We start from the raw sequence: 144,179 nt of genomic DNA, 5'->3' as shown, positions 1-144,179 counted from the left end.
ATTTCATATAATATGTATCATTTTTGTAATATTATTTCTACAGAAATGAGATTTCACAAATAAAAGTTTATCAAGAAAAACAAATACAGTGGTAAATAGACTGTATATTATAATGGTAATATTATTAAATTGTTTTCTGTCAAAATTTAATACAAGTTACGTAAAAATTTTCCTATCGCGCGGATTTGAAGCGAGCCGGGCGATTTGCAAAATTCGGCCGCTCGCAAAAGCACCGATTTTAAAAATAATTTTTAATAATTAAATGTAATTATATTTTATAATAATTTTTATTTTAAGATAATATAAGTCTTTCTTTAGTCAATGACTGTAAAATAATTTCTTAATTGTTATAAATAAAGGCACTACGATTTAAGACAAAAAAACAATTATCTCGGCTTCAGTTGGTTTTAGAAAATTTTTATTGTTTAATGAATCTTTGTTTCGTCTTCAGCAACAATAATCTGTAAGTTAGAAACTCATAGGATATACAGGGCCGCTTCAACTCTAAATGTTTATAACGAAATTTGCCCCTTATTTTCAAACACAAAAATTATCTCAGCTTAAGTTGGTCGTAGAATTTTTTTATTTTTTTATAAATCTTCATTTTGTCTTTAGCAACAATAATCTGTAAGTTAAAACTCATATAATGTACAGGGCCGCTTCAGCTCTAAATGTTTATAACGAGAATCCCCCCTTATTTTCAAACCCAAAATTAGAGGTTTAAAAATGTTTTACGCATTTATTTACATCAGGATATGAAAATTTAACTCTTTAGAAGGAGATTGGATGTTTCACCAACTCTCTACGATTTTTTTCAAGAAGTTATAGCCTTCGACATTTGATCTCGTGAGATAAACAATTTATAATATCTAAGCAACAAATTCGTTAATCTAGCTATACAATTTTTTTTTATGTTTGGAATTGAAAGATTTTCATTTTAAAGCTTTAAAAAATAAAAAAAATTATTTGTACAATAAATACAGCAATTGTAAAAAACGGCTATTTTGGACCTTTCGCAGGCTGTTGTGCTATAACCAATAAACCAAATTAGACTTACCGTAGTTCAAATGGTAGGTTTTTTAATTTACTACAACTTTCTATTAAAAAGTTTTTCTCTAAAATCAATATCCTAAGCTGCAAAATTAAAAATCTTTAAAAATTGCAAATTTAACAAATGAAAATCGCAATTAAAAAAAAGCGCACAATATTTTTGGTTACATTTTAGTATAAGTTATTCCTGGCATCGTCCTTTACAACACCTGATAGGTTTCAAAAATTCCTGAATTATATCCTGAAATCGACCTATTTTTCACCCACAGCCTGGGGTAATCTTCAATAGTCAATTGGATGTTTGCATGTGCTGATTTAGTCATGATTATGCATTTGGTTTTATTTTTTTAAATTCATCTTCAGTCCGATCTCATGACAGCGTTCATTAAGGCGTTGTATTACGTTCTGTAAATCATTGTTGTTATCCGTTATTATTACTGTATCGATGTATCGTCTGCAAAACGTAAGTTATTCAAAATTTTCCGTTGATAGATTACTTTCTATTAAATCTGAGAGCTCTTCTTGAAATACGGCTTCATTGTAGACATTAAAGAGTAGTGCAACCCTGACGGACGGTTTTGGTTGTCAACTCTTACCTTGGCAGTTTGATTCCAATATAGATTAGATATAAGTTTCTAGATATAAGCTTTTTACGTTGAACTTTATTAAATGCATTTCAAAGTCTACAAAACATAAAAACATATTCCGATTCATGGTCAATGGCCAACATTTTCCTAATTTCTCTGGAGGAAATATAGAATGGAGGTAATATCTGGAAAAAGCAATATTGAGAAAGAAGTAAGACAGGGATGTGTCCTGTCACCTTTGTTGTTCAATGTTTGCTCTGAGAAAATATTTAAGAAGACACATCGGATGGTATAATTATAAATGGGCCATGTATAAGTAACCTGCGACACGGTCATTCTGGCAGATAATGCCGAAGCACTGCAACGCCTAATGGACCGAGTAACGACAGTCTGTAGAGAATTTGGAATGAAACTAAATACAAAAAAGACAAAAAAAAGATGGTCATCAGCAAGCACCAAAACAGAAGGGTGAAGGTCAATGTCCACTGAACAGATCTGGAAAGAGTAACAAGAATAAGGTACGTTGGAAGTAATCTTGATGAAAATTGGGACCACTCTTTAAAGATAAGAACATGTCTGGAAAAGGCACGTACAGTGTTTTACAAAATGTAAAAAGTTCTATGCAATCACCAGCTGGGTAGTTATCCCATTGAGAACTAGAATACTTAAGTGCTATGCTTTCTCCACCTTGCTCTAGCTCTATGGCGTAAAAGCTTTGACAATGACAGAAGCAACACAAAAAGGAATTCAAGCATTCGAACTCTGGTGTTACCGTAAAATGCTCAGAATATTCAACATGAGCCATATGACAAAAATACGGAAGTCTTGAGGAGGATAAATAAGGAAAGAGAGTATATGCTTATAATAAAAGAACGGATAACACAATATTTTTTGAACTGCTCAACTTATAATCGAAGGCAAAATCAATAGCAAAAGAGGACCAAGAAGAAAACACAACTCTTGGCGTAAAATCCTACGACAATGGACGAATATGACCTCCATAGAACTATTCATTCGTGAATGAATCAACAGTCATTTCAACAGAAATATCGACATTCGTGAAATAACAAAGATTACTGATGTCGCAGAACGTATAGCAAGGCTCAAGTGGCAATGGGTCGGACATGTTGCCCGAGATAATCCCGAAAATTGGACACAGAGACTAACAAACTGGAGACCAAGAGAGAACAGGCGAGGAGTAGGCAGACCGCAGAAGAGGTGGGCAGATGATATCAAACAAGTCGCGGGCAAGCAGTGGATGAGAATTGCCAAGAGTAGAAATCGATGGAAGCAAATGGAAGAGGCCTATGTCCAGCAGTGGACGAACACAGGCTGAAGAAGAAGGACTATTCAGAGCGGCTACAAATAAGATTAAATGGGCAAATGTAATAGCCAACGTCCTTAAGAGACGTAAGAAGGATAAAGCACCGTAAGAAGGATGTAACGGTTCACGTTACGAAATTAGCTCTTTAAATATTTTTATAATTATTTTCTTTTGATCGCTTAATTAATTTCTCTAATTTTCTCGTAAAAGACTACTTACGTGACGTCACAGTTCGGCGTCTACGGAACATAAGTACTTGTCGAATCGTTCCGTGACATTTAATTTATGTTCTGTGGTCGTTTGAGGTTCTCCTCTTTGAAGGAGAGAGGAATGATCCACACTTGGCTTGTGGCTGTGAGGTGGGTAGTTGGTACCATAAAATGGCGGTTGATTTCCATCATAATTATTTTATTCAACATCAAGCAATTTTAAAGTGGAAAGTTACCAATGGTTGTATGGAGTGAGGAGACATGTGGGTAACACAACTCCTCTTGGAATCTGAATAAAAATCACCGCCATTTAAGAGAAACCATCCTGTGAAGTCGTAGCCCCTTTGACCACCTAGGGAACCCATTACAGCCACAGTCAAGTCATCATGGGAGTATATCATTTGGGAAACACACTTTGGGACGTTCCAGTCTCATTTTCTGTCATCTTTCCACCTGCACCTACGGATAATACAGGTTAGCACTCTCCGTGTGCTCATTTTTTGGATTGCAGCATCGAACTTTATCTGGAAGTCGTTCGATGAGGGGATTTGTTTGGGAACATTTAAGTTTGTGTGCTTTGAGTAACTATTTTGAGTTTTTATATTTCAGACTCTGGGTTTAATGCACTATTGGTAGGGGAGCAAAGTATGCTAAATGTGCAGTCACTCGAGCGTTATGGGGACCTATTGGGTTGTGAAGAGTAGGTCCTAAAACCAAAAAAAGTTAAGTAAAGTTTTCCATTTTAGTGGGCGCTTGCCATTTTTTAATTTAATTTTCCATTTCCAACAATCGTTTTTTCCGATTATAACGCCATCTATCCATAATTCGAAAAAATGTTTCGATTAAAAGTTACTTATTTTTACATAAGGAATCCAAATCTTTAATAAAAAATGGGGGCTCCTATTTAAGATTTTAAAGTAACCCCCCACCACACCTCAGTAGGGGGTCGTGTTTGGTGCCATTTGATAGATTTTTCAAAAATATTAATAAAGTGTATTTTACAATTTTTCGATCTGATGTTCATTTCGCGAAATATCGCGGGATTCGTATTTAAAATATTAAATATACCCCCCACCCCTCTCCGTGGGAAGTTATGTTTGTTACCATTCGATATATTTTAAAAAAATATTGAGCACATATTTTTTAGTTTTTCGATCTGTCATTCATTTCGCGAAATATTCGCTTTTTTCTTGTGAAACTTTGGGACTCCCCCATTTCCTTACGCCCGGCTCAAATCGTCAGATTTTTGAAATATAAACTCTTTTGCATGTACTTAACTTACATTATCTTAATCTGACAATTTCGAGGTTTTTTAAAGATAGATTTTTTTTTTCGGGCCCCCCTTAACGAACTCCCCTGTGTTAAGAGTAAATATATGGTAGAGGTACATCTGCAGGTTACCAGGTTTCTCCCCATATGATAATCTGACGCGCTCGAGTAACTGCAAAAATCCCCGCTTGGGCTCCCCTACCATATGTTAATTAATTTTTTTTCAGATTTAGCTTACCTCTGGTTTTTTTTATATGACATATTTGTATATTAATGTATTCGGTTCCCAAACTTATTTACGATCTACGGTAATTTCTTGTGCACAGGAATAAGCCTAGAGAAATTAGATTTTTATACTTTATTATTGCTTTGATTGGTTGATGTAATTCGGGTAAATTTGGTTTGTAATATTAATTGCTTGTTTCCCAAATATTTTATTATTTATTCGCTTTACTTCATTTGTTCGGTTAATTCGTCGTTTCTTTGTGTATTTATTTAATTTCATTTCTTTAGCGTGCATTCATTAACTTTGATTAATTCATTATAGTATTTTCTCGTAGTCAGGCTTATGCCTATTTCTTTATATTATTTTCATCTTTGTCGGTTTCAATTTAGTGGTACGTAGCAAGCGTACTATAACCATTTGGTAGAAGTCTCATGTGAGTTGTACCTTATGTATATGTAAGAGGTATTTAAGTTTTGTACATACATATAACAGGACTGTTGTTATATGATATATCATGTTTAACGATAACTTTTGTCATGTCAGAGTCACATTATATGCATTGTTTAACTCAGAGATTGTCAAAAATCTAGTAGTTATTTTTTAATAAATGTTTATTTATTTTGCATATCATTTCTTATTATTCCTTATATTTACATTTACTTATATATATTTAATATATTTAATATTTGACAGCAGTGTAAGATACCTGGGAGAATGATCGAAGATCATTTTCTTGGCGCCCATGATTTGTTAGTGTTATTTAATTTGTTCTTCTTTAGCAATTATTCTCCTTCATTTATTTTCAGAACATTATTCTTATCTTAGTACATATATACCTTTTCTAGTCATCATTGTCTACTTTGAGCTACCGTCTTCGACAGACATGCAAATGAGCCGTATCTATCCTTGAGTGTCAAGTAGTCGTTCTCTTGCATCTCTAGCTAGCCCAACTTCATTTAGTTTGCCTCTGTCTCTTCATACTTCTACTTCTATCCCTTTTAATTGCCCTTTCCTCAACTTCATTATAATTATCATTATTTTCCCCTACATAATACTACTGCACAAGTAGTATATTTATTACTTCAGCTTTTTCTTAGTATCTCACCTCTCTAGTAATTTCTTGTTCTATTAGCATCCACTAGTTTTTTCTTTTTCCTTACTTCTGTTGGAGTTTATCACTCTCTTTTCTTTACTTACACTCCAACAGAAGTTATATTTCTTTTTGTTACAAGAAGAAGAATGAAAAAGTTAAACTTAAATAAACTATGCTTAATATTTAGGTAACGTCTCTTTGTTAATTATAAAATTACTACATAAACACATGTGCTATTTGTTGAATATATAACTCTAAACATCACCAGTAATTACCTATTTGTTTAAGCAAAGCAAGTGTCAGTATTCAGTATTAAAAATTGCTTGTTTGTACACTTATATTTCTAAATCTAACTTAAACAAATGGCCATTATGATTGTTCAAGAAAACGTGAGGCCCTGAATCACCGAAGATCTGATAAGAATATGATTGGCATCAAATTTTACAATAATCTTGCCTAATTGAGGCGGCAAAATACCTAAACTAATTACTCAGGGTCAAATATGTTCGATGAAATTTTGCGAAATGCTTATTGGGTAGGCACAGCAAATTAGTTATTCTACATTTACCATTTTCAGAACCGTATTCTGAATATTCCCAATATTTTTCTAACTTTAGATGGTTTATTTACAAAGCAAAAATAGAAGAAGCGAAGAAGTAATGGAGCTAATACTAAAAGGCAACAAAGCATACTGGAGATATCATAGGCTAATGAAGGACATGAACTTATCCACAAAACTGATAATATACAAAGTTGTAATCAGACCACTAGTTACATACACAGCCGAGACAATGTTCCTCACAGATAAAGATGAAGAAAAATTAAGAATATTCGAAAGAAAAGTGTTCAGAAGGATGATGGGCCCTATAAGAATGTAAAACGGAGAAGTTAGAAGAAAAATGAACCATGAACTAAAAGACATAATGAACGGAGAAGATATAGTTAGAGTTATTAAAGCGCAGAGATGAGATGGCTAGGACACATAGGGAGAAGGAAAACCGATCTACTGATTAAGAAGGTCACCAGATGGAAGCCAGAAACTGAAATACCAAGGGGAAGACTCAGAGAGAGATGGGAGAACTGGTCATGAGGGACATAAAAATCCTGAAAGTGGGAAACCGGGGGAACTATGTGCGCTGTTTCCGCTCAACATGATTGTGGTTTTTCGATTTAAACTACACTAAAAGTTTTTTGCTCTAAATACTACCTTTTTGGAGCTTAAAATGCTCCAAATACTACCTGTGACAACCAATTAGACAGAGGTCCCAGTATACTGAAGTCAGAAGTCATAAAAGCAATACAACAAGCCAAAAACAATAAAGCACCTGGACCAGATCAAATCCCTGTTGAGCTACTTAAACTTTTGGATGAGGAAAACATTACCTACTTGACTACTTTCTTTAACAAAATTTACAACGAAGGAAAAATACCAGATGATTGGTTGGAGTCACTGTTTATAACATTACCAAGGAAAAGCAGGCCCACCAAATGCAGCGATTTTAGACTAATCAGTTTGATGAGTCACACACTTAAGATACTTTTAATTATTATACAATACCGAGTATTCCTTCTGTGCGATACTAGAATGGGTAATAAGCAATTTGGATTTAGAAATGGTCTAGGAACTAGAGAAGCACTATTTTGTATGCGCGTTCTATTACAAAAAAGTTGTGAATTCCGAAAGAACGTTTATGTTTGTTTCATCGACTTCGAGAAGGCATTCGACCGAGTACAACATGATACACTTTTCGATTGCCTGCAGGCAACAGGACTTGACCACTACGATATAAGACTGCTGAAATACTTATATTACAATCAAGTAGCCTCTATCCAAATTGGAGACAGTCGTACTGAAAAACTGCCGATAAAACGTGGAGTACGACAAGGTTGTGTTTTATTACCCACCCTTTTTAATCTGTACTCTGAAGAAATCTTTCGGGAGGCTTTGGATGACAGACAAGAGGGAGTAAGGCTAGGCGGAGAAGTAATCAACAATATTAGATACGCTGACGATACAGCCATTCTTGCTGAAAATTTACAAGATCTTCAGACACTACTAAATCTAGTCAGTGAAGCAAGCTATCGGAGAGGCCTTAGAATCAACATTTCAAAAACAAAGTGGATGGCAGTTGGAAAGATTAATATAGATCAAGGTCAGCTTTCTCTTGATGGAGAGGAGTTAGAACGGGTAAATCATTTCAAGTACCTTGGCATCTGGTTAAATGTAAATTGTGACTCTGATGAAGAGATAATAACTAGGATCGAAATATCACGGAAGGCTTTTATGACCTGGAAACCAGTTTTATGTAATAGATACCTGTCGATGAATATTCGAAAGAATGTGCTGAAATGTTATGTGTGGTCTATCCTATTGTATGGTTGTGAGACATGGACGTTAAAACCACAATGCTAAACAAAATAGAAGCATTCGAATTGTGGTGCTATCGACGAATCCTAAAGATATCGTGGGTTTCGCACACTTCCAATGAAGATGTTCTTCAAATGATGAATTCGGAACGTCTGCTCATAAGCATCATAAAGAGGAGAAAAACAGAATACTTCGGCCATATAATTAGAGGACCTAAATACCATCTGCTTCGCCTTATAATACAAGCAAAAGTGGAGGGAAAGAGATGGATTGGTCGAAAGAAACTTTCATGGCTGCGTAATATTAGACAATGGTGTGGCTGCACAGTAGAAGAATTATTTCGCGCAGCAGCCTATAGAGAGAGATTTCAGGAAATTGTAAACATGATGACGGCCAACGTCTGAATAAAGACACGGCACCTAAAGAAGAAGAAGAAGAAAAGTTTTTTAGGTGAAAGCTGAAAAACAGAAACCATGGTTAGCCGCTAGTGGTGGCCCCGAATCGAATATAATCTAAAGTTGTCTTTCCTTATTTTATTTTACTCCTATTTAAGTACTAGGGATGTAGAATTCTGTTGGATTTTTATCTAGATAAGGCGACAGGTGATGAGTGTAACAGATTGTTTAAATTTTCATGTGTTGTAGGTCAGTGGCGGCGCCTGGTGTAAAGTATTGGGGGTACACACATAATATTAAGAGATAAAAAGCCCTTGAGGCCCTATTTCCCTAGGTAAAATTTTTAGAGTGTCGTCAAACTGTAAAAATCAAAGGACATTTTTAAAAAATTACAATAAATAATGTATTTTATTTACTTAAAATTATAATTTAGTGTTTAAAAGTTACAAGCAAGTTTTGTAACGAAAGTCAAGTCGCCTGTTATTTTTTTAGATAAATTCTTCAATAACCATTCCGTAAAATTTGAAATTTCCTGAATCATTTTTTTTTGAAAACATTGCGAGTGCTGTTAGTCGATCCTAGCCCATAGCCATTCTAAGGGTGCGTTCACTACGGAGACCATAGGATGGTATCCTAGCCTAGAGCATGGTATCGTACTCTTCAAATTCGTGAATTCTCGCATTTAAAATAATTTATTTATTTTACTTGGCGATCGAAACTATATTATCGATCGCTATGTAAAATAAATGGATTATTTTAAATGCGAGAATTCACGAATATGAAGAGTATGATACCATGCTCTAGGCTAGGATACCATCCTATGGTCTCCGTAGTGAACGCACCCTTAGGAAAGTTTTGGTTTTGATAAGTTTCAATGCAGAGAGAAACATCGTTCTGTTTCTGCAGTTGTCTGCAGTTGACTGACATCGTAACAAGTAATTGAAGAATTCAAATTATTTCAGAAAAATCATCTTGTAAATTACTTTCAATCAAAAATTCACTTAAGTGGACTTTCCCCGGATAGTTAAAATCGGATCTTCTATTTTGTTCTTTATGATTCTCCAAATATGTAGGAAACATGGAAAGCGGTAAAAAGTATTGATAGTAGCACCTACACAATCAGTAAGTTTTTTCATAAATCTCCATGTTAAAAAATGAGTATTTATAATCCCGACCTTTGCACTTTGGTAGGTAGGTATATTCGTAATTAACAAATTTGGTAATTTTTCTTCTAAATATAAAGCTGAAAATTTAATTGATGTTAAATATTCCACGCTAATATTCACATCCACAAATAACTGCATGCTTAATATTGTTCCGAAATTCGAACTTCACAAAAGCAAAATTTAAATGTTCATCATATGCGTTGTGCACGTTAAAAATTCCATAAGATCACAGTCAATTTGTGCTCTCGTGGCCATCTAAACTATAGCGGGAAGCGGGGTGTGTGGTATTTTGCCTTATGATAAAGTCATTGGGATAGCAGGCCTAGTGAGAGCGGTGATCGAGACGTTCTGTCTAAAGCCTCGCATTCGTGAAGTTTCCTCGTCTAAATAGAATAAAAATAATTAAATATTACTTATTACCTATAAACTCCTTGGATCTGTGCTTTGTGATTTAAATTACTGTATAGTTAGATTAAAATGTTTTTTATAGAATGATAGATTTTATATATGAATGTTTCTCTGAAAATAATTTTGGGGGTTCACGTGCACATGTGCACTTATGGAGAAACCGCCACTGTTGTAGGTATAAGTTTACCAGCGTGCTTTGTTAAGAAAATTTTGGTTGTTTCCTTGTACTTAACCCAGTTTTTAATTATTATGTGCTACATATATTATGCTACTTCAAAATATTACGAAAAGTAAATAATCGAGTACACAAACATTTAACATGCATCGAGTGTTTCTCTTCATAGTCCAAAATTGAGATCAATTTTACCATTTCACGGTAGATATATTACCAAATAAAAGGATATAATTTACCTAAAATTGTCGAAACAAGTTTTTAGAAAGTGGCTCAAATTGACGATCTAGTTGATAAAATTATACCTTTTTAGTATTGTTTATGATAATTTACTTATTTTGACACTAACAGTTTATATTTTGTAAACGACGTATATATTAATATAATAAGGATAATAGTTTCATAAACCCAATTTACTTTGGTTCTATACAAGAATATTCATAAAAATGTAATAAGAAAACAATAGTTCATTTCCTTTTCTGGATGTAGTGATTACCAAAGAAGACACAGGACGTATGGTGTGGAGACATGGACTCTCAATATACAATGCCTCAATAGATTGGAAGCATTTGAGATGTGGACGTATCGAAGAATGCTGAGAATCTCCTGGACAGACAGAATAACCAATGAGGAAGTACTAAGGAGAATACAGAACAGCAGGAAGATACTGGATTCCATCAAAATAAGAAAACTTCAATACTTGGGTCATATAACACGTGGTGACAGATATGAACTCCTAAAATTAATTATACAGGGAAAGATTCAAGGAAGGCACAGCATAGGTAGGAGAAAAATGTCCTGGCTGAGAAATCTCAGAGAATGGTTTAGATGCAACTCAACTGAACTCTTTCGTGCTGTAGTGTCAAAGTGAGAATAGAAATGATGATTGCCAATCTTCGTCGCGGAGATGGCACGTAAATAAGTTGGTACCAAGGTATGTTTAGCTGTCAGCCATATCAATTACTTGTTGGTTAACCAAAAGCCGTGTATTTAATATTTCGCGCTTACTTACTAACTACCATGTACTTTGTTTTTTTTTCGTATTGAGATCAAGTCTATGTTCTCTACTTAGACCTGATATTCGCGATATTATTCTTTGCAAACCATCTAAACTGTCGCCAAAAACTACTACGTCGTCGGCATATCTAATGTTGTTTAGATGCACCCCGTTGACTAATACGCCTTCCTGTATAGTCTGGGCTGATTATCGGAGAATAGGCCATTTTTGGGAAAAGTTATTTACCAGCAATTTTATTGCTGGAATCGCATCTTATTATTGTATGTATTAATAACATAGGTATGCAAAGTCCGCAGATAGTGTGCTACTTTTTTTATAAACAAAATGGCGCCCGAAAATCGTGTTTTTTTTTCAATTTTTGCTCTATAACTCCAAAGATTTTAACTTTACACCAAAAATACCCAAATAAAAATTCACTGCGATTAAATTCTGCATAGAGACGTGTTTTTCCCGATTCACTTCGACGAAAACTTTCCCCGTAAAAAGCGGGTTTTTCCAACAAAATCTTTAATTTTCAACTAAAATTTTAGATAAGTAATTGTTAATCAATAATTAAATAACGTGGTAATGTAAAAGCCCTTTTGGTATAGATTATAATTCCAGAAGCCGATGGAAATTAAATGAGCAGTTTAGCAACAATTGAATTGTTAATTAAAAATTTACGGTCGCTATAATAACGACAATAATTGTGATGCGTAAGAATAACTATATAACTATGATTTTTTCATAAAAAGACACTATACCTATCTAATTTACTTTATAGAATTGAAATTGGACTATCTAAGCGGCCTCAGGAATATTTTAAAATTATAAACAATTTTTTGGTCTATAAACAAATCGGGAAACATCTCGGGAAATATTAAACTAAATTAAACTGTAAAAACGGCATTCGAAAAACAGCGACATGGAACTTCTTTTAAAAGAAAAAATGTTTAATTATGATGAGTAGTTCCTGAGATACAAGTGGTCAAAGTTGACCGGAATTTACGGCAAATATATAAACAATAGGATCATAATTTTCAAACCATCAGCTTTTTATTTTTTTCTTCTTTCTCCACACCAATTTTCATATCCTTAAAATACTCATAACATATATTATTATAATAAAAACTATCGGCAATACGTGTGAAAATGAGCAAAAATAGCAAAATTCCAATCAAAAATTAGATTGGAGAAAATGTAACCCTCAAAGTTCAAAATCGGTATACGTAAAAAAAATGCATTTTCTCGGCTTCCCATGGAGCAATTTGCTTCATTCTTTTTTTGTTCCCAAGTAACTCGAGTAGAGCCATCGAACTAACGCATTATTAAATGTCAGACTTGCTTTTGTTTTGTTATAATTAATTAATTTATTTATTATAACACAAAATTTTAATGTAATTCTGAAGCTATTTTCTTGTGGCATTTTTATAATCAAGTATATTCAAATGGGAAATAAGCCACAATTTTACCTAAAAATGATTTTATTAACGTTTCGACGCCCAAGTCGGGTGTCGTTGTCAAAATACAAAATAATACTAAATAAACAAAAATGGTGTTGCTTAGTAAAAAATTTTTCTAATAATTTATTTAATCTGACTCATTTATATCGGCAATTCAGACACGTATTATACATTTTAAAGTAGACGACTTTAAAATGATATTGCCAATATTGATGAGTTGCGTTCCTGGGACGACTTTACTAAAATATAGTTCATTCGATTACATGAAATCAATCCCAACTCAAGAATATCCGCCACAAAAAATCATAGCATGTGATCTGTCTTTAAAAAGACAACCAAATGCAACGGTGGCACTGAAATTCTCGCGTTAGAGATTCCATAGTAAATTTATAAATATATTTCGAAACGTTAATAAAATCATTTTTAGGTAAAATTGTGGCTTATTTCCCATTTGAATATACTTGATTACAAAATTTTAATTTGTTTAAATAAAATTTTTTTAAATAATTATACAGCTTTCAAATGAGAATATTTATGTTTTTAACTTTAAAAGGTACACTTGTAGTAAGTTTATGTAAAAAAAGCCTACAACTGGAAAAATATGTAGTTTCCTGTTCTTATAAATAAATTAATCTATTATAACAAAACAAAAGCAAGTCTGACATTTAATAATGCGTTAGTTCGATGACTCTACTTGAGCTACTTGGGAACAAAAAAAGAATAAAGGAAATTACTCCATGGGAAGCCGAGAAAATGCATTTTTTTAACGTATACCGATTTTGAACTTTGAGGGTTACAGATTCTCCAACCTAATTTTTGATTGGAATTTTGCTATTTTTGACAATTTTCACACGTACTATCGATAGTTTTTATTATAATAATATATGTTATGAGTATTTTAAGGACATGAAAATTGGTGTGGAGAAAGAGGACAACCATAAAAAGGTGACGGTTTAAAAATTATGATCCTATTGTTTATATCTTTGCCGTAAATTCTGGTCAACTTTGACTGGATGTGTCTCAGGAACTAACTATCATAATTAATCATTTTTTCTTTTAAAAGAAGGTCCCTGCCGCTGTTTTTTGAAAGCCCTTTTTAAAATTTAATTTACTTAAATATTTTTCGAGATATTCTATTTGTTTATAAGCCAAAAAATTGTTTACAAATTTAAAATATTCCTGAGGCCGCTTAAATAGTCCAATTTCAATTCTGTAAAGTACATTAGATAGGTATAGTGTCTTTTTATGAAAAAATCCTAGTTATTCTTATGCATCATAATTATTGTCGTTATTATAGCGACCGTAAAGTTTTAATTAACAATTTAGTTGTTGCTAAACTGTTCATTCAATTTCCATCGGCTTCTGGAATTATAATCTATACATAAAGGGCTTTTACATTACCAAGTTATTTAATTACTGATTAACAATTACTTATCTAAAATTTTAGTTGAAAATTAAAGATTTTGTTGGAAAAACCCGCTTTTTACGGGGAAAGTTTTCGTCGAAGTGAATCGGGAGAAACACGTCTCTATGTAGAATTTAATTGTGGTGAATTTTTATTTGGGTGTTTTTGGTGTAAAGTTAAAATCTTTGGAGTTATAGAGCAAAAATTGAAAAAAACACGATTTTCGGGCGCCATTTTGTTTATAAAAAAAGTAGCACACTATCTGCGGACTTTGCATACCTATATTATTAATACATACAATAATAAGATTCGATTCCACCAATAAAATTGCTGGTAAATAACTTTTCCTTGTATTTTGCTGATTAGCCCAGAGTTAGTAGTAGTTGTCCCAACGCTTGCTCGAAGATATGTTCAGAGTATATATTAAATAATAGCAGGGACAGAATGCATCCTTGTCTCACTCCTTTATATATGGAAAATGCTTCTATCAATTATTGGTCGTCCACTTTTTATAATACAATTTATTATTATTTATTCTTTATAATACAAATTTGTTTTATTAACATTGTATAAATTATATATAATTCTCAAGTCTCTATCATCTAATCGCGCTTCTTTCAAGATGGTTATGTATGAGCTTATCATGTTTTATTCTATCAAATGCCTTTTTGTAGTCGATAAAACAAATGAAGAGCTTGGGACCAGAAGGGGACATGCCACCAAACAATATTTTGAAGAAAACATAATTTTAAACTTATTTTCAAAACCTGAAATCCAATTTTTACATTTTTCTAGGAAGTAAGGCCCATAATGGTTTGGAAATATATTATTAAATACAAAAGAAAAGTAATACAAATGTTTATTTAACGGTTTTTGAGTTTTTGAATTTTTTTTTTGAAAAAATAAGAGGCTTATCCCCTTTTGTATAAAAAATTATATTCTAAAAAATGAACATAAAATGCAACAATAAAATAATTCAGTTGTGAATATTTTCAAGATCTGAAAAGCCGTCCAAATTTTCAATGTCTTCCAGTAGTGGTTCAGTATCTGGTAGAATCTGGTATACTGTTTTGTGCAACCGCAAGGTTCATCTAAATTTTGTGGTTCTATTTTCTTCCCTTTTGTATTTATATATTCGTAACCTAGATTTCTTTTAGTCTTGCGCTTAATTTTTTATGTCGTTGGGTATCCTTGTATCTCCATCTAGGATGCGCCTTCTTTTCTGGAGTTGGCAAAGACTCCAGAAGTCTGTGGGGTATAAACCCATTCATTTTCCTACAATAAAGTAGGTATTTTACTAAAAAGGAATAAGCCACAAAAAGCCTTTACAACAATCCTAATATTTTTATGTCCGAAAAATATAACATAAGGGGACAAGCCACAAATTTAATAAACTTACTGTTCCTGAGTTTATATCTTCCGAATCGCTGCTACTTCCGGATACTGTATAGTCTTTGTCATCTTCGCTTTTATTTAAAAATGGATCTTGGTCACTGTGTCCAGACTCAAACTCAGGAAAGTCTATTTTCCGTTTACATACACGGGAATGTTCAGCCGCCATGTTGATTACTACTGTGGCTTGTTTCTTTCTGTTGCAATATAAAGTAATGGTGACACAACGGGACTTACTACAGCGGTGCCATCTATGAGAAAACAGCTTAAATTTTCTGTTTGGGACATTAATATGATCTTAAAGTGTGCGATTTCTACTTTAACTCATTTTTGACGAAACTGTGGCTAGTCCCCTTCTGGTCCCAAGGTCTTCAAATATATAAGTCACTTGACATTCCTGCAGCTCTGCATAAGCACTTGGACAGCGAATAGAGCCTCTCTTGTGCCTAATGCATCGCGGAATCCAAACTGTGTCCATACCATAATACTTGTTCTTCGCATTTCTTATATAATATTATGCTGTGTATAACTCTGTAAATTAATGATATAAAACTATATATTTCAAATTAGGTCATGTATGTTTTATTTTGTTTTTAATTTTTCTACATGTTTAATGATCACTCTTCATCTTGACCCATATTTTAAATAATACTAAATAAATGCAAACTACCTTAGACCATAAAACTCTTTTGGCTGTTGCTTTATTAATTAAAGTAAAAAGTATTATGGCTATTTAAATTTTTATTGATATCTTTAAAACTCTTAATTATGTATGCAATAAAACATACATACTTCATTTTAATTATAACTAAATTATATAGGTTTTACTTAAATTAGCTTACCAATAAAAAATTATTTATATTGTTTCTCTGAATATAAAGTTATGTTCTGAATCATAACGATCAGATCCACTTAAATATTTAAAGCACTTCTCCTAAAAAAACCCCAATGTAAACATTATATTTTAAACCTATGCTTCCGATCTGGATAACCAAACGTCTTCTTCTTCTCTAGGTGCCATCTCCGCTTCGAAGGTTGGCAATCATCAGAGCGATTTTTACTTTTGAGACCGTGGCTCTAAATAAGTCCTTGTTAATACAATATTTTTTAAACAAATTCACAAAAATATTTTTTTCATTGCAAACGATTTTTTGGATAATTTGGGTTATTCTGAGCAAAAAAGGCCTCTTGTGATTTTTCTCAAAATTGATTGTTGTCGCATTATATGGCCATTTTCGCATTTTTCAAATTTTAAACCGCGTATAACTCGACAACCATCAATTTTTAGAGAAAAATCACAAGATACATTTTTTGCTCATAATGTCCCAAACTATCTAAAAAAAATTTCTCTGAAGTGAAAAAATTATTTTTGTGAAATTGTTTAAAAAAAAATTTTAAACAATTTTTCGACTACGACACCGTCCGGCACCCTGTGGCTATGTTATAAGTACCTCTTGTTGAGTAAGTTTGTGCAAAAAAAATCGAATCGGCATAATTTCACTAACGTGGGCGACGATACATCCTGGACTAAATCGCTAATTGTTAATAATTAAAAATAACAGCTTTGTAATAAAATAATGACAAAAATCTCTTTAGTACCTTGAAGAAGGGGTTTGAAAATTGATTTGTTCATTTTTTGAATTTCATAATAATTTTTAATCGTGTTATTAAGCCTTGAAAATGGCCATTTTCGCATTTTTTAAATTTTTAATCGCATATAACTCGACAACAGTCAATTTTAGGGAAAAATGACAGGAGACCTATTTTGCTCAGAATGACCCAAATTATCTAAAAAAAATTGTTCGAAATGAAATTTTTTTTGTGAATTTGTTTAAATCTTAAATATAACGAACTGTCAAATAAATGTTGTTATTCTCCAATTAAAATATTAAGATGTTATCTACTTTCCCATAATAATTTTGAAATAATTATACCTATCCACTGTAAATGATAGAATCCAATCACAGCTAATTGATCTCAACACAAGTTTTAGCTCAATTATTATAAATGTATGAGATTTCTATTTTATTACCTAAAAGCGGCCTTACATTTTTTTCTTACAAGTGTCGGCCATACTGGTTTTGTGACATTAACATTCAACCGTACAATAACAAAATGAAAGTATTGTTTAAAATAACAATTATAATTCTTTATTAGAAATGAAGCCGGTTTTTATGAAATTGTAAGTTGGAGTAATTAAGAAATAGAAGAAAGTACATTTTAAAAAGCATTTACACAAGTAACACCTTAACAGTTTAAATAAAATGCATAAATAAATTTCCTGTATTTTTACTTGAAGAAATAAGAAACATGTATTAAGTAATATATTGTTTTATTCTACTTTTTCTTTCGATGCCATATTAGGTCCCCCTAACGTTGACAATTACATTGACGAATTGTTTGCGGTCTTCAGCTAATCGAAATAGTTGTTCGGCACTGCATCTTCTTCTTCACGTGCCATATCAGAATTATCCGACGTTGGCAATCACCATTACGAAGGCTTCTCGATCTTCTGCAATATGAAATTAATGATTGTCCTGCATTGGAAATCCGAGTCCATTCAAGAATGTTTTTTAAACAAGAAACTTTTCTTCCTACACCTCTACGGACCTCTATTTTGCCTTTAAGGATCAGTTGTAATATTTTATATCGACTTCCCCTCACTATATGTTCCAGATAAGACATTTTTCGATGTTTAACAATCTTTAGCAGTACTCTATCTTTGTTGACCCTCCTTAGTACGTTTTTATTAGTTTTCCTTGCTGTCCCAGGTATTTTCAGCATTTGTCTATGAATCCACATTTCCAATGCTTCAATTTTATTCATGATCGATACTTTTAGCGTTCACACTTCTGCACTATACAAAAGTACGGACCAAACATAGCACTTAACCATTCTTTGTCTTAGTTCTAAACTGAGATGATTATTGCAAAGAAGTGACTTCATTTTCATAAAAGTAGTTTTAATCATTGCTATTCTACGTTTTATTTCTATGTCTGGATCTAATTGGTCCGTTAAAACAGTTCCCAAATATGTCATTTTGTGAACTTCCTCAACTTGGACTCCGTTTAATTGAAGATTTGCATCGAGATGTGAGTCACGACTAAACACTAAAAATGTGGGTTTGCTTGAGTTTATTTTAACGCCCATTTCCTCTGCTACCTCGTGAATACGATGAAGCAGAATTGGAGCTTGGAGACCTTCAATATTATCTGACAGAATTACTGTATCGTCTGCATATCTAACTAATCACATTAAATAGTTCCCCGTTGATTTTTATTCCATATGGCTGTCTCCCAAGTGCCTTTTTAAATAACTGTTCCGAGTAAATATTGAACAATGTTGGCCACAAAATGCACCCTTGTCTGACTCCTCGTTGTATGGAGGTACAAAAATGTTTTGTATTTTTTATAAATGTGTCATCATTATTAGCAAATGGTTTTATAATGTTTAATAAAAATTTTGATAGTTTACTACAAGGAGAATTGATGGTACTACAAATGGGTCTAAGTGGTATGTTCGCTTTATGAATTTTCGCCACTCCATAAAAATGTGGTGTCTTACTGTAGTGAGGTGTCATTAATTTTCTTTGATAGTATGTAAGATCATTTTTAAATTTGAATAAGGTTCTATATATTTTGTTTTCCAGTGTCTTCGTTGGATCCTTCGTTAATTTGGTATAAGGTCCATTTGTAATAAGATCTGTAATTTTGTCCGCTAAAAACGTTAACAAAATTATTTTTTCAATTTAATTGTGGCTTATTTCCCACTTAAATAGTTAATCATATAACCAAGATGTCTGAATCAAGGATAGTAAGGATAGCCAGAGACAAGTCACCGTTAGGCAGAAGAAGTATAGGACGCCCAAGGAAAAGATAGAACGACAATTTAGGGGCAGAATGCAAAGCACCGTTGAAGAAAAACAGGCAGTACTGCCTATATCAAAGAAGAAGAAGAAGAATTTATTATGGAATTTAATTGCGAATTCTTCTTCTTCAGGTGCCATCTCCGGTACGGAGGTAATCATCATAGCTATTTTAATTTTTGAGGCAGTAGCTCTAAATAGTTGTTTTGAGCTGCATCCAAACATTCTCGCAGGTTCTTCAGCCATGAAATTAGTCTTCTTCCGATGGTTCTTCTGCCATCTATCTTTCCTAGGATTATTAGTCGCAGGATGCCACACTTCTCGCCCCGCATCACATGTCCGAGATACTATCTATAGTTTTCTTTTTTTAATTGTAAGTTCAACTTCCTTCTCTTTACCTATTCTTCTTAGTACTTCGTTGTTTGTTACTCTATCTACCTAGGAAACCCTCATAATTCTTCTATAGGTCCACATTGCAATTCAATATTTCGCCAATTGCAAATAAAATGGTATTATTTACACTTTGACGTTTTCATGACTTCAATATTCAAATGGCAATTATGATTATTACAATAACGCGGATATATATTATACTGTCAATAGATGTAAGATTTTGTCGTTTTGATTCATAGTTGATCTTACTTAACCGTAACCATTTCAGCGTATCAGGAAACTAACGCTTCAGTTTTTTCAACAGACGATGAAATCAACTTGTTTACAATCTTCATACTTATATAAGGCGTTTCTAAAACTTGACGAACGGTAAAATCGACGGCGTCTTCCTTATAACCTGTCAATCTAAGAATTTCAATAACAGGGGGTATTAATAAAACAGAATTTATCTAGTTTTAAGTCAATAGACCGAGTAATGTAGTAGTTACGTAATACGGAACAAGAATATTTTTTTGTAATTATACAGGGTGTCCCGAAAAGAATGGTCATAAATTATACCACAGATTCTGGGGTTAAAAATATGTTGATTGAACCTCACTTACCTATATACAATAGTGCACACAAAAAAAGTTACAGCCCTTTGAAGTTACAAAATGAAAATCGATTTTTTTTCATATATCGAAAACCCTTCGAGATTTTTCATTGAAAATGGACATGTGGCATTACTATGGCAGCAACATCTTAAATAAAAATTAAAGTAAAATTTGTGCACCCTAGAAAAATTTTAAGGGGGTTTTGTTCCTTTAAACCCCCCCAAACTTTTGTGTACGTTCCAATTAAATTATTATTGTGGCACCATTAGTTAAACAAAATGTTTTTAAAACTTTTTTGCCTCTTATTACTTTTTTGATAAGCCAGTGTTTATCGACCTATTTTGAATATTTGTCGAATCCACCACATATTTGTATATGGTCAACTACGATTATAGAGACCTGTTAATAATCTGAAAATGTATTTATAATTTACCTTTTTAGGTATATTTTGAAAAAGAAGCCATATCTCGATAAAAGGTGATTTGTCAAAAAAAGAATAAGAGGCAAAAAAGTTTTAAAAACACTGTGTTTAACTATTGGTACCACAATAATAGTGTAATTGGAACGTACACAAAAATTTGGGGGGTTTAAAGGAACAAAACCCCCATAAAATTTTTATGTAAATATATTAAAAAAGAAGCCGCATCTCGATAAAAACTGGCTTATTGAAAAAATACTAAGAGTCAAAAAAGTTTTAAAAACGTTGTGTTTAACTAATGATACCACAATAATGAATTAATTGGAACGTATACAAAAGTATGGGGGGTTTAAGGGCACAAAACCCCCATAAAATTTTTATGGGGTGGACAAACTTCACTATAATTTTGTTTTAAGATATTACTGCCATAAGAATGGTACATGTCAATTTTCAATAAAAAATCTCTAATCGTTTTCGATATATTGAAAAAAATCGATTTTCATTTTGTAACTTCAAAGGACTGTAACTTTTTTTATGAGCACATTTGTACTAAGGTAAGTTAGGTTCAATCGAACTATTTTTGATCGCAGAATGTGTGGTAAAATTTATGACCAATCTTTTCGGGACACCCTGTATAGACTTAGAAATAATTTTTTATATAAGAATAAAACGGTAAAATTTTTTTGTTCTCTACAGTTTCACAAAATTTATTACAAATTATTATTCCTATACAACATTAATAACTGCATCCGAAGAAGAAATGTCCAGCCTGCTGCAGCTAGTGGAAGCCGAAAGCAATAGATGTGGTCTCAAGATCAATAAACAAAAAACAAAAATTATAATAGTAGATTATTCAAATTCACTTCAGACAACAGGAGCCTTAGACCAGTTTGAAGTGGTTAACGAGTTCAATTATCTAGGATCCTACATCAGTAATACAGGATCTTGTGAAACAGAGATACGTAGGAGAATAGGCATGGCCAAAAACGCTAAGAGTCGATTATTGAAAATCTGGAAAGATCGCTCCTTGTCGAAGAACATCAAAATAAGATTAGTACGTGTCTTAATTTTTCCCATATTTAATTACGGATCCGAAACATGGACAATGAAATCGGACGACAGAAAAAGGATTGACGCCTTTGAAATGTGGTGCTGGAGAAGAATGCTTCGGATCTCATGGACGGAACACAGAACGAATCACTCAATCCTCCAAGAGCTTAATATTCAAACTCGACTTTCCTCTATTTGCCTCTCCACCATCTTAAAATTTTTCGGCCATATTGCAAGAGAAGAAGTGATGATAATCTTGAGAGACTTATAATTTCGGGAAACGTTGAAGGGCGCAGAAGTAGAGGTCGCTCACCTACTCGATGGACGGATCAAGTACAGAAAACGCCAGTGGAAAAACTTTCTCTGAATCCATGAGGGAAGCTCAGGACAGAAGCCGATGGAAAGAGATAGTTGCTCGTATTATAGGGAATCACGACACTCAGCAATGAGGAAACGACTGAGGAGAGGAGAGATTCCTACAGCTGTTAAAAACTTACATCGGTCAAACACATAAAATATTTATCAAGGGTAAAGCAGAACATAAAAAGGCTTTCAATAATACAAAAACATACTCTATATACGCACTTTACCTTTAAGATGATATGCATTTCATGATCGAGTGAGAAATTTAGAAATAAGACAAAGAACGGGTGTGCAAGATATCATAAAAAGAATTACCAGATTAAAATGGAGTTTCACCGGACATATAGCGAGACTGCATGAGGACAGGTGGCAAAAAGATTGTTAGAATGGAGACCTCGCTTGGACAAGAGAAGCAGAGGCAGATCACCAACACGTTGAACAGACGGCATGACAAGAATAAATGGTGGATGGATGCAATTAGCACAAGATCGAACTTCTTGGAGACGTGCTGAGGAGGCTTATGTCCAGCAGTGGACAAGAGAAGAAGCTGGATGATGACGATGAAGAATCAATTCCAAATTGTCCATATTCAAAATTAAAGCCTTCTGTTTAAAATAAATTAAAGTAATTCTGAATAACCAACTTGAGACTATAATAATAAATTTTTCCGCAAATCGCCAGGAAATTTTGACATTCCTGTCAAAATTTCTTGAAGAAAAAGTCAGGACTTCCTTACTGTAAGGAAATGATATTTCCGTACAGTTGTTAGTGTTCTATTTATAAGCGTCAAGTTTGACAATTCAACCTCAATACGTTTCCATAGTAACCCAAGTAATTTTATTAGGAATTTCAAAGCACCATTTATTTGGGAATAAAATTATCGCGTTTTTTTTAAATCAATCAATATCTGTCGAATTTTAAACGATTTGCGGAAAAATAGTATGTTTACCTCGTAGGAAAAGCCACATTCCTGGACTCTGTGTTGCTAAGTCTCGGCTTGCGCCTCGACTTGGCAATCTTCACAGTCGTCCAGGAATGTTAAGCTTTTCCTACCCGGTCAACAATGTACTATTGTGGAACTGTAGCAAACAAAAGTTTTCAGTGTTTAGTTCTTAGATAAAATTAACTTTTTTAAGTAACAATCGAATCCAACACTTATAATTTTTTTATTGATATCAACTTGTAATATAATAAAACTGGACCAAACAAAGTACGTTGAATTGGAAGAGATGTTGTCAACTTTTATTTATTTCATTACCTCAAAGAGAATAGGATTGTTTGATGAAAATACTTATAATTTATTGTTAATATTTACCGACAAATGTATAAGGGCACTCCAGTTGTCGGTCACACCAAAGTTTAAAAACCTCTATATTAGAGGTAATATTTTTTTATAAATGGTGAGCCCAAGGATCAAACTCGTCATTAGCAAATTAAATACATAGAAAATTATTTTGTGATGCCTTCATTAATACGTACGGGCATATTAAATGGAAATAATAAAATTAATGTTCAAAGTAAATTTGATGAACAATTTTTCTTAGTAAAAGGTATATTTATTTAAAAACCTTTAAAAGGGCCACACATATCACAACAAAACGTTTTCGCTCTGTAAAAAGAGCATCATCAGTGTTATAAGAACATACTAAGCCACCCAAAAATACATTACAAAAGGTTAAAACCTTTTAAATATAGAATGTCTTACATAAATAGATACATTATGAAATCCAAAGGTTGGATATAATCCCTATGGATATGGCCTTAGGGCAACATATGACTCCCACACGTGGTACGTGGGTTTATAGGTAATAATTATGAATGTTCAAAGATTTAATGAAATGTTCCAAACTGTGTTTTTAATAATTAACTATTCTTAATGGGAAATAAGCCACAATTTTACTAAAAAAAATGATTTTATTAACGTTTCGATGTCCAAATCGGATGCCGTTGTCAAAATACAAAAAATCTCGTCGTTGCTTGTAGCAAAAACTATTAATTATTATATTACTTATAATAAATTTAACAGCAGGTATTTAACAGTAGATTCCGGACTTCTCTTAATTCACTTTCACTAAATTTGATACAGAAATTATGGTAATAAGATACCTTCACCAGATAATCGTCTCAGTTGGATAATTCAAGAGAATAGTTAATTTATAAAAATATTAATCTTAGGTAAGTGATGAATCTATAAAAGTAACTTGTTTATCGGAAGGGAAAATGTGCAGATAAATTATAAAACCAAAAAACCATAATGGTGAAAAACTAAAATAGAAAACGAAATAAAAAAACATTATGAAAATTTCAAGAAACCCAAATGAGTGCAGGAAGATTTTCAAAATGTTACTCATCAAACTTATTGTAAGATAATTACTGCATGTTTTTGCACGATATTTCTTTGGTATTGTAACAAATGTCGAATGTTGACCGTAAAGTAGTACAATGGTAGTACACTTAATGTAAACCGGGTACCTGAATTAAGGAATTTCAGAAGTCAGAAGGCTGTAGCTCCAGAATAATAGTTTTTCAGACCTTTTTAGTGTGCCATGGACATTTTTAATGTACTCACTGAGGACTAGCATTGACCAAAGTTTCGTTAAAGTACTCCGCACAAGCCTTATGGAAATTAGGTCCCAGTGGATTTCGTTCATACTTTGGGGAAATACTCTTTGAAGCATCCTGATAAAAAGTTCTTCTGGGCACAACTCAATCGTATGAAGGATTTTCAAGATATAGAGGCACAAACTCGGAAAATTATTAGATTTATTGGGTATTCCAATTCTTTGAGTTACTGGTTATCTGGCAACATTTAGAAGTTTGGATCAAGGAAAAGTACTAGTAGTCTAGGACTTTTTCCTGGCTATCCAATGGCGACCTTTACTTTGACCATGACCTTCAACGGACGTCATCTTCTAGAGTTTCGATGGTTTTCGGCATTTAATTGATGCAAATGAATTACTGGAGGGTTTTTTGAGGTCGCTAAACACGAATATGCCACCAGAACCGACTCCGAGTGCACCTGGTTTCCAAGGTCAATGAAAGGCGCTCCTGGAGTTTTGAGGGTCTTTAAACTACATTAATACAAACAGTAGTTATAGGTTTTTTGGGTTGCTGAACACGTATACGTGATCAGCACAGACACAGGAGCACCTGGTGCCTAAGACAGGTTATCTTCTGGAGTTAAAAACCTAAGAGTAATCCATTTAATTTCTCCATTTGATTCCTCCGAAACTCCAGAAGATAACCTGTCTTAGGCACCAGGTGCTTTTGTGTCTGTGCTGATCACGTATTCGTGTTCTCGTCTAAGGTGCTCCGAGAGTCAGTTCTGGTGGCATATTCGTGTTTAGCGACTTCAAAACTTTAAATGCCGAAAACCATCGAAACTCTAGAAGATGACGTTCCTTGCAGTGGCCCTGGCCACCACGTCCTCCGGAGGTTAATTCTGATGGCATATTCGTGTTTAGTGATCCCAAAAACCTATGAGTAATCTGTTTATATCAATTTAACGCCGAAAACCCTCGAAACTCTAGAAGATGACGTCCGTTGAAGGTTAAGGTCAAAGTAAAAGTCGCCATTGGATAGCCATGAAAAAATCCTAGACTACTAGTACGTTTCCTTGATCCAAACTTCTACATGTTGCCAGATAACCGGTAACTCAGGGAATTGGAATACCCAGTAAATCTTATAATTTTCCGAGTTTGGGCCTCTATATCTTGAAAATCCTTCATACGATTGAGTTTTACCCAAAAGAACTTTCTATCAGCATGCTTCAAAGAGTATTTTCCCAAAGTATGAACGAAATCCACTGGGACCTAATTTCCACAAGGTTTGTGCGGGGTCCTTTACTCACTTAACAAATGTTTGTTTAAATTCGTTATTTGACCGACGCTCTTATAGGGCATAAGGTCAACGAGAAGAAGAAGAAGAAGACATTCGTTATTTATAAAAAGATATTATATCTGACTTTTAAAAAAATTCTATTGTCTCAAGTTTATTAATATATTTATTGTTGTCTCCAATATTTTTGTTTAGAATGTATTCATACTATCGTCGATAATAAAAATATCTGGTAAAGAGAAAATGTTAATATGAATACACCCATAATGATTGATGTCTGTCATATCTAACACTTCCTTAAAAAATCGATAACACAAAAAAAATTTCTTTTACACAAGTTGATACACTTTCTATTTTTGATATACGCACATAATTTAGAGCTAAAATATATTACCTGTTTTTACGATTATCAAATTATGTGAGGCGTGGTCTTGCATTTCGTTTTTGGAAATTCTTAAACTATTCGAAGACAACACCTTGTGATATGACGTCAAATTTTATATAATACCTACATGGTATATCATAAAATACATAGCGCTTTTTTGTGCCCTGAATGTGTGACATGTTTATTACAGAAGTTATTTATAGCGATAACGTTTTTCTCATAAATAGAATCAAGCAGATATGTGAAGAGACAATGGGAAATGAATATTCGGTTTCAAAGGAGCATTGGTAACAACGGAAGCTTTGTTCTCAACGCTAACATTACTTCAAGCATCATGAGAAGTACAGATACTAATTTGCGTCTGCTTTATAGATTTTGAGAAGGCGTGTGATACTTGATTTACGTTCAACATGATAGGCTGTTTGAATATCAAATTCTTCTTTAAAACGGCGTTCAGTAGAGGTCCCTGTGATTTACAATTTCAAAATATGATTTTTCAAATTTCGCCAGTCACAGCGATTTTGGGATATTTTCCTTGTTACTTCGCAAACATTGTTCTGTAACTTTTTTCTACGCATTTCTAGGTATAAGCAATGGTACATTTAGTAGAAAGAGAAGTCAATTAACTTTAAAATGTTCTATCGTAGAAGTCCGTATGGCTATATTTAAGCAAGATATGGTTTTTCAAAATTTTATACTTTTAACGATTTTTGATATATTTTACGATTATTTTTAAATTTCTCATTATAACTTTTTTTATTGTATATTTGGGTATATGTATTGTGTAATAAAAAGGAAAGCTCATTTTCTTTACTTTAAAATGGTGTACTGTAAAAAAATTCTAGGACTATTTTTAAACAAGATATGCTTTTTCAAAGTGTGACATATACACATGCAATAGTTGGAACCATATGGAAAACTTTTTTAGTATTAATTTTATGAAAAAAAGTTATTCTTTATAAAATGCTGTGCCTAGTCTGAAACCTAAAATGCGATCATCAGATATAAAATTTTATTAACAGTGTACGAGGTATGTTAAAAAATATTAATTTGCTCAGGAGTAAAACCTTTATATGTCACAATATCGAAAAATATTATTAAGAAAAATTATTTGGAATTAAAAATTATATAATATGCAATTATACTCTTCTAATTAAAAAAAAAAAAATAAAAAAATTTAAATATTTTTCAAATTACGGATACTCTTGGATATCCTGCGGATATCTTGTTTAAAAATAGTCCTAGATTTTTTGGAATACACCATTTTAAAGTAAAGAAAATATGCTGTTTTCTATTGTACAATGGATATCCCTAAATGTGGAAGAAAAAAAAGTCATAATGAGAAATTTAAAAAATAATCATAAAAAATATCAAAAATCATTAAAAGTATAAAACCTTGAAAAAGCAGAACTTGCTTCAAAATAGTCAAGCAACCTTATACAATAGACCCTTTTAAAGGTAATTGACTCCTCTTTCTAATAAATGTACCATTGCATATACCTAGAAATGTTTGCGAAATAATGGGGAAATGGTCCAAAAATGCTGTGAGCGGCGCATTTTGAAAAATCCTATTTCGGAAAATATAAATCCTAGAGACTTCTACTAAACGTAATTTTAAAGAGAAAGAATGTAGGTTAATTTCTTCTGAAGCAATGTCTATACATATATCCCCGTGAAAAAAAGTTATGGGGCAAAAAACAAAATTGCTTTCTTTCGTTTTGTTTTTTGCTTTTCTTTTGAATATATTTTTGTAAATAAAAATATTTTGACTTTAAAATGTAATATTTCGATAGTAAATTTAATCTGGAACAATTTTCCTGTAGAAGTCTTTAAAAAGTGCATAGCACTCGCCCTAATTCACCCTGTGTCTAGGGACTAATTCATCCATTTTTCAAAAACGCATCCATTTAAATGACTATATGAGACAATAAAATCCCGTTAATGTTGTAGTTCCTTTTAGCTCTCTTATTTTGAACATAATCAATAGCCTAGTAGGTAAGTACAGATGAATATATTAAGCATATTATTTTTTATTTCGTAAGAACATAACAAGAACAATATGCATTATTGGTGTATTATAACAAGTAAAAAAATATAAATAAAAATATCGTATTCGTAAATCTCGCGACACACCTGATAGGTTCTTCCTGCACACCAGTGTGTCGCGACACGGTGGTTGAGAACCGCTGACTAGAGAATGCTCCAATAACGGACTTAGCATAATACAACAAAGACAAAGTTACTTGTGGTTAGTAAACAAGACGTCGGCCCTATGCAACTAATTGTCAGTAATGAACCGATAACAAAAGTTAATATCAATTTAAATACCTTGGATATTGGATAAACAAGAGACTAAATCCGGATAGTCAGAAAGCAATAAAGCACTGAACCTCTGAAAAAAAAAAACGACAAGACGGATTTTGATAATTATTTTTGCATTCGATTCGTGAATGCGCCAGGAAACTTTATTGAAACTTTCATAGTCATGAGATAATATTGAAAAACTGCATACAAAAATAAATTGTTTACCTCGTATTGTGGAGTTTTCGGCAAATTCATTAAAAATTAGTCAAAAATCATTACTTAAAGGTTTTTGGGGCACCTAACGACGAATGTAGCATCGGAAGTGATCTCCGAAGTTCTTGGTGCCCAGGGTTCCTACTGTTTACCCCGTCTTGTGGAGTTTCGGCAAAAAATTTATTAAAAAATTAGTCAAAAATGATTACTCGGGGGGTTTTTGTGGTCGCTAATGACGAATACGACATCAGAAGTGATCTCCGGAATACCTGGTGCCCAGGGTACTTACTGTTTACCTCGTCTTCTGGAATTTACGGCAAATTCATTAAAAAATTAGTCAAAAATTATTTTTTAGGGATTTTTGGGGTCGCTGACGACGAATATGACATCGGAGGTGATCTCCGCAGTAGCTGGTGCCCAGGGTATCTACTGTTTATCTCGTGACTAATGATTTTTGACTAATTTTTTGATGAATTTGACGAAATCTCCAGAATATGAGGTAAACATTAGGTACATTGGGCACCAGGTACTCCAGAGATCACTTTCGATGTCATATTCGTCGTTAGCGACCCCAAAAAAACCCCGAGTGATGATTTTTGGCTACTTTTTTAATGAGTTTGCCGAAAACTCCACAAGACGAGGTAAACAGTAGGTACTCTTGGCACCAGGTACTTCGGAGATCACTTCCGATGTCATATTCGTCGTTAGAGACCACAAAAACTCCCCGAGTAGTGAATTTTGACTAGTTTTTTAATGATTTTGCCAAAAACTCTAGAAAACTAGGTAAAAAGAAGGTACCCAGGGTACCAGGTACTCCATAGATCACTTCCGATATGATATTCGTCGCCAGCGACCCAAAACCTCGGAGTAATGATTTTTGGCTAATTTTTTAATGAATTTGCCGAAAACTCTAGAAGACGATTTAAGCAGTAGGTACCCTGGGCACTAGGTACTCCGGAGGTCACTTCTGATGTCATATTCGTCGTTAGCGACCCCAAAAACCCCCCGGGTGATGATTTTTGACTAATGTTTAATGAATTTGCCGAAAACTCCACAAGACGAGGTAAACAGTAGGTACCCTGGGCACCAGATACTCCGGAGATAACTTACGACATCATATTCGTTTTCAGCGACCCCAAAAATTCCCCGAGTTACAAAATTGAACTCATTTTCGCCGATAATTGACGAGTTCTGAATTTTTTTTATTATCTGTTTGAGATGTACTTTAAGAATGCATTTTTTTATGCAGTTTTTCAATAATATCTCATGGTTAGGGGTCACAAAGTTTTCTGGCGCATTCACGAATCGAATTCAAAAAGAATTAATAAGGTCCGTCTTGTCGGTTTTTTTTTCGGAGGTAAGGCCGATTTTATTGCTTTATTGCTTCGCCTCCTAGGATAAAGAAATTAAAACTCGTATAGAAATTGTAAGAGAAGCATTTATGAAACTTTTTTATGAAACTATTCTGAGCAATTCTCAGCTGAACACTTACAACCAAGAATCAAGTTCCTAAAATGTTACGCGTATCCTGTATTATTATATGGATGTGAAACCTGGATCATGAAGGTTAACATGATGAACAAATTAGAAGCTTTCGAGATATGGTCATATCGTAGAATGCTCAGAATATCATGGGTTCAACGCATTTCAAACAGAAAAGGTTTAAACAGAGTAGATCCGGCGAAGGTGACTTAATGAAAATGATAAAAAAAGAAAACTTGAATATTGGGGCATATAATGAGAGGTATCAGATACAGGATACTGCAGTTAATACTCAACTAAAAGATCGACGGAAAAAGAGGAATCGGTAAAAAGAAATATTGATGGCTCCGAAACCTTCGTCAATGGACTGGCTTATCAGCAGATGAATTACTACATGCCGCGCAAGATCGAGAACGATATCGGCAAATCTTCATGGAAGCTAGCGGTACACGACAATTAGACCGAAAGCAGTAAACCGAACTCATTAGGCCGAAAAGCACTTTACCGAAACCTCACTAGACCGAACAGCATTAGACCGAAATGGTAAATAAATTTAAAAATTTGCAGTAAATTATGCTAAGATTTTGTATACCTGTCTTTTTGTTTATTGTATTTTTGAAGTTATACTTCTTTAGGCGCGATTGAGATTGAGGGTGAATTTATATTGATCTGCGCGCATGCGCACACCGACAGTTTGGTATTAGTCTTTATACGGGCTCTGATTGGGTGTTGAAATGATCTGTCAATAATTGTTCAATATGGAGGTTATCGGTAAACAAAAATGTTGTATAATATATTAGTTTTTATTGTTGTGAGGACAGAAATAAAATCAAATTTATAATTATAGTGACTTTTTAAATAGTTTTGAAAAGCCACAGGTACGTAATTCTAAATGTGTCAATTGTATTCCAATAAAAAGTTATCTTCATACCTATTTAAAAAAATGTATAAAAAAAAAATAATGTACTTACCTAGTACTTGCTATGCTATACCCCTAGTAGGCAATGCTTTAATTTACATAATCTGATTACGAACAAACTTTCTACAAATTTTCATCTAATGTATCGTTTTCTTACTCTATATATTGTTGTATTTTAATTCGACAAAAATCAAAATAATAAAAATTCATATAAACAAAATGTCAAAAAGTTGTTCAGTTTGAAATCCCTTCGCTTTGAAATCGAAAGGTGGTGCAGTTTGAAATCGCTTCGACTCTCGTACGGCGGAATACACGGGAAGTAGGTTCAAGCCCAATGCAAGTTATATCATTTTTTTATTTTTTTTTTATAGATTTTATGATTGTAAGTATATTATTATATAATTTTTTTCAGAAAATACGTATTTAATTAAAATTTTTGGCAACAATTATTGTTCAGAAATCATTTGTGGCATTTTTTAATGTGTTTGTATGTGTTTTATTCTTTAATTTTTTTAATTTTTGGTATTGTTTTAATAAAAATTTTTGGAAAGTAGTAGAGAAACTGTTTAACGTATATTGATTTCGTTGAAATCATATAATAGAAGTATAACTTCTTATGTGCGTACAAAGTACACACATTCATTTTTTTTTGTATTATTTTATATATAGACTGTGTAAATTGTTACTCTGTACAGTCTGATATGAAATAATTTTTATTCGTTAAACAAATTAGTGAAGGTAAAAATAAATTAAGGGTAGAGTGACGTTAACACCATTTTAACTGTTTAAAATAACCATCCAATTAACATTTAATTGTAATTACATTAGTCTTTTTTACTGCGACAACTAAAAAGAACTGCTTTTCGGTCTTCTGCTATTCGGCCTAGTAAGGTTTCGGTAAAGTGCTTTTCGGTCTAATGAGTTCGGTCTCTTTACAGTAAACCGAAGCTAGCCACGCCTAAAATTTGGGCACGGTACTTAAACAATAAGAACGTTTTTCTGTGAGCTCTGATTCGTTACCGCATTCGCCAACTTTTGACAGTGTGCAGTGTCAAAAGTTAGAATAGCAATGATGATTGCCAACCTTCGTCTCGGAGATGGCACGTAAAGCAGAAGAAAAAGACAGGGGATTTATGCCCTACACAGGCAAAATACGCCATCCTCTACAACTTTCAATTGTATCATTATTACCGTATTTTCAATTTTGTTATTAACCCCCGTACAATAAAATAGTTTTAGATTTTTAATATTTTATTACACTAACCAGTATCTGGGTTTTATCGTTTATACATATTTAATAACTTCCTTTTTTATTTTTTTGCTCCTAATCTAGTAACAAACGATTAAATATCCTTTTAAACGTTTTCTGTTTTTCTCATTTATCTAATCTTAAACTGTCTTTTTATGCGTTTACGTAATTACTTCCAACAAAAAATGAGGTTATCCTTTTGTTACTATTATTTGAATGAAGCAGCAGTTGCAGATGTAATTTGAATGCGTTTAGATTACAGTTACTTAACTGATTTATTCTTATATAATATTAGAAGAGGCAATTTCAGACCGGTATAAATAAACGGAAAATGAAATAATCGGTGTAAAATCGAAATTTGCCAGAAAATTGAACCAAATTTTTTATAACCTTATGTAACTAATATCGATTGTGATATTTTATTCTTAAAAAATGGTTGCGTTAAACAGTTTAAATGGTATAAGTTATGTTACTAAATGTATTACATATTTATGATTTAAAAACTTTAAAAATTCTTAAAAATATTGACTTTTGGTTTACACAACTATACAATTTCGCAAACTGTTCCAAAACTTCACCTTTAGTCTAAACGGGTCTTAATAGCTTACGCTCTTGGATCTTATTTGATGTTCTTGAATCTGTTTAGAGCAGCAGACATAGCTAAGGTCCGAAAAATCTGACTATAATCTGAGTTCACTCATAAACAAGAGCATACGATATCGGCATAGGAAAATTCACTAAACTATTTTTTCTTCGTTTCCTTCTTTTTGTGTAGTCATGATTATATCTGTTTTTTCAATGTGCCTTCACTAAGTTGTCGTTCCATCGTTTTCTTAGTCTTCCCACTGATCGCTTTTCTAATCGGGAACCATCTCTCGCCATCTTTACAACTTTAATTCTTACTCTTCTAAGTAAAATTTAATAAGAAATGTTTGTCTTGGTAAAAGGTATATTAGTTTAAAAAGCCCCTATAGGGCTACAAGCATAGAAACAAAACGTTTTCGCTCTGTAACAAGAGCATCATCAGTGTTACAAGAACATGGTGAGCCAACCAAAAAAATACAAAGTTCAAAACATTTCAACAACAGACTAAAAGTCTCATATAAATACAAACATGACAAAATCCAAAGGATGGATATAATTCCAATGGATACGGCCCTAGGGCAACAAATGACTCCCACACGTGGTAAGTGGGTTTTTCTTCTGTTTCTCACCCATTTATTAATGTTCTCCACCTTGCTTCCCGTTTTATATATATCATATCTGTACTTTTAGCTCTGTCCCATAGTGTCTTACCATTGATTTTTCGAAGGGTTTTCATCTCCGCTGTTTTTAGCAACCTTTTTGTCCTCTCTGTGTCAGATCGTGTTTCTGTCATGTATGTCATTATTGTGGTGACTGTTTTGTAAATTCTGTTTCACTAAATTGTTAATTTATGCCATATATTTCACATAATAAACTATGTTTATTTAAAAGTTACATAATATATACTATAATAAGATAAAATTACTTAAAAAGTACATAAAATGGAGACTTTTTAGTGCGTGTGAATTTTATTAGAACAAACGGGGCATTGTAATTTATAAAACTAAAACAAGTTCACCTTGTAGACAAAAAATTTACAAAATAAATAGAACCGCACCTACTCAAATAATAACGAACAAAAAATAAGTATAAACGACTTTTTCAAGTGAATTATCTGATTGAAGACAAGCGAAATTGTTACAACATTTGAAGAAATACCTACTACCATTATAGTAAAGAGTAAACAAATAAGCAAGTTCAAACAATATTTTAAAGTAACAAAAATAATCAGATAAGCTGATGACACTGATCTCTAATTCGATAGTCTCCAGGTCTTTTAAGAGTTATTGGATTGCGTAAACATGACAGGAAAAGAAATGGATCTAAAAATGAATATGCCTCTAAGACAAAATTTATGATATTTAGTCATCAACCTCAATTGTGTTTCCCTACAAATATATCGACAAAACATTGAAATAGTTCTTCATCTTATTGTAGTTCCTTCTATCGAGGATTGGTTATCATCACAGCTATCCGTACCTTATTGGCGGCTGCTATGAAAAGATCTACTCAGCTGCAACTATACCACTCTCTAATAAGGGTAAGAACAGAACAAGTGGGTCGCGGTGGAGGTGGAGGTGGAGGTCGCGGTCGATGTCAATATCCATGTAAAACAAACACATTGTAGTGAATGGAAGAGAACAGAGCAGGTAAGTCGCGGTGGAGGTTTAGCGCGATGCCATCCAGGAGGTTTATATCGATGCTTTTGAAAATAAAATGAGTTTGTTTTACATGGATGTCTACTGCGGCCTACAAGGATGATTCCCTGTGATTGATCCGTTCGAAGCCAAGTTGTCATTACCTGCGCTATCTGAGTTGATACTTTTTATATAATCCCTTTTTTGTATTCAGTCTATTTTTGAATTTCTAAAGTAATTAAATTCAGTAAAACCCCCTCCGTGGCTCAGTGGTAAGAGCGCCTGCCTTTGGATCGAAAAAATCCGAAAGGTTGTGGGTTCGAATCTCACCAGGGTCAGAAATTTTTCATTTATTATAAATTAATAAATGAATATAGTTTCTGTCCTTGTGGGATCGGTACTCACCGGAGGGACCGCAGACGTTCGGATACAATTAGCGTCGCTTTGCAAAGACAATGACGTCGACTTTGCAAATTAGCAAGACACTTACTCAACACACACACTACACATGACACTAGGTACCTAACTGTTCAAAATTACCGTACCTACCATGCCAATGGCCATTAGATGTCGAGGCATTAGCTAAATAAAAAAAAATCAGTAAATTTTTAAAATATGAAGGAGGATCTGATTATTTACAGCTGACATTTCATCACTATCATCACTTGGCTGACACAACATCGCAAAAGCACAGTCTTTTTGTCATTCAAATTTCATTAAACTACATCACTTGATAGTGGCTCTAGCTCGACTGACAGCGCAGGTGACCTCCTTGCTATGTGCTATCAACATCGACCGCGACTTAACTAGTAGCATCCACCGCGACCTACACCTCTACCTCGATCTACTTGTTCTGTTCTTACCGTTTTGGTTTCTCAGCCAGGAAATTCTTAGTCTTCCTATGGATCTTTTACCCTTAATTTTACCCTGCATTATGATCCTTAATATTTCATATTTCGCACCTCTGGTAATGTGGCGTAAATATTCTAACTTTCTTGTTTTGATGTTCTTTATGACCTCACAATCATTTTGTAGCCTTCTTAACACTTCTGAATATGAATATTCTCATATAACTTCGTTATATTATCTACTTTTAGTGCCCAGCTTTCCATTCCATACAACAAAGTTGATAGCACTTAGCATTTTAAGGTTCTTATCCTCAGCTCCAGAGGAAGGTGTCGATTAACAAACATTTTGTTTTCACCCAATTTTGAAAAAATGTGAAAACTTTGAATTATCCACGTCCGTCTGCCCGTCTGTCTGTCTGTCCGTCTGTAATCACAACTACTCCGTCAATATACCAGCTAGAATGACAAATGAGGTGTCAAATGAAAGCTTATAATCCACGGATGGTACTAAAGGTAAGATATTTAACGTAGGCTGTCTATCCGTCGGTCCGTCCGACCGCGAATATAACTCCTCCGTCATTATACCAGGTAGAATTACAAATGAGGTGTCAAATGAAAGCTAATAATCCAAGGATGGTACTAAAGGTGAGATATTTGACCGAGGCTGTCTGTAAGTCGGTCCGTCCGACCGCAAATATAACTCCTCCGTCATTATACCAGGTAGAATGACAAATGAGTTGTCAAATGAAAGCTTATAATTCAAGGATGGTACTAAAGGTGAGATATTTGACCTAAGCTGTCTGTCCGTTTATTTTAACTACTTAATTTTTAATTTTAATTTTAGCAAAAATGACTTAAAATTAGTAAATTCGTATATCAATCTACGCAAAGTTACACGAAGAATTCAAATAACGTCTTAAAGTTTTACTTTCGATTAATTTGGGTGAAAACCTAGGACTTAGAAAGTCCAATTACTTGTTTATAAATGCTTATAGAATACTATTGCAATAATACAAAGAACTATTATAATAATAAAGACGCACAGGAACGTCTTGAAATAGAGTAAAAAATGATGATTCCAACCAGGAAAAATTGATAAAATTTCCACAGAAAACGCTGAAATGTGAAATATTAATAAGTAATTGGTACTTTCGGCATTCTAATATTCGTGAATACCTTTTTTTTAATTATACAACTGACTTTAAAAAAATATGTTATGCTATAAATATTATGTTATTTGTATATAATAGATGTAAATTAATTTAATTTCACTTTTGGGCTAAATATAAAAAGTAAATATTAATAAGAAAGTTAAAAATATTTCGCACATCTCAATATTTACATTAGCAGAGTTGAATTCAAAGTGAATTTGATGACGAAATACTTTCCATTTTTAAAGGTGTTTGATGCTTCAAATAATGTGTAAAATGCGCTGAAAAATCTACAGATTGTGGATAAGATGGTAATCCGTCGAAGAATTTTCATAAATATTCATATTATTTTTGTAAACGTATTGATGTACTTTTAGATTGAACTGATAATGTGTAAATTCATATACGAAACTTGTTTATTAGGGGATATTCTTCTTCTTCTTTTGCCCTTTAACTCGTCCAATTTTGAACATGGACTTCTCACTGTTTTCTGGGCTTCTATTTTGTGCTTTCTGTTTCTAGTCTGTTCCTCCTATCTTTCTAATGTCATCTGGAGTTGTCCTTTTGCTCTCTCTTTCCTGTCCATGGTCTTCATTTTTGTATCGTGGTATTCCACCTGTCCATTTGTCTGGCGTTATGACCTGCGAAACTGCATTTTAGCCTGGCTCTATGTTGCGTCTTTCACTTTTGTTTTATTTTATATAAGTATAGTCATTTTGCTTTTTGTCTTTTAATTTTACTATTAACATTGCTCGCTCTATGGCTCTTTGAGTCTTCAATATTTTATCCTTGTTTGCTTTGGTCAAGGTACATGTTTTTCATACGTATGTGAGAATTGGCTGGTGAGAATTGACTCTAATCAAAGCCTTAAAAAATCTATATAAAAATTCTACATCACAAGTAAAAATTGGCAACACACTATCTAAAAAGTTCATCGTTAACAAGGGTCTGCGCCAGGGCTGCTGTATTTCACCAACTTTGTTCAAGATATATCGCACATTGAAAAGAATACTGTCATTATAGGAAATTTATCATTTTTAAGTATCTTAAAAAATTATAATTTCGTATAATGACAGTATTCTTTTCAATGTGCAATATGTTCCACATCGCACATTGAAAAGAATTGTCACTATTAGTCCAGAAAGCCGCTACGCATCCGCTAGGAAAAATATTCCGATTCGGATTTTTTGCACAATCTTACTCAAAACAAACAACAAACAACCCTTTTAACAAATTTGCATGTTGCCAGGACCAAAAGTGGGTCAAAAATTTTTTAAACGTTTTTTTTTTTTGTTTTTTCCTAAAATTATTTTTTTTGCATGGAACAAAGTTTTTGTAGGTTTTTTGGATCATTCCAAACAGAAAAAGTCTTTAGTGACATTTCTCTCAAGTTGATAGTTTTTGACATATAAGCGATTAAAAATTGAAAAATTGCGAAATTAGCCATTTTTAACCCTCAAAAACTATGTGAAAAACTGAAAATTTGAATGTTTCCGAGATAGGTAGATATTCTGTAAACATCGATTGATGAAATTCCGAAGAACTTTTTGCAATACAATATTCAAAACTCCTTTGTTTTTTAATTGCTAATCAAGCGTGAGCGACACTATTTTCCACCGACAGTATCGTGCAAATGAAAGGAATAAATTCGTTATTTCGTAAACCGACGACTTTAAGGAAAAATCCCGAAACAGATCGATTTTTATTTTTAAGTTATGCTATTGTGGCAGATATGGTATACTAGTGACGTCATCCATCTGGGCGTGATGACGTAATCGATGATTTTTTTAAATGAGAATATGGGTCGTGTGCTAGCTCATTTGGAAGGTTCTTTAATTCTCTATTCAGTAATATAAACATTTATATAATTATTTATACAGGGTGTCCTACTTATTTTTTTGTCAAATAATTTAATTTAATAAAAAAATTTTGGACACCCTGTATAAATAATTATGTAAATGTTTACATTACTGAATAGAGAATTGAAGAACCTTTCAAATTAGCTACCACACGACCCCTATTCTCATTTAAAAAAATCATTGCATACGTCATCACGCCCAGACGGATGACGTCACTAGTATACCATATATGCCACAATATCATAACTTAAAAATAAAAATCGACCTGTTTCGGGTTTTTTCCTTAAAATCGCCGGTTTACGAAATAACGAATTCCTTTCATTTGCACCATACTGTATACACATGCAACGGTGGAAACAATAGTGTCGCACACGCGTGATTAGAAATTAAAAAACAAAGGAGTTTTGAATACTGTATTGCAAAAAACTCTTCGGGATTTTATCAATCGATGTTTAAAGACTAATTGCCTGCCTTGGCAATATTCAAATTTTAAGCTTATATGTCAAAAACTATCAACTTTAGAGAAAAGTCACTAAAGACTTTTTCTGTTTGGAATGATCCAAAAAACCTAAAAAAACTTTGTTTCATGAAAAAAAAAATTTAGGAAAAAAACAAAAAAAAACGTTTAAAAAATTTTTGACCCACTTTTGGTCCTGGCAACATGCAAATTTGTTAAAAGGGGTCCTTTTTGAGTAAGATTGTGCAAAAAATCCGAATCGGAATATTTTTCCTAGCGGATGCGCAGTGCTTTCTGGACTATATACAATATCGCACATTGAAAAGAATACTGTCACTATACGAAATTTATCCTTTTTGAAGTATCTTAAAAAATTATAAATTTCGTATACTGACAGTATTCTTTTCAATGTGTGATATGTGCAAAAGCACTAAACCAGTGGAAACGTAAATGCCACGGTATGGGTATAGACCTCGGAAAGGTTTGTTTATATACCTTACAATTTGCTGATGACCAAGTCATCATAGCTAATGATAAAGACGATCTACAGTATATGGCAAGAAAACTAAAGGAGGGATATGAACAGTGGGGCTTGGAAATTAATGTGGAAAAAACTAAATACCTACCCATAGGAGCTGAGTTATCCAATATCGAACTACAGGATAATGAAGAAATCACATCCTGTAGTGAATACACGTACTTGGGAGTAATCTTTGATAGAACGAGAAAAGACGATGAGGAAATAAAGAAAAGGTTAACACAAGCTAGAAGAACAATTGGCTGCCTAAATGGAATATTTTGGAGCTCCGAAATAGGAATACAGCGAAAATACAATATCTATGAAACACTTATTAAAAGCAGCCTGCTTTACGGAGCAGAAACTTGGAGAATAACCGAGAACAACAGAAAAATATTAGAAGCTGTAGAAATGGATGTGTTTCCCGAAATCCCGTAGGGAAAGAGTTCGAAATGAGGAAGTAAGACGACGAATTGGAATAGATGGTTACTTAACAACAGACATTGAGAGGAAACAATTGATTTGGTATGGTCATGTTCAAAGAATGGAAGACACAAGATTGCCCAAAAAGAATATGCAGTGGGTACCAGCAATACGCAAAAAACGAGGAAAACACAAAAAGACATGGAAAGAAGGGGTAACCAAAGCAATGATCTTCCAAGGGATCTTAGAGATGGCCAATGGGATGATAGAAGGACGTGGAAGTTAGGCATCAAACAACGTCGAAAGACGTTCTAAAACCGATACATAAATACAGGTGAGAATTGGAAGTATGCACTTGTCAAACACTCTTGCTTTTAAGTGGTGTTGTATTTTTTATGCTTTAAGATCATTTTAATTTCCCAAATCCTGCCAAGGCTAATCCGAGCCTCATTTTTATCTCCGCTGTTTCGTTTTGCTTATTTATTTTTATTATCTCTCCCAAATATATCATATTATCATTAACCGCTTCCATTGTGATTTCGTTTAGTATTACGTTTCTATTATCTTGTGTGTTTTTCATTGTTTTTGTTTTGGTAAAAATTATTTTTAGGTCCATTTGTTCGGATTCCTTTGCTAGTTCGGTTAGCATTGTTTGTAGTTCTTCAAAACTTGATGTCATTATTACTAAATCGTCTGTATATCTTAGATGATTTAGTTTCTTCCCATTTATGTTTATTTCCATGTTTGTTCATTCCAATGTTTTGAAAACATATGTCAGTGCTAATGCAAATAGTTTAGGAGAAATAACATCTCCCTGTCGCAGTCCTCTGTTAATTGCTATAGGTTTTGTAGTTTCTTTGGATGTTAATCTATATGCGCTTAATACCATTAGTAGTGTTTTTCCTTTGGGCTTCATCTAGCATTCCCCTATATTACTTGATATTGAGCACTTGTTTCTATTCCGATGTCACGTAGTGTACGAGTACAGTAGAGTGGACCTCTACTTTAGACCGTTCAATAGAGTGGACAGATGAGGTCCCTCCTTCCCATCCACGTCTTTACTGCCAATTTTTGAGTGCTGAGTGCCTCAATGCATGATTGACTAGTTTTCGATGTGCTCCACCAACATCACCAGGTCATCCGTATATGCTGTTGCCTGTACACCAATGTCTAAAGGGTTGTCCGCAGAAGAACATTGGTGTAGTTACTCCCTGGCTAAATTTTGCAGATAGGGAAATATTAACACGTCGCCCAGTAGTGTGACGATAATTTTCCAGCTAGCACTACTAAAAGCATTTCTTATATCGAGGAACAAAGCCACCATCCATCTGTTTCTACATATGGATATCTGACTTTTGATTCTGCTTATGGCGTCTACCACAGATTATCATTATTTTTGTACATTTTTTTGGTCTTGGTAGACAGATCATCTGCTAATGCAATATTTATTTTTTCTACGAGCGTGCAAAAATGTCTACTATCGCGCACGCATTTTAGTTTAGAAAGTTTCACTTTTCCGCACGCGTGTTACTTTTCCGCACGCGTGTTAATTTAGATATGTTAATATGGCCTTAAAGTAATTATAATACATGCAATAAACTAATATTTAGATATTATTTACTAATTTATTTCAAATATATCTTATTGTGTTCCCGTTTTAATGAAATTAACTCGATTATTTCATTCATAGGAGATTCTGACCAATATAAAGCTACAAAAATCTGAATTAAATCGATAATTTTTGATAATCTCCCGTCGTTAAGTATATTACGTCAGATGCCCTTCGTTGCTACGAAAAAATACATTCAGTGACACTAATCACAATTAATGTTTTAAAAATTATAAAAGTGATGACTTTCAATCGTGAAATATTTATAAAAACTGTGTATTTAATGGTACTTACATAAATAAATTACAATAAAATTTTGGTTTTGAACAGTTTTATTCATGAAATAATTGCAACAAATTGCACTCGACCTCTGAAATTAATATAGAATTTCAGAGCTCTTGTGCAATTACTACTGATAATTCGATGAAATAAAATTATTTTGATATAATATTCGAAAGCCAAATCGGTAGAAAATAACAGTCGTTTTGAATCATCGTCATGGAAACCAAGATCGTCGTCATGCTAACTAATTATATTGAAAGTTTGGTTTTGACAACCTTGTCAAATAATTAATTTGTGTATGTATTTTCATATTAATTAAATTAATTGATTGATTTGGTAATTTTTTAAAGACTCTTAGAAAAAATATTGTTCCTAACTCTTGCAGAAAGTCTTTTTTCCGCACTCGACTGCTTGCCGATCTCCCGCTTCGCGTCGTTCGGCAAACTGCAGTCGCGTGCGGAAAAGAATGACTTTCTGCACTTGTTAGGAAAATAACTATTTCCTGCATGTTTTTTCTCACTTTTCATACGCTGTACATACGCTTCTCAATTTTCTTTATTTTCTCTGTTTAATGTATTTATAACAAAAGCAATACGTTCACACGTGTATTTTATATTGTGAAAAAGGTAAAAGGAATTAAATAAATTGAAATTTTCATGTTGTTGTCGTTATTTCCCAGTATTTTCCAATTTTCCAATAATGTGATAAGATCCCCACTGAAGTTGTTTCTTCATGCCCAGTGGTCACGTATAAAATAATCTTAATAAGGTACTTGAAGACTTTCTTCTGCAGCCATACCCACTTGCGCTCTCGATGGGGTTACGGTCATGTTACAGTGTAACACTCAGCAGTGAGATGTGCTAGTGACTGACGACATTCTCTTTGTGTTAGTTTGTTATTTCTGTGATTGTGCCGCTTAATTTTACCTTTTGGATATAACGCACCAGAGAAAATGGTAGGTACTCCACTTATGACGATATTATATAATTATTTTTAAACAATTTTATTTACTACTAATTATTTAGTTTTACTTATTATACATTTAGTTTATACTAATTATTTTTTACTTATTTACTTTATTTATTTATACTCACAACAGGCCGTTCTAGGGCATTTTTTTAAAACATTTCTTCGTTTAGTGCCTATTCGCTTCGAATATTGGCGATAATTCTCTTTATATTTATTTTATTAACTGATGATTTTAGTAGATTAGTTGTTGTTGTGAAGAACTATTTCCTAGGATTCTTTAACCATGAGAGTCCTCTTATCCCAATTCCTCGCTTTCCGAATACGTTTCCTTGGAGGATTATTTATAGTAATCTGTATTTAGTGCCGTTTCTAATTATGTGTCCAAGAGTTTCTCACTTTTTCCTTTTAATGATATACATCAAATCTCTTTCTTTAAGACATAAAACATAAAGAAATAATAAAAATAATAACTAATTACAATTATGTCAAACATAACTTTTTCTTTCTTTCTCCTCTTCCTTATACCGGTGTCGAATTTAGGTTTAGTTATGCTGCTCATCCAGTGTGCAGTGCACTCTTCCATTATTTTCTGTATTGTACTATTATTTTTCTAATAATAGTACTTTAATCTTTCCCGCATCTACTATTTGGTATACACAATTTTTCCTCAGTCTGCTTTTTTTTTTCTTTTTTTTGTGATATTTCTTTTTTCGTTATTTTTTTTTTAGTCTACTGGGCTTCATTCTCGTCAAATGTCCATACCCGTTTTATTATCTCTTCATTATTTTGTTCAATATTGTCCCCCACTTATCCCCCACAATTAAGTTATCCCACTTATTGTCTTATTTTTTATTCTATTCAATCTCCATTGCGTTTATCCTATTATTACGCCAGTCAATGGGCGCAACAATAGGATATTACCTCCACATCCTATCCTACTGCATAGATTTTAATGAAATTTTGGGCCTAGCCTCTACTTATCTTCTAATTCAAAGTCTACCCTATGCCAATGTGTGCTTTTATCTTGGGGGTGGTTCCCACCCCTTATTAGGGGTGAAACATTTTTTGGTTAAAATTACCACGGAATTCGCTAGATAGCCTAATTCTAAGCAAAAACTGTTCTATAATTTTTTTTGAAAACTCAATACTTTTTGAGATATTCATGGTTGAAAATTGGCCATTTTCATTGAAACTTAATACCTTTTCGAACGGTTTTTTGCGAATGCCTTAAAAACTATGCATCTAACTGAAAAAAAGTATATTCAACATTTTTGTAGGTTATAAAAAAACAAAGAGACCCTTGCCTTCATAAATCTTCTAGTTACAAAAAAAGATATGGTGGGTGAAATTAGTTTGTTTTTTGGTGCAATCTCAAGTTGTTGTATCCAACTTGAAATAACAGAGAAACGGTCGATTTTAGGTGTATAATGCTACAAATACCTTTTGTAGTGCTTGAAAAGACCTTTAAAATGAGCTGTAATAAAGGTTCATTACATTAAAACTAAGAAAGATATGCTGCAAACAAAATTGATAGCTAATGTATTTTAAGAAAAAATGAGAAGTAATTTTATCCCCCATCCACCAAAATGTAAATTCATCGTTTTCCTTCTAAAATACCTTTTATTATAGTGTTATTTCTATGTTCAAAAGGTTGGACGGGTTTAAAATGAATTGTTTTTGAAAAAAAAGGATCAAATTATAAAGCGCATTTTTAAATTTTCTTAAAAATCTTTCTTTTTCTCCATGTAACTTGAAAATGATAAGAGATACAGTAATGAAAAATAAAAGAAAATTTTTATTTGAAAAAGCCCTACATTTTTGTGTGGTATATTTTTTCGTATCTCTTATCTTTTTCGAGTTACATGGAGGAAAAGGTAGATTTTTAAGAAAATTTAAAAATGCGCTCTATAATTTGATCTTATTTTTTTTAAACCATTCATATTAATCTAGTCCAACTTTTTGAACACAGAAATAACACTAATTAAAAGGTATTGTAGAAGGACTACGATGTATTTAAATTCTGATGGATGAGGAATTAAATATACTTCTCATTTCTTCTTAAAATACATTAGTCATCAACTTTTTTGCAGAATATCTCGCTTAGTTTAAATGTAATCGACATTTAGTATACTCATTTTATAGGTTTTTTCAAGCACTACAAAAGTTATTTGTTTCTCTGTTATTTCAAGTTGAATACACCGATTTGAGCATGCATCAAAAAAACAAACTCTTCTTACCTACCAGATCCCTCTTTGTATTTTAACTAGAAGATTTATGAAGGAACGAGTTTCTTTGTTTTTTATATGTATGTATACACCGTTCTTAGACGTCAACGCCCTTCGGTAGGTATCTATGGAGGAGTATCACCAAGCCGCAAGCCCTTATCCCTTGCCGTACCGCTCTTCCATAGGCCGATCCGACGCCAGTTTATCCAGACCAAGCCGTAGACTCTATTGAGTTTTATACTACGGCGTTGGCCTTTTATAAATTTCATGACCTAGCTGAGGCTCGAACCAACGACCGCAAATCGCAAATCCACTAAACTTGTCGATAGACTGAGCCCCAGCCAACTGGACCGTCAAGACCGACTTCTTGTTTTTTATAACCTACAGAACTATTTTATATAGTTTTTTGTTAGATACATAGTTTTTAAGGTATTCGCAAAAATCCGTCCGAAAAGGTGTCATTTTTCAATGAAAATTGACAATTTTCAACCACGAATAACTCAAAAAGTATTGAGTTCTCAAAAAAAATTATAGAACAGTGTTTGCTTAAAATTAGGTTCTCTAGCCTCTTCCGTGGCTATTTTAACCAAAACATTTTTCACCCCCGAGAAGGGGTGGGAACCACCCCCAAGATAAAAGCGCACATCGGCATAGGGTAGACTTTGTTCCTTGAGCTATTCCCTAGTTACTGTGAAAATATCAAGTAAATCGATGTAGTAGGATGGAATTCGGAGCCAAATACCCTCATTGACTGCCCTTCGACTAAGTCCAATTTTCACTCGTATGTATCGTCGGTATCACAATCGTATTATGTATTTTCATTTTTAGTTCTTGGGACTCTTTTCTCAGAACTGGCGCTAGTGTGTAATATAGTTTGTTCGATTTTTTTGTTCTGTTTGTTACTTCGAGGTCTATTTTGGTATCTGGTCCATCATTGGTAATTACACTTCCAAAATAGTCATATGCGGTGACCATTTCCAGTTTGGTATTTTCACATTTTATATTTACTTTATTTCCTTTTCTAAATAAAACTCTTAACTATTCTGAAGAACCTGATGAACAATATCTTTTCTCCATTCACTTATATTTTGTACTTTTCTCTCTCAACTTCAGGTGTTTAAGGTCTTCCTCCACTTATCCTATTGATCCACCTGATTATGGGTCTACATCTTCTTTTGAGTGTTTTCAAATCATAACTAGTTTAGACATTCTGTTCACTATCATTCTTTCTACACGTCCCATCCATCTCATTCTTTGTAACATGCCGAAACTGGTGTACAAAGCTGGTTCTTTGTACAAAGCTTACAGTGAGTACTAATGGTACGCACCGATTTGTAAAGGGTGCTTATACCAATATTATATAATTATTTTTCAACTTTTATTATACTAATTATTTTTCGCCTATTTTGTTTAAATTAAAATTACCTCATTCATATTTAATAACCATAATTTTTTATACCTACTTAAATAATTGTATGCGATTTAATTAATAGAAGATTATACAATATTGAAAAATTATTTGCCGGCCTGTTCCAATATAATATTGTAAACAAATCACAATTAAAAATTGCAATAACTGCCATTTCGTTCGTTGCAATCCGTGACTCCACGCCGGGGTTTGTCCTAGTTGGGTCAGAGAGAGCAGCATATGTGCCTCCTGATGAGATAATAATAAGTTTCTAAACCGGTAAAGGTGCTTGCTGCACTCTCTGATTGAATTAAAATATGATGCGGCTGTAGTTTCGTGTTGCAACGAAATTGAAAATGGTTATTCATTTTTGATTTACATGTTTACTCTGATTGGAGTACGAAGGAAACCATTCTCGTTGGAACTTTACCGCACTGAGCAGATGGGACGTGAATTATAAGTTGTAAAATTCCCTCATCTTCTTTAGTCTCAGCATCCGTTAAGGCTTGCAAATTTTAGAAGCCTCGGAGGTGTAACCAGAGAAGGTTTTCATTGTTTTCAATCTGGTAGGATGTAGAGTAATATTTTTTTGTATTGTTTTATGTGCTATTAGATTGAAAACTTAGTCTTTTAAATCACAATGACTAAAATTATCTCAGAGAACAGCAATTCTCGCCAGTGGTGCACAACCCCCTGCATGAGACACTATATATACACGAAATTTTCGATTTTCTAAATCTATTGGAAATTGGGCTAAATCACATCTTAAAGTTTAGGAGAAGACTCGCGCATCCTTAAATATGTCAACCATCCATTTTGGTCCAAGGGTGTGGATTTTACGGCTCTTCCCATTTAGGATATGTTTGTCGTTCTCGTCCCCAAAACTCCCAAAAATTTCGAAAATGTAAGTCTGATCTTTGCGGCTTCTGATAGTACTGATTATTACCTTTCCAACGCATGTCTAATTTTGAAAATCGGTTATACCTAGTGTGACCAACTAGCCCGAAAAATCCGGGACATGGCCCGAATTACGAAGTCGTATCCCGGCGTCCCGGACAAGGCTTCCGGGCCATCCGAATTTTCAACGTATTCGTCTAAGAATTCACATCAAATTGAATTGGTGGGACCAAAAAAAGTCGAAAATTTCTAGAGTGTAATACAAATACCACATCCAAAATGGATGCATTTTATATCGTGGTATTATAGTTCTACGAAAACTCAAACCGTAGACTTATTTTCGTTTCTGTATTTCAAGTATCGTATTTGATCTATTGTATTGAATATATCCTAGTGATTTTAAAGGCTTTCTTCTCATTTTTAAGCAAATTCAATCGTTCGACAAATAATTAACAATAATATAAATAAATGTTCTGTATCAACATAAAAATGTTCTGAAACTGTTTTCCTGTGGCATGCTTGAGAATTATATTTTTGATCGGATATGATAGGCCACAATGGGTTATAATGATATATACATTTTTAAATTATCCTAACATAAGGTTATATTTACATAGAAATCCAACACTAGTTGATTTCTAATTTTTTCCTTTTTGAGAACGTTTTCCGGATTGGAAGTCGAAAGGTCAAAAGCTAACAAAAATGTAATTATCATTACAACCAATTGTGTCTTAATTCCATTAAAAATATATGTCAACATAAAAATGTTAAATAAATATTAAAGTTATCTATTAAAAAAAAATGACCCGATTTTCATTGAAAAGTCCCGGATTTCAGGTATTCTTTTCAGTCTTGTCCCGAATTCGACTAAATTGGAGTTGGTCACACTAGTTATACCAGACTCAATATATTGACTCAATATATATGACTCAATTTCTATTTAAAAAAGGGGAAAATGTTTGTGGGTATGTATGTGTGTGGAAAAGTTACACCGATCTGAATTTTTTTTCTATATTTCAAGAGGGGATCAGGGCCGATTCAGAACCGGTGTAGTTTGTGACTTTTGACTACCCATAAGCCAGCTATAGGACTGGGTAGGTACAAAACGGCAAATTTTTCAGGGATATATGTCTTGGGTTCAAGGAGAGACAGGAAAACTGCAAATACACCAAATCAATAAAGATGAGTTAAGCTTTGTCAGGATCAGATATACACACGACTCAGTAAAGCCGAAAAACTGAAAAAATAAACTTAGGAAATTTTGGTTTTTCAACAACAATTACTCAAAATTTCAACCTACGAATTGCGCCAATAATTTTATTTATATACTTTGTATTTTTAATTAATAAAAATGGCGAGAAATTCTCTCACCTTCTGCTGGACATATTAGATTTCTAGTTTGCTATAAATCGTACCAGTAAAACCGGTATAAAGTTCCAATCCGTTTTGGAATTTAATTCTGAGTAAAATTGGTTTCTCTTCATTTCTCGGGTGTTTTTTTTTACTTTCCACGCTCTGTTTACACATACCATTTAAAGGCATTTATTAGTATTTTGCGAAAGTCCTCGCAACAACAAGTTGCCAACAGTTAAATATGTTGTCTTGTTAAATACCTATAATAAGATTTGTACGAGTGACAACAGTAACGTTGTTATTTTTGTACCTACGTAATATTAGTGTAATAAGTCAAGTTGAACAGTTTCCGGTAAAGTAATATTATGGAAAGAAGATTATGTATAACTCATATGCAAGACCGCCATATACCGCGACAGCGACCATTTAGGTATTTAAAGTACAAAAAACTCGAAAAAGTACCACAAAGTTTTCACAAAAAAAAAACTTTGTGGTACTTCTTCGAGTTTTTTGTACTTTGTTACCTCCAGACCACATATTATGTGAAATATAGATACTTCTCTTTATGATTTAGGTATTTATTTTTGTGCCATTTATGAATTTAAAACAATAAACATTTATCTCATCATCATCAATGGCGTTTCAACTCTTCGTGAGTCTTTGTCGCGTTTACTATTGCCTTCCATGTTTGTCGGTCCTGTGCCACTAATTCCCACTGTCGCACTCCCATTTTCTCTAGATCTTCTTTGACTGCATCTTTCCACCTTTTTCTAGGCCTTCCTAGAGACCTTCGTCCATCTGGCCTTTCTCATAAAACATTGTTTATAAAGCGATTGTCGTTAAACTGTGTATCACATACCCTGCCCATCAGAGTCTATTGTACTATTTATATCTGATTAGGTCTTCCTTTACGAATAGAGACTCTAACTCGTTATTGTATCTGCGCCTCCATTCGTTTGTTACGCTGTCTTTGCAGAGGCCATAATATATCATTCGAAGGATTTTATGTTCCCACTCCAGCAATTTTTTACTTCTCTTCTTGCTAGCGTCCATGTTTCGCTTTCATACGCGACTGCTGGTCGTTTTATGGTCTTATACAGGGTGTTTCATTGGGAAACGGAAATACTTTAAAGGTGAATAGGGGTCACCGAGCCGGTTCTAGATATGCTACATTTTTTACCCTGCAGACTTTTATAACCGAGTTACAGGGTGTTTTATCGATTTTGCCCATTTCTTTTCTAAGTCATAACTTTAGAACCACCCTGTATATTTTTTTGACATTTGATACACATATTATGTCCCATTCAAAACCCAAGCGACCGACATACTAACCATAAGAAAAATCTAGGTCCGGATTAACAAAAAATTATAAAGTAATTGTGACCTTAAAACAACACTCTGTATATTCAAATTTGGAAAATCTGTTTGCATATTTGGAAAGAGCACAAAAAAGTAAGTTTAATGGTTCGCTTCCATTTTTCGGCCAAACAATTTTATAATTTTGAAATTATATTGAATTTTTTAAGAACTCTGACATTAAAAAGCAGGTATTATTAACTTTTAGTTTTAAATTATTAAAGTTAATGAATAAATACTCAATTTAAAAATAATCAATACTTATTTACCACATTGGAACGACCCAATTACTAATAACAAGGAAGATCCAGGTCCGGTTTAACAAAAAATATAAAGTAATTGTGACCTTGAACCAATATGTATATTGAAATTTTGAAAATTTGACTGCGCATTTTAAAAGAGCATAAAAACTGTGATTAAAGGTCTATTTTAATTTTTTCGCCATTGATTTAATTACATCAATTTTGAAATTATATTGAAACTTTAAAGAACTCTGAGATGAAAAACCAGGTATGTATTATTACCTTTTAATAATTTATTGATAATGAATCAATACTTATTTTAAAAATACTTAATACTTATTTACTACGCTGGCTTCATGGATTCTCTGGATTTGTAGCTGTATGCACATCATTTAAAATTAGAATTGCGAGAATTGGGATGTTTTAATGATTTAGTAAAGAATTAAAAAAACAGCTATATCTAATAAAAAGAAATCGTTTTAACAATTCAACAATTTAACATAAATTAAAAATATTTGAAGTATAACAGTTGCTCAAAATGTCCGCCATTTTGTTCGATGCATTTCCTTGCTGGTTTTAAAAGATTTCGAATCGATTTTCTAATTACATTGGGATTGTTCTTCATTTTTCTGGCAGCTTCTTGTGACCTTGACAGAATTAATCAATATGATTTCAAAATTTCCGTAATTAAATTATCTACGAAAAAATTTATTTTCTTTTATTATTACTTTATATTTTTTTGTTAATCCGGACCTGGATTTTTCTTGTCATTAGTAATTCCATTAGTAGTTCCAATGTGGTAAATAAGTATTGAGTATTTTTAAAACGAGTATTTATTCATTAACTTTAATAATTTATAACTAAAAGTTAATAATATCTTCTTTTTAATGTCAGAGTTCTTAAAAAATTCAATATAATTTCAAAATTACAGTCATAAAATTGTCTGGTCGAAAAATTGAAGCGAACCACTACACTTACTTTTTTGTGCTCTTTTCAAATATGTAGACGGATTTTCAAAATTTGAATATACAGGGTGTTATTTTAAGCTTACAATTACTTTATAATTTTTTGTTAATCCGGACCTGGATTTTTCTTATGGTTAGTATGTCGGTCGTTTGGGTTTTGAATGAGACATACGTGTACCAAATATCAAAAAAATATACAGGGTGGTTCTAAAGTTATGGCTTAGGAAAGAAATGAGCAAAATCGATTATAAACATATAAATCGATTAATCGATTTATAACCGTAACTCGGTTATAAAAGTCGGTAGGGCAAAAAAAATGTAGTATATCTAGAACCGGCTCGGTGACCTCTATTCACCATTAAAGTATTTCCCAATGAAACACCCTGTATATCTGGATTTTTGCACCTCGTTAAGGAAGTTTCGACTTCATTAGATGTTGCATTGTAAAGAAAAATCTGGTTCCTGCCATTATTCGCGTTTCAACTTCTCGCTCTATTTTGCTGCCATTTGTGATTGTTGCTCCTAAATTCTTTAACCACTTCGCAGATATGATCGTTTATTGTAATGTTTTCCTTATTCGCCGTCGCGTCGTTCTTGTTTTGAGACGACCATGTATTTGGTTTTGTCTTCATTTATTTTTAGACCGATGTTTAATGCAGCTTCTTCAAAGCTCGAGAAAATATCCTTAATTTCTAATGTTGATTGTGCCACTGCATATACATCATCATCATCACGTAGCGCTACAACCCTGGGTGGGTCCTGGCTGAGTGTACAACTTTCTTCCAATTTCTTCGGTCTTCCATCAACCTAGGGTCAAATGGAATGTTCATTTCCCGGAGATCTGCTTGGATGTTATCTCTCCATCGCATTCTGGGACGTCCAAGTGGTCTTTTGCCTGTAGGAATCTCCTCCCATACCAGTTTTACAAGTCTTTCGTTATGAAGTCTGTGCACGTGGCCTGCCCATCTTAGTCGCTGTGATTTAATTTCTTGGACAATATCGGTGTCATTGTAAAGTGCTTTTAATTCGATGTTGGTTCTGATCCTATACTGGTTTGTGTTAATGTCGTGGTGAGGTCCGAAAATGTTTCTAAGTATTTTTCGTTCAAAACGTCTGAGCTTTTCTTCGTTTGGTTTGGTCATGGTCCAAGTTTCGCATCCATATGTTAGTACTGGTCTGACGATGGATTTATAAGTTTTGATCTTGGAACTTTTTGTAAGATTTTTTGATTTTATAAGCTTATCCAGTGCGAATAGACAGCGATTTGCTGATTGGATTCTGTCTTTTATTTCTTCAGTAACATCGTTGTCACCTGTGATTACGGCGCCCAGATAATTAAAACGTTGTACTCTTTCGAAATTGAAGGTGTTGACCGTCACATTTTGTGCTATCCTGTCTCTTCGTGTCGTTCTATTTATACACATATATTTCGTCTTCTCTTTATTAATCCTCAGCCCTACTTCGCTTGTTCCTCCTTCCACCTTGTTGAAAATGGCTTTTGTGGATAGGATGGAGTCTCCAACGAGATCAATGCCATCTGCGTAAGCTAGTAATAACTTGGGACCTTGAACCGATAGCAGTTCTGTCCTTATTTCGACCGACCTCATGGCTTTCTCTAATACAAGGTTAAAAAGTAGTGGAGATAACGCATCACCCTGTTTGAGTCCACTGTTAATTTCAAAGCTGTCAGACAGTTTATTATTTACACGTACTTTTGGTGTTATACCCTCCATACATACTTTAGTCATCCGAATGAGTTTCTTTGGTATTGAGAACTCCGCCATGGCATTCCATACTTGGCTTCTTTCTACGCTATCATATGCCTGTCAAAAGCCTATGAAGAGATTGTGTATGGGTCTGTTATACGCATATATGTCATCGGCAAAAGCGAGCATGATTTTGGGCTTGGCTCCCCGAACAGTTATGTGTGGTTTGACTTTTTGATATTTTTTTTTCATGACATATTCTAAGGCCAAGTTAAACAACAATGGGGAAAACAGATCTCCCTTGTCTCAAAAAAGTTGAGAAAAAGAATGGCAAAAAATGAAGTACGCATGTTCAAAATATTCCTAGAACAAATATTAAAGATATGGAAAAGGAAATGTGAAGGTATGGGAATACCAATAGACGAATTCTTGTACATACTCAGTTTTGCGGATTACTACGTCGTAACGGCTCAAGATGAAGAAGAAGATCTATCTTATACGCTTCTAATTAGATGGGAGAAGTCCACAAAAAATGGACTGAAAATAAACCTGCGAAATACCGAAACTTAGCAATAGAGAAACGGATTCACAGACGAAATAGGTCCAAAGCTGCGAAACCGAAATGGAGTTCATGAGAAGTAGCTGTAGATTAAGAAGGCCAAAAGAATAAAGCTGCAAGCTGCGTTGACATGAGACAAGTGACTTGATCAACTCACTTGAATTTAAGTAAATTGAACGCTTAAAAAAGTTTAAATGTTTCATTTGACATGAAGGTATTTCAGTAAAAAAAAAGGCGCCAACAGAGATTCATCGCGATATTTTAAATGTACTCCTATGTATTGCTACTGAACTAATAAAAAATATTGTAAAACTGTGCGATAAAAAAGAAGATTCTGGTGTAGAGAATGGATTAAACTTAGAAGTGAACTAGGAGCATCGGCCAGGTTATTACAAGAACCAAAGGATGAAGAACCAGAAGATTATAAAAAAATTTTAAGAGTGACTGAGGAGCAATTCAACTTTTTATTGCAAACAGTAATACCAAAACTCTTAAAAACTAACAATTTTATGCGAGAAGCGATATCTCTTAAATTAAAATTAGAAATAAAACTTTGTTACTTATCAACAGTGACTTTTTAAATGACCATGCACATGAGGATCTGAGGGTACATATAATAATATCTACTGTTCCTGAACCTCTTTTTGTACTCTTCGTTTGAACTACTTTTATTTTTCTAGCTTCCGCAGCATAGGTTGTTCGAATACTTTTTATACGATTTTTAACATCCACCATAATCATGGAAATTCTGTTTTCACGCATTTCTTCAATAATTTTCATAAAAGCACTTGCCCGAAAATCTCTATTTCTATAATCTAAATTTTTGGTGTTCCACAAACATGAATAGTTTTCATATACTAAAACAAATTGCAATGATTTTTATTTCGTGCATCTAGTGCCAACCATCTTGAATTTGTCGACTTAAACGAAACGATTGAAGCGTATTCAACTGACGATTCTTTCAAGGGAAATGAATCAAATCAGATGAATTGGGGGTTTAGACGTTCAAAAAGCGTTCAATTCACTTGAATTCAAGTAAGTCGATCAAGTCACTTGATCCATGTCAACGCAGCTTAAGACATACTAAACTACATTGAAGAAAAACGTTTAATTTGGACGTAAGAAGACCAAATAGTAACAATAAATACCAAAGATTTCGGATTAGAGCCCAATATGAAAAAGAAGAAGGAAGAGAACATTATATTCTTGAACGTGTCAGAAACATCAAGTCGCCTGGAAATAACGATGCACTGTTATCTGTTGTTCAGGATCCCTTGTGTGAATATTGGCTCCTCTAATTATCATTTCTAGTAACAGATTGAATAGGTCTGCTCGGAGGGTCTCGTTTTAAGTTTTTTTTACTTTTTCTGTTGGTGTTGGCTTTTGTAATTATATCGTAACTTATAATAATAATCTGTCAATAATATATTTCGTGTTGATGTTTTGGTTTTCAAATCTTTTATCTACTATATTATGCCAACACCTGATGCTGCTCGATTTTATCCTTCTTCTTCTTCTTCTACGGCACTACAGCCCAAATTAAGCCCTAGCCTCCTTTATTTTTTGCCTCCACCCTTGTTTCTCTTTGGCTGCTCTTCTCCATACACGGACTCCTAAAAGGGCTTGTGCGTCGCTGTTTACTGTGTCTTCCCAGCGCTTTCTTGGCTTTCCAACCGGTCTCTTTCCATGCATTCTAGCGTTCAGTGCTCTTTTTGGTAGCCTATCCTTTCCCATTATTATCACATGTCCATCCCATTGCAATTGTTGTATTCTAATGAAGTCTGACAGGGGTGTTTCCATATAATAAAGTTGATAAATCTTGTTGTTGTATCGAGTTCTGAAGATCCCGTTTTCTCTCACAGGTCCTAGTATTCTCCTCAGTACTTTCCTTTCGAGAAAATGTCGAGTTTGTTTTTGGATGTTTCTTACAGGATCCATGCTTCACTGCTATAGCATACTTTTGGTCGAATTAAGGTTTTATACATTCTCATCTTTTTATTTCGGTCGACACTTTTAGTCTAAAATATATGGGAGAGGGCAAAATACGTTCTGTTTGCCTGCGTTATTCTCTTCCGTATTTCTCCATCTTCTGATCCGTCGGCATATATTTCTACTCCCAGGTATGTAAACTTTCCAACCGTTTTAATGTCAAATTCATGTATAATGTTTTGTGGGACTATATTTCTTCTCGGCTGTATCAATATTTTTGTTTTTTCTGTGTTAATTTCCAGTCCTAGCCTTTTCGTTTGCATTTTTAACTCTGCATATGTTTCCTGTGCTCCTGTTGATGTTCTACTAATTATATTGATATCAAATCGGCTTCCTCGATTTTATCCTTACACCTATAGATTAGTATAAGTTTTTATATTTTCTGTTACTGTACCGTTCTTTCACTGATTTGATCTTTGAGAGAGCGCAGATGTCAAGTTTGTGTCTTTTTATTTCCATTAAGATCTCTTGGTCCTTGTTGCTGAATTACATTTAAATATAAAATTCTTATAATAGTAGTAGTAGGTAATATAGTACCTACTTTTATGCAAGACTGATTATTAAAATTATTATATGATATAAATTTACATATACATAATTTTATTGTATATTTTAGAAACTGCTAGAAGATTTTACGCTATTTTCACAAATATGCATTATATAGTTAATAATATTTTAATTTATGAAAATTATCTCCACTTTTCTTCGTCTTATTACAAAATCAACTTAAAGAATTTCACTTAAATATGGAATAATGGTTATTAACCTTTTTCTTCTCGAATATGTAAATCGTCTTCTTGACCGCTTCCGACGACCTTCAAATTTAAATTTCCTCACACTTTCTTTAAACTCTTCCTAATTTCAATTTTATATATTCAAATAGACCCACAAAATAATCCTATATCCGTTAGAATCGGCTTTATTCATCAAAGTAAAGTCAAAGGTTATAACAATTCAAGGTAATGAGGCTAATCTTTACAGTTTTAGCACGACCTGTGAAACGAAAAGTGCACCTATGACATTGACATTTTACTTCACGATTTGAATTCTAATAAGTTTATGTTAGACCAGGGATTTAGCAGTAAAAACACCGGATTGAATCGATTTTTAAATACAGCATATTCTTCTTCTTTTTCAGGTGCCATCTCCGCTACGGAGGTTGGCAATCATCATAGCTATTTTAATTTTTGATTCAGTAGCTCTAAATAGTTGTTTTGAGCTGCATCCAAACCATTCTCTCAGGTTCTTCAGCCATGAAATTCGTCTTCTTCCGATGCTTCTTCTGCCATATATCTTTCCTTGCATTATGAGTCGCAGGATGCCATACTTCTCGCCCCGCATCACATGTCCGAGATACTGTAGTTTTCTTTCTTTAATTGTAAGTTCAACTTCCTTCTCTTTATACCTATTCTTCTCAGTACTTCGTTTTTCTTAACTCTATCTACCCAGAAAACCCTCTTAATTCTTCTATAGGTCCACATTTCAAAGGCGTTAAGTCGTCTCATTGCCTCTACATTTAACGTCCATGATTCCACTCCATAGTAGAGTACACTGTATACGTAACATTTTGTTAGGCGTACTTTAAGAGCAAATGTTAAATCTTTGCTACATAGGACCTTTTTCATTTTCATAAAATTAGAACGTGCTTTTTCGATTCTGACTTTGATTTCTGAAGTATAGTCATTATTTTCTATTATAAGTGTTCCTAGGTAAGTGTACTTTTTTACTCTTTCGATCTGCTGGCCCTTTACTATCAAGATTTCGTTATTATCATGGTTGTTTTTACTAATTTTCATAAACTTCGTCTTTTTGATATTGAGAGAGAGTCCGTACTCTCTACTACACGTTACTATTTTACTCATGAGTCTTTGCAGGTCTTGTAAACTATTGGCTATTATTACTGTATCATCTGCATATCTGATGTTGTTAACTAAGACTCCATTTACTCTTATGCCGACTGTTTCATCTTCCAGAGTTTCTCGCATTACCTCTTCAGAATAAGCGTTAAATAATAGAGGTGATAGTATGCAGCCTTGCCTGACTCTCTTTATTCTCATTTCTTCAGATGTTTCTTTTTCAATTCTTACTATTGCTCTCTGGTTGTAATAGAGGTGAGTTATTAGTCTTAAATCTCTTTCATCTAGGTTTTTAGTTTTCAGAATTTCCATGGGTCAATCATGTTTTACTTTATCAAACGCTTTATTGTAGTCTATAAGACAGACGTAAAGAGGACGGTTAACATCCAAACATCTCTGTGTCAGCACGTTGAAGGAGAATAATGCCTCTCTGGTACCCATACCATTGCGGAACCTATATTGAGTGTCACTAATATCTAGCTCCAGTTTAGAGTGTATTCTGGCATGGATAATTTTCAGCAGAATTTTCAAGGAACGTGACATTAAGCTTATGGCACAGCACATAGAGACTTGCAACTTTTTGTATTGTGTTCAGGATGAAGTCATATCAGGAAAAAGTCTACTATAGAAAAATGGGTGAAAATGGATAATTGCATTTTAAAGTGCATAAACATGTCAAAATCAGCATATTAAAGGCCACATTTTGTTACTCTGGGGTTTCGGCGGCCATTAAACACGACTACGTCATCAGAACCTACCTCCGGAGCACCTAGTGCCCTGGATCACTGCTAAGGCACGTCATCTGGAGGTTCTAGAGTTATCGTCACTAAATTGATGCAAACAGATAACTTGGAGGGTTTTTGGAGTGGCTGAACATGAATACGCCATGTTAGAACCTACCCCGGAGCACCTGGTGCCCAGAGTCACTGCTAATTCACATCCTCTTCTAGAGTTGCGAGAGTTTTCGGCATTAAATTGATGCAATCAGATTTTTCGGGGGATTTTTGGGGTTGTTAAAAACGAATACGCCATCAGAACGACACCCGGAGCACCTAGTGTAGGTATAGGGTCACATCATCTAGAGTTTTAAGTGATTTAGGTAGTAAATCTATACAAACAGATTACAAGGGGGTTTTTGGGATTAATGAACACGAATACGTTATCAGAGTCAACACTCGGAGCACCTGGAGCCCACGATCACTACTAAGGACGTTATCTTCCGGAGTTTCGAAGGTTTTCGCACTTAATACATGCAACTAGGCGGTTTTTAGGGCCCTGAATACGAATACGCCATCAGAACTGACCCCGGACTACCTGGTGCCCAAGGTTACTGCTAAGGTATGTTATCTTCTGAAGTTTGGAGGGTTTCTGGGCACCAGGTGTACCGGGTTCTGATGGATTATCCTTGTTCATCAACTCCAAAAACCCCCGAGTAATCTGTTTGCATCAATTTAGTGACGAAAATCCTCGAAACTCTAGATGACGCGCCTTAGCAGTAAACCTGGGCACCAGGTGCTCCGGTGGTCGGTTCTGATGGTGTATTCGTCTTTAGCGATCCCAAAAACCTTCCGAGTAACAAAATCTGGCCCTTAACATTCCGATGACCAACCTTTTTTTGTTACACTGATGACAAACGGGGGTAAAAAATAACCTCAAGTCGAAAATGACAATTTGCAAAAAAATTAAGTTGTTTTAAGAAATAAAATAATGTATTCGTAATTTTAATATTAGTATTGTATCAATAAATAATAAATAAACATTATTAAAACATATTTTAATCACAACTGAACCAAAACAGGAATCATCATTCTGAACATAGAACTAAAGAAATTTTAAAATATACACTAATTTACGTCGCCACAGGTTTAACAAACAACTTTTTTTTAATATTGGAATGTTTCTTACTAACAATTCAACATAATAGACGGTATTTACTCGTATTTACTTAATATTAAATTGGAACATGGAAGGCCAAGGGTTCGTCTTTGACCCCAAATTCAAAAAAAAAATGTTTTCGTAAAATACAGTGGAACCTCGATAACTCGGATTAATTGGGATCGCGGCCGATCCGGGTTAAAGAAAATACGGGTTAGCCGGAGAAAATGGTAAAAATTAATAAAATACGGTATACTTACAGATAAACTCCGTTAGAATTGAAATAACATGAAATATATATTGATGTGATCTTGATTATTGATATGAGATAATATTCTTATATGTCACTTAATTTAATCAATGTATTAATACTAATCTAATTAATTAACCAGATCACATATCAATATGTTTTCAATCTCAGGGCGAATTATAAATTAATTACTTACTTCCGTGGCTTCTAAATATTTCTTAATGGTTCCTAATCGGGATAGAAAAGAAAAGAGTAAAAAAAAAATACACATATGGGTTACAATTATAATTAAAATATTTTTTATTTTATTTAAAAGGCAATCAATGCTTAATATTTGCTATTTCTTATTATTCTTAAACATAACATTTACAAATGGAAATCTTATTTCCTTTTGGTTTTCAATTGAAAGTTTTTATTAACATTTAACTATTAGGAGTTATTAGGAACAACTCTATTTAAGTTTGATGAAGCTTTTCTGATATTATTGCTTATGTTATTCAATTTTTTATGTGGAATTTAATACGAAAAACCCATACATTCATGTCCAAACAAATGAGACTGACCTTTTCCTGGTGAACTGAAAATGTCCTCACACAAGACCCGTTTCCTGCTATCCTTGGCTGCGATCAAACCTCGTCCTGGCTTCCAGTAATGTTCTCCTTTGAAAAAACTAGCTCGAATAGCTCTCGTTCCTGCGTCTGTCGTGATGCTGTGTTCTACCTTTCTCGAAACTGCTATCAGCTACCGGGACACTCTTGGCTCAAGGAGGTTCTTTTACTCTCGACCTGGCCTACTTCTCGTTCCACGATAGATACTCCACACTCACGGAACTACACCGGCTTTCTCACTCTCCGTACACTACCGTCTACTACTCGACTTCACTTCTCGACAGCTCAAAACATTCTGCTCTCACTTTCTCATCCATTCCCCTACTTTCTAAATATCCCTTCCAGATTCACAAATCAATCTTCCACCACCAACTCTCATTCGTAATATTCCTCAAAACCAATTTTTAAACTTTCTAAATATGCTTAATGGATTTCCAAAGAAAATATTTAATTCCCATTCTAAAATACTTTCTAACTATTTACAAATTTTAATGACCTATTCTCTCTTTCAAATGAGTCTTATTTAGCATAGGCTAATGATCGAAACCTTCCGCGAAAAACGATAATGAACTATCATCTATTTCACTGAGTTTTATTTAGCATAGGCTAATGATAGACCTTCCGAGAAGAACGATAATGGTACGCGTCATTCACTTTGTTTATCTAAGCACATTGTTCCGAGTTTCGTACGCTTATTCTAATCACTTCTTAAAATTAAATATAACAATTTGTTGTATACAGGTTGTTCTAAATTTATATGCCCGAGGTTGAGAAAATTAAAAATATTTTATATTAAAGTGAATTTTGTTTATAATTATCAAATTTTAATTTTTATATCAAATAGAAATATAACAAATCCCCGCCTTGTATTCGATAAAATTTATCTGCATTTTTAAATAAATTTTCTCGAGGCAAAACCAACTCCCTGTATATTTCCTTACTTTAATCTACGTCTTATACCCCTTCTTCTTGTATTACTCTAATTAGTCCCACCTGTAGAGTAATTGTTTTCTTATTTTCAGTGTCCTCATCCTGTGTTAGAGTGTCGGCTATTATGTTGTCTTTCCCTTTTTCCCATATTAATCTTCTGTCTTTTTCCTCAGATTTTTCACATACTTTTATCGTGTATTCTGCATCCTCGTTTTCATATGCCTCCTCTTCAAATGCCACTGTTTCGATCATATCTTTTTCGCTTTCATTTTTTTGCTTTATTTCTTCTTCTCCTGAGCTCGTCTCTTCTTTTGAGGAATCCCAGGTTTCCTTTGTTTCTGATACTCTCAAATTTTCTTCTTCTGGGCTCAACTCTTCTTTTGAGGAGCCACAGGTCATTTTCTTTTGTCTTTTTCTGACTTTTTCTCCCTTTTCTTCTTTGTCCTTGCTTCGTTGCCAAATTCATTTCCACTGTTTGTTCTTTACCTGATTCGTCCGTATTTTGTTTCTCCTGTTCCTTGTCCTGTTCTTCTTCTTTTTCTTCTGTTAGATTCATCGTATTATTTTTAAAATCTATCACTACATGTTTTTCTGCCAATTCGTCAACTCCTACTATCATGTCATGTGACATGTTTGGCATTATTACACATTGTAGTGCATACATCTTCTTACCCAGTCGTACCATTACTCGTATGCCTTCATTTATAGTTGCCAATGTCCGTTTGTTTGCGCCCACTAAATTTACCCTAGGTATTTTGTAAATTAAATTTGTTAAGTTAACTTCTTCTATTAGTTTTCTGTTGACCAATGTTATTTCAGATCCAGTGTCTATCATAATTTTAATTGGTTTCTCGTTGATAAATCCATCCACAAATTTTAAATTAACTCCATTTTTCTTTTCGTTGTTTCTTGCCAATTTAATAAACTCCTTGGGGTTACAAAAGATTCCTGTTTGATTTTTGGTTTTTAGTGAGCGCCGTCGTGAAAAAACGCCGGTTGCTCATCGTTGTTTATATTTTCGTCATAATGTCTCTCTCCGTCATATCCATCTGTCTGGGTATTATTTACTTCTCTTCTATTTTCTCTTGGTCTGTCAGATCTGTTTCGGTTTTCTTGATATCCCTGTTCATTTTGTCTACCATTATTTCTGTTTTCTTGATTTGAGCGTGTGGTGTTTCTATTCTGGTATTCTCGATTTCTGTCCTCATTCCATTGCCTATTTCTTTGTTCATAATTTCCTCTTCCGTTGTCTCTATTTTCGTTTTCCCTTCTGGGATTAAAATCTCGTCTTGTATAGTCCGTCCTATTTTGATTTCTATCTCTGTAATCCTGTGTTTCTCGGGGCCTGTAATCTTCTCGCGACCTTCTTGATTTTGTTTCTCTTACACGTAATTCTCTTATTTGTAGGAATTGGCATAAACTATCTATGTCTTTGTAGTTTTGCAATGTGATATGGTCTTCCAGCGTTTCTTCGAAATGTCTTGCACTCAGTTCGACTAATTGTTCCGATGAGTAATTATATTGTAAATGTTTTGCGTTATAGTAAATTTGTAATGCATATGTCCTTTCTGATATACCCATCCTATCATTGTATTTCCCATTTTGCAATTCCTTGTTAATTTCCAATTGTTGCACTTTTCCCCAGAAATAATTCAAAAATTTTTGTTCAAATTGTTGCCAACTGTCAAATTCTTCTTCTTTGCAATCGAACCATAGGCTTGCTTCATTTTTGAGATGGTTTCTGATAGTTTCTTTTGCTGTTTCGAAATTTCCGATGTGCTGTATTTTCTTTTTCAGGCTATTTATGAACGGCACTGGGTGTAATCTTCTTACATCCCCGCCAAACCTTATCTTCACGTCATCTGTGCTATGTATAACCATTTCTCTTCTTTCTCCGACATTTTGTTGCGTCCGGTTTTCGGTGACTTGTTTTTCTATTTCTGTGATTCTTTTTTCCACTTCTTCTCTGTCTACTTGAATAGCATTTTCCAACTTATTTTCCAAATTTTCTAGTTCCTTTTTCTGGCCATTCGTTAACTCCTTTATTTTATCTTGAATTTTCATACTTTTCTATGCGTTCCTCCATTTTCTTGTTGTTCTCTTCTATGGCTTGTTTTGTTTCCTTCTGATTTTCTTGCATTATTCTTTTTGTTTCATCCATTTTTTGATCCAATTTTTGTTGTGTTTCATCCATTTTTCGTTGTGTTTCCTCCATTTTTTGATCCACTTTATCCATTTTCTTTGATGTTTCTTCCTGATTTTTCTCCATTGTTTGTTTTGTTTCTCTTTGATTGTCATCCAGTTTTTGTTGTGTTTCATCCATTTTCTGTTCCATTCTTTGTGACTGGAGTTGCATCATTTGTAATAATTTATCTATTCCTGATAATTCTTGCTGTTCTGATGCCATGATTGTCGTGTCTAAAATATCTTCTTGGTCTGAATGTTCTTTTTGTTTTTTGTTATCCTTGCTTTGGCTTCTTGTCACAGACATTTGTTTTCAAGAAGTATTATCCCCGCCAAATATGAAATTTTACTAGTATGTTACCAATACGACTTTTTTTTTTACCCAAATATTATAAATTGTCAATAAATATATCAAATGTAAATATCGTAAAAATAAAATATTAAATCAGTTATGTAAAATTTGTACCTAAAGAGATCTAAAATTTTATGTTATCAAATGTAAGTATCTCACTTTTTACCACAGGCATATAAATTTTCAAATATCGGCTTTACTCTTTCTATCCTTCAAATTTGCCACTAGAAATACTTTACAATGCTTTCCACGTTGGACGACAGTTGATGTGATCTTGATTATTGATATGAGATAATATTCTTATATGTCACTTAATTTAATCAATGTATTAATACTAATCTAATTAATTAACCAGATCACATATCAATATGTTTTCAATCTCAGGGCGAATTATAAATTAATTACTTACTTCCGTGGCTTCTAAATATTTCTTAATGGTTCCTAATCGGGATAGAAAAGAAAAGAGTAAAAAAAAATACACATATGGGTTACAATTATAATTAAAATATTTTTTATTTTATTTAAAAGGCAATCAATGCTTAATATTTGCTATTTCTTATTATTCTTAAACATAACATTTACAAATGGGAATCTTATTTCCTTTTGGTTTTCAATTGAAAGTTTTTATTAACATTTAACTATTAGGAGTTATTAGGAACAACTCTATTTAAGTTTGATGAAGCTTTTCTGATATTATTGCTTATGTTATTCAATTTTTTATGTGGAATTTAATACGAAAAACCCATACATTCATGTCCAAACAAATGAGACTGACCTTTTCCTGGTGAACTGAAAATGTCCTCACACAAACCTCGTCCTGGCTTCCAGTAATGTTCTCCTTTGAAAAAACTAGCTCGAATAGCTCTCGTTCCTGCGTCTGTCGTGATGCTGTGTTCTACCTTTCTCGAAACTGCTATCAGCTACCGGGACACTCTTGGCTCAAGGAGGTTCTTTTACTCTCGACCTGGCCTACTTCTCGTTCCACGATAGATACTCCACACTCACGGAACTACACCGGCTTTCTCACTCTCCGTACACTACCGTCTACTACTCGACTTCACTTCTCGACAGCTCAAAACATTCTGCTCTCACTTTCTCATCCATTCCCCTACTTTCTAAATATCCCTTCCAGATTCACAAATCAATCTTCCACCACCAACTCTCATTCGTAATATTCCTCAAAACCAATTTTTAAACTTTCTAAATATGCTTAATGGATTTCCAAAGAAAATATTTAATTCCCATTCTAAAATACTTTCTAACTATTTACAAATTTTAATGACCTATTCTCTCTTTCAAATGAGTCTTATTTAGCATAGGCTAATGATCGAAACCTTCCGCGAAAAACGATAATGAACTATCATCTATTTCACTGAGTTTTATTTAGCATAGGCTAATGATCGACCTTCCGAGAAGAACGATAATGGTACGCGTCATTCACTTTGTTTATCTAAGCACATTGTTCCGAGTTTCGTACGCTTATTCTAATCACTTCTTAAAATTAAATATAACAATTTGTTGTATACAGGTTGTTCTAAATTTATATGCCCGAGGTTGAGAAAATTAAAAATATTTTATATTAAAGTGAATTTTGTTTATAATTATCAAATTTTAATTTTTATATCAAATAGAAATATAACAATATATATAAATATACACAGTACCTACACATCTAAATTACTAAAAACACGCAAACACAAACGTAAGCAAACGGAAATGAACAATACAAGACTCTGTACTACACACAATACAGTCACAACGATGTTATGTTATTTAAGAACAGTGAAAACTAAAGACCATTGTTTATAAAAGAATTTTTTAAATAGTCTTTCCTAAACAATGCTAAGACAGTTTGAAATAAAAAGGAATACTACAGACAGGTGCCTGTTGTTTCTGCCGGCATATGCCATGAGTCATTTTTACTATCGCATAGTTCAAATTACACAAATACACATTATCTCTCAAATAATATATTACATACATTTTTATTGTTGAAATGTGTGTGTGATAATTAACTATTTTGATGGGAAATAAGCCACAATTAAATTGAAAAATAATTTTATTAACGTTTCGACGCCCAAATCGGGTCGTTGTCAAAATACAAAATATTGAAAATCAAAATGTTGATCTGATGAAAATCGGTCCGGGTTAGCCGGACTTCCGGGTTATCGGGGGCCGACTTATCGGGGTTCCACTGTATAGGGAATTTATTTATTACAAAATATGAGGGTTCTAGAATTGAAGAAAATCTTCTGTGTAAAAGGTATATTTATTTAAAACCCCAATAAAGGGCTACATTAAAAAACAGAACGTTTTCGCTCTAAAGAGAGCATCATCAGTGTTCTAAGCCTAAAATAAGTACAACCATAATTAGTGAAGACAAGAGTAAAAAAATTTAAAGGTTGACCACAATAAATAATAATTAGGTTATACTTACAAGCGCTACATGCTAAGCCACCAAAAATGCATGGGTTAAAACCCTTAAAACGCCGACCAAAAGTCTCTAGGTTCTAGAATGATATTAAAGTTAAATAAAAAAATAATGAGTTTAAAATTGAAAATATTTCTGAATTTATTAAAGAAAAACATACTTTGGGGTCCAAATTTACCCCCCTTGGTCATCCGAAGGTTAATACATCTCTTTTGACACGTTTATGCAGTTTTAGATGTATTAATGCTGTATTTAAAAATCGACTGATTTTGTGCTAAATGACCTGGTCTATGTGTAGTAAGAGTTGTATTTACATTTGCTTCGCACATTAATCATTTTGTTTACCGTCTTTAGAAATTGGGTGTTGGTATTTTTTAATATAGTAATAATTTTAGTCATTAGTCATGACGAAATAATTAAAATAATTCTAAACATAAGTTATCAAGGTTAGAACTTTTCTTAACGGATATAGATCTAGGTAGATAATAATATAATGTAGACCAGGATATTTAGAACTAAAGACTTACAACTTTTTACATAATCCACTACTTTTTTAATATATACCTTTTACAAGAAACTTGGTATTTTTTACATAATGTTCGGGATGACGTCAGGAAAAAGGTAACAAAGATTTTGCATCATGTTCGGGATGACGACGTCAATAGAACAATGTAGTGGAAATGCGCATTTGCACTGCGTAAAATGCATCCAAAAGTGCATAAACACATCAAAGTCACAAAATCAGTATACTATTAAGGGTCAGAGTTTGTTGCTTGGGGGTTTTTGGGTTCGCTGAACATAAATACGCAACCAGAACAGACTCCCGAAATACCTGGTGCCCAAGGTCACTGCTAAGTCACATCCTCTAGACTCTAGAGTTACGAGAGTTTTTGGCCGTAATTGATACAGACAACTCGATAGTTTTTGGGGTTGCTGAACATGAATACGCCATCAGAACCGTTCTCATTAGCACCTGGTGTCCAATCTCACTGCTAATACACCTTATCTATTGGAAATTGGAGGCTTTCCGACACTAAATTGACGCAAACAGAGTACTTGGATATAGCAGTCACACTGGGCATGATCAGAGGGTTGGTTCTGATGTCTTATTCGTGTTCAAGCCCAAAAACCCCTAAGTAACTTGTTTGAATCAATTTAGTGCCAAAAACTCTCGAAACTCCAGAAGATGACGTCTCGTAGCATAGCCCTTGGGTACCAGGTGCTCCGGGTGTCAGTTATGATGGCGTATTCGTGTTCAGAACACCCAAAAATCCCTGAGTGATCTGTTTTCATCTATTTAGTACCAAAAACCCTCAAAACTCCAGAAAATGACGTACGTTAGTAGTGACTCCAGTGTCTTCAAGGTGCTTCGAGGTCTGTTCTGATGACTTATTTATGTTCAAAGACACCAAAAACCTCCCAAGTAACAAAATGTAACCAATAATATACTAATTTGTGTGTCTAGTCGGTCGCCTCTTGAGTGGCTCTGCAAATTGGCTGAAGGTTTGCTGGGTCCTCTTTTTATTGTCTTTTTAAGTCGTTCAAGAATGCCTACTGTAATGAGCGAAAATGTTGTAAATGATCTATTTTACCACAACCAATCCTATACGATAGCCAGGCATGTTTTTCTGCTAGATGCACTATTTGACTCATTATGAGAAAATACCATTTCTTGCCACGGATCGCTACTGTATAGTGGCTTATATTTTCAAGTGCCCAATCTACGTCACCTATGTTTTAATCCTACTCTTTTAATATGATGCTGACCAACCCCTTTTTTCTTCTTGAGAATATCATTTTGCTTGGTTTGATGGATAGACTTGATTTGATTTGATATTATGATAACAATATTATTGTCAATTCAGTACTATTTCACTATAGTTTGTAGTATACTAGTCAAAGAAACCTCTTTTTTCAGAACCGATATTATCACAATTTTTACCTAGGTGATTTTTGTTTATTGTACCTCTTCCTTTACATCCACTTGATGTAAGTTCTTCTAAAAGTAATATTGTGGTAAAATTGTTGTCAAAAAATATATCATAGTTCAATTTGGAAGCCTTATGTTGGCCTCAAACCACTCAAACTAAGAAGTTTACATTTATCTTGAATAGTGGTAGAAGATTACTGATATGGATCAATCCACTCGACATAATCTAGTCAGTAGTCCCATCCAGAACTTGTATCCCCATCTAATAGGTTTTCCATGGATAAACTATTTGAATCCCTGTTTTCCATAATAGCGAACCATCGACCCATCTAAGCTATGATGTTCCTCTTGTCGATATCCTCTAATCGATAAATATTTAATTTATTGCATTTTCCATTGAATAGGGTTAATGAACTAATTTTGACCACAAAATATTTAATTTAACAATAAACTCATTTTGGTTAATGTGGTCTTAAAGATTAAAAAGCATGAAGGTTAGAAATCATTGCTTAACTTTAAGTAAACAATAGCGGTAAAACAAACCACTATTTGTCAAAGAAAATCATAGCTTCAATGAACATGCGTTTTTATAAATATGCAAATTCACTGGTCAACAAAAAAACCTTTTTTTGTCCTGAAAGCTTTGTTGCCCGATTCTTATAGTACTTTTTACACTGAATTCAAAAATAATAAAAGTTTCTTTTAGTCGAGGAAATGAAACTGAAAAAAATGGCAAAGCTCGCAATTTTTTCGTCCAGCATCGATTTGTACAAACATTTTGGATTAGGCTCATTTCACCCTCCAGTTCATTTTCTATATTGAGCCGTTGTACGCTTTTGGTTTTTTAAGTGTGAAAACTACCCCTAAAAAAACTACTTGTAAAAAATTATAAAATAACATTTTAAATTTTAATATTGTCAACATTTGGTTCTTATTAGTTACATAATGATTGTTTTATGCTTTAATATATAATATCATAATATTTTAACCCTTAAAACCACCCTTGTTGGAGCTATATATAAAAAATTACTGATCCTAAAAGAATAATTTCGACTTGCACCAATTTACATAAAAATTTGAGATTAGAATCATCTCACCCTGTACTTCATATTCTGTAACATGCTCAAGGGCGTCGATTATTTTTAGGGGTGTAAACTACCCCTTATTATAGTCAGAAATTATATAAAATAATTGTAAACTTTAATATGGGAAAAATTTGGTTTTGATTGGCTAAAAATAATGACTGTTTTATGCTTTAGGATATAATATCATAATATTTCAACCCTTCAAAACCACCCTTAAGAACATTACAATTTTTATAAGTAGATAATTTAATAGATCTATACAGAAAAAAAGTAGAATTAAAGAATTACAAAGACATTTATGTACACAAAAATACGAATTTACAAATATGTAGAAGCACAAATACAAATAGTTTTTAAGTCATCTTCCAGTATACGAACCAGTTCTGTGGTATTATACATGCATTGAAAATGTTCCATAAGCGGGCTATTCGAATATTTCGAAAAAAAATATTCGTTTTATAAAATTTTTGGCAATAAAAAGTTTTTTCAAAAATGATTTTGTAGAATTTTTGAACAGCTATAAGACTGGTTAAATTAAATGGCGTTAGATCCCTTAGTTTTTAATTGGGGTGGATTTAAAGGGCTGGAATAAGGGGGTGTTTGCTCGTAAATAGAGGTTTTAAACAGCTACCTATCGCTAAATGTTCACTGTAAGGAAAATCTATGCACAATATAATTTTAATTATTAAAAAATCTACAATTTAGTAGTAAATTTTTTTTCGTATCTCCAGTATTTTCGGAGATATTTTGAAGTAAATGGTGAAAAATACGAAATTGCAAAAAATCAATTTTTCTTTAAACTCCAATTTTTCTAAAATTAGGCCTTTTAAATAGGTCAACCTTTTAAATAGGTCATTAAAGGTTCTTAGGTGTATTGACAATATAAATATACAAGGAATTAAAGAAAGGTGAAGACCAATTTTTAATTAAGAGGTAGTTAGGGGGTTATTTTCACTGATTTTTTCGTAGAGAAAAGCAGGTACCGACATTTTTTTGATCATAAGTCGCTCTATTTTCATGCTAGAAATTTGTTATTATTATTCTTTAAAAGGTTTAATTGTATACTTGAAAAAATATAATATAAGTTTTCCTCGAAAAATGCAAAGTTTCCCCTTATTTGGCTTTGAATATTTCATATTATGCATTGGACGAAAAGAGCTAACTTTTTACATGCCGTATCTCGGTTTGTATTGGTCTTAAAAATATTATAGAAAAAGAATTTAGTTTGTGTAACTAAAAGATATAATTTTGTTATCTGCAGTTTTTTTTATTAAATGCGTATTTTTCGAGGAATTCTCAAAAAACCCTCTAAAAAGTCGATTTTATCGACGAAAAACTGTTATTTTCAAGCGCGAATAACTCGAAAAATATTAGTTTTACGAAGAAAATGTGAAAAACATTTTAAAATGTTGAAAAATGATAATCTTGCAATTGATCTGCTGAATTGATTGATTCTTCTAAAGAAGAAGATGTTATCATTAATGCATTATCGATCATCTTTCAAAACACGCTCGCCTATTCTACCTGCACCACTTTTTCCAAAATGGCAGCCGGGGGCGAAAATGGTGACGACCCCACAAACTTAAACTTAAGCTTATACTTACGTTCCTACACATCAAAAAATAAAATTCGTCTTCTGAAAAATGCAACAATATGTAATTTTTTAGTGAACTACTCCTGTAATCGGAATATTAGCAAGTTACGTAACTTATGGTCCACTCTGTATAATATAATTGTTGTATTGATATATTACTTCAGTGTTTAGAAACCCCACATATATTCTTAAACACAATGGCCTCTACGGTGCTGAGTTAACAGAAGTGAATGTAGCTTTTAGTCATTATTTTAGACCTCAGTGACTAATACAAGGAAAAAAATAGTGTGCATTTAGAACGTACATTCTACACTAATAAGTAAACGTAGTGATCTGGGACAAAACCACTTCGGTACCTCCAGATAGGCAAGTACTTCTAAACAACTTTCTCCATTGCCTCTGCCGCAAAATTCAATATCCAACTATAGGCAAATAAAATGCTTGCAATGAGGAAACGACAAAAATCCATTTGCGAAATCTAATATAAAGTTAGTAACAGTCACTGATAGAATTACATTTAAATGTATTAAATAATTGAATTGAAAAACAAATATTAACGGTTTCTTAGTCATTGTTGTCATATCGATCATATTTTAATCTACCTACATCAAAAGAAATTCTTAAGAGCATACAGTAGCGATTCGTCAATATAACTTCGGGAGATAGTATCATACCTTTTTTGTAAGGTCTGCGAAACTTTGGCAACAGTGGTAATATTTGACATTATCTAAGATCAATATTTTGACAATTATACTCATAGGCCCGCTAAATGGAAGTAATAGAAAACAATTTTGTTATTAGTAAATAAGTATTTATAAAAATAAACCAAAATAGGTGAAAAATTTGTTAAAAACCTGTATTTTGTTTTTTTTTATTTAAATTTAAAATATAACTTTTAAACTATTGATAATATATCTAGACCAGAGGTTCTCAAAGTGGGTGACGCGGCACGCTGGGGTGCCTCAAGCATTTGCCAAGGGTGACGTGGAACACTTAAGAAAAGTCGAACCACCGGCCGCTGCGCCACTGTGTGGTGCAAGGATATTTGAATATCAAATGCACTGTATTTTATTGATCTGAATAAAGTTTATATTGAAATCAAATGAGCCTCAGAATTGTATTTTTTTCATCTTTTGTCGTTTCCCAAATCGCTTCAAGGGTTGGTGTGCCTCGAAATATTTTTAGCCCTACAAGGATCTAGACTATAAAATCCTCCTAAAACTTTATATTCTCGCATTAGAATTCGCAATATTTTTACGTAAAATATACTTACCTATAAGTAAAACTCACAATTAACAATAATCTATTTTTTCAAATAGGCCAACCACTTAGTTCTATTACACAAAATATAATAAATTTTAAAGCACAACTTTCCTATGAAACAACAATAATAACGAATTCTTAAAATAATACACTGCTGCACTGAACAGATATCGATAAAGATAACAGAACTGATAAGAGAAAATCTGACGTAGGTTTGTCAAAATGACAGTGACAATTTCTCTATTTTGCCTAATTAGTTATTAGTATATGTTCGATTTCTTGTTAGAAATCAAAAATTTTAGTAGGTCCAAAATGACACAAAATCTAAGCATGGCATAAAAAAGTTTATTTGAAGAAAGTTTATTTTTTGTTCTTCTTAATATCGGTACAGGCTCGTTTTTTTAATATTGTATTTAATTACAGAGTAATTTCCACATACTAATATATTTCTCAAACTGGCCTCTGTACCTCCATTCTTTAATATATTACGAATACCTATGTGTGCTAAATATCTCGACAAAATATTCAAAATTACAGCCGCAAAATTGGACCGCGTTTGTTGCTACCTGTTGATCGCTACTGTTGCCTCTTAAGTGATTTAAATTTACAGTATACCCATGATACTATTAATAACATTTACCTACATATAGATAAGGAAAAAATATTGGCAAAATTATGAAAAGGAAAATAGATAAAAAAAGGTGGAAGGCAACAGTAAATACATACTTCTGACTATCTATTAGGTCATTACCGTGCAGCTAAGTTAAAACAGGAGCAACTTAACTTGGGAAAGGATCACTACAACAGCAATGTCCTCAGTTGCTGTAATAATATTAGAAGACTCGGCATTCCAGAGCAACAACTAACACAGTCACAGTGAGGATCTACAGCCACCTAACGAAAGGAACGCAAGAATATTTAAAACATAAAAAATGTTTATTAATGCGAGTAAGTACTAGTATAAACATAGATAAGGAAAAATGTTGCCTTAACTTCCAACATGAACACAAAGGAAAATAGATAAACAGTTGGAAAGAAACTGTAAATAGGTATTTTTTCTTACTAGTTGCTTGTCATCAGTACGGTGTATCTACGTTAATACAGAGGCAGATTAACTTAGGAAAGGATCACTACAGATCACAGAAGCAATGTGTAGGAGCACTGCAAAAGACCATGCTTTCCAGAGCTAAAACTAACATAGCCACACTGAGTAGCTACAGCTAGCTACCTGAGCAAAGCAACGCCAGAATGTTTTAAACATAAAAAAGAGATTATTTACTTGAGTACTAGTTTAAACATAGATAAGGAAAAAATATTGTCACAATTCCCAACGTAAAGACAAAGGAAAATATATAAAAAGGTGGAAGACAACTGTAAATACGTATTTCTGACTATTTGGTCGTCATCACTAAGGTACAGCCAAGTTAGAACAGGAGCAAATTAACTTGGGAAATTATCACTACAGGAGCGATGTACCACATGAGCCATGAGCGATGTGGCAACAAGGTCAGAAAATCATGCATTCCAGAGCTACAACTAACAGCAACATTTAGGAGCTACCGCTATGTGAGAAAAATAACGCCAGAATATTTTAAACAAAAAATATGTTAATGCGAGTACTAGTATAAGCATAGATAAGGAAAATCTCAGTAGAAATCTTAAAATACATAAATGATGTAACCTTAGACATTATAGTGGACTTATTTAACACAGTGTATCCCGAATGAAGTACGTGCCTCCTAGTGGCGGGATACGGGCAACAATACATTGGCTTATAGGGCAGTCCTTACAGTAGGGATCCTGGCCTATACAGAAAAATGCAGGCGGGTGTGGGGTAATACTGCACTTTGGTTGCATTGGTGGTGTATTGGCTAAACGTGCAGGACAGGGCAGGGTATGGTGCTGATAGAAAAGGCATTCAGGCATCAAATATCCAAAAATCTTTTCAGGCCATAATAATGAAAAGACCTTCTCCAAACGAAATAAAAACTTATACTGAAATGATGGCATCTCCTGAGGTAAAATGTTCCGGAAGTAAAATGAGCCTCCATTCGGATCTCCGGGTGAGGACTATCTCAGGGGGAACACCATTGCAGGTTAGAAAAATCAGGATAGGGTCTTGGAATCTTGGTAGTCTTACAGGTAAGAGTCTGGAGTTAGTGGATGCGCTCAAACGAAGAAGAGTCCAAATTGCTTGTATTCAAGAAACTAGGTGGAAAGGACAAAGGGCGAAAGAACTAGGTGATGGATATAAATTGTGGTATGTAGGGAGTAGTAACACTAGAAATGGAGTTGGTATAATTACTGATAGTGAAATGAAAGATAACGTAGTAGATGTTGTAAGAACGAGTGATAGAATGATGTCAGTGAAATTTGTAATTGATAAAGAGGTATTGAATGTTGTGTGTGTGTATGCTCCTCAAACAGGTCTGGGTGAGAATGAAAGAAGAGCTTTCTATGATCAATTGGGAGACATACTGAGTGATATTCCAGCGGAGGAGAAAGTTATAATAGGAGGTGATTTCAATGCACATGTGGGCCAAGCCAAGACAGGATATGAAACAATACATGGGGGATTAGGCTTTGGAACTAGAAATGAAGCTGGAGATGACATGCTAGAATTAGCAACAGCATTGGATATGGCGATTGTTAACACATTCTTTAAAAAGAGAGAAACTCAACTTATTACCTACAAAAGTGGACAACATCAATCCCAAATAGACTACTTCATGATAAGGAAAGAAGACATACGTGAATGCAAGGACTGCAAGGTAATAGTTAGTGAGACAGTAAGCCAACAACATAAGCTGCTTGTTCTGGACATCGAAGTAAAAAGCGAAACTAAACAAAAATATCGGAGAGGACCACAAAAAATCAAGTGGTGGATGCTAAAAGATGAGAAGGAAGGTCTATTCAGGGAAAGAATAGTAGAAAAAATATGTTGGAACATGAAAGGAAGCCCTAACACAATTTGGAGAAAAATGGCCAATATTATTAGAGAGACGGCTATTGAAATACTTGGGAAAACGTCAGGAAAGAAGTTTGAAGATAAAGAGACTTGGTGGTGGTCAAATGAAGTACAAGGAAACATAAAAGAGAAGAGAAAATTATATAAAAAGTGGCAAGAAACCAGATCGGACATAGATCTTCAAAACTATATGGTCGCCAAAAAGGAAGCGAAAGTAGCAGTAGCAAAAGCTAAAGCAGAAGCGTATTCAAACCTATACGATCAACTTGATACCAGGGAAGGCGAAACGAAGATATATAAAATAGCCAAACAGAGAGCAAAGAAAGCAAAAGATTTTAATCAGATTAGATGTATCCGAGATGAAAATAATAAAATACTAGTTCACGAAAGGGATGTCAAAAAGAGATGGAGAAAGTACTTTGACAGCTTATTAAATGAAGAATTTGACAGACAGCCTGTAGAGTCAACGGGGACAGTAGCAGCAATGGTCACCAAAATAACCAACAAGGAAGTGGCTCAAGCGCTTCAAAAAATAAAGAAAGGAAAAGCGGTAGGACCAGATGATATTCCTGGGGAAGTATGGAGAGCATTGGGAGAGACAGGAACAAGGTGGCTAGCAGGTCTATTTAATAGAAATATGGAAGTTGGACAAATGCCAGACGAATGGAGAAGCAGTATACTGGTACCTGTTTACAAAAACAAGGGAGATATACAACAATGTACAAACTACAGGGCTATAAAACTGCTTAGCCACACCATGAAAATATGGGAAAGAGTAATTGATAGACGGATACGTGAAGATACCGAAATATCCGAGAATCAATTTGGCTTTATGCAGGGTAGATCAACAACAGATGCAATTTTCATTATAAGGCAGTTGATGGAAAAATACAGGAGTAAAGAACCAAACGCTCATATGGTATTCATTGATCTTGAGAAAGCATATGATAGAGTTCCTCGAGAGATTCTGTGGTGGGCACTCAATAAGAAAGGAGTCCCTGGTGAATATGTAAAGATTGTGAGGGATATGTATGAGGGAGTAACGACTAGTGTTAGGACAGGTGTGGGAGAGACTGATAAATTTCATGTGAAAGTAGGATTGCATCAAGGTTCTGTGCTTAGTCCGTATTTATTCTCATTAGTTTTGGACCAGATAACAGCGAAAATACAGGGTAACATTCCATGGTGCTTAATGTATGCTGATGATGTCGTGTTAGTAGGAAATAGTGAAAGAGACTTAGAACAAAAACTGGAACAGTGGAGACAAGCTCTGGAGGAAAAAGGTTTAAAACTTAGTAGGACAAAAACAGAGTATTTGGAATGTTCATTTAAAGATGGAGCTACTACAAATAAAATGGTATCTTTGGATGGTGAAATGATTGTAAAAAGCAATAGTTTTAAGTACCTAGGATCGGTATTACAGAGTAATGGAGAAATAGATGGAGATGCATGCAGTAGAATTAGGGCTGGATGGATGAAGTGGAAAGAAGCGAGTGGTGTGTTGTGTGACAGAAAAATTCCAATGAAGCTGAAGGGAAAATTCTATAAAACAGCCATAAGACCAGCTATGATGTACGGAACTGAATGTTGGGCAGTGAAAAAGAAAGAGGAACAGCGAATGCATGTGGCGGAAATGAGAATGCTTAGATGGATGAGTGGAGTGACAAAGAAGGATAAAATTAGAAATGAGTATATTAGGGGAAGTCTAGGTGTAGCACCAATTGATGCCAAAATGAGAGAGCATAGGTTAAGATGGTTTGGTCATGTTCAACGTCGAGACGTTAACCACCCAATACGAAGAATAGCTGAAGTGCAGATTCCTGGAAGGAGTAGGAGAGGAAGACCAAAGAAGAGCTGGGGGGAGACGATAAGGCAGGACATGTTGGTAAAGGGGATTAACATTGATATGGCCCAAGATAGAATTGTGTGGAGAAATGCAATTAGGGAAGCCGACCCCGCATAGGGATAAGGCAAAGAGAATGATGATGACAAAACACGACACATACCGAAACAATGGTTACTCTCCACCTTTTGTGCTATCCCTAAAAATAAAAACGCTAAAGATTGCAGTGAATAAAGAACAATATCATTAATAAGTCACACTCTCAAATTATTCTTGAAAATAATATATGGTCGTATAAATAAAAAACTGAAAGAAGGAATAGATGATTATCAGTTTGGGTTCAGAAACGGACTAGGAACCAGAGACGCTTTTTATAAAAAAATCATAGTTACTCTTATGTATCATATTTATTGTGGTTATTATAGCGACCGTAAATTTTTAATTAACAATTCAACTGTTGCTAAAAATATTTATTCAATTTCCATCGGCTTGTGGAATTATAATCTATACAAAAAGAGCTTTTATATTACCAAGTTATTTAATTACTGATAAACAATTACATATCTAAAATTTTAGTTAAAAATTAAAGATTTTGTTGGAAAAAGCCGCATTTTCCGGGGAAAATTTTCGTCGAAGTAAATCGGGAAAACACGTTTTCATGTAAAAGTTAATTACGGTGAATTTTTATTTGGGTGTTTTTGGTGTAAAGTTAAAATCTTTGGAGTTATAGAGCAAAAATTGAAAAAAACACGATTTTCGAGCGCCATTTTGTTTATAAAAAAAGTAACACACTATCTGCGGACTTTGCATACCAATATTATTACTATATACAATCATAAGATTCGATTCCAGTAATAAAATTGCTGGTAAATAACTTTTCCTTGTATTTTGCTAATTAGATGTAGTAAATGTAGAGTAGTAGATGAAGTAAAGATAGTGATGATAATATCCAACCTACGATTGGGAAACGGCACTTAAAAAAAGTTTTATTATTCGTTTTATTCTTATAATGCTATTCTATATTTCCGTTTTTGATTTACTTTGTGATCTGATCATTATACTCAATGAAACATGAGCCAATTTTGTCTCCAATTTGACTAAGCTAGAGGACTCATACCATATTTTTTATTTCAGAATTTAAAATTCCTTCAACTAGCAATAACGACCCAACTAGTGTATATAGTTGCGTCACAAAACGATAGATCTTACGACACCAACGACTGGATACCGGTGACTCAGAAGGCGTCGGCTGAGGAGACGACACAGAAAAAGGCGACGGCCCGCGTGCTCAACCTTGACTCGCCGTCCCAAAAGTTTTTTCCTGATGATTATATCTACAAGAAAAGTAGGCCCAACTTTCAGTCAAGGCCTAAACATAAGGATCGGTACAATGTGCCCAAATATGAGAACACCTACAAATTCGAGTTACCTCCAACACTCCCACAAAACGGTAAGTTTATGCATCTTTTCTTGCGTAATACCACAAGCGTTCAAATGCGTCTGTTTTAAGGGTACCTATACATTATTATGATTTTTAAATATCTAATATTATAAAATTACTAGATTTGTTGTAAAAGGTATATTTTAAAATACCCTAAATAAAGGTCACATTAATACAAAACGTTTTCGGATTAAGAAATCCATCATCATTGTTCTAAAAGCCCTAAAATTAAGTATAACCTAATTAATTGAGAAAAAGTTAAAAAGTTGACAGAGGTTTTAAAAAACAAGAGGCCATACTTACAAAATACAAATACATAATAATGGTCATTTTATTTTTTATATTTTTTTTATAACAGCTTCAGAATAACTGCACCGATTTAGCTAATTTCGATTTTGAAACTTCTTCCTCTTCTTCTTTCTCTTTATAAGCAATTCTGCTTGTTCATTGGCGGATTGGTACCTCTATGGAAGGTTGTCACTCCATCTTTTGCCCGGTCGGCCCATACTTTTTCTTTTACCGATTGGTGATTTATCTCGTGTTATTTTGACCACACGTGTCGCTCCCATTCTGGTTATGTAGTTATTCCATTCTTGTTTAAACGCTTTTTTTACTTCAATAGTTTGCATCAAATGTTTAGACGTTAATTTGACTGACTTTTCTTCAATGCAAATGAATGAAAATTTGCAGACATATGCAATATGCATTCGCGAGAACAATACACAAATAGTCAATAAATTTTTTTTATGTTTATTAATTGTTTAAATAAAAAAAACTATTTTAATGGAAAATGCTTAAATTCTCTTTTTTTTACAATGTAGAAACTTGAAACTTTGACTGACTGAACCTAATGATATGAACTATACATAATTTCACATTTTACGTTAATTGTTTACGTTATGCTTCATAAATAAACAATAAGGTTTTAAATTTTGAACGCTCATATTATATTCGTCTCTTTCAATACAATACGAAAAAAAACTTCAACCAAAACTCGAATTAAAAAAAATCGTGTTTTTATCGTAGTCTTAGAAAAACCACCGGTAGAGACGTTTTGTGCTACAATTAACATTAGAATTCGTTTTGTCGTATTAATTAATTAAACGATTTTCTTTAGTTCAATCGTTTGAGTCAAATCTTTTTACATTAATTTGACTGCCTTTTCTTCAATGCAAATGACTAAAAATTTGCAGATATATGCATTCGCGGGAACAATACACGAATAGTCAATAAAAAATTTTTTGTTTATTAATTGTTTAAATAAAAAACTATTTTAACGGAAAATGCTTAAATTATCTTGTTTTTTACAATGAAGAAACGTGAAACTTTTACAGATTGTAGCTAATTATATGAACTATACATAATTTCACTTTTTACGTTAATTGTTTACGTTATGCTTCATAAATCAACAATAAAGTTTCAAATTTTTTGCCGATTCCGACTACTTTTCATGTTTGTACATCATATTTATGTTTTATACATATTTTAATAAACATGATATATTTTAATGTTTGAAAAGTGTAAGACTAAAAAGTAAAAAATAAAAAAATTTAAAAAAAAATATGTTTAAGAAACGCTTTTCTTTAGTTACGAGTGACTAAAATTAAACATATTATAAAAAAATCAACTAAAAAGCAAAAAATAAAAAAAATTGAAAAATTTAACACATTCGTTAAAGAAAAGCGTGGTGCGAAAACCGCTTATTCGATGAAGACGCGCCACGCTTTTCTTTGACGATAGTGTTTGATTTTTTCAATTTTTTTTTTATTTTTGCTTTTTAGTTGATTTTTTTATAATATGTTTAATTTTAGTCACTCGTAACTAAAGAAAAGCGTTTCTTAAAAATATTGTTTTTTATATTTTTTTAATTCTATTTAGTGTCCATTCCTTTATACACTATACCTTACATTGTCTTTTAATGTCTTTACTCCTCTTTCGATCTCCCAGCGTATTTCCTGTAATTCTTCTCAGTACTATCATCTCTACCGTTTGTAGTAGTATTTGTGTTGTGGCTGTATCGGGTCTTGTTTCTGATACATAATATGTCATTATTGGTCTTACACTGGCTTCATAAATTCTTGACTTTATCTCAGTGTTAATATGTCGGTTTCGCCATATAGTGTTATTAAGGCATTCTGCCAGTATATTTGCTCTTTGTACTTGATTTCTTACTTCTTTGTCAAGGTCTCCGTAACTTGACAATGATTTTGAAACATTTGTAGAAATTCAAGGAAGGAGTAAAGGTGAGAAAATGTGATGAAATTGTAAAGAACATACTAAAAACAACATTGCTATTTTTATACTTTTTATCTTTTATTATTTTATATCTCATAAATGTTTAAAAATTAATCAAATTAAAATTAAATAAGTAATCAGTGTTTATCTTCCACATTTACTTCCTATTTGAAGTAATTTTTAAAGCGAATACTTCGTATCACTGCCCCAGATAATAATGATAATGAATAAACATAGAATGATGATAAATAAAATAGACTAAAATCAAATAAGTAATATTTTATTCGTCACATACCAATAGTTTTATTTTTACAATATAATACATAATTATCAAAATTAATTAATTAAACATAAATATAAGATAATTAATAATGAAAAAGTAAATAATGAATACATTCTATACTATATTTAACACATTAGATCAAATAAAGTGAGAAAATCGGCTAATTAGTAGTAGTTGCCATGTACCTACTATAAAATTGGACAGTTTGGTATCCCTATACAACGATTTACCATGAATGTGATTTAACCCTAGAAGGGCCAAGGAGGGTTAAAAAGTATCCTCAACATTGCATTACATCCGATTTTCTAAATACCTTTGTTCCTAAAAATCTCAAATAATTAGTAGTTGTCGGCGTACTACTGCTCTATTAGATGGGTCAATCCAAGCCAAGTGGTCCAAAGGTGGTTACTTGACTTGACAAAAGACCAATAAATCAAAAACCAAACTTTTTAGAAAAGTATGCTCTAAGAAAACGGCTTATATCCAGTCCCACAAACGGAATACAATACAATATCACAAAAGGTAATGATCAGTATATCAGAAGCCGCAAAGGTCGGACTTAAATTTTCGGGTTTTGGGAACGAGAACGAAAAACAGAGCCTAAATAGGAAGGGCCGTAAAATCCACACCCTTGAACCAAAATGGATGGTTGACATATGGATGGGCGGGTCTTTCCTAAACTTTAAAATGGAATTTGGCCAAATTTTCAATTCAGATTTAGAAAATCGAAAATTTCGTGTGTATAATATAGTGTCGCATGAAGGGGCTTCTGCGCCACTGGTGAGAACTGTCGTTCTCTGGGATAAATTAGAGGCAATCAATAAAAATTAAAGGGTGTCAGAAAAAATTTGAGGGAGCCAGAAAAATTGAACGGTGCCAGAAAATAGGAAGTAATCAGAAAAAAATAGGAAGTGTCAGAAAAAATAGAGGAAGTCAGCAAAAATTGGAGAAAGATACGATAAGAAAGGGAGGAAGTAAAAAAATTGAGTGCAATTACTGTAGAGAGTAAAATCACCAGCGATTAAATAAATTGTTAATAATTGTGTCTATCGTGTTAAACAAAAAGACAATATCCTCTTTTTAGCGGACTGCACGTCTATGTTTTAACAATCTGTCTGCCTGCATTTGTTGCGTCATATTATGTAGTCGGTATTACATTAGTGATTAAGTATGGAGAACAAAAGCAATACACACTTTGTAGGACAATACCCGCGTGTCTACTTTGAATACAAGAAGTAATTAGTGTTCTGAAAACATAACTGAATACAAAGTGAATTAATATACCTACTAATTGATAAATGTATAATTTACATTTTAATATTTCTAAAAGTGAACCGAAACAACCTTCATATTTGAAATTTTAATAAGAACAATTTTATAAATAGTGTGACCAACTAGCCCGAAAAATCCGGGACATGGCCCGAATTACGAAGTCGTGTCCCGGCGTCCCGGACAAGGCTTCCGGGCCATCCGAATTTTTAATATTTTGGTAAAATTCCATTTTGAATTTTTTAATATATTACTCTTCTAAGAATTCACATCAAATTGAATTGGAGGGACGAAAAAAAGTCTACAATTTCTAGACTGTTATACTAATACCACATCCAAACTTTGGATGGACTTTTTCCGGTTTCTGTATTTTAGTTAATGTCTTCTGCAAAGACGATTTACAAACATAAATATCAAATAATGATAATTATATTTTAACCCAAGGTTCAATTTACATGGAAATCCAACATTAGTTGATTTTCTAATTTTTCGTTTTTTGAGAACGATTTCCGGATTGGAAGTTGAAACGTCAAAAAATAACAAAAATGTAATTAAAATTACAACCCATTCCATAAAAAAAATTTTTGTCAACATAAAAATGTTAAATATATAATCAATAAAATGATGATAATCAAGTTTTATATTTAAAAAAAATGGCCCGATTTTCATTGAAAAGTCCCGGATTTTAGGTAGTTTTTCAGCTTTGTTCCGAATTTGACTAAATTGGAGTTGGTCACACTATTCAAAAATGAAACTTCTAAAATTCTGAACGTTTATATACTTTATATTAGTGATTTTACAATCAATTGCCCCCTACAGTCACAGCATTCCATTTTTTGTATTTCCGACTATTTTATCGTCTCCCCCTTCAATTTTTTGACTTCCTCTATTTTACCTCTTCTTCTCTTCTTCTTCTTTTTGTATAGACATGACTCCGTCTGTTTTTTCAATGTGGCTCTAGTAAGTTGTCGTTCCATCGTTTTCTTGGTCTTCCCACTGATCGTTCTCCTATTGGGAAACAGTCTTTCGCTGTCCTTACTACTCTATTTGAGGGGTCTAGATTCAAAACCGGACATTTCCACATTATGTCATTCTGAGTAAACTAAAAAAAAACAATTTACAACTTTACTTTTCCCTATTTCAAATTGAAGGAAAAGTCCACTTTTGCATCTGAACCAATTCTTTCACAAATAATTACTACTAGGAACTGTCTAATTTTGCTCTTTATCAAATTGTTAATATATGGACCTTTAATCACAGATTACAGAGGTGTATTCAACTAATTTTGACCAAAAAGTGGAAATGTCCGGTTTTGCATCTAGACCCCTCATTTGTTGTCATTCGGCTTATGTGGTCATTCCATTCTATTCTTCTGTTTAATTATTAATGTTGTCCACCGTGCATCTTCGTCGTATATCTGTATTTCTAGCTCTGTCTCATAGAGTCTTATCATCGATTTTTCGGAGGGTTTTCATCTCGGCTGTTTCGAGCAATCTTTTTGTCCTCTCTGTGTCTATTTTTTTCTGACAGCCTCCAATTTTTCTTGACTGCCTCAAATTTTTACTGACTTTGTCTAATTTATTTTTATTATTAGAATTTGCCGATTATGTCAGTTTGTTTGATCTAATGTTGTAAATATAATATAGAATGTATTCATTATTTACATAATTATCTTTCATTATATTATTCATTTCATTATTTAATTATTTTCGTTATTATCTTATATTTTTATGCTTAATTATTTGATCTATATAGTCTAGTACCCTGTGGGTAATTTCTTGATCTAGTGTCCTATTTTTCGATATTTAGGAGCCAAGATATTTAAATTCTCCTATTCTTTCTTATTTTCTCCAAGCAATTCTATGTGCCTAATGATTCCTGTTCCACCCAACCATATATACTCCGTAATTCATCTGCTAAGGTCCTCCCTCTTCAATAGCCCTTCTCCAATAATTCTTTGCTCTCCTCTACTAACACGTTATCATCAGCAAAGAGCATTTATCAAGGATTCTCCTCCTTTACCTTCTATATCGGTGAATCAATAACAAGATTTAACAGGTAGGAAACACAGCGAAGAGCTTTGATGCAGACCAACCATCACTGGAAACTTTTGGTCAATCCGACACCAAAATCCTTACTTTGGTGTAAGCTCCGTCATATAAATCCTTCACGAGTCTTAGAATTTATATGAACTTATAGTTCTTCTCAGGCACCCATTTCTCTCTCGTACCGTACATCTACATAGCTCTTGTCTAGGAACTGTATCGTACGCCTTCCCAAGATCTATAAATACCAAATGTAGCTCACTTCTTCTCGCTGTATTTGTCTATTAACTGTCTTAAAGCAAATACAGCATATGTTGTCCTCTTTCCTGGCATAAACGTACTCTCTTCTTCTAAACTTTGCTCTATAGTTCTCTCTCAAATTTTCATTGTTTGCGTCATTCATTTTATCCCTATATAGTTCTTACAGTACTGAATGTCCCCTTTTTCTTTATACATTACCATCACATTCTCTATCCATGCATTTGGCATCCTTTCTTCCTCATATATCCTACGCGTTATTTGCCACAAAATTTCAACCACTTCCTCTCTTAGACACAAGTATTCTATCGGGTCCCAATGCCTTATCATTCTTCATTATATTTGACCCTTCGACAAACTCGTCTCTTGCTATCCCCGGCATTACATTCTCATTTACGGGATCTTGCATCTTTTTTCCGTTCGCTTTTAACATTCTTGCGCAAAGACGACTAGATATGAACCAGGAACTCTATGTCTGCTTTATAGATTATCAAAAGGCTTTTGATAGAGTGCGACACCAGAAACTCTTAGAACTTTTAAAAGAAAACTTTAAAAGAAATTTAAAATAATAGGAAATAAATTCAACATTTCAACAACATTCAAAACAACAAACACATTGAGATCTATTCTATCTAAAACTAAACCTAACAATGAACAAGAAAGAACAAAGAATTGCATTTATAAAATACCTTGTGAATGCGAACAATTTTATTTAGGTGAAACATCAAGACCATTAAACGTTAGAATAAGTGAACATCAGTCTTATATTAAAAATAGAGAATTTGATAGATCCCAAATATGTCAACACGCATGGGATAATGAACATAGAGTTCAGTGGAGAGATTCAAGTATAGTCCTGAAAGAATCAGATAGTAAAAAGAGAAAAATCAAAGAAGCGGCTCTAATTATGCTAAATGAAACCAATTGTGTCGCAAATTCCTCGGTAGAATGCAGTAGGATGTGGTTACCCATACTGAAAGAGGAAGTCAATAGAAAGAAAATACCACGATTAGTAAGCCAATAACATATCGAGTTAGTACAAATTTTATATTTTAGTATTACTTATTGTATATCTATATATTATTAATATTATTTATAATTTAAACATGTTAAAGGCAGAATTTGGTATTAGTTTTTTTGAAAGTAAATTAAATGTAAGACCAAATACTTACGATGTCGGGATAGTATCACGAGGTTTTTTCCTGGTTTTCCTGGAATCTCTAACGCGAGAATTTTACTGTCATCGTTGCATTTGGTTGTCTTTTTAAAGACAGATCACATGCTATGATTTTTTTGTGACGGATATTCTTGAGCTGGGACTGACTTCATGTAATCGAATGAACTATCTTTTAGTAAAGTCGTCCCAGGAATGCAACTCATAAATATTGGCGATATCATTTTAAAGTCTTCTGCTTTAAAATGTATAATATACATCTGAATTGCCAATATAAATGAGTCAGATTAAATAAAATATCAGAAGAATTTTTTTTACTTAGCAAAAACATTTTTGTTTATTTTAGTAGTATTTTATATTTTGACAGCGAAACCCGATTTGGGCTTAGAAACGTTAATAAAATCATTTTTTGGTAAAATTGTGGCTTATTTCCCATTGAAAATAGTTGATTATAAAAATGCCTCAAGGAAATAGCTTCAGAACAACATTAAAAGAAAAGAATGTGTACAGTCGAGATATACGTGTTATTGTCAATCTGTACTGGAATAAAAAAGCAAATGTTAAAATCGAAGATGTCGAAACAGAAACCATAGAAATCAAAAGATGTGTTAGACATGGTTACGTTTACGTGTTGTCTCCATTGTTATTCAATCTGTACAGCGAAGCTATTTTTAAGGAAGCAATATCAGAGGAAGAACAGAACAGGATATATCAACAAGTTACAAATGCAGAAGTGTTAAGAAGGCTACAAAAGGATTGCGAGGTGATAAAGAATATCAACACAAGAAAGCTGGAACATTTAGGTTACATTACCAGAGGTACGATATATGAGATATTAAGGCTTATAATGCAAGGTAAAATAAAGGATCAAAGATCTATAGGTAGAAGAAGAATTTCCTGGCTGAGAAACCTAAGGGAGTGGTATAGTTACAGCTCAGTAGACTTTTCAGAGCAGCCGCTAATAAGGTACGGATAGCTGTGATGATAGCCAACCTCCGATAGAAGAAGGAACTACAAGAAGAAGAAGCATCCTTTTTCTCTCTTCTGGTGTTGCTGCAATCTGAAATTAGGTAATATGTATTGTGCTTTTACCTTACTCAATATAGACGTGATGTTTACACATTTCCGAGTTTTTTTTTGTTATAAAAATCTTTTTTCTTAGCTGCCAGAATTTCACAATAAATAACATTTTTTTATGTATCACTAATTTCCTTCGTGTATGGTTATGTTCCGTGCGTGTTCGGGAACGATTAACTTAAATTAAAAAGTGTGTAAAAACAACAACTTGTCAATAATATATTTAATTGTGTCGGTAAAATAGCGAGAATATTTCTCGAAAGAGGGTTTGTTATTCTTTGCGAGTTTGGTGGTGTGTGCGCGCCGGGTGGTTGCTGTGACTATTCTGAAAAAAAACCACAAACGCTAATATGTTTGTGTTTCTACCATCTGGCCAGAAAGGCGATAAATTATTTGGATCTGGCGTTTAAAAGTTGAAACATTTCTGCAGTTTTAAGCAACGTCTTCTAATGCATTTCCAAAGTGAGTTATTGACATAAGGTCTGATAAGATAATTAATTTATGGGGAATTCAGTTTGTTAAACTGAACACACCAAAAACATCTGGTTAGGGATACATTTCGTTTCGTAAAACTTAACGGGCCCTTCTTAGCATCTAGTTTGTATATTAAATGTGAATTTCATATGACCCATATTATTTCGTTTTAAAAAAAAGAAAATATTTAAAATTAGCAATTAAAAAAAATAATAAATGAAGCGTGTCGCTATAGTTAGTATGTTTTGTTACAAAATATTTATATATCGGTACTTCAGCGATATTCGACCAATATATTTTTTTTATTATAGGTGGTCCGAAGTTCCAGTATTATCCAAAACAAGAGGTGCAACTCCCCAATTATCAACAACCACCTACAGTAAATGTATACCGAGCTCCTCCACTGCAACAGTATGTCCCTAATGCTCAAGCTGTCGTACGAGAGCGATTGCCTTTACCAAATATACAGAGCAATTATGGACAATATAACATCCCAATTAATAGTACTAATTTTTATCAAACAATTAATCCGTATTCTATAAATCAGGAGTTAATAGGCAATATCCAAATCCAAACCCCAAATGGTGCCAATCCAGTGTTTTATCAAGTTCCAAGCAAGACGGTGGGAAACCAAGAGGATAAAGTGTTATATCAAATGCCAAGTGATATTATTGGAACCCAGAATAATCAGAATCTGTATTTAAATCCAAATGGAGGCGTATCAAATCAACATGTTCCTGCTAATATAGGGAATTCTGGTGTACCTACAGAAAAGAATGATGGGGCCAAGGAATCCGTACAGTTGGTATATGTTCCACTGGAAAACTTAAAAGATGGTCAACCTGTTCCTCAAGATACTCAGACAGTTTATAGACAGGTCAGTATTTTTTGTGACTATGTTAATTTACCTTAAACTCAACAGACCTTAGAGTCTTCCAAAGGCCTCTCAATTTTAGTTGTCCTGTGTTAACAATTTTTTTTTAATATTGTAATGGTCACAGGTTTCATCGACTCCAGCCATTTTGGAAGTTCTTCTTTTTCTTCTTCTTAGCCTTCTATCGTCTACGTTTGGACATAGGCCTGTCCCAACTCCTTCCATCGGTCTCTATCCTGAGCAACATATTTCCAGTTTGTTCCGGCTACTCTTTTAACATCATCAACCCATCTCGTATGTGGTCTTCCTCTTGGTCGTTTACTGTCGTAAGGTCTCCAATGTTGTATTGTTGCGTTCCAACGTTGGTTTTTTTCTCTATAGCAGTGTGACGTGTGAAGCTCCATTTTTAAGTTTGGCAACTTTTGTTATGTCCTCGAATTTTAGTTGTGATCTTACCCAGCCATTCCTCTTTTTATCTGACGCAGGCGCGGATACAGGGGGAACGGGTCCATGGACCCCCTTATTGTATTTAGTCTATAAGTACTTTTTTATTATTTATTATTTTTTTCTGTTAACTCTAAACTTTAAGCCATCAGTACAACACTAAATTAGACGACAACCGCTTCCAAAGAATTTAAAGAAGCCATAAAATCTAATAAAACACCCTTCTCTGAAAAATAATCTGCAGGCACATTTGTTTGGGTACCGGTTGAACCATAAACAAGGGAAATATTTTTCTCAATTCAAAGAATAACAAAAATGATATTTTAAAATGCAAATACATTACACTGGGTATAAACCTTATCTCATGAACAGTCACGTTTCAAATTTGCGATACAATAAAAATTTAAAAATTTTTATTTTACTAGATAATCCATGCGTACCTACCCATTGATGGTAGAAAGGTTAATATTTGTGGTAAAGAACGACCAGTGAGATTAATAGTCGTGAATTATCTATCAATCCTTTTGATACCGTAGGTATCTGGGATTATATGTATTTTATCCTTAGAGTAAGTGTGAGTCGTATGGCTAAATCTGGAAAATATAATATTTGAGCAGTGTTGCCACAGGTCTTAGACAAAATTTCGGGAGACTGCTCCTATTTTTTCGGTAGAAATCGTCAAATTTCGATAGATTTCATTTTTTAATTTTTTTGCTATCACATTGCAAAAAAATTATACTTTAGGTACAAGTATTCAAAAATAAACTAAATTCATCATCATATAATGATCAATAATCACCATTCATCATAAAAATCATTCAAAGTTCAAAATCGGTATACCTTAAAAAATGTATTTTCTCGGCTTTCTAGGTATTATATACAGCAATTTTCTTCATTTTTTTTAAATCCAAAGTAACTCGAGTAGAGCCATCTAACTAACGCAATACTAAATATCAAGGATCCTTTAGTTTTTTTTATAAGGAATTAATTTATTTATAATAAAATAAAACTGCATATTTTTCCTGTTATAGACTTTTTAAAAAAACTTACCACACGTGTACCTATTAACGTTAAAAATACAAATATTCTTATTTGAAAGCTGTATAATTGTTTAAACAAGTTGAAAAAATTTGTTATACATAATAAATAATAGTTATAAGTTATTAACATTTATAAATTACTGCAAAAATAAGGGTTTTTTGCAATTATCTCCAATTGTTTATGTATTTCAAATTAGAAGCTATTAATATCTAGAATATTTATTTGAAACATTTTTCTCTAAAATCTACAAGGAATGTTTTATAGGCAAAAACATGATTTTTTACACTTTATAATCGTTTAAAAACAAAACAATGTCGGATATTGAAGCAATTGAGAACGAGAAAATTTTTTAATGTTCTTTAGTTATGTCGAAATACTGTAAGTTAAAAAGGTGCAAAATAAATTTCTCCTGTTTTAAGATTTTAATATAAATACTATTTTTAGTTTGGAATTATCTTCTATATCAAAATAAGCCACAATCCAAAATCATAATATAAAAGGACAAAGGACTGGTCATAAAATTGATATCGATAAATCCGTATCTGCTGGTTCGCACATTGTATCACAAGCTAGTAAAATCAATTCAAGAAATCTTGAAAATTGACTAAACTCTGTTGCCAAATCTATACGCTAAAAAAAATTTTCTAATAATTTTAATTTTTCGGTAAAAAAAAAATCAGCAGATTAGTTTAAAAATTAAGAATTTTGATTTTTCGTTAGAAAAAAAGAGAATTAGGTAGATCGGTAGATTTGACAGGTATTCGGTACATCTACCGAAAAATCGGTATGCATCACTGTATTTGAGGTAAGTCTGCCCCCCCCCTAGATCCGCGCGATCTGACGTATATCTAACATTGTTCTTTTCGTTACTTTTTCTGTTGTGGCTGGTTTATTCACATTTCCCTTGGTTAGGGTCCAGGTTTGACATCCATATGTCATGATAGTAAGGATGAACTGGTTGAACACTTTGATTCTCAAGTATTGGGGTATTTTACGGTTCTTAAGTATACAACTAAGTTTTACAAATTCTGCCCATGCTAGTCTTGTTCTTCTAGTAATTTCTGTACTTTGGTTCTCTTTGTCAACTTTCAGGATTTGGCCTAGGTTGAGACATTCCTGAACTGGTTCTCTCTCACTGCCATTTATAGTTATACGTCTGGGGTCATCTGTGTTTGTCATTTTTTTTTCTCCTATTAATAGACTGACATATTTGGAGCTGTCTGGGAGAATTCTCGATATAATTAACATATTCAGAGTTTTCCAAATTTAGCATTTCTCATTAATGGTAATTTTTTTAAAAGAAACTTTTTATTTAAAAAATTAATATATGAAAACTTGTATATTTTATATATATAAATATTATTTTAGGTTGAATCTCCCAGATACGAAAATCTTCTCGATAAAAATCATCGCCTCGCTGCTATTGAACAAGATTTTATACAACAAGCACTGCAGGCAACGAAACTACAAGAAGAAATCCAACTCGGAGATCCCCTCTTACTTCAAGTGTCAACAACGCCTAAACCCATCAAAAAGAGAAAGCCTCATCAGCCTCCTCTAGCAGTGTACGTAGAAGGTGAAAAACAACAAGTCGAAATATCCGATGTACTTGAGGCATTAAAAAGTGCCAAATCGATTGCAGTTCAAGATAGCATTCAACCCAACTCACCAGAAATCTTCATAGGACCTTCAACACTAGAAGCTCCAGATTATTCAAAGTTTCCACTTCCGTATTTAAACAATATTGACGGTAACAGAAGCAACAAAAATATTGACTCGCTACCATTTTTTGTCGCGCCTTTAAGTTTCAAAACTCCTCCTGGGTATTCAAAAATTCCTCTACCTGCACCTCATGTGGGCTCTGTGGTGATTTCTATCAAAGATGATTTGCAAGGCAAAAGATCTACTATTAGACCAAGTCACCTTAACAACATAAATATACACCAACAAATTAAAAATAGTCCAACCACCGCTAAACCTTCTTTTAACACTATAAGTCCACAACCTTATCTAGCACAAACTTACTACAATCCAGAATCATTTACTCCCTCTCCTCAACCACAGCTACTTCAGTTTGCAGTAAATGATCAAAACAAGGTATACGATTTTACTGGTGCTAACTACAATCAGCAAAATTCAAACGATTACAGTCAACCTCAGAAGTCTCATGTTAATGTTAAAGGTCCTGATGTATCATCTAAAGAAAAGAATACCGTACCTTCATTCCAATATTCTTATATAGATGAAATAGCAACAGGTACAACATCTAAACCTAATCCCAGTAACCTTAATACCTATAACTTAAAAATTACTGATCCTGTAAAGTATGATGTACCCAGCAGGCAAGTAATTAATCAAGAACAATATATTCAAGAAGAGAAAATTCCAACTTATGTACCCTCATATAATGAACAGTACTCTAATAATAGGGAAAATAAAAAACCAACAGAGCTCCCAGTTCAATACGAACCAATTGCAACTACTTTTGACATAAATCAACAAAGAGCGCAAGAACAGGTTGTCAATATTAAACCTAAATCAGAAATACATAATTTGTCACCATCTAGAGAGGTTGTTAACAATTATTCCGAAGAACAACAACCTAAGCCTCACCTGCCAGATGTTAATCCACTGGAACTTGCAATCAACGAATTTGAGTTACACCAAATAAACACGCAATTAGAGGAAAAACCGAGAGTTAAAAACCAAAACACTTACAAAACTCGTCCTACCCAAAATGTAAACGAGGAACATGATTATAAATTTGATCCAGAACTTCACAGATTCTCAAGTACCCCGGCAACAATTTTAAGAGACAGCTATGTTGAAACTACTGTAAGACCGACAAGGCAACGAGGAAGGGTTAGAACACGTCCTCCAACAACTACTACTACTACCACTGTAGCACCAGAGGAAGAACAATATACTGTACTAGAAGATTTCGACGTAAGAGAAAAACCAACATCTCGATTTTCGACACCATCGAGCGTTCGATACATTGCTCAAACCAAACACGTTGAACCAATTCCAACCGCTGCTCAAAATACACAATATTCATCTGGTTCAGTTAGCGAAATAGAGAACATACCATCTAATGTTTATAGTTTAAACACAAAACAAAATGTATATACGGAAGCCCCTGATAAAGAATATACTTATACATTAAACCAACAATTAATGGATCAGCAAATTTTGCATGTTGATTCTAAAGAGTCTGTTCCCAAATATGAACAGCAAGGGCAGTTTGAGGTAGATCCACATTCTCATCAATATACGATACCAACAACTGGTGGCTACATCAAACAGCAACAATATAATGAGCAGAAAGAGTATGATAACAAGCAACGATATAATGAAGAGAAAGAGTACAATACTCAACCGCAATATAGTGAAGAGCAGACCTATAATAAACAAGAAAAATACACTCAGGATGTTAACGAAAGTAAAGAAAATCAAGAAGAATACACAAATCCACTGGAAGATCCATCAGTACGATCATTACTTATTCCTAACCTGTTAGTTCCCACTACAACCAAAGATGCTTATTTACCAACCCGCTCATCTACATCCGGCCCATCCTATTTACCAACCACTGAAAGAATAATCGTAAGCACTGTAGCTAGTACTGAAAGACCTATTGAAACGACTACCACTAGTCGTATTCGTAGTCGAACTAGAGGAGGAAATAAATACAGCGAGAATAATACTACTAGAAGACCATCGTCAAGAAGACGTCCAACGCAGTATTCGAGAGTTACTACTGAACGTACAAGGCACACTCCTGATGTTGAATATAGTACAAGAAGTACCAGTACTAAACAAAGGTTTAGAACTCGAGGACGTACCACTCCAAATTCAATTACTGAGAGGTTAATAACTACTGAAAACGAGGTAGGTTTTAATGATTTGTGAGTATGTTCCTATTTTTAATTTTAGATGTGCTTGTCTGGATATTTTTCTACACTACTCCAAGTAATTAACTCATCATCATAAGTGGCTCGACAATCTGTTGTGGATCTTGGCCTGCTCGCAAAGAAGTCGTTACTCCTGTCAATTCCTGGCAACTTCCCTCCATCTGACCCCTAGAATCTTTAGGTCTTCTTCCACTCCGTCAATCCATTTGCTTCGTGGTCGTCCTCTACTTCTTATGCCTTCTGGTTTTGAAAAAGTTAATTTCTTAGTGTATTCGTGATCTAGCATTCTAGCAATGTGTCCAGCCCATCTAAGTCTCTGCACTGGAACGAATTTCACAATATCTGGATCGGTGTATAACTGATACAGTTCAAAGTTGTATCTTCGACGTCATAGCTCGTTTTCATTTACGACCCCAAAAATCATTCTAAGAATTTTTCTCTCAAAAATACCAAAAAGTCTTTCATCATTTTAAGTTAAGGTCCACGTTTCAGCTCCATATATCAAAACTGGTCTTATTAAGATCTTGTATATATTGAGATTTACTGCACGTTTTATATTTTTATTTTTTAAACGTTTCTAGAGACCGCGAACAGTTCTGTTTGCTATTGCTATGCGTATTTTTATTCCGTCGCTTGTCGTCTTTATTGAGTTTACTAGCAATCCAAGATATGTAAATTCCTTAACTTTCTCAAAAGTATGGTGGATAATTTGAATTCTCTGTTGGATATTTCGGGAGTTTTTAGAAACCAACATATATTTAGTGTTAACTAAATCCGTCCCAACATATTTTTAGCTCTAATAATATTTTATTTTAGATTCATGAAGCTCCAAGCTCTGAGGCGCCCGTAAACATCCGCACTCATCCAGATGGATCTGAATCTTACATGCAATATGATCATCAGACAGTAGATCAAAGAGAAGAAAAACCAATTATTGATGAGGAATATTCTAAAGTACTAGTTACATCTGGTCGGCCAATTCTACAGTACGAAAACACAGCTTCTACATCAAAACCTACCTTAAATATTCAAGTCACCCGTCCAGCTGACACTTATCAACAATATGAAGAAGAAGATACTCCCAGAGTTAAAGTTCGTGGAAGAATAAGAGATAAACCTAGAATTACATCAACTACAACAGAAAAAGTTATAACAAGGCGAATAACTACTGCTAGACCGGTAGTGAAGGAAGAAGAAGAAGAATTTTATGGATTTTTCAAGCAACCAGACTTTGGACCCCCACCAGAGAGCAAAGTCGAAGTAACTACAATACCACCTTCACCGAGAATATATACGTACCAGACCCCTAGTCAACACAGAGAAGACTATCAAGTACCTCTAAGCAGTATCAACACTGATACTTCAACTGTTCGATTTGTAGGAGAAATTGTGCCAAAATATACAACCAGTAAGGAAGTTCAAACAGAAACAGAAACGCCCAAACCTAGAATTAGAAGTAGAACACGAGCACCACAACGTAAACCAACATACAACCAGGATTACCTAGATAAAACAACAAAACGCAGTAGTGTTATTAGATCAAGAGGAAAAACTCATTATAGACTACCAGAAAATCTAAAGAAAACAAAAGATGAAGAAGCTGATGTAGAAGGTGGAAATTACCCGACTCCTTTTCTTCAAGGAAGAAGGACGGTTACAACACCAAGTCCCGGATTTCAAATAACTGTTGCACCTGATGATGACATCGAAGACGATCAGTCACCACACCAATCCATTCATCGTCCAAATATTGTTGCTTCACCAGAAGAATGGCATGATGCTTCGATAGATCATGTTAGTGACGGTAAGCGTTAGCTAGTAAAACTTTTTACTTTATGTAGTTTTTTACTTATATGGAAGCAGTATGTTCCGCATCGGTTGTACTGCAGTCAGCTAGCTGATTTGTAGATTTTCTACTAACTAAACAAGTCCTCGACACTTCAGTACACATCCGCCACTAGTTTGCTGCGCTAATTTTCTTCGGTGCCGCTCATCATCCCTCCATCTCAGTCTTGGTATATCTCTTCTCCTATTTCCTACTGCACATCCTCTTGTCACATGTCCAGCTAATCTAAGCCTACCTATTTTTATGAAGGATATTATATCTCTACCATTTAACATTTCTTTATACTTCTCGTCATTATAGATATTTTAATTTTTGAAGCTTCTTCTTCATGTACCATGTCCTTTCAGAACGTTGGTTACCATCATAGCTATCTTAATTTTATTCACTGCCACCATAAATAGCATGCTTGTATCAACACCACACCAATCTCGAAAGTTCTTCAACCATGAGGTTCTTCTTCGTCCTGGACTGCGTTTGCCTGCTATTTTTCCTTGCATGATATTTTGTAGCAACCTATATTTGGGACCTCTCATTACATGTCCGAAATACTCCAGCTTTCTCTGCTTGATGCTTTTTATGATCTCAGTAGTCTTGCTAAGACGTTCTAGTATTGTGGAGTTTCAAATCTTCTCCACCCAGGAAACTTTTAAAATTATTCTATTTCGAAAGCACCACATTTCGAAAGCCTTAAGACGATTTAGATCGATTTTATTTACAGTCCAGGACTCGACACCGTAAATTAAGACCGAGAACACGTAGCAGGGAAGTAGGCGGATCCTCAATGCCAATTTTAGGTCTCTTACATAACACCTTGGACATCTTTCTAAAAGCGGCTCTAGCCTGCTCTATCCTAGATCTAATTTCGCCGTGACTTTCTGCGTTATAATTTAATTGCTGTCCAAGGTTAACGATTTTATCAACTTGCTCAAGTTTGGTATTATTTACATATATAGACGGTTTTATATGCTGTTGTTTACTTATTACGAGTATTTTGGTTTTCCGTATGTTCAGATCCAGACCTGCCTCCCTACAACTCTCAACGACACTATCAAGTAGTGTTTGCAGATCTTCTTGAGTAAAAGCTAGGAGTACTGTATCGTCCGTATATCGCAAATTATTGATACCTTCACCGTTCACAAGTATTCCTTCTTGTTTTTTAGAAAGTGCTTTTCTGAAAATTCTTTCGGAGTAAACGTTGAAAAGCAGGTGTGACAAGAGGCATCCCTGCCGTACTCCTCTTTAATATTAACGCTGTGATTCCACACCATCTACTAAAACTGATGTTGTTTGATTCCAATATAAATTTGCAATTATTCGAACATCTCTGCCGTCCAAGCCAATGTCTTTTAGAGCTTGGATCAATATAGAGTGCTTAACACGATCAAATGCCTTTTTGAAGTCAATAAAACAACAATATATATCTACAGATATATCTCGACATCTTTAAGCAAGTACGTTCATTACAAACGTTCATTTTTGAGGCAGTAGCTCTAAATAGTTGTTTTGAGCTGCATCCAAACCATTCTCTCAGGTTCTTCAGCCATGAAATTCGTCTTCTGTCGATGCTTCTTCTGCCATCTATCTTTCCTTGCATTATGAGTCGCAGGATGCCATACTTCTCGCCCCGCATCACCTGTCCCAGATACTGTAGGTTTATTTTCTTAATTGTAAGTTCAACTTCCTTCTCTTTAGCCTCTGCCTCTTCTTTTTACAGAGGTTCCTGTGGTTAGTTTTTTAGCAATCGTGTTATCTGGCATTCTTCCATTCGATATGTCCAGCCTATCTAAGTCACTGATTCAGTAGTAGGTATAATTCGAAGTTATATATTTTGCGTCTCTGCCCTTGGGATTTATAGCTCCAAGTATTTTGCGTAGTATTTTACTCTCAAATGTTCTCAAAAGTTTATCATCTTTCAGCGTTAGAGTGCACCATATTTCTGCACCATATGTGAGGACCGGTCTCAACGGTACTTTGCAAAACTCACGTAGTGATTGATATAGTACTGTTCCCTTGACATTATCGTATGCGCCCTTGAAGTCGACGAATAGGCGATTAGTTTCTGGTCCGAGTTTAAATCTGGTCAATTGTTGATTCTTCTGGAGTGAATCTTACCTTCTTATTCTTTAAGTGCCATCTCCGTGACAAAGATTGGCAATCATCATGGCTATTCTTACCTGTTAGTCAGCTGCTTTAAACAGTTGCCCTGAGCTGCAATCAAACCATTTATTCAGGTTCTTCAACCAGGAAACTCATCTCCTTCCTACGATTCTTCTACCCTCTATTTTTCCTTAAATTATGAGTCTCAAGATGTTCTATCTTTTGCCTCTCATCACATGTCCGAGATATTGTAATTCCCTTTCTTTTATTGTGTTTACAATTCCCCCCCCTCTCTCTTCCCATTCTCCATAACACTTCTATATTCGTGATTCTATCTACCCATGAAATCCTTAACACTCATCTAAATGTCCACATGTGACATCTTCTAAATGTCCACATTTCAAATGGGTTACGTCGATTTATTGCATTTCGGTTTAATGTCCATGAATCAGTTCCATAGTAAAGTACACTGTATAACATTTACTTAGCCTTATCTTGAGGGTCAATGTCAGATTTTTGCGGCATAAAATCTTTTTCATTTTCACTAAGTTGGCACGTGCTTTTTCATTTCACACTTATATTTCTGTAGTATAATTAAATGATCAATTGACTTACTTTAAGGAAATTTGTAGTCACAATTTTTTCATAGCTCGGTTATCACGATTTTAAAACAAATTCCCTGAGTACGACTCCTACTTTCTCCTCAACCGCTCGCGCTGTCGTGCTCCAGAATCCGATCTCAAATTCTCCTTACTACAATTTTGCTTAAAATTCTAGATCATCCTGTACGGGTGGGGTTATAGGGTGGGTTTGTAATTCTTTGAACGGCAATACTCATATGATATGGATCAATTTTCCTTAAGGTAAGTCAATTGATCATGTAATTATATCTCGTATTGCCGTTCTCGAATTACAATAACTACTTGTAGATGTTCAAAGAAAAAGATCTAGTATTTTCTAAAACTTATATTTTTGCAACACCAAAAACATATAACATAATTAATAAGTAGGAATATACTTAAACTTAAATTTAGTTACTACTGGAATCCACCAGCCCTAAGATCCCCTTAGCGAATGCTGCAGAATCATCTAACAGGGGTCGATTATAAAATTTCGTAAACATATTATATTTTTGCGTCCAGCCAACTCTAGACCTAATAACCTCAATGTAAACTCCTGCTCTATAAGCTGCCGAAGTGGCTGCGTGTTGAGTACTGCAACCCGAAAATTGAGTAGTATCAATGTCACTAGCCGCCAGAGTAACCTTAATTTATTTGCTTAGTCTCTGTGTAGCCATTGGACGATAGGGTTTATTAATAGTTAAGATTAAGAAGTCCGTATCTGTGGGACGAAGATCTCTGGTAACTTGAATATATTGATCAATGACAGAGGACAAGCAGAGAGAAGCATTTTCTCTAGAGTATAGAATAACACAATGGTTGAAATTTTTTTGAAAATGAGGTTTTTATCCTATCCGGAATTCTGATTTCTAATCGGTCTGGAAAACTAATAATATTTTTTAACCTGATACGTGTAAAAGATCCCTATGACCCGTAATTAACGCTAATAATGTGCACAGCTTCATCGTTAGTTGAGAACTAGAAATATCCGACAATGGATATAAACTAGCTACATAGATGTAAGAGAACGGCATGTGGGTCCCAATGGGATGGCTCTTGATTATAAATAGCTTTTAAAAAACGTTTTATAATATTTTTTTCCGAATTTTCCACTGAAAAAATCAGGACTATAGCCGCATATTGCGAATTAGTAATACTATATATACTATATACTATACTATATACCATATACTAGCCTTATTTGAATTATCTTCTATTAAGTGCTGTAGACTGTTAAATGCAATTTTTTTGTGTTTTAGATAAAACCAAAGGAAACTTAATTGACACTCCACAAGAAGAACCACTACAGCTGTTTGAAAATCAAAACCTTTCATCAGACCAACCTTTCGCTTTACCAGTGAAATCATCTTTCGAAGAAACAACTACGGATAAAAGTGACGAGCAGTTCAGGAAGACAACACAAAAGATCGAAGAACAATTTGAAGCCATAAACAATTTTAACATAACTACAGAACACAATGAGAACGTCGAGAAAAAAGAAGAAAAGAAAAAACGCAGGAAAGGGGTATGGAAGTTGGTTAAGCAACGACCTGTAGATCGTTTAGAGGCATCTGAATCACAAAACTATTTCTCGGTATTAAACTCTTTTCATGATATTGAAAAAGTTCCTACTGTAGATAATAATGACCAAAAATACGAAAAAACAGTTAATAGTTATACGGACTACGTTACTCCTTTCGTTGAACAAGAAGGAAATGTTAAACAATTTAAAAGTACCTTGGATGATAAAGTTGCTACAACTGAACAGCCTGATCTAAAAACCACTATACAAGATATAGAAAAAGAAGATCAAACGGAACCAGTAGATTACACACTCAGTACAACCTACTCTACCACGAATTCTCAACCAAACTCTGAAGAAGGAGACTTCCTTGATTCAATATACGAAATGTTTGGTATGTCACGGGATGCTAAAACGCAAGGAGACTCCCTAAATATTGCATCTACTGAAGCTAGCACTGAAACGACGATAACTACTTCTCCAAACCCAACTTTTCCTGATGAACTTACAGATGAGCCAGTGCGATCAACAACTGTAAATGCCACGGAACCAAATACTGAAACTACTACTCTGCAGGATTTTTTGACCACTTTAAAAATTGAAGAAGAGAAACAGGAAAAAGAGCTTTTACCTTTTCAGGTAGAACCTTGGAACATGAAAGAAGTTAGAACATCTACGTCAACAGAGGTTTCACACGAAACGGAGATATGCTACAAGGGAAGATGTGTCCGATCACATAATAAAAGAAGAAGACATTAATGTTTTCTGAGTATAAAGTCAAGTACGAGCAGAACGTGAGCTAATAAAGGGAACTAATAAAAAATCTAAAACATATTACTATGTAGGAAAATCCGAAATAAGGGAAACCTGCCATTCTATAGTCAATTTGGTATTATATTGATGGCAAGTACTTGAATCAAGAGATAAAGATTGCAAAAGTTTTACAGGGTTGGGATAGAGTATTGAATCACCTAAATATCTTGACAATGGCATTGTCGTACAATGACACATATGGCATCCAATAACATATTTTTGTTACTACTCTACTTCCAATTTTACCGGAAATACCCTCGACTTATTAAATTTAGATGGGACATCCTGTATACGTTTGCATGTTTTAAAAGAACTTGTTATTCCTAACTCATTTCTTCCAAGACTTCCCTACCTAGTAGTTCACAGTCATCGATAATTATTCTTTGTTTTAAATCCTGCAAAGTTGATCCTCTCATGTAAACACGCGACTTTGGATGACAGCAAAGAGAAAAATCTAACAGATTGAGGTCCGGAAAACGAGCAGACCATTATAAGAATCCTCTACGTTCAATCCACCCACTGGCGAAACGTCCATGTAACCACTGTTACCATTGGCAATACATAGTTAAAAATCTTGCAAATAAATATTTTATGACGATGAATAATTCCATTTACCTATATTTTTACCAATAGAAGTATATTATTATATTATGTGTTAATAGTACCTAATTCAGTAAATAGCCAACTACTTGTAGACACACGAAAATATTGGCGAGTTTATGTGACTCAGTTGCACTTTATTATACTCTGTTACCAGTTTCATTTGTGGTTACAATGGTTACATCATCGCTGTCGCTCGGGACCGGCTAGTGTCTGAAATTTTTGAAGGAGCGACGGTGTATATCAGTAGCCCTGTTACCAGATTTAAATTTGGATACAAAAGAAAAAGTATGCGTGCAGTTAACCATGGATGAGTGTGGCTGCGTAATCGATCAACTACTTGAAAAGTAATCCGTGTATAATTTTGAAGAAAAAAAAATGAGATTATTGAAAATGAAAAACCTTTTAAACAATTTAAACAATTTTAAAAAAGTGAATATCGTTGGTTATGTGGTTGCAAGAAAAATAGACTGTATTGTTGGCCATGTCTTCTGATTTCTACAGGAAAAATGGGTTGGCCAGGTTCACGATTTAAATGGTTTTAGAGTTTTAAAAAGGAGACATGAAATGTCTCCGTTACCTACATTTAAGATGTATACCCAATTTGATTCAGTTTGGCAAAGCAAGAATCAAAGGTTCTCTTAACCAAGCTTTTAAAGCAAATATTGCTAAACATAATGAGTTTGTTAAAAATATAGATAGGTATATCCTTAGCACACTTATAATAGATACCGTATGTTTTTTGGCCAAACAATAAATAGCGTTTCGTGGTCATTTTGAGGGCGACAACTCTGACAATCGAGGCAATTACAGGGAATTGTTAACATTAATTGCCAATTGCCAAAAAAGATCAAAAATTTTGCCAACATCTAGAAACATCAACTGTTTTTTCGAGATTTTGAAGTGATATACAAAATTATATTATTGAAGCTATATATACATTTAGCCATATCTTCATTTTTGTTTTTTGCATCTGGTTTTGGTAACACTTTATAAAAAGTCACGCGTCGCCACTAAATCCACCGATTTTGAAAATTCGCATTCACAAATGGGGTCTTTTTTGTTTCAAGGCTATTTAGTTGGTCCCATACTTTCTCCCAATCCTGTATATGTGTGTATATAAAGATTTCAGGTTATGCCTTATCAGCGGGACTATTTAATTTAACATTCTGCAGTTATTTCGCTTTAATTTGCTTCCCTGTATAGTACATATAAATTTTAGGTTTCAACAGTATTCCTAGCTACAAGAACTAATACTGACAAATACAAATTCAAAACTATACGCTGCATGAATGGCTTGTAAAGTATAAAAAACTAAAAGCAGTAACGCATCTTTTCAAACGACACCGCACACATCTTATGGAAATGTAATGCCATTCAACTACAATAAAATTTACAATAGATTCGTCTGGAAATTACAATCAATTCATATCACTGCCCAATTCTGAGTTTTATTAATAACGGCGTAAATTGTAACTAAAGTTTATCGAAATCACATTTTTGAGGTCCATAAGACTCTCATTAATAAATATTATTTGTCCAGTGACTATTGAAAACAGCTTGACCCAGCGTAAGTTAACTAAGTATATACTTTGGTACGACTGACTAAATTATACTTACTTTAGTATCTATAAGATAAGAGTAAGCCTCTGGCTTACTACCTACAGAAAGATTTATGAAGTGCCGATTAACAAAATTTCTTTTCGCTGTAACTCACTTTAGTATATTCTTTGACGGTTTTTGCGGTAAATTTTAAAGAACCGCTTGGATTGACTTGAAATTTGGCATACGTATAGATAATATGTCAAAGAAAAAAGTGATATTGTGCCGATGTGTGCTTTTGCTCTGGGGGTGGGTACCGCCCCGTCTCGGGGGTGGAAATATTTAACTTCAAAATAACCTCAGAAATCGATAGACATTTCAATTCTGAGTAAAAAATGTTATATACGACTTTTTCGGTAAATTGATATGTATTTAGCAAGTTTTTCACGATCGAAATTGATGATTTCCTACATGAAAAATGCATGTTTTGAGTGGATCTTCAAAAATAACTCTAAAATTATGAATTTTTACGAAAAAGTCATTAGAATCAAAAAGAAACCTTTTAAATTAATGAATTGAGTGGTGTTCTCTAAATTATTATAGCAATAACACTACCCAAGTTGCAGCCTACTTAAAATCGGGGTTTTTTCTAATTAACCTTGAATCGAACATTTTATCATTAAATAACGCAAGAAATAGAGAATTTTGGAAAAAAATTATGGAGACATCTTTTAAAGACTTTACTGATACCTTTAAAAGGTGCTACAACAAAAGTGATTTGGACAAAAAATGGCCGAATTAATAAACAAACAAAACGATTATGTCGTTGAACAAAAAAATAATTACATAAATCGGTGAATTTTCCACAAAAATAAAAATTAGCATTATTCCATATACATTTAGATTTATTTATAAACTGACTACGTGTGTACGTGTTCTGAGATTTTAGCCGGTTTAAAGTGCTTAGATTTGAAAAAATAAATAAATTTAGTATTAAATTATTTTTTGATATTTTATAAATTTTTTCCATTTTTTCAAAAATACTTGAAAACGAAAAGAAATTTGAAAAATATATATGAATACTAAAATGTAGGTAGTATTTTTCATACTGAAACTGTTTCAGTTTTTTCAATGTCTCTATCGTAAAAACTGAGTGAGATATTTATATTTTAAGTTTGCACGTAAGTGTGAGAAGCAGTTTTATAAGCTATTTGAATCGCATGCTTTAAAAATCAAAGACCTCCAGAAAGTCCAACTTTTGAGAACTTTTAGCACTTACAATTCCCGACAAAATAAGAACTTTTAGCACTTACTTCTGTAATCTTGAAAATTACAGAAATTATCGTTAAGAAACCGTTAAGCTATTAAATTTTTAGCTAGCTGTTAATAAACTTTTCTGGTAAGCGGGATCCAGGTTTATAAGAAAAGTAACTTGGAAAGCGATAACGAATAATTTCAAAAGGGACCAACTTTATTTTGAGCGTAATTTGCTTACATTTAATGCTAAAAATTAAAAAAATAGATGAAAAAAATAAAAATAAAACTTTCTTAAAAACCTCTGATAAATTTTCCCTAAAGAGTGCTTCATTTTTTGGATATTTCACGTCGAAATGTTCGATTTGGAATTTCACGAATAAGAACCTACTTTTCATTAGCTACAACTCTGGTTCTACTAGCTCTCCAAACTTCATACATACACAGATTTTTTCAATTTTTCATAATCTATATTTCTGCTCGGAATATTTTTTCGATAAAATACTTTCTTTTTTAGTTATTTGTGAAGAACCGTCTAACAACGTGGTTTATTTGTTGAAAAATGAACATATTCACTCGCAAATAACTCGAAAATATTGACTTAGTGAAAAACTCTATAGAACAAAAGTTGCTTAAAATTAGTCAGTTTATCAATTTCCGGACTTATTTTGGATCTATATTTTTTCACCCCCGAGAAGGGGTGAAACTCACCCCCAGGGCAAAAGCACACACCGGTACTATATCACTTTTTTTCTTTGACTTATTAGCTAAGTGAATGCCAAATTTCATGTCAACCCAAGCGGTTGTTTAAAATTCACAGGTTTTGCAATATTTTACCATGAGTGAATGATCTAATAAATGTCTTTGTAGTTTATTAGGGTTGAAAATATTAAGTACTTAATGCACTAAATTACGAACATAAAATAAAGTTTAAATCACTACAAAATGCATCATTACCTAATTTAAAGTTACAAATTATTTATTTATAAAAATTCTTATTTAGAGGGTAGTTTTTAAGGGTTTAAAACTATAAAATACAAAATAAAAATGTATACCATTTTTATTCAGTTGCAATGCGCAACCAAAACTGTCTCAACTTTTACCTAGGTTAGAGAGAGCGGCCAGCACTCTTATCGACGATTTCACCTCTTGTTAGAGGCTCTTCAGAGAATGCATAGGCTGCTATCTATTATTTATTAGTCCCCCATTCCTACTACCTTCACGTCAGTTGCAATGGGGGACTAATAAATGTCGAAAATTTTTACCTGGAGTAGAGATAGCAGCCTATGCATCCTCTGAAGAGCCTCTAACAAGAGGTGAAATCGTCGATAAGAGTGCTGGCCGCTCTCTCTAACCTATTTAATCTAACCTCTCTAACCTCTAATTTTCTAACCTTTTTCTACTTTTCAAGTAATCGTATGATGAATGCTCAATATTTTGACGACATTTTCCTTTTAGGTAAAAGTTGAGACAGTTTTGGTATACATTTGGTATAAAAATGGTATACATTTTTATTTTATATTAGTATTGCTCCTATAGAGTAACTAGGTCCATTTTCCGTTGGAACTTTACCAAGCTGCAGACGGGGGTTGTGAATTGCATAGTGTAGAATTCCTGCCCTTTTGTCTTCACTGCAGCATCCATTTGGCTTGCATATTGTAGAAGCCTTAGAGGTGTCACCAGGAAAATGGTCCAATCAGTTTTTCAATAAAAATCTTTTCAAATTATTTTATTTTAAAAATAATTTTATTAGGTTGAAAAACTTGGACTTTTACTATAAAATACATTTAAATATGAGAAACAATTAAATTCCTATATTACTATTTCACATACCTACACATAATTTAGATTTAAATAACGCTTAGTGCTGTTTTTATTTTTTGGTAAAAAGAGTAGTTTTCACCCGTTAAAATAAAAAGCACACATTGTAGTCGTATCACTTTTGAAGAGGATGGCAAGATGAGCTTATTTGCAAAATTTCATCTAAATCGGAGCGGTTCTTTAGAATTTAGAGGTTTTGCAATAGTTTACCGTTAAAGAACGTACTACTTTCATATTTAATTTTAGATTTATTTAGATCAATTTACGTGGTTAATCAAAACTAAGAGTTGGCGCAATGATATGAAATGATTGTAATATGGAGACGAATCTATTCATGTAACTTGTATTTTATTTGAGTAACATTACATTTTCCATAAGATGTGTGCGGTGTCCTTTATGATTTTTTTTCTTTCACTTATTTTCTGTAAACTATATATGCTGTAAATACCAAGGAGGGAATTTTCTAACCTTTTTCTACTTTTCAAGTAATCGTATGATGAATGCTCAATATTTTGACGACATTTTCCTTTTAGGATTTTAAACGAAGTTTATGCTGTAAATATGAATGAATGTTATTGTGATATTATAGAGATGAGTGACTAATAGACCAGGACTAATCTGTAAAAAAACGTGTATTTTTGGATCTGAGAGGTGGCATTCGGATTTTTGCAGATAAAGTTAGGTTACAACTTCAGTAATTATAATTGACTTATGTTCCTTCTCAAATATGCCCGGAACATTAATAAAAAAATTAAAATATTTAAAAATTTCGAAAAACATCGATTATTTTCTGCTTTCTTTGCTTATAACTTTAAAACGGTTCGTTTTGGAACAAAGTCGTAGAGAAATAAAATAAAGATAATTGAATTTTGTATGATATACGACTGGTCAAAAATGTCTTAAGGTATTACCTTTTCTGCAATATAGCAATAAATACAAAATAAGGGGGCAAAATACGCCTGTTGTTATTCAATGTTTCTTAACGACTTTGGTGGCACTTAGAACCTTAATAATTCGCCTAAAAAATTCCTATAACTTACTTAAATGGTCTACCAAATTTCATTAAAATCGACTTAATAGATTTTGCATAATAAATTTGCAATATAAATGTTTTTAAAAAAGTTCAAATTTTTTAAAATCTTTCTGAACAAAAAGTAGACTATTTAGAAGTTGGCTAATTTTTTACATATAAAGAGGTGCTCTACCTATCTAATACACTTTACAGAATTAAAATCGGATTATTTAAGGGGCCTCAGCAATGTTTTAAAATTGTAAACAATTTTTTGGCTTATAAACAAATAGCTTTGATTAATAATAAAAAAAATTAATTTTTAGTAATGCAAATAATTAAAACCGGTATAATTTGACTTGAACTTTCAAATGCTCTTAGCAGAATTGCTATTTTATTTTTTTAATCAAAAGTTATTCTCGTTCAAAAATTGCAATTTTTCGATTTTTTGAATGTTCCACCGCGTTTATCTCGAAAACTATGCATCCTACGAAAAAACTTGTAAGAACATTTTTTACTTAGAATTACCCAAGAAATACAAAAAATGTTTTATTTTGCGAAAAATCGATGTTATGTAATTCCTTAAGTTCTTTGTTTATAACAATCTTATCGACACCCGGATCAACTGTTACCCAAAAAATTCATGTTCTACGGGTGAAAATACATAAAAAAAAACCTGGGTAAGTCCATCTAAATAAAGGAGCCCGTAGCATCCCCTCCTGGACACAGCACTAATTTGTTTATAAGCCAAAAAATTGTTTCTAACTTTAAAACCTCACATAGAAAATAGACACTTCCTTGTGAAGCACGGTAACGAGCACACTAAGATATATCCTATTCACTCAGGCATCCCACAAGGCAGCGTTCTCGGCCCAATTCTATATCTTTTATACACAGCGGACATTCCAACATCTAGTACAACTACAGTTGCAACGTATGCAGATGACACTGCTATCCTGGCATCCCACACAGATCCAACAACAGTATCAAGGAATCTTCAATCAAACCTCTAAAGGAATTCATTTCAAAAACTTTAAAACTTTAAAAACTTTAAAACATTGCTGAGGCTGCTTAAATAATCTGATTTCAATTCTGTAAAGTGCATTAGATAGGTGGAGTGTTTCTTTATATGTATAAAAATTGACAAATCTTTGTATCTTCTAGTTTTTGTTGTGCAAGATTTTAAAAAATGTCAATTTTTTAAAAAAGTTTAGATTGCCAAAATATTATGCAAAATCTAGTAAGTAAATTTTAATGAAATTTGGTGGACGGTTTTAGCACATTACAAAAACTTTCTAAGCGAATTAGGAAGGTTCCAAGTGTAACCTAAGTGATGGAAAAACATTGAATAAGGACAGGCTTGTTTTGCCCCCTTATTTTATATTTATTGCTATTTTGCATCAAGGGTGTTAAATTAAGACATTTTTAACTAATTGTATCTGATAGAAAATTTAATTATCTTTGTTTTATTCCTATATGACTTTGTTCCAAAATGAATCGTTTTAAAGTTATAAGCAAAGAAAGTAGAAAAAATCGATGTTTTTCGAAATTTTTAAATATTTTATTTTTTTTATTAATGTTCCGGGCATATTTGAGAAGAAGCATAAATCAATTATTATTAACGAAATTATCACCTAACTTTATCTGCAAAAGTCCGAATGCCACCTCTGACATCCACCTAAAAACAGATCCTTCCTAGTCTACTAAGGAATGTTTTGTATCATTTATATATTTTATTTTCCATTATTTATTGTATAATTAATTTAATAGCTTAGTTAGTAAAATAAAATAAGTTAAGGTAAATGTAATAAAAAATAAACACATATATTTTTGTTTTAATATGGCCAAACCTGACCAAAGACCATGACAAGGAGAACAGTGTCAAAGATCAGTGTGTCTCAAAGGGCGATAGAGCATGCTATGTTGGATATTTCAGTATGAAGATCAGGAGTGGCTGATGTAGTAGAGAGAAGAATAACACTGAAATGGAACTGTACAGATCACGTGGTTCGAATGACAAATAACAGATTGACAAAACGGATACTGGAATGGAGAGCAAGAGATGATGCCTTCCGAAGCAGAGGTCGTCCACCAACACGTTGGACTGATGATCTAAAACGTTGTCATAGGCATTGGATGCAAGAGACACAAGATCAAAACAGATGGAAAATTATGAGGGAGATCTATGTCTAGCAGTGAACAAGCGAAGATTGAATGATGATGCTTAAACCTTATAATTTGCTTAGAAAAGTAACTAATATGTTGAAAAAATCAGGTTGAATAAAATTTAAACAATTGAATAAATCGCTTTGAAATTTTTATTACATATTAAGCACCAAAGAACCCTCAGTTGACAAAAATTTCAAAGCTTTACACTAATTTTTACAACAGTTATTGAGAAAATATTTTTTTTGCAATTCCGACCTTTTTTTCGCAATTATATTAATAATAAATGAGTATATCAAACTTTGTAATACGTCATTTTAAAGATTTTGCCATAATCTCGAAGATATTTGCACTAACAAAATTATAAGTTTCACTGTTTTCCGTTGATTTGAAAAAAAAGGGGAAAATGCCATTTTTTGACAGTTAATTGTTTATAAATAAAAATGGTCGCCAGATCCTACGCAGGAAATAGTTATAATTTGTTCCTATATGAATTACCTGTCGAAAAAACGCTTCAGGCGTTTTTGTCTTATTACCCTGGCCTATACTGTCACTTGCTGTTGCGTTTAGTAAATTTCAATTTCTATTATCATCGACTTATTTCGTATGCTTTAAATGATGACGCACGGGTAAAGATTCAGGGACTTAACTGTAAGTAAGTTTTTCTAATTTTCTAGATGGGTTACTTTGTTCTAACTGCATTACATGCCATATGCCCACAAACCATAATTAATAGGTGATTCATCGAACCACCAAAGATTCTTGAAATTGAAGACTCAGTTAAAAAAAGTAGCTAGAAACAAACTACCCTGAATAGGTAATCTTCCAACTGAACAGTATAATGGGCACTACAGCAGCTCATAAAAGAAACATAGACACAGAAATCCCTCCCCATTGATTGGAGTATTTTAATACTTTGCACCATACATATAAAAGTAGGATATCTTTGAATGGCCTACCCGCAGAGAAATTAAGCGGAAAACATACCAACGCGATCTCGACGCGATCGCCATCGTGAACGCTATCGCGCCGTTATCGCTTCGGTGCGTTTTCCGCTTAATGCTTCCAAATGCAGCGTAAAATTTTTTGGATATTTCAGTGTCTCGAACATGGTCTATTTCTTGCTTATTTCCCTGGAGTATGATTGAATTCATACAAAGTTGTTAATAGATTTCAGTAGTTCCCATACTGTTTTCTGAATTTAACAATAAACAGTGCATTTAAAGTAATTATTATAATTGTGGTCATTATACTATTCTACTCCTATAAATAAAAGTCAAGATCATTTTTCTGAATAAAAATCAGTGAGCATATTGTAAATATATTGAGTAGTTTATCGTCGACAAAATGTCAAAGTCTATAATATATACAAGTATATTTTATTTAATAGTTATTGAATTAGCAATAACAGAAGCTGCTCCACAATCGGTGAGTTTTTCTTTTAAATGAAATAACATAAATACAAATACATAACATTTTTTTAATTGTACTTTATTTAACAATTAGAATATACATCCTACAAGTTAAAGTATTGACTTGGGATCTGGGCTCATCATTGGTGTGAAGGAATTCCTTCCAGTGAAGGAGTCCTAGGTTGTTTTCATGTCAGCTGGCCATAGTCGCTTTAACCTTCTGGCAATTGGTTGTTGTACTAGCGGCTGTAAGACTGCGTTGGGGTGTGTTTCCATTTTCTCGTGGTGTCTGTTGTACCTATCTTTAATGACATCTGTGATGAATGGAACCTTCAGATCTTCATATAGTGTTAAATTCGACACGAACCAAGATGCATTTGTGATCATGCGTAGAATTTTTGACTGGCTCCTTTTGGTTTTGATTATGGTGTTGTATATCAGCAGTTTATTTTCCAAACTTAGTTTTGATTTTCTAACCATTAGCCAGTAGAGTTCTTCGACTTTCATGTCGATTTGTTTTCTCTTCTTTGTTATGTGCACTTTCCCAGTAAGTTGAGAGTCTAGATGTATGCCGAGATATTTGGAAGAGTTGTATAGTGATGGACACTGATCTTTTCTTGTAGTAAAGTTGACGTGAATGGATTTAGCCTCATTTATGTTAACTTTCCATTTTTTTGCCCAATTTTGTAGGTTTGCTAGGTCATTCTGTAGGATGTTGGAAGCTTCTACTGGATCTTGGTGAATTGGTAAGATGACGGTGTCGTCCGCAAAGGTTCCTATGACAGTGTGTGGAAAGGTAGGAATATCTGATGTGAATATTAAATATAAAATGGACCCAGGACACTGCCTTGCGGAACTCAGGCCTTGATCGGAAATTTTTGAGAATATTCATCAAAAATACACAACATGAATACAAAATTTTGCCAAAACCCAAAAAAAATAAACCAAAAATGAAGATTTGGAAATTGATAATTAAAAGTGTTTATTATTTAAAAAAACGTCTACAATTCTAATATACCTCCATTTTACAAAAATTTTGTAAAATGAAAGTACTTTATTTTTTCGTATGTGTATTGGGCTGTATTTCGTAAAATAAAGAAACAAAAATAAATTTTTTTCTCCTTTTTTCAGTGCTGTCTCCTCATCGGAGGTTAGATATCATCATCACTATCTTTACTCTATCTACAGCTGTTCTGAAGAGTTCTGTAGCACTAAAACTCTATAGCACTCTCAGGGCCCCCGCTACCATATGTGCAAAGTGTGCAATGCACACGGGCGCCAACCTTTAGGGGCGCCAAAACCCGGGGTCAAAAATTGCAAAACAAATTTGGAAAAAAACAAAAATTTATTTTAAAATAGTTGAAGAAATTAAATAGGATTAGATGTAAATATGAGAAGAAGAGGAAAAAACAGAATACTTTGGCCATATAATTAGAGGACCTAAATACCATCTACTTCGCCTTATAATACATGGACAAGTAGAGGGATCGAGAAGGATTGGTCTTCAAGAAACTTTCATGGTTGCGTAATATTAGACAATGGTGTGGAACCAAAGTAGAAAAATTATTTCGCGCAGCAGCCGATAGAGAACGGTTTTAGGGACTTGTATGTAAAAATGGACACGGCACCTAATGAAGAAGATTTTATACATCCACACGAAATTTTATTAGTACATAATCCAGTTACTGCCTATTCCTATGTGCGAGAAATGTCAGAAGTCAGGCATTTTAATTTATTTTTCTTCTTCTTCAGGTGCCATCTCCGCTACGGAGGTTGGCAATCATCATAGCTATTTTAATTTTTGAGGCAGTAGCTCTAAATAGTTGTTTTGAGCTGCATCCAAACCATTCTCTCAGGTTCTTCAGCCATGAAATTCGTCTTCTGCCGATGCTTCTTCTGCCATCTATCTTTCCCTGCATTATGAGTCGCAGGATGCCATACTTCTCGCCCCGCATCACATGTCCGAGGTACTGTAGTTTTCTTTCTTTAATTGTCAGTTCAACTTCCTTCTCTTTACCTATTCTTCTCAGTACTTCATTGTTCGTAACTCACAATTTATTTTATTAAGATTATATTCTGTTTGTTTTATTTTGATATTTTAGTATACTAATAATAGTCCATTTACTCACGGTTTTTGATGTGAATTTTAAAGGACCGCTTGTATTGACATGAAATTTGGTATACACATATTTCACATAGCTAGCACGTCAAAGAAAAAAAGTTTATTGTACCGATCTCTGCTTTTTGCCCTGGAATGAGTTTCACCCCTTCTCGGGGGTGAAAAACATACGTTCAAAATATGTCCGGAATTGGATAAACTGACTTCCTAAGCAACTTTGGTTCTATAGAGGTAGTTCACAAAATGGGGTATATTTATGAAGTCTGTAAACCCAGTAGAAGCAGATTTGTAGCTAATAAAAACTACCTAGGTCCTTATTTGTCAAATTCCAAATCGAATAGTTTAACGTGAAATAACCAAAAAATTAAGCACTTTTCGGGGAAAACTCATTACAAGTTCTTTAAAGTGTTAAAAAAAGCAATTTTGTTTTTAAAAAAACTTTCTAGCATCAAAAGTAAGTAAATTACGCTCAAAATAAAGGCCCCTTATTTTTTGGCAAAACAAATCGTAAAACTCACTCCCTAATAATTGACATCCCAAATGAAATAATTGGCACCCCTTTAACATTTACTTTATATAATGTATTGTTTATATCTTATAATCTGTAAGTTTCATCTGTTTTTTTTTATAAAAAACAATCCTTTTTTTTTTAAATAACTTAAAAATCATTAGTGATACCAAAAATCTCAAGCAGTAAAAAAATGTAGGTTTTGCTTTTCTGAATATTTTGGATTTTTTGTTTTCCTGTAAGACAAAAATTTGTTGAGATATGGCTGTTCAAAATTTGAATACACTTGTGATTAGTAGCTCGTTCCAGCCCTTTTAACCTATAAAATGTCCAGATCATATAAGCAGTACATAAGTAAATTAACTTGTGGTAAAGCGGTAACGATTAATTTCATTTGGAATTCTAATTAGGGGGGATTTTCACGATCTTTTTTACTAAAAAAAAGGGACCGACATTATTTTGAGCGTAACTTAGATACTTATTCCTTTTGACGTTAGAAACTTAAAAAAAAATAAAAATAAAGTTTATTGATATTATTATTTTCCCCGATAAGTGCTTGATTTTTTGGTTATTTAACGTTGAAATATTCGATTTGGAATTTGACGAATAAGAACCTAATTTTCATTAGCTGCAACTCGGCTTCTACTGGGTCTACAAACTTCTTATTATATACACCATTTTTTCACTTTTTTATGAGCTATATTTTTGCTAAGAATATATGAGCTATATTTTTCAATAAAATACTTACTTTTTGAGTTATTTGCGAAAAACCGTCTAAAAACCTGTATTTGTTGAAAAATGTTTTTCGCCTCCCAGAAAGGGTGAAACTCACATCCAGGGCAAAAGCACACATCAGCACAATAGCTTTTTTTCTTTGGTACATGTTAGATAAGTATATAAAAAATTTCATGATAAATGAAATTCGGACGTTTTGCAATATTTGACCGTGGGTGAATGGACTATAAATATTACTTCTAAAGTTCAGATTTTTGCTTTATTTCAAGCATTTACCTGCCTACCTGCCGTCAAAAAAATATCATATATAAAATATGGCATGATCCAAAATGACTAAGGGGCGCCGAAATTTTTTTTGCACACAGGCGACTGTAACCCTAACGGGGCCCTGACTCTATAGCACTTAAATTCTTGAACCTTGACATACTCCTTCTTCCTATACCCCTTCCTCCTTTTATTTTTTCCTGTAGTATTAGTCCTAGCATTTTATATCGCTGTCCCTTCATTATCCATACAAAAATTTACATAAGTTATATAACTTTATTAACATATTTTTCAGGATATTAAAGAATTACAAAACTTGTTGCAAGCGCTAAGCGAAAATTGTGCAAGAAAAGCTAAAATTTCACAACACTTAGCGACAAATATTGAAAATGGTATATTTGAAGACGATGCTAAGTCAAAAGTAAGATCTAATTATATTTCTTACCTAATTTCATTCATTCATGAAGCATTACAATCCCTAGAGATTATAGTAAAGGCCATGACGTTCAAAATCCTATTCTTAAGATTTTATGTATCTGACTATACTTTTTCTCTTTAATTCTTCCTCAATTTCGGCATTTATTTTCATTCTTACTTCTTAGACCAGTACTAATCTGTAAAAAAACGTGTATTTTTGGATGTGAGATTTGGAATTCGGATTTTTGCAGATAAAGTTAGGTGACACATTCAGTAATAATAATTGACTTATGCTCCTTCTCAAATATGCCCGGAACATTAATAAAGAAATTAAAATATTTAAAAATTTCGAAAAACATCGATTTTTTTCTGCTTTCTTTACTTAAGGCTGTATGACACTATGCATTTTCTTGTATCATTTCTAATATCGTTTCTGATATCAGAAGTTGTATACATTTTCTTGCATCGTTTCTTTGTATGTACATTTGTGCCCTGTATGACACTATGCAAGTTCTTGTATCGAAAATTGTATGAAATTCGGCACGTGATTGGTCGAAATTTTGTTTGTTACCCTGTGTCGCGTTACATTGGTATTGGTGCGTCTAAAGCTGATTTTTAGGATTTTTTAAAATTTATAAACTTTTAAAAATATAACATTTTAATATTTTAATGTTAACCAGAATTTTTACGTTGACTGTTGATTATTTGTGTTTTTTATTTTGTTTTGATATTTGTACTAAAATATTTGCATTAGGATTATCTTCAGTTTGATCCAAATTAGGAACTATTATATTTTCCTCTATTAAAAAATTATGCAACATGAAACCCAAAGTTAATAGTTTGAACTTTACTAGGAGCTAAATATATGGTTATTAGTAGAACATTAATCCATACCAAGCGGTATATTAAGTATCAATAAAAGATTTATAAGTAATACCTAAAAAACACAAATAAATTGATAAATTCATCAAGACATAAATCATAAATATGATCTCATTTCCAGCCGCCATTATGACATTTAGATGTTTTACCAGCAGGTTTTACGTTTTTGCTCTTTGCGCAGAAATTGGCGCAATTCTTGTACAAGAATCTGTGCTTGACACAAATTCTTGTATCGTTTCTGATATCGTTTTTTGTATCTGTGTATGACACTACGCATTTTTTTGACATATCAGAAACGATATCAGAAACGATACAAGAAAATGCATAGTGTCATGCAGCCTTTATAACTTTAAAACGGTTCGTTTCGAATTTTGTATGATATACGACTGCTGGTCAAAAATGCCTTAAGGTATTACCTTTTCTGCAATATAGCAATAAATACAAAATAAGAACGCAAAATACGGCTGTTGTTATTCAGTGTTTTTTAACCACTTTGGTGGCACTTAAAACCTTAGCAATCCGCTTCGAAAATTCTTATAACTTACTTAAATGGTCTACCAAATTTCATTAAAATCGACCTAATAGATTTTGCATAATAAATTTGCAATGTAAATGTTTTTAAAAAAGTTTAATTTTTTTTTCTGAACAAAAAGTAGACCATTTAGAAGTTGGCTAATTTTTTTACATATAAACAGGTGCTCTACCTATCTAATACACTTTACAGAATTAAAATCGGATTGTTTAAGGGGCCTCAGCAATGTTTTAAAATTATAAACAATTTTTGGCTTATAAATAAATAGCTTTGTTTAATTATCGCCGAATTACATGATTTAGGTTGAGACCTTCACTTGTCCAAAGGACATGTTTAACTCTAGGTTCTAGATTACAATAATGGATTTTTTTTAAATGGAATTTACTAGCCAGTAAAACTTATAATATTTAGGAACCGTAACCAGGAGCTATCCTAGTTTTCTACTATGCAAAATAAAATTTAATGTGTGTTTGTGTTAATCTACATAGTGTTATGGTAAAATTGGGATATGCATAAAATTGTGTAAAAGACTTACTATAGTTTTTGTTTCTAGTTTTGAACTTATGTGTATATAGTATAAATGAATTTTTAGAATAAACAGCAATATTTGATACATTCTATAACTCACAATCAAGCATTTCACATGACAAGATAATGTACGCGTGGACCCCTACGCAGAAATTCACGGCACCTTAGGAAGAAGATAACTCAAAATCTATACGTGGTGGAAAATTTTAGTGTTTGAATTCGCATTCAGGACGCTTTCAACTCCCCAGTACAGCCATTTTAACATCAGTCACAAATTTTTTTTGTTTATTTGTTGGCTAGTGAATTATTATACATAATTAGTTGTTAAACATAATGCATTTAAAATAATGGTTTAAACTGTTTTCAATTTTAATCGTGGACTTAATTAAAACACTTTAATTTATTACAGGCTTATGTTGCGTGTAACTGGTTGGACTCGACTGTGGTAAGTATAACATTATGGCAAATATGATTTAATAGCAACACACTTGATAATAAGTATGGTTCAACAGCTCAATACTTGCATGTCTGTAATATTAGGTATTGGGCACACACTTAAAGAATTATTATCTCCCTCATGACACTGCTTTATTCAATTCATTATTTTACTTGGTAAATAAGCCACAATTTAAGTTGGAAATTAAATATATTTCCCGTTTCGGTATCTGTGACACCTGTCCTTCATCTGATTTCCTCGTTTCTAACTCTGTCTCTGAGAGTCAGTCCAAGTTGTGACCGTTCCATTCTTCTTTGGGCCACTCTAAGTTTGGTTGCTGTTGTCTAGGTTAACCAATGCTATGCGAAAGTCTACGAAAGCCAGGACCAATGGTCGTTTGTATTCGATAGAACACACTATGAAGTCATACCTAAATGGTTATTTCTTTTTGTAAAATTGTTTAATAAAAATACTTACAATTGACTGGTAATATTGCCCTACAAATATTTAAAGGTACTCCAGTTGTCGGACGCACCAAAGTTAGAAACCTCTATTCGCGATTAAAACTGAATACAGAGGGCAGGTCGAATGCAGGAAAATGGCCGATATAAATGGTATAAACAAACATTTAATTGAGGAACAGAACAATACCGATTTGATTTAAAATATTTTTAATGTACTCATAATGCTGAAATTTACCAAAAATTTCTTAATAGTGGCCAAATTCCATTTAGTCTAGGCGCCAAATAGAGGTCACCGTGTCCTTTTCAATTCTGATGGACAGACTCAACGGTTTCTTATGGATTTTTGGCTGCTGATTACGAATTTCGAGCGTGGATTTCGATCCGAGTGGTCAAAAAATTGTTATAAACAATTTAGTTGTTTATATATTGTTTATAACGCTCTGGCTCATAAACTAAAAGAGATAAAAAAAATTTTTTCAAATAAAATTTGTTCCTTAATAAAAAACGAAGTAAAAAACGTTTACTAAACTTAAATCCAACAGTTAGAACTCAAGATATTGTAAAATTAGTGCACAATGAAAATTGAAAACTGCAAAATATGTATTTTTCTAAGCTTTATCGATAGTAACTCGACTTTTGCGCATGCAAATGAGCTCTAGAAGATCTCATTTTAAAGGTCTATTAATGGGCTTCCAAACAAAGTTTATTAAATTACTTTATCTTCATTTGTTTTAAAGTTATACCCGTTTGAAGTTATACTTTTCTTAAAAAAATTGTACATTAATTTATTTATAAGGGTTTCAAGCAAATTTAAGCCATAAACATTTATACTTTAATTAACAATAATGATACAAGAACTCAAAAGGTACATTTTGAGCTTAAGAAAATGTTCATAACTTTATTTTTGGCCAAGATATCGATATTTTAATAGCGCCAGCTCTGAGACACAAGATCGACTCACAGCGTAAAGTTGTTCTGAAGCTATTTATTTGTGGAATTAATTATTCTAAATGGAAAATAAGCCACAATTTAACTAAAATATTATTTTATTAACGTTTTCACGTCCAAATGGGACGTCGTTGTCAAAATAAAAAATATTAATAAATTAAACAAAAATGTTGTTGCTTATTAAAAAATTCTTCGAATAATTTAATTTAATCTGACTGAATTTAGACATATACATTTTAAAGTAGTTTAAAATGATATTGCCAATATTTATAAGTGGCGTTCCTGGGACGACTTTACTGAAAGATAGTTCATTCGATTACTTACATGAAACCAACCCTACCTCAAATTTTTCATTAAAGATTTAATGAACTATCTTTCAGTAAAGTCGTCCCAGGAACGCAACTCATAAATATTGGCAATATCATTTTAAAGTCTTTTGAGTCAGATTAAATTAAATTATTAGAATAATGTTTTTCTAAGCAACATTTTTGTTTAATTTATTAATGTTTTGTATTTTGACAACGACGTCTGATTTGGGCGTGGAAACGTTAATAAAATAATTCTTCAGTTAAATTGTGGCTTATTTCCCATTTAGAATAATTAATTCCACAAGGAAATATCTCCAGAACAACTTTACGCTGTGAGCCGATCTTGCGCCTCAGAGCTTGCGCTATTAAAATATCGATATCTTGGCCAAAAATAAAGTTACGAACATTTTCTAAGCTCAAAATGTTGCTGTTGATTTTTCTATCATTATTGTTAATTAAAGTATAAATGTTTTTAGCTCAAATTTGCTTGAAAACCTTATAAACAAATTAATGTACAATTTTTTTAAGAAAATTATAATTTCAAACGGGTATAACTTTAAAACAAATGAAGATAAAGTAATTTAACAAACTTTGTTTGGAAGCCTATTAATTAAGCTTCGAAATAAGACCTTCTTTGGCTCATTTTTGTGCGTAGAATCCGAGTTACGATTGATAGAGCTTCGAAAAATACTTATTTTGCAATTTTCAATTTACATCGTGCACTAATTTTACAATATCTTGAGTTATAATTGTTGGATTTAAGATTAATAAACAGTTTTTTCTTCGTTTTTTATTAAAGAACAAATTTTATTTGAAATATTTTTTTATCTCTTTTAGTTTATGAGCCAGAGCCTTATAAACAATTTATAAACAATTAAATTGTTTATAACAATTTTTTGACCACTCGGATCGAAATCCCCCCTCGAAATTCGTAATCAGCAGCCAAAAATCCATAAGAAACCGTTGAGTTTGTCCATCAGAATTGAAAAGGACACGGTGACCCCTCTGGCGCCTAGACTAATTCAAATCAACAATTTTCTGGTTTGTTTATACCACGTAGAGTGGTTTAAATTTATTCCACCAGAGGTCAGATACTTTGTTTCCAATCGCGAATATGTACGAAACGTCCCCCTCCCGAAAATTTTCCGTAGTACAAAAGTTGTCCGACTCTACATGATATTTTTTCAAAAATTAATAACCATTTTCAATTTCGTTGCAAAGCGAAAATACAGCCGCATCATATTCTAGTCCAATCAGAGAGTGCAGCAAGCACCTCTACCGGTTTCGAAACTTATTAGTCTCTCATCAGGAGGCACATATGCTGCTTTCTCTGACCCAACTAGGACAAACCCCGGCGTGCAGTTACGGATTGCAACGAACGAAATGGCAGGGATACCCTAGCGACAACTGCTAGCAAAAGACTAAGTTTTCAATATAATGGCATATAAAACAACATAATGTTACTCTACATCCCACCAGAATGAAAACAATGGGAACCTTCTCTGGTTACACCTCCGAGGCTTCTACAATTTGCAAGCCATGACGGATGCTGAATCTAAGGAAGATTGGGGAATTTTACAATTAATAATTATAATTTATAATTCACTTGCAAATTGTAGAAGCCTCGGAGGTGTAACCAGAGAAGGTTCCCATTGTTTTCATTCTGGTGGGATGTAGAGTATCATTATGTTGTTTTATATGCCATTATATTGAAAACTTAGTCTTTTGCTAGCAGTTGTCGCTAGGGCATCCCTGCCATTTCGTTCGTTGCAATCCGTAACTGCACGCCGGGGTTTGTCCTAGTTGGGTCAGAGAAAGCAGCGTATGTGCCTCCTGATGAGAGACTAATAAGTTTCGAAACCGGTAGAGGTGCTTGCTGCACTCTCTGATTGGACTAGAATATGATGCGGCTGTATTTTCGTTTTGCAACGAAATTGAAAATGGTTATTCATTTTTGTTTTACATGTTTACTCCGATTGAAGTACGAAGGGAACCATTCTCGTTGGAACTTTACCGCGCTGAGCAGATGGGACGTGAATTATAAATTGTAAAATTCCCTCATCTTCCTTAATCTCAGCATCCGTATGGCTTGCAAATTGTAGAAGCCTCGGAGGTGTAATCAGATAAGGTTCCCATTGTTTTCAGTCTGGTGGGATGTAGAGTAACATTAAGAGCCCGCGCAGACTGCAGACTTTTTAGTCGGCCGATAGTTTAGTCGGTTTCTTAATCAGTACAGAGAGGTATGCATCGGTGAATCGGTGTAATGTGCGCATCTGCATACCTCTCTGTACTGATTAAGAAGCCGACTAAACTATCGGCTGATTAAAAAGTCTGCAGTCTGCGCGGGCTCTATGTTGTTTTATATGCCATTAGATTAGAAACTTAGTCTTATGAAATTTTTGTTGAATATTTTTCCTGTAACTTTTTGCCAATCCCAACGCTGAAGATTTTGGCCTTATGGATTTTGTAGTGTTATATTTTTACCAGTTGCAATGGATTGAATTGGTAGCGGTAGTTTCTGACAACAAAGTAATCTTTGTTGAATCCTTGATGCTATTTTCACAACTTTCTTCCTAATAGTTTACTGTGAGTTCAGTTTGTAAAAAAATTGGGTGTATGTAATATTAACAAAAATTTATGAGTAAAAGCTGAGTTTACAAGTAAAAGTCAATCAAAAAATCAGTTTATGTAACAATATTTTTTTTACTTATCACCAATATATTCTGTGATGAATAATATTGATAAAAAATATTGTTCTTGAAAATCTCATCCATTCTGTTTTGATCTTCTTTTTTTGTTCTTCGTCTAGCCATTCACGTCCACATCTGAACATAAGCCTCTTCAAGCCTTCCTTTCCATTGTTTTTTGTTGTACGCTACTTGTAGCCAATTTTTCCCGACAGTTCGTTTTAGATCATGGTCTGCCTCTGGGTATTTTGTGTTGGTATCGTCTCCAGGTTAGAATTGTTCTGTGCCATTTGTTTAGATCGCTCCTAGCTACATGTCCAGTGTATTCCCATTTTAATTTTAATGATTTTTGTACCACATCGATGACTTTGGTTTTCTGTCTTATCCTGTTTTGATCTATTATATATTATTTCAGTTTACTTTTACACCACGTCAGTACTCGTATTGATTCACTTCTGAAGAAATAATCTTTGAATTTAATGTAATCATGGCTTACTTACAATACAACTACGATGGTTTGGTCACGTACAAAGAATGCACGAAGACAGAATCCCAGAACAAGTACAAAACTGGAGACCGCAAGGTAGAAGAAGAAGAGGTAGACCGAGGAAAAGTTGGCAGGCAGGAATAAACAAAGCCATGGATGAAAGAGGTCTGCAAGTAGATCAATGTGCGGACAGAGAGGAATGGCGAATGGGTATCGGAAGACGGAGAACGTTGTAAACCGATAATATACAGGATGTCCCGAAAAGATTGGTCATAAATTATACCAGACATTTTGGATTCAAAAATAGTTCGATTGAACCTAGCGTACCTTAGTACAAATGTGCTCATAAAAAGAGTTACAGCCCTTTGAAGTTACAAAATGAAAATCGATTTTTTTCAATATATCGAAAACTATCAGAGATTTTTTATTGAAAATGGACATGTATCATTCTCATGCGAGGAGCATTTTAAAATATAATTATAGTGAGATTTGTCCACCCCATAAAAATTTTATGGGAGTTTTGTTTCCTTAAACCCCCCCCCCCAAACTTTTGTGTACGTTCCAATTAATTCATTATTGTGGTACCATTAGTTAAACAGAACGTTTTTAAAACTTTTTGCCTCTTAGTATTTTTTCTATAAGCGAGTTTTTATCGAGATACGGCTTCTATTTTAATAAATTTACATACAAATTCTATGGGGGTTTTGTTCCTTTAAACCCCCCAAATGTTTGTGTACGTTCCAATTAAACTATTATTGTGGTACCATTAGTTAAACACAGTGATTTTAAAACTTTTTTGCCTCTTAGTCTTTTTTTCATAAGTCACCTTTTATCGAGATGTGGCTTATTTTTCAAGATATACCCAAAAATGTACATTATAAATAAATTTGCAGATGTTTGCAGATATAACAGGTCTGTATAATCGTACTTAACCATATACAAGAATATGTGGTGGATTCGACAAATATTCAAAATATCTCGAAAAACACTGGCTTATAGAAAAAGTACTAAGAGGAAAAAAAGTTTTAAAATCACTGTGTTTAACTAATGGTGCTAAAATAATAATTTAATTGAAACGTACACAAAAGTTTGGGAGGGTTTAAAGGAACAAACCCCCATAAATTTTTTATGGGGTCCACAAATTTCACTTTAATTTCTTTTTAAGATGATGCTGCCATAAGAATGCCACTTGTCCATTTTCAATAAAAAATCTCCAAGAGTTTTCGATATATGAAAAAAAATCGATTTTCATTTTGAAACTTCAAAGGGCTGTAACTTTTTTTGTGTGCACTATTGTATATAGGTAAGTTAGGTTCAATCAACCTATTTTTGACCCCAGAATCCGTGGTATAATTTATGACCAATCTTTTCGGGACACCCTGTATATGGCTTACTTAAACCATGAATGATACTGATTCAACAAATGACCCTTGGTATCATGGCTAAGAAAAATCAACAGCAATTTTAATTCGTTCGTTTTGCATAAATAAATTTGAAAAAACATCTTTTTTCTCCTAAAAACACACATACATCTCTCATCTTGACAATTTTCTGCCTCCCGCGATTTCAAAAAATTATAGTAGTATTTGTGTAGAACTACCATTTGCCTGATAATTTATATTGATATCATTAGTTAAAATATTTCTAGATAGACGAGCAGGGAAATTTAAATGAGGATATACTGGATCACCTTTGTCCACCATCCAAGAAACCCCAATTGACGAACTTGATTATAAGGTGTCATAAAGCACAACCAAGTAAGTTATAAATATAATTAAAAATACTTCTATACTACTTGAATTAATAGCTTTTATTTTAATAAAATTACATGTTGGTAGAGTAATAAATAGTGAAGACCAACTAAAAATATTGATGAACATATTATCAGAAATAAGTCACTGCTGGACATTACCTTTTCCAAAACCAAAATCATGGTATTCCACAAGAACCCCCATGATCAAATTACACCCAACATACAAATAAATGGTATCACCCTTCAGAGTTCCCAAAGCTTCATATACCAGAGAGAGCAGAGAGCTAAATAGTCGGCTAGACCTATGAAAAGAAATTAGAAGACGCATTGAAATAGCAAGGTCTGGTTTCATGGACGTGCGTAAAATACTCTGTAACACTGTAACCCCAAGCTATCAGTCACAATAAGATTTAGAACACTAAAGTGTTATGTGTGGTCTCTATTACTATATGGCAGTGAGACCTGGACATTAAAACAGTATGACGTCAACAAACTGAATTCATTCGAAATGTGGATGTACCGCCGAATCCTAAGAATAAGCTGGACCAGCAGCACTACGAATGAAGAAGTACTGGAAATAATGAACACAAGTCCTCATCTGATCAATACAATCAAAATTAGAAAGACGTGGTGACGCCTAGGACATATATTGCGCCATAGGGGATTTGAGCAGCTCCAGGTAATATTAGAAGGCAAAATCAGAAGGCAAGTCCTCATCTGATCAATACAATCAAAATTAGAAAGACGTGGTGACGTCTAGGACACATAATGCGCCATAGGGAATTTGAGCAGCTCCAGGTAATATTAGAAGGCAAAATCAAAGGTAAAAGGGGTATGGGAAGAAAAAAAATCCTGGCTCCGAAACATCAGAGATTGGACCCACACAACAGGGAATGACTTAATTCATCAAGCCCAGAACAGAGAAAAATTTGCCATATTGATCGTCAACCTGAATAGAGAAGGAACTTAGGAGGAGGAGGGGAATAAATACACTTTAGATAATTTAAATTAACGCTAGTCATCGTATTAAGCTTAACACCAAAGTACGAAAAGTTACTTAGAAATAAATAATAGTTAGCTAGAAAGTCTGGTATTCTCTATTTTTATATGCATCGGAATGTTGGACAAACAAACAGACAAAAAAAAATAGATGCTTTTGAGACATATGATGGCGTTCTCCAACAGATCCAAATAAAGAAGAGACTACGTATTAGAAGAAATGGTTTGGAAATAATTACAGTGGGGGGCATGGTCCACAATAAAAGTAGTTGTTTGCATCTCGAACGGTCGTTCATGATAGTTGAGTCCCATTGTTCTTAAATCTGGTCATATCAACTCTCCATTCTCTAACATTCTAAGGACCTTCTCCTTGTCGGGGCTTTCCCCCAGATTAACTAAGTAAGGCGGTTATCAAGGAGTCTATGGACATGGCCAGCCCATCTTAGACGTTGGGATTTAATCTCTTGGTCTACTGGTTAGTATTCGGGTCGTAAATGGTTTTAAAGGTCCTTCTGAGGATTTTGAAGCAGCCATATGCTTATAAGCCTTTCGGCGGCAATAAGGAAGAAGATGTATAGGTGTACCATAAATGGAAAAACATTGAGTACTTGGAATCCAAGCTCAAGCTTCCACGTAACCAAGATTAGACGATGAACACTTGGACTTGGACTTTGGACAAATCTGAGTTCGAAATTTTTTCATTATTTTTCAAATCTGAAATAATTCAATTTATTCATCACAACAGCGAACTCTACATTCAGAAAGATAAAAATATTCTTAACTATACGGATTCTGAGGTCTGAAGTTCTTCAGTTTTCGAATTTAATTTTAATAAGCTAATATCACCATGTCCTTTCTGAAGATTACGGGCTACTACAGCTACTACAGAAGATATGAATATGATGATTTAATAAATCATCACAAGGCAGGTGTACTGTATGCCGAAGAAACAAATACTTACGAGTGTACCAAATTTCAAAATGTATTCAAAAGGTATAGATGAACTAGTCGACAAGTTGATATATACTTGCATCCACGACCTGTCGTTCACCGTGATAACAATCTTTAGCGAACTAGTTCCTTTTATACGCACAAGAGTGAATACAAATAAAAAGAAGATAAAGATGAGTTAGATTTGATTACAGTACAGAGCCTCTACTATGTGCTTATACATATTTCGGTGTTACCGTAGCCTCCTCGGAGCACCTATGTAGAGGCACTGAACTGGAATCAAATATTTTCATATCTTCAAATTAAACAATTTTAAAACATAATTTGTTTTAGAAAATCAATCTGTCGAGGACATAATATACGGAATGTCAAAATGTATATATCCCGAAGACACAACAGTAAGTACCTAATCAAGTAAATATAAAAATTATTTCTTCTCTTAAAAAAATTTAACTGTCGCTAATTTATTTCAGTGCGAATTTGCTCCAAAATGAATCGTTTAAAGTTATAACCATGGAAAGTGGAAAAAAACATGTTTTGAATTATTTTTAAAAAATTTGATTTTATATATGTATGTATTAATATTTCCAACCCGTTGAGAGGGAAGGAAAACCAGTTATTATTGTTGAAGTTATCACACAAGTTGTTCTGCTAAAATCAGAACTGCACCCCTCAAAACAGATCATTTCTGGTTTATACATATTATTAACAGTACCATATATAATATACAGTGATTAGCGCGTTAATAACCGGCAAAATAACGCAAAAGATGGACACATTAAGTTGTGAGATAGAAAGAAATGAAACTAGTGAAGGTGGAAGATTTAGCGACTTTTTTTTTTGTTTTATAGCATAGACTTGGGCAGCGCCGGTTTAACCAGGGGTCTTTTGGGTGCTGTAGCACCGGGCGGTTGAATGTTCTAGGGCGGTACGCGCGAAGCGCGTGCTGTTCCGAAATTATATGATTATGGTAAAATAAAATTTGCATACAAATCCACATGATATAATAATAAAAATTTTTCTGGTTTATCATTAACTTGAAAACTTAACAATAATTTATAAATAAATAATTATTATTAACGTCGACGTACCTATATGGTTTATACATTGTGTTCAGTTTATGTTATCTAAATGTCAGATAACGTACAAACATGCCGCGCGCCGTAAAATTATATCATTTTACAGCGTTTAAGAATATAATTAGACCAGTAAGAATCTGTTTTTAGGTGGATGTGAGAGGTGGCATTCAGATTTTTGCGGATAAAGTTAGGTGATAACTTCGTTAATAATAATTAATTTATGCTCCTTCTCAAGTATGCCCGGAACATTAATAAAAAAATAAAATATTTAAAAATTTCAAAACTTTTTCGTTTTTTTATACTTTTTTTGCTTAAAACTTAAAAACTATTCATTTTAGAACAAAGTTCTATAGGAATAAAACAAAGATAATTCAATTTTCTATCAGATGCGATTTGTTAAAATTCGTGAGCGGCCGTGGGTAACGGCATAAACGCTGGCCTCATACGCCAGTAGACGTGGGTTCGATCCCTGCCAAAGACAAACCATTTTCATTTCCAATAATGACACGAGCCGTCTCACCGTGCCTCGGAGAGTACGTTAAGCCGTCGGTCCCCCTGGGCTAGTGTACATCGACACTAGTTACTTGAAACAGGGTTAAAGATGTAATTGGCGCTGGAACTATCCGAAAGGATCTCCCCGGCAAAAATGCCATACGATATTATTATTATTATGTTAAAAATGTCTTAATTTATCACCCTTGCTTCAAAATAGCAATAAATATAAAATAAGGGGGCAAAACAAACCTGTCCTTATTCAATTATTTTCCATCACTTAGGTTACACTTGGAACCTTCCTAATTCGCTTAGAAAATTTTTTTAATGTGCTAAAACCGTACACCAAATTTCATTAAAATTAACTTACTAGATTTTGCATAATAATTTTGCAATCTAAACTTTTTTTAAAAAATTAAATTTTTTTAAAATATTGCACAACAAAAACTAGAAAATACAAAGATTTGTCAATTTTTTTACATATAAAGAAGTACTCCACCTATCTAATGCACTTTACAGAATTGAAATCGGATTATTTAAGCAGCCTCAGCAATGTTTTAAAGTTATAAACAATTTTTTGGCTTATAGTGCTGTGTCCAGGAGGGGGTGCTACGGGCTCCTTTATTTAGATGGACTTATACAGGTTTTTTATGTATTTTGACCCGTAGAAGACGAATTTTTTGGGTAACAGTTGATCCGGATGTCGATAAGATTGTTATAAACAAAGAACTTGAGGAATTACACAAAATCGATTTTTCGCAAAATAAAACATTTTTTTGTATTTCTTGGGTAATTCTAAGCAAAAAATGTTCTTACAAGTTTTTTCGTAGGATGCATAGTTTTCGAGATAAACGCGGTGGAACTTTCAAAAAATCGAGAAATTGCAATTTTTGAACGCGAATAACGTTTGATTAAAAAATAAAATAGCAATTCTGCTGACAGCAATTGAAAGTTTAAGTCAAATTATACCGGTTTTAATTATTAATTGAAATAAAGTTAAGAAATATTTTTGAGCCTGGGCGCGGCATCCGTATCAGCACCGGGCGGCAGACTGTGTTAAACCGGCACTGGACTTGGGTGTCAATTAGCCAGTCACAACTTTTTTGTTTTCTATTCATACATAAAGAAGGCAATGAGGTCCTTAGAGTTCCATAGTAAACTCTTCCACAGCTCTCTACTTAGTTCAAAAGCTGCAGCTGGCCGCTATGGACTATCCAAGTTGCTCACAACATTTTTCCATTATACATCTTCTTCTTCTTCTTCTTCTTCTTTCATATGTACATAATATATCAAATTATGAGGATTAATAAATTTAGAGGTTAATTTTAGTTTCACAGATAAATTTCATTAAACAATCAAATATATTTTTGCTGTTCAGAGACAATAGATAGAATACATTGAAAGGTGGAAACACATTACATTTTATTAAATCTTCGATTAAATTATAGGTGTATGGTATGTATTTTGTGCACTCAAAGAAAGTGTGATTCAAATCACCCACCTTCTGACATTCAGTACAAAGATTTGAATCAAAAACTTTAATTCTTGCTAGCGATAAAAACCTATAAATTTACATTCTACTTATTGTTTCCCACATTTAGACGCATCGGACGAGTTTGGCAACTGTCACTATGGCAGTGACAGTTTTAGCTGACATACTCCTCTGATACGTCTAAAGGTGGGAAACAATAAATAGAATGTAAGTTTATAGGTTTTTATCGCGAAATCTCCCATTTCTCCCACTAGTTTCATTTCTTTTTATCTCACAACTTAATATGTTTTCCATTTTTTGCGTTATTTTGCCGGTTATTAGCGACTTCATCACTAAATAATTGATTATGTACAACTAATATTGTTTTTGTTTTTAGTTATTTAAAATAAAATAAGCAAACGTTCCCATTTCTACGATAGGTAATGAAAGTTCCCGTTTCTAAGAAGATAGATTTATTTGTATGTTGATATGTTTTTACTCTTTATAAATAAATCAATAAAAGACTAATTGTTTATGATTGTTTTATTTGCCTTCTTAAAATGATTTTTAGAATACATCATAGGAGTAAATGTATTGTAGGAAATATGGAAGGTTCTCTTAATGGTCTCTTAAAAATGAAGCTAAAGTAATAAAAATGAATCCCCCCTTAAAAATCTTCTACTGTTGAAAATTTGTAAGTTATCAGGGCAAGGACCGACTTAAATCCTAATTAAATAATTCTGGAAAGGGCCTCGCAACACTCCTTATAGAAAAGTGGTCCAGGTCAAATTTAACGATTATTTCATTCATAGGAGATTCTGAGCAATAGAAAGCTACAGAAATAAAAATTAAACTGATTATTTTTTAATGAGTTTAACTTCCAATCGTATAGTAAGATATTTGATCACGTGTTTCATTCTGTCCAATCAGATTAAAATTATACTGAGAATTATCTGCTGTAGAAAATTACCGATAGAATTTTTTTAAGTAGATTGTTTCTGTTTAATGGCAACCAGTTTCCTAGTTTCGAAAACTATAACATTTAATAAAATATCCATAATATGCGTATTAAAAAATAATCTTACGAATATCACACGACAGTAAGAATAAATAAGAAAATAATGCTTCCTTTTTACTCAAATTTGTTGTCATTGGGCAATAGCCACTCGAGCCCTGCGGGCTCTCGTGTCTATTGCCAGACAACAAATTTTCGAAAAACTGTCGCATTATTTTCAAATTTATTCTCACTCTCTTGTGATATTATACCCGATAATTTTTGATAATTTCCCGTAGTCAAGTATATTACTTCAGATGCCCTTCGTTGCTATGAAAAAATACATTCAGTGACATTAATGACAATTAATCTTTTAAAAATTATAAAAGTGATGACTTTCAACCGTCAAATATTTATAACAACTGTGTGTTTAATTGTGCTAATTTGTACTTACATAAATAAATTACAATACAATTTTGGTTTTGAACAGTTTTATTCATGAAATAATCGCAAAAAATTGCACTCGATCTCTAAAATGAATATAGAATTTTTGCCCTCGTGACACTTTGACATATTTTCACTCGCCTTCGGCTCGTGAAATTGTGTGTGTGTGTTTTGTGTTTTATTGGCACTGGTTTTCACAACCAACTGGCCAGTCAAAATTATAATTGTTTTTTAGACTATAACTTATCACTAACTCAGGGGATTAATGTGTAGTGTTTGTGTGTTGAGTAAGTGTCTTGTTACTTTGCAAAGTCGACGTCATTGTCTTTGCAAAGAGACGCTAATTGTATCCGAACGTCTGCGGTCCCTCCGGTGAATACCGATCCCACAAGGACAGAAACTATTTTTCCACCTACCTCTACCGAAAGTATACTTTTCCGGACCTGATTGTAGGGAGCAAAGTTGTACTTTTCCTCCCTAGGGAGGAAAAGTAAAAGTGACGTAATGGTATTTCATTCATGAAATGTAACTTATTGACGCCGTGTACAATATCTATTTTCTATTACGTAAGTTTCTATACATTTTAACGTTTATTTATAAAACACTCTGTATTTTGCAGAATGGTAAAAAACAGTAAATTGTTATTTTGATTTAACAATGTTTACATTATTAATTTGACATATATTTGACAGTTGACAGTTATATTGTACGTACTTGTTAGTTTTAGTTCTAATAAATTTTGTTGGTTAGTTACATAAATAAATTAAGTAAAAATGAAAAAATGGCTTGTTATTTGAGGAAGGTGGAAAAACAATATGTATAACATGGGAGTAAAGTGCCTTTTCGTCCCTTGAATGATTACTGCCCTCCGCTACGCGTCGGGCAGTAAACTTCACTTTCCTCCCTTGTTATACAAATAGCTATTCATTTATTAATTTATAATAAACGAAAAATTTCTGACCCTGGTGAGATTCGAACTCACGACCTTTTCGGATTTTTCGATCCATAGGCAGGCTCTTACCACTGAGCCACGGAGAAAATTAAAACTCACTCACTCACTCAAACTGAGCTCACTGAGGCTCGTGAAATTAAAACTGTCAAAGTGTCATTCGGGAAAAATTCAATAATTTTAGAGCTCTTGTGCAATTACTACTGATAATTCGGTCAATAATAGTTCTCAATGCGATTAAAAAAGTTCATGGGACTTAATTCTCAAAAACTATTATTCTGAAGCTACAGCCTTCTGAAGTTATTGGATTCAGGTGCTCGGTTTACGTTAAGTGCACTAATTCACGGTCAAGTGAACGATAATATTCATTATTATATTGAGAGAAATGGAAGATAAAAGCTAATGAAACTAACTCAACGCATATAACTTTCACACTAAGCCTTAATATTAGCCTTAATCAAGTCAACATAGGTACCACAACAGAACATCGTCAAATACCTGGGGCTTCATCTTGATTCTAAATTAAACTGGAAACAACACATTTTAAAAAAGAAGAAACAAATTGAGTTGAGAGTGAAAGAAATTAATTGGCTTATAGGTAGAAAATGTTGACTCCCAATTAAGAATAAACTGCTGATTTATAAAACAGTAATCAAACCTATATGGACGTACGGTATAGAACTATGGAGTTGTGCCAGCAAATCAAACACAAAAATTATCCAAAGAACTCAATCAAACTTCTACGCACCATCGCAAATGTCCCGTGGTACATTTCCAACCAAACCCTTCATACAGACCTAAACATCCCGTTAGTCAGCACAGTAATTCAAGAAAGAGCCAACAGACACCACGAGAAATTGGAAGGCCACCCCAACCAATTAATATTACCATTACTGCAGCCACTAAACAACAGAAGATTTGCACATAGATTTGCACAAACAACATAGATCTTCGCTGAAACTAAGGTGAAACCGCTGGGTGATGTACCTCATAACGCCATTTTAGTGTACAATACTACATTGATATAAGTTATTGTACTTGTTATCAAATTAACTCATAGAATATGTAATTCTGATTGTAAATAAATGCTTACAAAAAAAACATATTGAGAGAAGAGAGATTCATTTTTCATGCATATTTGCGTGTTGCATATGAATTCGTGAAACTCCGATAGAAAATGTGCTGCTAGTGCGACATAAGAACGATCATGTTTTCATGAATGCTTTACACTTATCCAGTAATAGCATAGCTGTAGTTTCGCCTTATCCTTAAAAAACGACTGAACAGTGGCGGATCTACGGAGAGAACAGGGTAATTCCCCCCGTAACACGCTCCAGAACTAAGGAAATAACAATTGTTGAAACATAAAAAATATATTAGCTGACATGTAACATAACTACAGATAGACAAATTTAGACCAATGAACTCGACAGTTAGGAAAATTAAGGGAACTTATAATTAATATAATAATATATATAATATTATATAATATATTATATAAGATAATAGAATTATATAAGTTAAGAAAGTCCCCCCACCCCCAAGGAAAATGTCTGATTTTTCTAAAAAAAAAAGAATAGAGTTTCAGTGAAAACACTCCATCTGGTTATAACCTGCAGTTTGTCTGTAAGCGTTTTTGTCACTTTTCAGGTTTCACATCCGTTAGGCTCGCTACACATTTGCGTGTTTTCAAGCTGAGTGCCCGCTGCGGGCGATCGCTGGCGGTTCAGCATTACATGGAGTTGATGTTATTCCTTGCACTTATGTACTTATACTTATGTACTGCTGACCCGCCAGAGATCGCCCGCAGTGGGTACGCTCAGGAAAGTAACAGAGGCCCCCGCAGCATGAAGCTTGCGGGGGGGGGCAATCGCTTAGGGACCCCATCTTGTCATTATGTAAAAACCTGTTATTATTATATTATTTTACGTTGTGTCTTTAAAATTAAAAACGTAAATTTCTAAATAGACGTGTTTGCGAAGTGAATCTTCTCATAATATCTAGAAACTTAATCCCTTCCGGCCTACCGAAATTTTATGGTAACGACAATAAACTATAATGCTTTGTACGTGACATTGAAAGATTTGAGAATTGCAATTTGTCGAATTTAAGAACAATATTTTTAAATCTAGAAATGGGTCTTCTCTTTATTCTTTACCTACGTTTAGTATTTCAATACAATATTATCGCCAGTAGTTTCATATTGGTTGTTTATATTGAATGTTATTTATGTTTCTGTTGTTTTACGGTTATAGTTGCATCAGTTTGGTACGCATTTATTTAACAATAATTATTGACCACCTTTCTTGTGTAATCATTGGACAATCTCTCAACAGATAAACGGTAAGATAAGAAAATTATAACACTTACGGTTTAGGGGAGTCAATGTAGAAAAACTTGCATTGTTTCGGAAAAAATCAAACAAGCTTATATTTTTCTAAAACATTTTTTGATAGTTTATATACCTACATATTCTATCTTAAAGTAAAAAGTTCTACTCACAGATTTAGCTTCTAATTGTTTATTAATTGTTTAAACAATAAAACTGTTTTGTATAAATAATTTTAAAAAATATCGGTGAATTCATCATTTTAATTTGTTCAAAAATGTTTATATTTGCTTTTTGATTATTCTGAATTCGAATATGACATTAAATCAGGGCCATAAGTACGATGTTAGGTGCCCCGGGGCAAACGTGATCTGGGGCCCCCGGTAGGGGGCCTGGGAAAAGGGGTCCGGGAAAATTGATGTTTAACCACTTGAAAACGCATTTTAATGTATTCCATGACTGAAGTTTCCTATACCTACCTACATATTGTTATTTTAGTTGACCATCACAAAAAAAATTTGAAATCACATTATTTTAAGCTAAATAATTTTGCAAATAGTTACCGTCAATATAACATCTTTTCTGTTTTTATAAAATAATATACTACATATAATGTTAATTACATTCTTCGGCTATAATGTAGGTTTTTAATCGCGTTATATTGCCTATAATAGGCAGTATAACGCGGTTACAACCGCGGGGCCCCTTGGCTGGGGACCCTGGGGCCTGCTCCGGTTGCCCCAATGGTAGCTACGGCCCTGTCAGACATTACAATTTAAAAATTTAAAATAAATTTTTTGAGCACTTATACAGTATGTCTGCGTGGCTTCGAACCATATGGAAATAGCTATTTGTATAACAAGGGAGGAAAGTGCTACTTTTCCTCCCGAGAATGAAGTTTACTGCCTGACGCGTAGCGGAGGGCAGTAATCATTCAAGGGAGGAAAAGTCACTTTACTCCCATGTTATACATATGGTTTTTCCACCTTCCTCAAATAGCAAGTCATTTTTTCATTTTTACTTAATTTATTTATGTAACTAACCAACAAAATTTATTAGAACTAAAACTAACAAGTAGGTACAATATAAGTGTCAACTGTCAAATATAAGTCACATTATTAATGTAAACATTGTTAAATCAGAATAACAATTTACCGGTTTTTACCATTCTGCAAAATACAAAGTGTTTTTAAATAAACGTTAAAATGTATAGATACTTACGTAATAGAAAATAGATATTGTACAGGGCGTCAATAAGTTATATCTCATGAATGAAATACCATGACGTCACTTTTACTTTTCCTCCCTAGGGAGGAAAAATATTTTCCTCCCTAGGGAGGAAAAGTACAACTTTGCTCCCTACAATCAGGTCTGGAAAAGTATACTTTCGGTAGAGGTAGGTGGAAAACATTTTTATTATCAATTTTACGAAAAAAGTTATTCTTCATGAAATGCTCTGTATGGTCTTAAATCTGAGATACAAAATACAACCATTAGATATCAAAGCTTATCAATTTTATACGAGGTAAGTCAAAAAATAGGAATTTAACTCAAGAATAAAGTTCAAGAACTTAACAAAGAATTTAACTCAAGAACTTTTATATTTCATAATATACGATTTCAATTTTAATATGTAATTACATCCTTGTAAATAAAAAATTAATGTTTGCAAATTTTTCTCAAAATACCGATAACCAACATCATTTTATTACAATTATAAAAACTATTTTATTATTAATTTTTTAATTTTACGAAAAAAATCTTTATAAAATTGAGGCGTTCTTTGCAAAAACCCCATATGTCATTTTTTACAACATCGGAGATATTTGAAAAAAAGTTATTTAATTGAACCCTATTAAGTTTACGGAAATTCTCAAATTAGTGATTTATTATTTTGATGAGTACACACAGTTTACAATATAAATAACATTATTTTTTCCTTTTGTTTATTTATGAAGGACATTTATTCATTTGACATATGGGGTTTTTGCAGGAATTTTTCATTAATTTATAAGAAAAACGATATTTATAGTAATAAACCAAAATAAAAAATGAACGAAAAATGGTGTTTACTTATAAAATCACACAACACAACTATTCGAAGGAACTTTAACCTATAAAAACCTACTGACAGCCAAGCGATAAAGTTTCCCGCAAAAACACCAATAGTCATTAACAAAGGGAATTGCGCTTGACATATGGGGTTTATGCGGAATCGCCTATACTTTTGTCGCTTATATTTTGGACTACTGTAACTTTAATGGAAGTTTCTTACGCAAGGAACGTAGGTAATTAGTCCTTCAATCCATAGATGGCATAAGTCCATTTTCGGAAAAAAAGGACTACTGGGGTTTTTGCAAAGAACGCCTCAATTCTTATAAGATTCTTTATAAAAAGCTCTGCTTTATCTCAAACGAAGATTCAATAGTAATATATCACATTTTACCAACTTTATACGAGGTATTTCGAAAAATATGAATTTCTCTCAAAAGTTAAGTACCTTTATAGTTCACAATATTTCAACTGGAATGATATAATTGCATATTTAAACATAGTTTTTAATTGCGAAATAAAAAAGGAATTAAAAAGAAATTAAAAAAATCCACGCATTACTACAATCTTCTTCGAGGCACTTACGAGTGGAAAGTTATGTTGCAAAATTTTTCATCAAGTTTTCACGAAAAAGGATAAAAAGTTGGATTTTTTCTAACGGCGCGACTGCTCCCGGGTTAAAAGGGGCCCCATTTCAAATTCTGCGGGGGGCGACGGAGTTTGTTACGCCACTGGGTACGCTGCCCATTGTAGTCTATTGTTGTCTACTCATCAGACCTCCAAATTGAGGTACACCAATAAGATGGACATTTTCCCGAATTAAAAACAACGCCATAGGTAGAATGGATGATATGTAACCCTTTGTCACCTAGTGACTGCAGCATATCTGCTGATATTGTGTCAATTCCTTGGGATTTATGTCTCTTTAGCGATTTAATTTCATCTTTTGCTTCAGACAATAAGACAATAGGTTCTCTAAGGTAGACGGAGGACCGTAGATTTTCTGCTGGAGTCTCGTTATTTTTAAATAAATTACTACAATAGTTGAAATCGCTACAATCGCTACTCATAGAATGGAGACCCAGAAACAGAGGAAGAAGCCGAGGACGATAACTGACGGCTAGATAGAAAGACGACGGGAAAAGTGTAGAGGGAAACTGAGTTCAAGCGGCCCAGTGTAGAGAACATTGGATGGAAGAGACTATAGGGAGGCGATTGGCTGAATTAGTTGATGATGACGATGAGATTTTTTTTTATCGTAGGTGATTTGTGAAGATCAATAGATTTAAAAAAGGGTTCAAGGCAGGTTTTGTTTATATTCGATTCAGAGTTGGACTACCATCTCCATATAGCAACTATTTCAGCATCCTTATGCATCATCAGTGAAGTTTATGCAGTCACAACTCTGAAGGGAATATAAACATTCTGCCTCTTTTAAGGCAAACCATCGCGATGCAATGAACCCACCTTTTGAGACGCAATCTAGCGACATCTCTCGTATTACGAGGAAAACAACGAAAAGCCCCAGATACAAAGTTTACTACTTTTTAAACAATTAGAGTAATTGAAATAAAAATATAATAAATAATATTTTAAATCTAAGACTTTTCGCTAATAAACTGCTTTCTGGCTGCATCCCATATCTCCGGATTTTACAATATATAATCACGTAGAGACGACGAAAATAGGAGAAAGCAAATCAATAGATTTATTATACAGGGTGTCCCGAAAAGATTGGTCATAAATTATACCACAGATTCTGGTGTCAAAAATAGGTTGATTAAACCCCACTTACATATATACAATAGTGCACACAAAAAAAGTTACAGCCCTTTGAAGTTACAAAATAAAAATCAATTTTTTTTCATATGTCGAAAACTCCTAGAGATTTTTCATTGAAAATGGACATGTGGCATTATTATGGCAGCAGCATCTTAAATAAAAATTAAAGTGAAATTTGTGTACCCAATGAAAATTTTATGGGGGTTTTGTTCCCTTAAACCCTCAAAACTTTTGTGTACGTTCCAATTTACTTATTATTGTGTCACTATTAGTTAAACACACTGTTTTTAAAACATTTTTGCCTCTTAGGACTTTTTCGATAAGCCAGTGTTTATCGAGATATTTTGAATATTTATCGAATCCACCACATATTTGTGTATGGTTAAGTACGATTATAGAGACCTGTTAATAATCTGAAAATGTAATTATAATTTACATTTTTAGGTATATTTTGAAAAAGAAGCCACATCCCGATAAAAGGTGACTTATCAAAAAAAGACTAAGAGGCAAGAAAGTTTTAAAAACACTGTGTTTACCTAATGGTACCACAATAATAGTTTAATTGGAACGTACACAAACATTTGGGGGTTTAAAGGAACAAAACTCCCATACAATTTTTATGTAAATATATTAAAAAAGAAGCCGCATCTCGATAAAAACTCGCTTATCGAAAAAATACTAAGAGGCAAAAAAGTTTTAGAAACGTTATGTTTAACTAATGGTACCACAATAATGAATTAATTGGAACGTACACGAAAGTTTGGGGGGTTTAAGGGATCAAAACCCCCATAATTTTTTTATGGGGTGGACAAATTTTACTATAATTTTGTTTTAAGATTATCCTGCCATAAGAATGATACATGTCCATTGTCCATTTTCAATAAAAAATCTTTAATAGTTTTCGATGTATTGAAAAAAATCGATTTTAATTTTGTAACTTCAAAGAGCTGTAACTTTTTTTATGAGCACATTTGTACTAAGGTAAGTTAGGTTCAATCGAACTATTTTTGACTCCAGAATGTGTGGTATAATTTATGACCAATCTTTTCGGGACACCCTGTATAATGTTGAACTGTTAGTTACAAATTTACATTTACGCACCCGTACCTTTTTTTTTCTAACTCAACTCAAAATGTTGATTTAAATTAAATATTTAAATATTTATGTAGGTAGAATAATACTGCTAATAGTTTTCAGAATTAGGTACGAGTAGCAATAATTATAGTATATCGTTCGAAGTTCAAATGTACTCCTACATATTTTTCCTATTTATTAAATTAAAAATGTCAATCATATTAAAATGTTTATTTATAGGACATTTAAACACATTTTCATTGCTTTATAAATTTGCATTTACATTAACCATTTCATAATAAAACAAATAGAATAGAAATAAATAAATATGCTTTATTGTCATTGAAATTTTTACAATTTTATAGACAAACCTTACAAACAGTCAGAGAAAAAAAACTTTGCCTGCTGCTCTTCTCCAGAAATCACTTCACTGCTATATGTGAGTACAGACATACACAATTTCTAAAAGCTACGGAAAAGTGGAAGAAGAAGTACAAAAACTAGTGAACATGAGCAGCAGGATATCTCAACAGCACAATCTGGAGAAAGAATACCTCACAGCGGAAATGAAAACAAGGATATATATGTTACCGGCCAAACCCGATTTCAGGACAAACTAGTTTAGCCTAGGCCAAAGAAGTTTGGCCTACGCGCGATAGGATAAACTAGTTTGGCCTAGGCCAAACTAGTTTATCCGGATATAAATACACACACTTCAGGCCAAACTGGTTTAGCCTAGGCCAAACTAGTTTATCCTGATATAAAGACGCACACTTCAGGCCAAACTAGTTTATCCTGAAGTGTATGTTTTTATATCAGGGTAAACTAGTTTAGCCTAGGCTAAACCAATTTAATCTAGTCGAAAGTACATAATTGATTACAGATTGGTTCCTGATTTAAACGTAAGTTTAGAAGATACTATTAAGAGTTGTAATACTTTTAAGTATTTAGGGTAAATTATAAACCGAGATGGCACTTGTATAAAAGATATAGAGATGAAAATAGTACAGGGAAACCAAGCCACGAAAGCACTCCATGGAGTGATATGCAAGAACACTCTAACTAAAGAAAAGGTATATTCAGGGCATGGTGCTGAATATTAGCATGCAAGAGCGGAAGAATGGCCAGTGATAACAATAATACGAAATAAAATACGAACAGTTGAATTGGAGTTTATGAGAAGGTGTCTACAAATTACCAGGTAGGATAGAATAAGAACAGAGGAAATATGAAACAGAATAGAAGTAGAATGCTCAATTACAAAAAAGTTGTGGTAGTAAAAGTAGAGCCCTGAAATGGTAAGGGCATGTACAAAGAATGCCGGAGTACAGGTGGCCGAAAAGATTACTGGACTGGGACCCGCGGGAGGAACACCTGCTGTGAGATGGAATACTTACATAGGAAATGCTATGATAGATAGAGACCTCAGAGGTGGCGACTGGGAGAATAGAGTAATATGGAAGACGAAAACGGCCAACTCATAATGGGAAAAAGCCAAGAAGAAGAAAGTAGTGAACTAGTACGGCTTAATACATATAAATAATAAATTGAATAAAATACTTTGATCTTGGAAAAAGAATCATTTTTATTAAAATTATAATTTATTCGTAACAAACAAACAATAATATTGAGTTATATTCGCGGTCGGACGGACAGACAGACTAGGGCAAATTTCTCACCTTTAGTACCATCCTTGGAATATAAGCTTTCATTTGACACCTCATTTGTCATTCTATACCTGGTATAATGACGGAGGAGTTGACTTCACGGACAGACAGACAGACGGACGGACGGATGGACGAACAAACGGAAGTGGATAATGCAACGTGTTACATTTTTTCAAAATTCCTGAAAATAATATTAATTCGTACTCGATTTTATTCGTAAATGTATCTTGTCTTTTAATTTTTGGAGAAAACCCCATCCTTTTATTTATTATTTTTTATATTATTTAATTATACAAGAATATATTGATTTATAGCATATATCAATATCTTCATTCGATGTATCATACGATACAATTTATCAATGTATAATTTTTTTTACTATCCCTGTTGGGACGTGATTTGGTAATTTCGCGCATGTAAAAGTCCTTACATGTTCGCTAAATTACTTTCGACTCGGCTAAATTGGTTTAGACTAGGCCGTACTAGTTTATCCTGAAGTGTGATTCTTTATTATATCAGGATAAACTAGTTTGGCCTAGGCAAAACTAGTTTGGCTAAAGTGTGTGTATTTATATCAGGATAAACTAGTTTGGCCTAGGACAAACTAGTTTGGCCCACGCGCGATAGGACAAACTAGTTTGGCCTAGGCCATACTAGTTTATCCTAACTCGCTTAGGGCAAACTAGTTTGTCCTAAAATCGGGTTTGGCTAGTAACATATTATCAACAATAACATCGATAATGACGTACACAGCGGAAACAAGAGCAGATAAAAAGACTGCAGGAAACAGCAGAAATAAAAGTCAGATCTTACGAAAAATATCAAATCAAACCCTAAAAGACTGTGTAAGAAGTAAGAACCCTTATTGATTTCGGCACCTATTAAATTATAAAACATCTATTAAATTATGGTGTTTTGCAACAGTTTTTATTGCAATTAATATTATTGTAAGTATTGTATACATATGTATATTTCAACTTATTGCTTGAAAAACAGGAATAGAAATGTCTTTTTTTTAAATTTCAGACTTGTTTGTGATTGATTGCAGATTCATAGTCATAAATTTCTTATTACTTAATATAAGTACTACAATATTATTTTTATAGATACATAGGTACATTTTGTTGCTTTACTTTTATTTTTTTTATATAGAAATGTCGAAATTTTTAATAGAAATGTCCAAACTGGAATAAACCTAGCATACAGCATACTTAAGAATGTGTTTATTGAACCTAACCCGAGAAACAAATAAAACAAAAATTATAAACAATCGCCAATGAATAAAAAAGAAATACATATATTTTTTATTTTTATTTATTTAGAAGTACCGATATAATTACTCATATACAGTGCGTCCATATATAAAGTATGGCATAAATTCATTATTAGCTAAATAAACAACATTATTAGAAATGACCGAAACAGGTCGATTTTTAATTTTAATTTATGATTTTTTGGCATATATATTATACTAGTGACGTCATCCATCTGGACGTGATGACGTAATCGATGATTTTTTTAACGATAATAGGGATCGTGTGCTAGCTCATTTGAAAGGCAATTTAATTCTCTATTCAATAATATAAACATTAACATAATTATTTAAACATGGTGTCCAAAATTTTTTTATATTAAATTAATTGACAGAAATAGACGAATGTGCGTAATTTATTTAATTCAAAATACATTTTTCTCCTGTCATAAAACAGAAATAAAATTTTATTTGACGAATAAACATTGCTTCTCGCTTAAATTAAATGTCCAAACTGTCACGGGGCAGGTGAGTGACAGCTTAAACATTGAATTTAAGCAAAAAGTAATGTTTAAATTTGTAATAAACATTTTATTTCTGTTTTCTGACAGCAGTAAAATGTATTTTGAATTAAATAAACTACGCACTTTTTTGTCAATTAATTTAATAAAAAAAATTTTTTTGGACACCCTGTATAAATAATTATGTTAATATTTCTATTACTAAATAGAGAATTGAATTACCTTTCAAACGAGCTATCACACGATCCCTATTCTTATTGAAAACATCATCGATTACGTCATCACGTCCAGACGGATGACGTCACTAGTATGATATATATGCCAAAAAATCATAAATTAAAATTAAAAATCGAACTGTTTCGGTTATTTCTAATAATGTTGTTTATTTAGCTAATAATGAATTTATGCGTTACTTTATGGACGCACTGTGTACCTACGATTAATTATATTATCTGTACTTATAAATAAATAAAGATACAAAATATTTATTTGTTTTTTATTCATTGGCGTTTTTTTTATAATTTTTGTTTTATTTGTTTCTCGGGTTAGGGTCAAAAAACACATTCTAAAGTATGCTAGGTTTATTTCAGTTTCGACATTTCTATTCCTGTTTTTCAAGCAAAAAATTGAAATATACAATACTTACAATAATATTAATTGCAATAAAAACTTAGACAACATAATTTAATAGATGTCTTATAATTTAATAGGTGCCTAAATCAAAGAGGGTGTGTAGCGTAATAGTGTGTTTCAAAGGCTAATAGACCAGGGCGCATCTGTAAAAATATTGGTACATTTGGACGTTGGGAGGTGACTCAAATTTTTTTGCAGAAATTGCTTGAAAATAACTTAAATAATAATATTTGATTTATCCTCCCTCTCAAAAAGGTCCGGAACATTGTTTAAATAATCAAAATATCAAAAAATGAAGGAAAAATTCGATTTTTTTCTTCGTTTTTTGATTATAACTTCAAAGGTATTCATTTTCGAGAAAAGTTGTATTGACATAAAAGTTGCGTAATTAAATTTGCTATAATATAGAATTGCTTAAATATTAAAAAAATAGTCACCCTTGTTACAAAATAGCAATAATTGCGAAAAAGTCATACAAAAATAAGTATTCGCATTTTACGTACGTTTTTCAACCATTTATGCTACACTTAGCACCTTCATATTTCACCCAGAAAAACTTTATGATACAGTAAATCAATACTGTAAATTTCAATAAGATCAGTTCAACAAATTTTGCAAAATAAATTTTGCAATCCAGCTTTCGCAAAAAAAATTCATTTTTTCAAAATGTTACAGAACTGAAACTAAAGCAGATAGCAAGTCGAATTATTTTTTACATATAGAAGTGTACTGTACCTTTTATTTGCAATTTTGCAAAATTAAAATCGATTAACTACCACGGCGTCAGGAATTTTTTTAAATAAACATTAATTATTGGTGCTACGCGCAGGACAGCGGATAGTTTGCTCTGATTGGTCATTCCAATGACCTTTGATAATGATTGATACATTTTAATTTTTATTACATTTCGATATAAATAAATAAATTTGTTTATTGCAAAATAAAAACACATACTCTATCCTTTGAAATAACACTTTTTTAGCAAAAACTTTCTTTGTTCATATATTTTAACTTAGAGAATAAAAGTTTATTATTTTTAAACATATGCAATTGTTTAAACAATATTTCACAAACAATAATAAAATTAGTTTGATTTTTGTGGAATTAAAATTTTAAAATACAACAAAATATAGAGTAAGAAAATAATATATTAGATAAAGATTGGAAGAAATTTTGGTGGAAATCAACTTGTGTGAATCGAACACCGCTGTTCTGCGCGTAGCACCAATAATTAATGTTTATTTAAAAAAATTCCTGACGCCGTGATAGTTAATCGATTTTAATTTTGCAAATTTAAAATGAAAGGTACAGTACACTTCTATAAGCAAAAAAAAAAATTTCAACTTGCTATCTGCTTTATTTTCAGTCCTGTAACATTTTGAAAAAATGAATTTTTTTTGCGAAAGCTGGATTGCAAAATTTATTTTGCAAAATTAATTGAACCGATCTTAATGAAATTTACAGTATTGTTTTACTGTATCATTAAGTTTTTTTGGGTGAAATATTAAGGTCCTAAGTGTAGCATGAATGGTTGAAAAACGTAAACTGCGAATACTTGTTTTTGTATGGATTTTCGCAATTATTGCTATTTTTCAACAAGGGTGACTATTTTTTAAATTTTTAACCAATTTTATATTGTAGGAAATTTAATTACGCAACTTTTATGTCAGTACATCTTTTCTCGGAAATGAATACTTTTAAAGATATAATCAAAAAACCAAGAAAAAATTCGAATTTTTCCTTCATATTTTGACATTTTGATTATTTAAACAATGTTACGGACCATTTTGAGTGGGAGGATAACTCAAATATTATTATTTGAGTTATTCTCAAGCAACTTCTGCAAAAAAATTTGAGTCACCTCTCAACGTCCATCTCAAAACAGATGGGCCCTGGACTATAACCGATTTCAGCACTCTGCTCTGGTGCCGTAGTATCTGTAAATATGCAAACGGGGCATAGGAAACTCAGTGGGAAACTCTAAATTGTAGAATTCCTGCTTCCCTAATTATTTTACATCCAAAGTATGTACAGAACTGAAATATCTATTAATACGCCAGTCAATGCGAGTAAGAATAGGATATTACCTCCAAATTCTATCCTATTGCATGAATTTTAATGAAATTTTGGGCCTAGCCTCTACTTGTCTCCTAATTCAAAGTCTACCCTATGCCGATGTGTGCTTTTATTTTGGGGGTGGTTCTCATCCCTTCTTAGGGGCTGAAAATTTTTTGGTTAAAATTACCACGGAATTCGCTAGAGAACCTAATTCTAAGCAAAAACTGTTCTACAATTTTTTTTTGAAAACTCAATACTTTTTGAGATATTCGTATATAAATACCTTAAAAACTATGCATCTAACTAAAAAAACTATATTAAACATTTTTGTA

The 144,179-nt window shown here is 33.1% G+C and overlaps 2 protein-coding genes across 2 annotated transcripts; both read left to right on the top strand.

Annotated features, from left to right (window-relative positions):
• The first annotated feature begins 42,760 nt into the window (after window positions 1–42,760).
• On the top strand, window positions 42,761–108,279 carry LOC114333000 (uncharacterized). Its single transcript, XM_028282808.2, has 6 exons — window positions 42,761–42,918; window positions 77,936–78,251; window positions 87,369–87,934; window positions 90,785–93,307; window positions 94,147–95,134; window positions 99,153–108,279. Exons 1-6 carry the CDS (start codon window positions 42,916–42,918, stop codon window positions 100,172–100,174), a joined length of 5,418 nt encoding a protein of 1,805 aa, XP_028138609.1. The 5' UTR covers window positions 42,761–42,915; the 3' UTR covers window positions 100,175–108,279.
• A 1,606-nt stretch (window positions 108,280–109,885) lies between these two features.
• On the top strand, window positions 109,886–128,625 carry LOC114332999 (uncharacterized). Its single transcript, XM_028282805.2, has 6 exons — window positions 109,886–110,048; window positions 113,954–114,079; window positions 116,427–116,462; window positions 122,996–123,104; window positions 125,384–125,448; window positions 128,490–128,625. The coding sequence occupies exons 1-6, from the start codon at window positions 109,968–109,970 to the stop codon at window positions 128,505–128,507; spliced, it is 435 nt and encodes a 144-aa protein (XP_028138606.1). The 5' UTR covers window positions 109,886–109,967; the 3' UTR covers window positions 128,508–128,625.
• Window positions 128,626–144,179: the final 15,554 nt, after the last annotated feature.

The sequence above is a fragment of the Diabrotica virgifera genome, chromosome 4 (genome assembly GCF_917563875.1).
Source record: "Diabrotica virgifera virgifera chromosome 4, PGI_DIABVI_V3a".
In the NCBI taxonomy this organism is placed as follows: domain Eukaryota; kingdom Metazoa; phylum Arthropoda; class Insecta; order Coleoptera; family Chrysomelidae; genus Diabrotica; species Diabrotica virgifera.
Note: the sequence above shows the minus strand (reverse complement) of the source record. Positions and strands in the feature narration are given on the sequence as shown.

Coding starts and splice junctions, on each gene's coding strand:
- LOC114332999 (XM_028282805.2), top strand. CDS start 109,968: ATGTCAAAGTCTATAATATATACAAGTATATTTTATTTAATAGTTATT. Junction 110,049..113,953: donor CAGAAGCTGCTCCACAATCG/GTGAGTTTTTCT, acceptor CATATTTTTCAG/GATATTAAAGAATTACAAAA. Junction 116,463..122,995: donor ACTGGTTGGACTCGACTGTG/GTAAGTATAACA, acceptor AAATATTTCTAG/ATAGACGAGCAGGGAAATTT.
- LOC114333000 (XM_028282808.2), top strand. Junction 78,252..87,368: donor TCCAACACTCCCACAAAACG/GTAAGTTTATGC, acceptor TTTTTATTATAG/GTGGTCCGAAGTTCCAGTAT. Junction 87,935..90,784: donor CTCAGACAGTTTATAGACAG/GTCAGTATTTTT, acceptor ATATTATTTTAG/GTTGAATCTCCCAGATACGA.